Source organism: Xiphias gladius, chromosome 3 (genome assembly GCF_016859285.1).
Source record: "Xiphias gladius isolate SHS-SW01 ecotype Sanya breed wild chromosome 3, ASM1685928v1, whole genome shotgun sequence".
Classification (NCBI taxonomy): domain Eukaryota; kingdom Metazoa; phylum Chordata; class Actinopteri; order Istiophoriformes; family Xiphiidae; genus Xiphias; species Xiphias gladius.
Window position 1 is genome coordinate 17106248 of NC_053402.1, and position 122466 is coordinate 17228713.

General features: G+C 41.3%; 4 protein-coding genes and 1 long non-coding RNA gene across 14 annotated transcripts; 1 reads left to right on the forward strand and 4 right to left on the reverse strand.

The window, feature by feature from the left end:
- Positions 1-7365: 7365 nt before the first annotated feature.
- olfm2a (olfactomedin 2a) lies at positions 7366-51450 on the forward strand. Of its 3 annotated transcripts, none has more exons than XM_040157448.1 (6): positions 7366-7719; positions 38527-38676; positions 43708-43863; positions 45623-45842; positions 48200-48306; positions 50074-51450. In XM_040157448.1, exons 1-6 carry the CDS (start codon positions 7663-7665, stop codon positions 50746-50748), a joined length of 1365 nt encoding a protein of 454 aa, XP_040013382.1. In that variant the 5' UTR covers positions 7366-7662; the 3' UTR covers positions 50749-51450. The 3 variants fall into 3 exon arrangements, with proteins under 3 accessions (XP_040013382.1, XP_040013392.1, XP_040013373.1); XM_040157439.1 differs by lacking the exon at positions 7366-7719 and adding an exon at positions 28426-28569; XM_040157458.1 differs by lacking the exon at positions 38527-38676.
- A 4420-nt stretch (positions 51451-55870) lies between these two features.
- Positions 55871-65879, reverse strand: LOC120806371. Its single transcript, XR_005709688.1, has 3 exons — positions 65823-65879; positions 65548-65594; positions 55871-57822 (listed from the first exon to the last, which is right to left on the reverse strand). It is a non-coding gene; the product is annotated as an uncharacterized LOC120806371 (long non-coding RNA).
- A 24371-nt stretch (positions 65880-90250) lies between these two features.
- trip10a (thyroid hormone receptor interactor 10a) lies at positions 90251-108958 on the reverse strand. Of its 7 annotated transcripts, none has more exons than XM_040115758.1 (16): positions 108846-108958; positions 103245-103360; positions 102592-102648; positions 100429-100576; positions 99475-99537; positions 98842-98946; positions 98609-98737; positions 97802-97939; positions 97483-97671; positions 94796-94960; positions 94461-94484; positions 93698-93807; positions 93310-93442; positions 92283-92371; positions 92033-92166; positions 90251-91863 (listed from the first exon to the last, which is right to left on the reverse strand). In XM_040115758.1, exons 1-16 carry the CDS (start codon positions 108867-108869, stop codon positions 91712-91714), a joined length of 1776 nt encoding a protein of 591 aa, XP_039971692.1. In that variant the 5' UTR covers positions 108870-108958; the 3' UTR covers positions 90251-91711. The 7 variants fall into 7 exon arrangements, with proteins under 7 accessions (XP_039971692.1, XP_039971682.1, XP_039971673.1 ...); XM_040115748.1 differs by having other exon boundaries at positions 90252-91863; positions 94461-94481; positions 97802-97948; XM_040115739.1 differs by having other exon boundaries at positions 90252-91863; positions 97802-97948.
- A 566-nt stretch (positions 108959-109524) lies between these two features.
- Positions 109525-115168, reverse strand: icam5 (intercellular adhesion molecule 5). Its single transcript, XM_040115726.1, has 10 exons — positions 114971-115168; positions 113659-113940; positions 113248-113571; positions 112798-113103; positions 112395-112646; positions 111713-112039; positions 111370-111606; positions 110992-111219; positions 110578-110841; positions 109525-110397 (listed from the first exon to the last, which is right to left on the reverse strand). Exons 1-10 carry the CDS (start codon positions 115020-115022, stop codon positions 110216-110218), a joined length of 2454 nt encoding a protein of 817 aa, XP_039971660.1. The 5' UTR covers positions 115023-115168; the 3' UTR covers positions 109525-110215.
- A 222-nt stretch (positions 115169-115390) lies between these two features.
- angptl6 (angiopoietin-like 6) lies at positions 115391-120804 on the reverse strand. Of its 2 annotated transcripts, none has more exons than XM_040122757.1 (7): positions 120262-120804; positions 119145-119641; positions 118887-119027; positions 118583-118790; positions 117458-117651; positions 115928-116129; positions 115391-115834 (listed from the first exon to the last, which is right to left on the reverse strand). In XM_040122757.1, exons 2-7 carry the CDS (start codon positions 119613-119615, stop codon positions 115650-115652), a joined length of 1401 nt encoding a protein of 466 aa, XP_039978691.1. In that variant the 5' UTR covers positions 119616-119641; positions 120262-120804; the 3' UTR covers positions 115391-115649. The 2 variants fall into 2 exon arrangements, with proteins under 2 accessions (XP_039978691.1, XP_039978681.1); XM_040122747.1 differs by having other exon boundaries at positions 115928-116198.
- Between the last annotated feature and the right edge of the window lie 1662 nt (positions 120805-122466).

Genomic DNA, 122466 nt, shown 5'->3' on the forward strand with positions numbered 1-122466 from the left:
TAATGGAGACAACCAGGTTGTAGTCTTTTCAGATAGACGTACATCAAAGCTCTCTTTCTAGCACTTCAGAGACTACACTACACTGCTACATGCTGCACACACACAAAGACATGTACTCACTCACACACACACTCATCCTTGAGAGTGGAGAGTGAAATCTTGTGATGCTCGAGAACTTTACACCACAGACAGGCTGCAATGGGAGAAAAAAAAGCCCTAAATGCACGATAAAACATGAAGCTTCCGCTGTTTCAATGGAGCAGAAAAAACAGTAGAGAAAAATGTCAACAACAAATAGCTGCTGGTTTCTATTGCCACAGGCGACATGGACTTTGGTTCCCTCGTGTTTCTTTCCTCCCGCATTATGCATCATCTTTACATCCAATTAAACACAAACACAGGCTACAGAGAACAACTCATGGAGCATCTTAGTACGGCTCATTCTGGGAGAAACAGAAAGAGGAGGGAAGCGGAGGGAGTCACAGGAGGGAAAGAGAAAGGGGAGAAAGGGATGGTTCAAGATAAAGCAATGAGCAGATGTAATTGTGTGTGTATGTATGTGCTCGGTGGCTTCACGTAAAAGATGGACCTCTAGGCAGACCATTCCTATGTGTCTGCCGATCTGTGTCTCCCTTCGTTTCTTCATGTTTCTGTGAGTCTGTGGGGGGCACCGATTCGCTGTAGTTCTGTTTCGATTCAGCGACATTAGCAGAGTGCCGTGCAGTTCATCTAGATGATGATTGATGATGTTTGCTGAGTTATGGCGAGCCGCAGACATGAAGCATGGCAGGGTTCTCTTCTCAGGAACCCCAACTGAACCTGAGTTGTCCTTGCCCTGGTTGCCTTGGTTACGTGCAGGTAGTAAAGTGAGACTGCACAAGAGATGGTGTGAAAAGCCATGTTTAATTCCATCTTCAGGCAGCCATCGAGGGTTTCACACCTTTCCCTCCGGGCACTCGGGCAAACATTACTATGGCAACTGAGCACTCTTAACCTTCTGACCCAGTGGTTGGTTGAGCTTCACCACCACTAACTTGTTTTGCATTATTCCAGATGTCAAGATGAAAATACATGAGGCTTTTCTTCATTTGTATTAAGGGAAAAGGGGAGATTTAGTGAGCTGTCTTTGCCTTAACACTGATCTGACAGGAAAAGCTTTAGAAAAATTGACATTTCAGTTGAAAGCATAATAGCTTTTGATATATCCCACCTTGAATGGAGTTCCACATTGACCCTGTTCAGCAAGCTTTTGCCTGAAATCCAGGAATTCTGCATTTTTAAACTTTGCGTCTAGATTTACAATGACTTTCCATGGGTGAAATGGAAATGTGGACTCAAGAGGTGGGTTAGTGTGAGCTGTGGTAGTCCATTTGGCTGTACAAAGATATTTCTCTGTTGGAACTTTTGAATGAGGTGTTTCATTCTGTTTACATAAGTTCATTTGACATTCAATAAGAAGCATGACTATCAAATGTGAGCTGCGTGCTGTTGTAATGTTTACATAAGGCTTTTGTGTTGGTTTAGATATCTGTGTTATGTTTGCAGTAGTGTCAGGGTGTACACTCCTCCATCTGTGTCCGTATTGACATGTTGATGTTGTCATGAAGTGTGTTTGTGCGTGAGAGATTGTCTGTATGTCTATTAATCAGTGAGTATTAAATCTAAACCAAAGACTGAGAGCTCGACAAGCTTAACATTATCCTGCGTGCCCACTGGACTACCTAATGTAGATTCAACATCCTGGATAATTCCAGGAAGCATATGGTCTTTTAGTCCATAATAACTCAGCAGCATCAGCAGCAAGAGTAACATTAGGAAGATCAATAACAACCACAAGCACTGTTATGGGATTGACTCCAATGTTGCTAGATGGATAGAGCAACTCATGTACTCCAACTTCACAAAATCCAATTAGACTGTACATGTCTGTGTGATGATCTACGATCTAGACATTCACTGCACCTATTTAATATTCGCTATAACCATGAGCAAAACATTAAACTCCTCTTTCTCCAGCTCTGCTCTACCACAGTTCATTCTCAGAGTGTGTTTGAAATTCTTCTCACTTTCCAATTACAGTATACAAAAAAACTGGGTACACCCCTTACAATAATTGCATCATTTTATGATTAAATACAAACAGGTTCGAAATTCAGAAATTGAGTATGAGAAGTCCGACTTGGACCAGAAAAACTTCATAATTATGCTGCAGAGCGGTCCACACAGCAGACTCAAACACAACTAACCTCTTTTATCACCTATGCAAGGATCATGTCAACAGAACGGAGAGAGTCTACGGATGAGAGCCAAAGTACAGTTGAGTGCTCAAAACAAACCCCAGACTTAGATGCTGCAATAGGCTTTTGCCCACAGCAAACCATATAGCAAAGAATCACAAAGATGGAAGTTTCTGTTGCAACTTACATCTGCAAATACATGGCCCCAAATTACACGGTTGAGAAATGGTGGTTTCGTGAATTGATGCTAACACTCGACCCAAGGTACACAATGCCAAGCCAAATTGTGTTGTAATAACAAAACAGGCCTTTCCATGTGGTCATTGTATACAAACTATTTATATAGTGAATTTACAGAAAATGTCATATAAAGTGATATGTATCCTTATCTGGATATGAAATGACTTACATCGAGATATGAGATTTCATATTGCACAGCCCTAACTGCAACAAAAATCTGTTTGGTTTGATCAATGCAACAAAACAAAAAAAAAGTGATCACACCTAAATTTCAATAAAGGGTAATTGCATGAACAAAAGTTATAAAATAACCTGTGAACACCACAGCTTTCTTTAGTTTGGCCTAGGTTGTGTCTAATACAACATGGCCCCACGTGGTAAGGTACTGCCTGGACAAGTAATAAACCAGATTGTGAGACTTCATAAAGGTGGGAGAAGGTACAAGACCATCAGTAGGCTACTGTACATGAGCTGTAACACAGTTGCAGTAATGGTTAGGAGGTACAGGAAGAGCAATACTACCAATAACAGAAGGCGCATTGGCCGTCATCGAAAAATGATGCCACGCACATTTTGCTATTTTCACAACCTTGCATTGAAAAACAGACGGCTAAGTGCTTTTGACTGGGCACAAGAATTATCTGTGGGAACTGGTATTTCACCGGCTGCTCAAACAGTGCAAAGGACATTGCATGAAGTCAACCTCTACAGATGGTAGGAATTTTTCCCTCATTAGGTTTTAGAGAGTATTATACAATGTTTCCACAGGTTACTTACACAGAGGCCCTAAAAGCAAATGCACATTGTCTGCTTTTAGGAGAGCAGTGAAGACACTGACGGAATCCAGCTGGCCCAATTCCCAATGGCAGTTGCCATAGCAACCAAGGTCATAAAGATATCATGGATCAAGACTCCAGTCTAGGGAGGGTCTAGACACAGTGGCCCCTTAGCTCAGGGACAGACTATATTCCCTTGAGATTCCTTATACAACATGACTTAGGTTGACGTAATGTGTTTTTTTTATGATTGTTACCCAGCAGAGTCTTCACACGTGTGTGTTTAAATACACCCTGCAAGGAGGACAACCTTCAGAATTGGGTGGCATTACATGGTGTTAACTGTGCTGGTGTTATCTCTATTCTCCTTGGCCAGGCTTCAATAAATGCTTCTGCTTAAGACATCTGGCTTAAGACTTCTTCCGTCATCTCACAAGTTTTCTATCACACAGATAGTGTCCAAGAGGAAACCCATTGCTCACAAAACTGCACAAAACTCTAAGTGTAAACCTTGCTAAAGAACATGAAAAGCAGCCGAATGAATGTTGGCGGCACATTTTTTGAGCTGATGAGACCAAAATAAGTTTGGTTTGGATCAGATGGGTCCAGCATATTTTGCATGGACCTAGCCAGGACTACAACAGTGGCTGCATAGTGCCAACCATGACACATGGAGGTGGGAGTGTGCCGATATGGGGCTGCATGAGTGCAAAAGGTGTAGGGGAGATGACATTTGCAGATGGCACTGTGAATCTAAGTTTGTATACCAAAATACTGAATGAAAAGATGTCTCAAGAAGCTTGGCAGGACAGGAATTTTCCAACATGAAAGTGATCCCAAACACATGAAAAAAAAGTGAAAGAAAAGAAAAAAGGGAAAATCTTGTCCTGACCAAGTATGTCCCCTGACTTGAATCCAACGGAACACCTTTGGAATATTTTAAAGTGAAAGGCAGAGCAACAAACGCTTCCAGCAAAGAGCAGCTGAAAAAAAATCATCTGTGAAGAATGGCAGAACATCTCTCCATATAAATACCAAATAAATTTGTATTAAATGGTCAAGATTTGTAATTATTTAACATTTTAGTTATATTAACCAGGGATGTACTCAGTTTTGTTGTATACTGCATTTGAAGAGAATCAACACCTGGAAATCTATTTAGTTACAACGGTGGCCCAGTACAGAAAAATCCCTTCTAAAAAGTTGTGTTTTAATGCTCAGGAACCTTAGTGCCTGTAGGCAGTCAGAGACAAACACACACACACACACACACACACACACACACACACACACACACACACACACACACACACAGTGCTGGTGGTTGTTAAATTTAGTCCTCAGGCCACTTCAAAATATGTAGATATTTTGCATCGCCTCAAATATTTTAGCAACAGACACACACTCACACACAGATAAAACAAACAGAAATCCCAGATTAAGTCTTAAAGCATGAAATACAGTCAAACATACAGTACATGTCAATAACCAACATAAACACTGAGGACACTTAGGGTAACCATGAGAAGACGAGAAGTAAATTAAGCAGAGACAGGGAAGATGACTTCAGAAGGGCAGAAAAAGGTAAAAAATTTTAAACTGATTATAATGCCTCAACTGCCCAAGACAATGCAGTCACATGTGAGGTGACAGGTAGAGAGAGAGATAATGCCTGCCTGCCTGCATGAGAGAACACACAGTAGCCCAGAAGGTCTATTTTCTCCTTTCTCTTGGCCTTCTTGGGCTGACTCGGGGATAAAAAGAGAAAAATGCTGCATATTTGACAAATGGGTCATGCTTTGTTTGCATGTACCTCAGGAAAAATGGATGGAGACAGAGGAGGAGATGGAGGAGAGCAACCATGAGAAGGGAGGAGTCTGTTTGCACAGCATACTTTTTCCTCAGCATGAACATTAAACACACTGGCACTCTGACCCTGTGCAATGACTCAAAATCACTTTTACTCACCCTGGCAGCCTTGGGCTTCTCTATTATTCCCAGCCTCATGCTCTACTGTATGAATCTGAGCAGAGGCACAGTTAAGAATTGTACAGTAAAATACAAACTGCGGTGAAAAGAACAGCACAGGAAGGCAGGAACAATTCTTTCCTTCATCCTGTTTTGAACACCAACCCTCCTTTTCTACCCCTCAGCTACTCATTTCACCTCCTCATGTTTTTTTCCTGCTGGGAAAATAGAGGGGTGTGCACCATGCCACTGAGGGCAGCAGCTGGGTAGAGGATGTCAGCCCTCCGCTGAACCATAGAGGGGCAGGGGCTGCGAGCCATCACACTGACTGATCTGAAATCCTTTCTGAATGCGTTATGGACGAAGCCCACTGTTGTAGGTGTTAAAAAAGCCACGACAAAGTCAAGCCTCGGGGCTTAGGTTTTAAGAATAACATTTAGTTGAATATTACTAGTAAAAATAGGTGACCTTTAGGGGGGAAAAGGACAATAGGATAGAAAACAGAACCCAAATGGAAGTGAAAAATAAAGATATGGTAATTAGTGCTTTGCACAATGAAAACCATAAATAAACATATTTTATTCCAACAATGATAAACCTTAAATAGAAGCAATAGGAGCCCCACAGTCCATTATATCCCAGTGTGCAAGAGATTTGTCACTGTCTTCCATACTGCTCTCTTTATCTTTATTGCATAAAGATAAACTTTCACCCCAACACTGCTTTATGATAGGGGGTTTCATATTGTACATTTTAATAAAAAAGAGTTTATGTAGCAGATTAGCTCTGTGTGAGTATACAGCTCTGACTTTACATACAGCCCAACTAAAAACTGATTTTGATTTTTACCAATATAGGGTTTGAGTAATATACTGTGCTCGTACTCCTTGTTATACACAACCATAATCCAGCTACTGTTAAACAATGAGTAAAAACACTGCATCGTGCACCAGCTGTCACTTAATACACAAAGAGGATCTGCTCAGGTCACTGCCGTTCAAATTACTGCACATTCTGTTGGCTTTGTGGGGCTTTATGTCTGAGTTTGTCAAAGGGAAGATGGAGTGGGAGGGCTGAACACACTCTTCCCAGCAACAGTGTTTTTTTGAGTTCTGTCTTAGTGGATTCAGCTTTCTTGATACTGACCCACCATTAAAAGGGATTCGGCACAGGTGAAATGTTGTGCATTTTGCCTTTGGAAAATGCCTGTTTTAAGCCAAGCCATTATTAAGGGATGAGAGTAGAGTGGGCAGCAGGGGCTTTTATATTTTTCATAGCCATTTCAGGATCGCCAGAAGCCAAAGACACAGCCTGTCGAAAAGCCGGGGAATCACAGGCCCACACCATCCAGTCTCTGTGACACAGCTCACATGGACCCATACATGAAGATGTAAACCGACGGGGGCTGTCTGCACTCCCATTCGCAACCTCACCTGGCCTGGAAAATACTCATTAGAATGCCCAACCATATTTAAATCAACCCCGTTAGCTGAAGACAATCATTATCTTCATTGTAATCCGGGCGAGAACAATCTTTATCATTTCCCTAAACCCCAGAGAATCCCTCTATTTTGGCATATTTTAATTGGATATGCGTCAGCGCTGAATGGATGGTGTTAATGTAGATTTGTCAGCCACTATCCCGATCTTCTTCAGCGCACACAGTTATTCACAGTCGGGCTTGTAAGCAGGAAGACATTATCGATGCTAAATGTCAACTCTTTCTCGAGGTGTCTGCCACTGTAGTGGAAACATTTCGTGTAGCAAAAAGCATTGTCACTGCAAGCAATGTCAGAAATATCTATCTTAGTTGTTTGTCTATCAGTCACTGGAGCAAGAATATTGTCACTGCAAGCGGGGCTCGCTCGCTCTCTCTCTCTCCCTCTCTCCCTGTCTCTCTCTCTGTCTCTCTCAAACACACACACACACACACACACACACACACACACACACCCCGCACGCACGGCCAAGCTTGGCTGCATCAAAGAGTGGTACTCCTTCGACTGGGCTCCTAGCACACAGACGTGCTGCTCCTAGCGTCGGCACCTTGCAAGCACAGCAGCAGTCACCTTCCAACCTCCAACTCTCCTCCGCTCTCCTCCGCTCAGTCGCGGTGATTTGTGCGGGACGGAGGGGACCGCCGGCCGTCCGCCTCGTCCGATCACAGCGTCCGAGGGGGTTCGCGCACTGGCGGATTGGAGCGTTTTGCTTCCTCTACCCACATAGGAGTCTATGCTCCAAAAGGAGACACGCGGCTGGTCGCTCTGCCGAGCCACAGAGGGCTGCCGTGCGTCCTGGTGATGAGGTTGGTGGCGCACAGCCGACACACCATTAAAGGAATCCCTCTGTATCTGAAGAAACCGCCCCAGTGAGGGACGAGCACGGGGGGGGGAAGAGCAGCGGGGACTGGTGTCGGCTGGGGCGCTATCATTTCGACTGGGATGCATCTCTTCAGTGCCATGTTCCTACTCGTGATGTTAGCTGTCGTGCCCTGCGAGGTAAGGACTCCGGCAAAAAAAAAAAAAAAAAAAAAAAAAAACGCGTACACGCTCTGAATAAGCATTGTTTAAAAGTTTCTTAAGCAGTGCTGGTCGCCTGTATCTGGATCCCCCCATGATTCAGACAATTTAAGTAAGAACGGACGTCTCAAACAGTGCAAAAGGAGGGAGAATGTTTTTTGTTAAGTCCATGCGAAGACAGTATTCATGGTGCAGCATTAAACAGGCACATCGCTTCTGTTCTGAAGGTATCTCTTATTAGTATGTAACCTTGCGTAATGACGAGAGGCAACCGCAGCATAAACAGAAAGTTCAATAAGCAGGGCAGATCCACCTGCAGCCGGCTCACTTGCACTTTTATTTCGGGAATTGAACTCTCACATATCTGTTTTTTTTAAGACTGACAAAAATCCTGATTCAATTTGTAGGATAAATTACAATGAGTGGAACAAATGCTGGTTACATGGTAAAGACGTCGTCTTAAAAGGGGGGAAAAGTGAGAACAAATCCAATCAAATGTGCAATTGATTTCTGGGGGCTCTGGTGCCTTCGATGCCCTGGAGGTCGTGGTTCACAGACCGTCCTGGCTGCCTCTGCATCACCGACAGAGAGCTCCGGGGGCTCCCCGAGAACCGCCGCGACTGGATGCGCTGATTAAGCTGAAAGAGCGGTAACGCTGACCGTGTGTTTACAGGACCCGTGTGTGATTTGTGGCTGCGCATGCAAACCACGCTCGGGCTAATTAGTAGTGTACCGGGGTCCAGCGCCGACAAATCGGTCGCAGATCCCGGAGATGCCCGAGTGCGTGGCGTGCTCTAGTGCACGACACTCCAGAAAAGTCGTGCCCGTTTGTTTAATAAATAAATAAATAATTGAAGGGGGGGGGTTGACGAGCCTTGATGTGACAGTTGTAAATTGAAGTGAAAGACGGTAAATTATTTGACCCAGAAATGCTTTCAGTCAAGGCAGGAGCGTTTGAACTTGCAGGGGGAATCAGCCGGTCAGCATACATGCGGTGTCTAGCATCAACCCCTGACAGCTTAGAAAAGTCTAAGGTCCGCCGATAAAGCTGCTACATTTTTGCCTGTTATTTAGGGGTGCAAAAAAAAAAAAAATCCTGTATGTCGGACAGCGCCCTCCCGCACCCTCAGCGTCGTGCGGCAGTATTACCAGGAACCGCGGACAGCGCCGCGTCCCACCTTCGCTTTAGAACAGCGGCCCGAGTCAATGTAGCAGCACAGACCGCGCCTCCTGCTACGCGGCTGGTTTCGTATCACGGTGTGGCCGAGGCCACCAGAGAGATGGCGGGGCTTTACATAAAAACAACACTGAAATAAAATCTGTGGGGGCTGCTAAACAAAATGGAGCAACAATGATGTATGTATGAAGAGTATTTTTGTAATCTTCTATATTACAGTGATGTTAGAGTTGAAAAATACCAGGGAGTGGGATATGCCCACGATCACATTTAGCTGGCCAGGATAACATCTGTCTTTTAATGCATTCAAATAAAACGTGGGCCAATTGTTGCTAGTTTATCAGCCAGAAGGAATCATTTGTGCTGCGTTGACAATAATGCTGTTACATCTAGAGACGGGAAAGGCCATTTGTTGCAGCACACTGTACATCAGTGCTGTGTATATGTCATGTCAACAGGGTGGACTGGACACTGCAGTTGACCTTTAACAGAAGTAGAAGCGGCAGTATGCTCTCAGTCCACGGGAGGTGCGCTGAAGAGCGGGTAGTTCACCTGTGTGTGTGTGTGTGTGTGTGAGGGGGGTTCAAGGTGGGACTTGGACAGCACAGATGGTGTTGGAGGAAAACCAGACGATTTCATTCAGAGTGCTATGAAACAAAGTGCGGGAGTTTCCAGGGCTCTAGTGTAACAGTCCCATTGAACACATCCCTACCCACATAACTACCACAAAATGAAACCCCGAAGACGTGTTTATGTGCCTCTTTAACCTCCTTTAAAATTAGATTAATTATTAAGTCTCCGGCTTCTTAATAAATAATTTAACCGACTGAAAAAAATGTGACTTTTTAACATCTTAACTTATAACTAATTGTAAATTCTAAAACATGTCTATCCTATTAGCATTAACACATCACTATGGATGTGAAGAACAAATGTCCCCGTTAAACGCTTGAGAACGTGTCAGTGAAAATGCATCTGATGATTTCCTATCTTATCTCAACCCTTTCTTCAGTGGGTTCAAACTGTAATTGGCCTTGGGGGACAATTTGTTGTAAGTGTTCACATTAAATATTTACAGGACTGAAAGAAAATATGACGCCACCCATCACCCTAAGATTGCACTGAAAACATAAAGAATTGATGACTTCCTGCGTATCTACTGCAATGAGGATAACACTCCCCACCAGCGGAGTTGAGATATCCACATATTTTCAGTCACAGTCTCAGCACAGGCTTGTATGAAATATTTAGAGGGCTTTAATGAGACAGATGCACTTGTACATTCACTGCATGTGTTTGTTAAGTACCCATAAAGCCCAGGGGTCCTTAGTGCTACTGATACAGATGGGCACCTGCTTGCCCTTGGCACAGATGTCTGGCTATGATGTGCACATCAAACCGTGAATGACAGGATGCACTGACACAAGTGCCTATGTGTCTGTGTACATTTGTAAGTAATGGATTTACTATACACCCATATACTGTATAGTATAGTGCTGCACCCATGTTATACTTGGCTTGGTTGGCTTCCACTTTAACAAAGTAGGGAGAGAAAGGGATTACAGAAGATTTAAACCTTAAAAAAAAAAAAAAAAAAAAAAAATCAGCCAATTCTTTTTAAAACACTGAAATTATTTTTTGAAAAGCGGCTTTTTCAAAACGTATTCAACATGTCGAATATATCAAGGATCAGGCAACTCCTCTACATATACCAGACATTCAGAGGAATTTGTGCTAACAATCATTCTGCAAAGTGTAAACCTTCTTTAATGTATATTATTTTTGAACAACACTTTGAAAAAAACAAAATATTGCATGAAATGTATGTGTTGACTGGTTTTAGTCAGGAGTTAGAAATTATAGTATTTTGTAATTATATGGATTGTAATGAATTTTCTGTGAAACTTTTCATTAGCCTGGTTAATATTAATATCTTAGTATTCATTGTTCAGAATGTGAAGTTAGTGCAACAGCAGAAATTCTGGCGCATAACCTAATTCATCTAGGAAACACAAGACGTTCCATTTGCTGTGTTTAGAGTAGGACTTAAATCTAATGTGATGGATGAAATTTCTGTGAACTACAGTATGAAATGATCAGGTATCCTGGAGTTGTTCAACAGAAAAATAAAGACTAGAAGAACATTTAGTGTTAGTGAAATATCCCCTTTATCAAAAATATGGTAATTTTGAACTTGTTTTGGTGACATGATAACTTCTTTTGTTCAAAACAAAGACTTTAAATAATATCAGTCACATTCTCAAATGGGTATGTATTTTTAAGAATGGTTGCAGAACACAAAGATGTGTGCTCCACTAATATTCCTGTCCAACCATCAAACTGATATAAAAAGCGTGCTGGAGCCTGACTGAGAGCTGAGGTAATATTGTTCCAGGGGACAAGATTGCTTTGTTTCGTTTTCTGTAGCTGCTCAATTTCTGCCTCAGTTGTCGGGTATAAAGACTGTCTCATGTACTTGAAAGATGCACATTTAGGTTTGGAGGCAAAAAATACTGTTGTGGTCCCACTGGAGCAAGGGAGTGCCAGGGGAAAGCCGTTATTGGTTTAAGATGTCTGGCCTCGAAGACTCCCAACACTACCATGGTTTAGAGTGATGGAAACGAACGCTTGCTTTGGTGTTTTTCTGTTCAAACACCAAGTGCGGTGAGGGAGAAAAAACCTAATTGCTTGTCATTCTCAAAGAGTAAGACAGAACCGTGTATAAGCAATTGGCTAGATTTTTCAGTAATTTACTTGATCTCTTCTCTCACCAAGGATCACGGTAAACAATCATTTTGTACAGACTACCATTTAGGACCTTGTTAAGCTGTGTTTCCCCACTCTAGATTGGTGTGATGATTGCATCAAAAACTTGCCCAGCTGGGGTCGAGTTATAGATTAAAAGGCAAGTCCTGTAAAGGAACTAGTACTTGTAAATCATGTCGCTGTTTGAAACATCACTTGGAACAAACGTTTTAGTTTATTTACACTGAGCTAATTATACAGTACGTTAGTACTATGATATAAGTGTCACTGAACTGAGATGGTTTTATTGGTGCAAATGAACCAAGGCTACAATAATGCTATATTGAGAAGGCTACTTAGGTATATGTCAATATTAGTAAAATGCCTGACATACTGTATATTAGGTCTGATTCGGCATAAAAAGAGCCAAAAGTGATGTAAAGCTGACCTAGTGCTAATGCTATCTACAATGTCTCCACGGGTGGGGACAAGAAAGACAGACCTCCGCTCAATCAGTCTGGGAGGACAAACAGCTGGATTCGCAGATATCCAATTGAGACAGTTTTAAGCAGTCCACTGACCCGGCAGTGACCCTTTGGCCAAAAAGAGCAAAGCAGCAAGATCATAATAAAAGCCCCCCTGCCTCCATGCCAAAGGCCTCCTACAGAGCAACCATACCAAGACACCGACGCTTGTCAAACCTTGTAAAAAAATACTTCAGTAAATGTTATCTCCGCCATTATTATCAGTGAGCCTACCCGTTAAAGGCCTTTATAAATATTGAGGAATGAGACTGTGCAGCTGGATGACAGTCAAAGAGAAACAAAGATGTGAGTCTACATTTTCCAGGAGAAAAGACACTAGGTAGCAGGCTGGGCAGAGTGTGGTCTGCCAAGCAGCAGCATAACCTCCACCTAGAGAATTAAACAAATGAAAAGCTGCAGGAGCAGGGGCGTAAATCTGCCAGTGAGAGCCAAAGACACACACTCAACTCTTAAAAATCACCTTGCTATGGTATGACAGGTCCAGTGCTGGTCTGACTTACTAACATTACATACCACACAAGCTCATATAATTAAAAGGTTAGGCTGCAAGCCACAGATACAACTTTAAAACCAATACTAGAACATTACATATTCTGTATGTAGTTCACACAGCATTCATTTTCTCAATAATGCCCACATTTCTTAAATACACTAGCATGATAACATGAGTGACATGTTCCTAGTAAATGGCAATAATATATAAGCGTAGTGTAATTTTCAGGTGTTTCTTGCTCTGTTAAATAAGATAACCCACATAACCTAATTTCTGTGTTGCCTGTCAGTCTGTAACAATCCCGCCTAGCACTATGTGGGCGAGTAGGTACGCAGGCAGGGTTAGATTAGCCACTATGCCTGCATCCACCTTCACGCACTCCCCATTAATATACCAAGGTGCTGCTTCACAATCAGCCGCAGATAATGAGCTTGCATTATGCCTGATTCAGTGCTGCTTGAGGAGATTGAATAGTATGTGCTTGTGTCATGACTGATTAGGGTAGAGCTCAAATCATTGCATGATAATGACACCACATTGTGTGAGTCAGAATCTTACCACTGTAAAGAGATTTGTTTCATAAAAGAGATGCTGCTTAAGAAAGGGGACTGAAGCACTGAGAGCTATTTAGCCTTTGTGCCGTCTGCTGTTCACTCTCTCCTCTTAATGTTTGATGTGCTTTCATGTAGCCTGCTGCTTCATCATCAGAGGGGTGTGTGTGTGTTTGTTTGTCTGTTTGTAGGGTCAAATAATCTCTACACACAGTGACATTGTGGGGACTCACCTCCTGTCTGGAAACAAAAATTGATTCCTCAGAATGTTGCCTATTTGTTTTCAGGTTAAGACTTGGTTTAGGGTTAAGGTTGACTCATCTGAAGTCAGAATAACTGTTAAACATGCAGTGTTTATGGTTAGGAGCAAGTCGATACAATGTCTTCACAAGTACAGTGTGTGTGTGTCTGTGCATGGTTGTGGTAGAAAGGAAGGGGTGGTTAGGTGTGTTTTTTAACGGACAGGGGGGGTTGTGTGCCTGTGTAGGTGGTTTCGTTTTCTCATGGTGATTTACCTGTTTCTGGGTCAGTTTCCTAAATGCGATCCGTTCCTGACTCACACAGGGGTGATATTGGCGCGTGATGATGGCAGCGAGCTCTTTTGCGGTGAGGCCCGGGGTGAAACGGGTGACTGATTTTACTTCTGCAGTGCCTTGGCTGAGGCGACAATGGCGGGCAGTGGTCTACATGGTAATTGCTTAACAGATGGAATGCCGGGTAGAGAAACGAGTGAGGCCAGTAGCCTGGCTCTCAGACTAACACCGTGTGTCCTTGTCATGATTGGCCCCCTGAGGTAGAGAGGGTGGGTCAGCATGGCCTTACCTCTCTGACTGGAATGCCCTTTTCCAAATTTGTACATATGCAAACACATATGACCTTCCTTCCCACCTGAAACAAACAAAACGCTAAACTGTGCTCTTATCATCCTACAAAGCGCTGGCTACAATATATTTCACAGTACTGGTTTTCTGTTTAACAGACAAATCTTCACAGCTGTTTCTAGTATCGGAGACGCCCCACTGACTGACACAGATGAAACCAGATTCCCTACATGTTGCTTGTGTTATGATTTTTTTAGGCTCTGAAATTATTGGACATATAGTATATAACTGTCAGGAGACATTTGTTGTTGAAACCCTGGGCATTTAAGTGTTTTTTCACACATTTCAGGACCGGGGAAACTCTCAGATTATCGAAGATAGATAGGAAAGTCTGGTAACCTTGGTATTTAGTCCATGTTTCAAACGCCCATTTACTCATTCAGCGCCACTGACTGACCACTACTTATGCTCCAGGGTTGTAGGGACTCTAAATGACCTCTGTTGCTGTTTTCTGTCATGTTGAAAACCCAGCGGTCTGCTGTCCTAAAATGACCACTAGCAATTCGAAGGAATGAGCTGGATGACTCTCAGGCAGCTTGTAATCAAATGCCTTTAAGTTCTTATTGGACTGAGTACAAAATACAGTTGTTAGGGCTTTCTCATTTGTACACACATGGTAAACCTGGAAACTAACCAGCAGCCAGCTGTACACTCAGGAACTGAGTGTAGATTTTTAACGGATTAGATTTACATGTGTCCTCTTTTGAGCCTGTAATGTCCCCCTTTGACACTTATTCTCTCCTCCATACAATTTCACAATGACTGAGTGAGGCACAGTTAATTTCTCAAAATATTATGTGTGCTCATCTAATGTACAGGGTGTTATTTGTATGATTGCTGTCAATAGTCTATGGAAGGATCAGCTGGACTGGTGGGATGAATATCATCCCTATATCGCATTCTCTCCCCCACTTTTTGTCTTTCCTTCTGTGTGACTGTGCTGGAGGGTGCAGGACTCCCAGAGGTTTATGTCTGTGACTCTAAGCAAGAGTGACATTTCTCTGACAACACCCAGAACAGGCACACACATGCACAAGCACACACAGTGCCTTTCACACACACACAGACACACACACACACACACACACACACACACACACACACACACACACACACACACACACACACACACACGTTGCCTTTGTCTTCCTTTCTCTCTCCCCTTCACTCTGTAGTTCACAAACATGTCAGCAACAGGATCCACAACAGACAATGAGCAAAGCAGTGCATTGAATCGATGCCGACGAACACGGTTGAGGCTGTTAAGCTTGTCGTATAGTATGGTATGAGTGACAGATGCCAATTAAAAACCAGATATGCTTGATCATCCGGGCAGTGCTGGACACACTGCCACCAGTAATAAGGGTGACAACACGTTACCCTAGTAACTGCCACCATGGGACTCACCCAAATGGTTTTTTGCATCCATCTGCTCTTTTTTGCATTGCAGTAGGCACCTCCTGACCAGTTTTCTGTACGACCTTGCTTTCCCCTGCTCGATGAATCTTTTATGAGCCTGGCAATGTGGGTTTCTGTGTAGAAGATTGGAATATAAATATGGCTGTTGCGCCTGGAGCTCGTCTTCTCGCTCTGATACAAAAGCTTTCATAAGACTGAGCAGATTGGGCAAGCTGCTACTTGAACGGTGCTCTTCAAATCTCTTCACTTTTATCGGAAGACACACATCCCATATCAGAAGGAGGTATGCATTCTCAGACACCATAGATTCTCCCTCCACCTGCTCATTGACATGGCTGGACAACACATCGCACTCCTGGGAAATCTTTATTCCTTTAAGGATTCATTTTTATGTCAAATTCTTAGTCAGAGATCTTGCGCAGCATAAGTTTTCTCTTCGAAAGCTCTAGTTAATTACACATTGCTCACATTTATGTTACGGAGTTGAGAGCTGTAGCAGCAATTTACATTGAATGAGAGGTGATAAAAAAGTGACAAAGTAATTCTTGTTTGGGCTCCTCAGACTGTACTATGCCTCTGTCTCGTGCTACCTACTACTTTGTCTGCCTCTCCTTCTATTTCACATGATCCTTGATACCTTTATTCGACAGAGACCTCTCCTCACCGCCATGTCTGAGTGTGACAGGACTGCCTCCCATGTTGAAAGCTAACTCAATTGCAGGGCTTTCATTTTGGGGAATGAAGGATGAGAGCTATGCGGCACGGCAGAGGCGGGTGGCAAGAGGAACCATTTAATCGATGTGTTTTTCACATGGCACTGTCACAGCCACTCAGTAGGGCCATTGATGAGGGAGGCTCTCTCTGACTGCGCCAAGGCTTAAAGGCTCCAGTCAGGGAAGTGTGGGAGCCCAGCAGCCACCAGACACTGCTGCATATCAAGCAGGCTGGGAGAGCCGCTCTCTGCAGCCCCATCTAGAGCAAGCTAGAGGTGTCCTTTGATAGACACAATGTATGTAGGAGAGGGGAGATAACAAGATGCTCCAGTGGAAGGAACACCAGCTTACATTAGATTTTACTGTTTAATTCTAAATCCCTGGGATTTCTCCAAGTCTACAAAACACACACAGACACAGTAGTGTCTGATACTAGATGCGAACACCACATCAGGAAGTAGGAGACACAACTAGAGACTGTTGTATGCAGCTAATACGGAACTCAGTATGTACCGTATTACAGAAAAAGTAAAATGGAAAGATATCCGTAGCATTGACGACATTTACTGAAAGAAACTGGATCTAGCTTTGATGGATTACACAAAATTAGAGGAAAATGATGTAACAGGCTGAATTCTGTATTAATTTTCATAGATCAGAAGGCTCTGATTTAGACAAGCATATTAGTCGAAAGGAACTTTTCTTAAAGGCTGTCCTGTGATTCCAGCAGCATCATGAATCCATTGCTCATTATGCCCTTTTGATTATTTATTGAGTATAGAAGACAAACCTTGCTTTTGAAACAATGCCCGTGAGCTTGCCCTGAGCTCTCATTTTACAAAAATTTTCACCTTTTGTTTTCACCAGTTTGCAGCCTCAGACACACAAAGACAGCCGGTACAAAGCACAATGCGGGGGAGGATTTTTGCTATACTCTAAAGAAAGCATTCTTTTGCCCCTCCAGCTCCCTTAGTAATACTCTTGCCAAAAAGTATACATATGTGCATCTAAATCATGTTTAAGCAACTGTGTAGCATTAAGTACAACTAAGAAAACTGTTGTACTTGTAATATTTGTGTGCATTACAAATAGACACCAACATGCTTTCATTAACAGAGACACACACACACACACACACACACACACACACACACAACACACACAGAGACACTCAGTGTAGACCGATGCTATGAAATGAAGATGCTGTGGTGATCAGGGTTGGTGGGCAGTGTCAGAGTACAAAGTGAGAGGATGTGGGCTGATATTGAATTAGTGCCCAGTGGAGTAGTTGAGCCGGGCAGCGTGGCTGGGAAGTGAGTGAAGAGAGAGAGAGAAAGAGGAAAAAACACTGGAGTTGCTGGAAATGAAAATTGAAGATTGCGAGCAGGGATAGAGGGAGAAATAGACAGAGTGCCTTCCGACTGTGCCTGCAGGGTTATTATTTCTCCCATCCTTACCGAAAGGAGAATAATAATTAGAGGTCTATCGCTCTGTCAACATGATTTTATTCCCCTCACTGGCACACGCTCCTTGCAGATTGTCTTTAATTAGCTCCACATTGCTTAATCAATATGGCCGCGACCATGACAAAACAACGGCATGAGCATGCTGCCACTCGGGCAGGAGAGACACGGGAAGCATCAAGAAGAGTGGATGAAGTGTTGACAGACAAGACGAGAGAAGAAAATGATGTAGAGCAGCATTTCTGTGTTACGGGAAAAAGAAACATCATGCTTTGATAAAAACCTGCTCTCATGATGATTAGAGTCTGCCTTTGTTTATCTACTATGGACTTTGTGTGGTTGCAGATGTGCAGCAAGATATATATATATATATATATCTTGCTGCATCACAAGGTGAAAAGTTGAAGTCTTAGCTCAGCTGTATATCATGCAACAGAAATAGTCCTATCATGCCAGACTTTGCTGTGCGATCTAATTCCCTAATCCTCCTTATACCTTATTTTTGAAAAGCAGAGTTGAATGCTTCAGCCACACTAATGGCAATGTGATGAATAGGTATTCAGGAGAGGTCTCTCTCTTTTAGCCTTAGTGCCTCGGGCTACTGGCTGTCTCAGGCCCAGCTTTCATCTTTTACTCCTCTCAGCGAGAGTAAGAGCATGCAGTAAGCTCATGCAGGGATCTTCAGAGAAGAGTACTTCTCACTTGTCAGGCACATTTTTATATTTGGTATGTTCTAGATCGATATCTGCAGCTGGCATGGTTAAATATGTTGTGATCTAATCTACACAGCCCTGAACAAGACTATTAAATGTGAGACTGAGCTCAAACTTAAACGGATTTGTACCTGTGCATAATGTTAGATACTTTCGAGGGCTTTTACATTGTGAAACAAGTGTGCGGGGATAATCTTTTGATCGTCAGATTATTATGGACTGCAAGGGACGAGAGTGTAGAGTCCTTCTCATACATTATCCTTTGCTTTTCAAATTAACACAAGCACACAATTGTTGTGCAGAGATGGACCCCTGCATGGGTGTCATTCAATTTTAAATTAGTATGGGTAGCAGAAATGTCCACAGAATGTGTTACCCTCTCGTGCTCATTATTAAAGGGTGTTTCATCTCCCATGTTTAGAGGTTGGATCTTATTTGGGATGCATTCCTGTCCCTTTTACCTGAGGCAATCAGTCAACAATGAGGCGTCCCAGAAGGAATGAGCAGTGGAGTTGCAGACTGGCGCGTCTTAAAGACAGCAAATGAAAGTATTTGTGTTAACGATTAGCAAAGGAAGTGCCTCCTTAAGGGAAAAATCCTATCCCAATCCCTCTCTGTGCCGCATGGAATATTAATGTAAGGGGTGGCCTTTCTGATATCATATCTCCCAGGCTGCACTCACAAATATCATCATTAAGCACCCTAGATCTGCGTCGTGCTCAGAGTGATGAACACGCTGCATAACATCCTGCATCCACTGGAATCCTGCAGACATGGACAAAGAAGTACTGTTTACAGAAATCCACACAGCCACTGTTTGTCAGTGTATAACACAGATTAACTCACATATTCCCAAGCAAACACATCCCATATATATATATAGTGTAACTCACATTTTGGGAGGAGAGCTGAATTGAGATACTAATGCAGGACATGTCACTGCATTCACCATACACTTCATTGCCTTGTACATTGCATCTGTTGCTGAGCGATCCAGCCTGATGATCCAACGCGGCCCCCTGTGGTGAAGCACCAGACTCTATGGCCACTCTTTACCATGAGGGCCTCTCTACCTTCCACCCGCCAACACCTTCCCACCCACAATACTTCTCATCTCACACTTGGCTGACTCCACAGAATATTACCCCTTTATAATATTCAACGTTCAGCCCTCTCATTCTGGCTCCGCATACTCATTTTCCCCAGTTTGTTGATATTTTCCTGTCTGTTTGTTTGTGTAATCACTAAACGGATCACTGGCTCCTGATTTTGACAATGCAGCAGAGACTTTGCAGATTATATGGCTGGATCATCAGCAGGGTGTTGGGAGAAGGTACAAAGAACACAGGCTAACACAAGATTGTTTATTTATACTAATAATCCTTTCCACTCTTTCCACCAGCAAGGCAAAACTCCATCAAAGCACACAGTGACGAGCTAATTTATTTATCTACAAGTTTATCCTAACCATTTTTGCCCGTAACGTCATGTGGCTCTAAATGTAATATTCAGTTAGGGGCTGTTTGGGGATTTCTCTCCACTGCACACTGTGCCTGTGTTGTACTAATAATGTCTCCCTAATTAAATGTTACAGCTTCTCTGAGCATTAATGACCTGAAGACAGAGGACACAAATCGAGGCTTCAGTGTTAGCTCTGACAAATAAGCTGGACACAAGACTACAGGCTAGTTCTGTCCCTTCATTACTAATACACAGTACATAGCAGATGAGTTCTGGTCATTGTTTGCTTCTGACCATGGTGAGCGCAGAATATTTATTTTATATTTATTTATATATATATTTTTTTTTTTCTTTTTTTTTTTTTTCTTTTAAACAAGTGGTTGCTGCAAATTCTCAGATGACCAGGCTGTAATTGGCAGGATCTCTCCAGTCCTCTCTGGTACTGTTATCTGTTAAACAGATAACATGTAAATTCATCACCTCAGGGAGTTTAAAATGTATCACCCATACATTTCACTCTTTCACTCTCTCTCTCAAACATCACAGTCTCGTTCATAACCTTTTTGTCTATCCCTCGTGTTATTCTTTGGCTTATTTTCCGTTTCTTTAACCTGCCTCACAGATCAGCTAATCGCGATGATACCTACACTCTGTGACTTGCTGACATTTTTAGAAAAGGACTCAGAAACCAAATGAAAACCGGCTGTCTCTTTAGTCATCTGACAAGCCACTAGGTGCATGGCATCTACGATCAGCTCTCAGCTCTTCTGCAGGTATAAACGAATACATCATTAATGAAACAAAGCACTTTGCCAGTACAGGATTACAACAACGGAAAGGCACTCAACTCCAGCAGTGCAGAGACGGATTTTAAAAATGCTCACAGCAGCAACAGCAATATACTGTATAGAGGCCTAATGTATATGTTTAAATATTAGCATGCCAAAAAATAGATGTGTTTTATAAGTTGTACTGTCTAACACTGAGCTGCTATATTAAGAAAAATGAGAGTGCCAGCAATCAGCGTAAGGCTAGTTACCATCTGGATCCAAAAAAAACAACAAAAAAAAACCTCAATTATTCTGGGTGATAGTGACAAAAACAGCACCACAAGTTCAGTAAAGGGTGTTTTGGAGAGGCAAGTGGGCATGGGGGGCAGTCTCAATTAGCAGACTTTCTCTGAGCCTCAGCTACCTTTCTGCTGGGCTGAACACTCCCCATTTGCTGTCAGTAATTATTCCATTTACAGGAATAGCTTTCCCTACGCAACAGAGAGAATGTTTGATTAACTGGGTGGGAGAAAAGGTCAGGATGTGGCAGAAAAGATCCAGAAAAGAGTGGGTTTTTTGGGACATTGGTAATCAGGTCATGGAGCCAGGAAATGATCATAGTAATTGAGCGTGTGAATGTGAATCTGTATGCATCTGCATGTGTGTGAGTGCCTTCGTGTGTGTTTGTGTGTGTGTGGGCAATGGAACTAGGCACATTTGCCACAGGAAGTGCTACACCGAGTCGTATTCAGCTGGTACTGTTGGCATAAGTAGGTGCAGAACAGTGGCTAGAGCCATGCTGTGCTGCAGAATGCATGGCAGCTGATTGCCACATGTAGTTCTTGTCTATTGCTTTGATCAAGGCTTTTTCTCTAGCAAGCCTCAAGCAAAATGTGGCACCCTGCTTGTCCCTGATTGAGCTATCTGATATACAACCATATATGGGTTATTCATACTAAATATCCTACAAATAATAATGTATAAGGCCCTATGGACTGTTGAGATTGTAATCAAGGGAGCAATCACCAACAATCATTCCTTTTATGAATAAAATTTGAATGCATGTTCCGGCAATATATTCAAGAAGCTTCTGAGAACAAGTACACTGAACTAGGATTTCTCCAATACCGTGTTTTCTTGTTCAAGGAAAACATGGCAATGTAAATATTTTAGAGGTTTAGCCTCTTTGACTGCACCTGTCCCTCTGGGTGGGTCATTAAAAAGGCAGGTTGAGTGGATGCTAGATTTCAGGGAGACACATAAAATTATTATAAAGTCATCAGCAAATTGCCATCTTGCGTAATGGTGAGAATATAAAGACATGTTTTCTGGGGTTTGAATATTTCCCTCAATGTGAAGATGATATTGCTTCAAAATCTTAATACATGCAAATGAAGAATATCTGTACAAAATCAAAGAATATAATGTCTATAGTGTTGTAAAAACAATTTCCTCTTACAGGACCGGTTAAAAGGCCTGGTATCAGTCTTGCAGTTCTGCCTCGTGATATACTATGAATCGACTCCTTGTCTTCAGTGTGTGTTGACTGGATGGGCTTTACAGGTTATACTCTGAAGAAAATGGATGGACTCACCACGGGGTATTATAGGTGTACTACAGTCAATACAGCCAGGCAGACAGACTTACTGTATTGATTTTCTCCATGTGTTCCTACTGGAAGGAGACATTCTCACCTGATAACAGACATCATCGCAGTTAATCAGCGCTGCTTAATGAGCCTCAGGCGGTGACACTGTTTTGTTTCTTACTTTTGTTTCATACAATAGGGACCATGGTACTGTATACTACGTGCATGTCACAGCTCAACCGGGTCTCTCACACAACATCGGCAGCTACCATTACAGGGTATTGTAGACATTTCACAGCTCAGTGGAGAGAAAGCTTTGCTCATGCAAGTGTACACAAATATGGAGCACTGACACACAAACAAATCTATGCATGCATATGTAAATACAAACAGAAATGGACACATTTAATACATTAGCTTTATATGAGTGCACATAAAAACACTACATTGGTCTAATAGTCAAATACACAACATCTAAAGTTATTTTATTGTCTTTAGGAGATTCTTGTGATCTTGTGAAACTGTTATGGGGTTATTGACTGCCACGTAAGGCCGTCATGCAAGCCACATACTGTAAATCATGTCATGCCATGACACATATAAGGTCATTCGCCTCTTTGGTCAGGGTGGGACAGAGGTCCTCCCTCATTGGTGGTGAATGTTCACTGTTTGAATTATTGAACATATGCAACTTGATAGGATTTAGTCTCTGTATTTTATGCACGCAGAAATCAATATGTGTGTGTGTACGCAAAAGTCCTCCTGTGGTCTCAGTCGCTACTATGAAATGTAAAAGCCCAGATGAGTTTCCTTAATCAGAGGCCCACAGGAGCTGTTAATAGATTAAACACTCCATGTTGAAAGCACACCACTGTGTCTGCCTGACTGAACCCTGGGGTACAGCCTATTTATGCCATTTAAATAGTTGCTATGGTAATGAGGTCACGCTTTGTTTAAGCTGATTTTGATCTTGATATATTTAGAAGGCATTGGGCCTCCATGTCCATCATCTAATTAATGAATTATGACTCAGAAAAATAGCCAGTATTCTCGGAGCCAGATGAATCCAGCATCTTTCAGAGCTCGGGCGGGGGGCTCGGTTTGTGTGCGGCCTCGCTGCCTCAGTCATAATAGCTCTGCATCATTATGAAGGAGGTTTGTGAGTGTAATTAGCTGAGGTGAAATTTGGTCCTGTATTTCAGCTGTGAATCTGTAGCTTGCCGTTTGTGCTTGGTGAGAATGTGGCTAGTGCTTGGCGCTATCTGCACCCTGTGTATTGTTATCGTCACTTAGAGAGTGTCCCTGTGGCCTTGGGGCTTTGTAGTGCTCTGCTGCCATCCATGGGTGTGCATGAATGCTGCCATTTCTGCAGTCGGTGGTCATTTGCACCATTTGAACTGATTAAAAATGCCCTTTATAGAGCACGCCCACAGGCTAGGAGCAGCATAGATTTTTTATTTTTTTTTGGATGTTTATGATAAAGCACGAGGCCACGTTCGCATGTCTATGTGGAGGTACGAAAAAGCTGCACAACACGTGTGCATGTACATGTGCCACAACATTGTATCTACAATATAGTGCAAATCTAAGTCCAAGCATGTAACAAGACAACTAAGATCACCAGTGAAAGTGTATGAGCGCGGTTTTTTTTTTTGGTTTTTTTTTCTCTAATTGCCTGAGGGGCTAAGAGAGACAACAGGAGGAGGGAGAGAGGGAGAGGAGTTAAAGGCTAAATAAAATTCATGGAGAAGGAGAACAATAGAGAGCGACACAGTACTGGAGATAATGACACAGCAGAGTAGCAGAGAAAATTAAGCTGGCCAATTATTAGAGGGGAAATTGTGAGGAATGGCTTTGGAAATTAATCAAAAAGGATTGAATTAATACAGGTTAAATGGCTGACTTCCTCTCTTGCTAATATTTAATGAAAGCTTGTTCTGCCAACAGACTCTGATTAGACAGTTGATTGGCATAGACTGGAATTCTTTGAGGTATAGCAGATTGTCTTCATCATACTCATTATTCCCATCCATTATTTGGTCTATCACTTTTCAAAAGATGCCATCTGACCTGCACTTCATGAGAAGAATTTTAAGTTTGAAATAGTTCAGGAGCACTCCACTCTATTCATCTAAAGCAAATACGCAAGTTATTAATAATGTTCTCTGACTGAAAGATACATTGAAATGGAAGATGAAGGTACAAAGGTTAAAAACCTTTTGAGGGAAGATATGATGTTGGAGTTTCTGGCGGCAACCTCTACGGCTCCAGTTATCGTACATGCAGCGGGTGCAGCATGCACCCAGTATTTTCTCACTGGCACAAATGAATAAAATTATGTCATTGCTCTATAGGAAACGCACTGCTAACACAAAATCAGAATGCAACCTAAAGAAAAAAGAATAGAGAGGGCTGGGGTAAAAATCATACAGTATAAAGGTTGCCATTAAGGTGATGTGGTAATAATGTATAATCTGAATTTATACGGAATTCTCTTTCAGAGGTTGCTTTATGTCTAATCTAAAGTCACTATCACCTGAGGAAGATGTGGCAGAAATTGTTTATTCATGCTGTTTTACTTTCACAAAGACCACAGTCCACGTAAAAATATTACAGGACAATGAAAGTATCTTCTGTCTAATTTGGTCACAATAGACTTCTATGTTGACTGCCAAAAACAGAGAATATTGTTGGAAAATAACAGGGATGCTAATCAGTTGCAGTCGGCTGTGGAAACTGTTATCTGCTTATGTCCAATGTGATAAGTGACATAATTATCAGAGACTGTTTTACATCTGCTGACTATTGATGATTATTATGTAAGAATCTTGCACAGAATGATTTAATGATCAACAAAAAAGTTTGGGTTATTTTGAGATCGGAAAATAGCTATTTTGTAATCACGAGTACTCAAAACTTGTCATTTCAAGATTACACAATAATTATCTTGTGATCATTAGAGAAAGCAAAATATAAAGACCTCCCTGTCACCCAGTATGCTTCTAACTGGTTTTGAGTGAGGACATTTTAGAACAAATCAGGACATCTTAGCTGATCCTCAGTTATCAGAGAGTCCATAGGGTTAATGATTTGTTTAAGGTAGGTTTAGTTTAAAGTTAATGTAAAGTTTGGGGTAGTTGTGATGATAAAAGTTTAGAGGTAGGGGCTAGGCGGTGCATTATGTCAAAATAAGTTCCTCACAAATGTAGAATAATGTGTGTGTGTTTACTCTCTGCATTTTCTTCCTTGTCCCACTATTGCACGAGTCATTATTAAACACATATACATATTTGGCAGTCAAACTGTACAAATTGGAGCCACTGGAGGAAAATTTAAAAAAATAAATGTGATGGAGCGATGGGTTTCTTGTTCTATCTGCAGTTAAACATCCAGCTTACTTCTTGCACACTGGTCACAATCATACATGGGGTGGCTGGTCTTGTTAATGATCCAAGATGCTGCATCAGTAAGCATGATCTTGAGCGATTTTGTTTTTCACTCAGCCCTCTGACCTAAGAACCAGGCTTTCTTTGAGGAGGCTGAGGACCAGAGCTTGCTTAAATACAGATACAAAGGGTAAAGGATTTCCATATCCATCTTTAAATCTTTGCTGCCACCCTGTGAATATGAGAGAAACAGCATTCTGGTGCATTAAAGGAAATCCAGTGTATAGTAGTATGCAACAGCCCTGTGATAGACTGGCGACCTGTCTAGGGTGTACCACGCCTCTCGTCCAATGTTAGCTGGGATTGGCGCTAGCTACCCCCCCCCACAAAAAAAACCCCAGTCCTTAAAAAGGATAACTTCTTTAGCTATTGGGAGGATGGATGGATAGCATATCACATTACAAAAGATAGCTTTCCTCACCCACATCAAGCTTGTGAGTGAAAAAAACCTTAATTGTAAACACCACATTTAGATATATTAATAGAAATTCAATATATTTATTAGATATACTATACTTCAGCTGTAGACATGAGACCAATAATAAATCACATGTCAAAAGTAATAAGATGACATAGATGATATTCATTTGGCACCAGTCTATTTCCAGCACGCCTCTGGACATTGGCATAACCCACTAATAAAAAAGTAGCAGTATGTTTGTGTGTGCACACATAGCCTACTGCTTTGCAAAGAAGCCCCCCCCCCCTCCCTAAAACCTCTGTTAGACATTGAGCAGTATCTAAGCAGTGCTGCAACACGCCCCCCTTACATCTCCTTGACACGGCCCAATATAGTGACAACTACTGTCACACGGTTCAATCTTGCACAACAGCAACTGGCACTGGCTAGCTCTCTGGCTGTTTGTAACACAACTTATTCGGAGCAGTTCTGCTGGTAACCACACAGGGTCACTGTTGCCGCAAAAATAGAGGCGCCGACACAGGCGAGACCGATGTGAGAGCCAGCAGGTGAGCTGAGGAGGGCTGACATATTTTGGATGGGGCTCAAAAAGCTGTCTCTTCCCATATCACGTCACAGTACACCCCACACAGACGGGCCCATATCACTCACCCAATGGGACTGAGTAGGGAGGGGAGCCCATCCATGGCTGACAAAATGAGTAAGTCAGCAGACCAGGAAGCAAGACTGGGAGATGACCTGGTCATTCTGTCTGAGCAGGCCATTCTGTCAGCATTATGCATGGCTGTTTAGGGCATCAAATGCCAGTACCAGTGGCCCGGTACCTTGCAAGAAATTGTTGCAAGGATTCAAGCTTCAAGGAGAAATTTGAGACACCGTCCTATTCCCACACCCTTTCATAACTCGTTCCATCTGGCTCATTGCTGTAGAGGTGAGTGGCAAATTCAGACTGCGATGATTTGGAGACAAGTTACGTAGCCCACAACCAAAGGGCCATTCTAAACTTCAAAACACCTCTGAAGTCTGGTCTGAAATAAGATTATATCAGACTTGAGGCAGTGGAAGTGAAATAACACCAAAAGCCACAGCAGAGTGATCGGTATGTTATCTGACACTGGCTTACCTGCTGCAATTGTGCTGAAAGCTAACGCTATTTGGATTATAGCAATACAACAATTGTAAAACCATACCACTTGAAAAATAACAAGTTATCCCCTTATTTCAGGAGAGCATGATATAGCGGCCATGTAAGGGCAAATCCAAAGTTTTATTTACTGGTTTCCACATCCAAATCAATACATAATTTTTTAATGGGGAGTGTCAAGAAGACATTGTTACCGAATATGGCGATATGATTATGCCTCTGGCAGAGTGGAGTTGGTAAAACACAATACAAGTGCAAGCAACAGGCTGATTTGGGATATGTCATATGGCGGAATGACGGATGAGCTGTCAGAAGCAGCCAGAGCCACAGCACCTGGCTCTCCCCCACATTCATACCTTCCTGAAGCACCTGCCCTTGTCTCTCTTCATGAGGCCACAGTCAACCTTTAATCTATCCACCCACCCCTCTGTATCCACTGCCGTCAATGTGATGAGACTTCAGGAGAGTCTACTGTGCCTAGGATGCTCTGGGCACGCACATGTCACATAACACAGAGTACAGATCGGCCCTCTAAAATCAGTCTCCCTCTGATCTCCACACCTCAGAAATGTGTGCGCGCACACACCAATAGGCGAGTCATGAAAGAACAGCCAAATGCGAGAGAAAGAGAGAGGAAAGGAAAAGAATGGATACATGCATGCAAAACAGGGCTGACAGGAACAGAGCAGAGGCTGATTGGGAGGGGATGAGACACAGAGGCAGCCAATGCGCAGCTCTGCATCTTGAGGAACAGAGGGGGGAGAGAGAGGGCGAGAGAGAGAAAGGGAGAGATAAGGGGAGAGTGAGGAAGTGAGAGAGATGGAAAGAGAGTGAGAGAGAGGGAGGGGGTGAGGCTGAGGCAGTCACTCTGAGAAGGAAGATTCCAGCGTGATGCTGTTGGATGTGAGCTGCTCTCCTCTAACCGGTCTCTGGCTGTGCCTTTGACTGAGCCAGTGGTGTGAGAGTCTGGTAAACTGTGCTTTACCAGCTCTGGAGGCTCTGCTGCTACTTGGACTGAGGCAGAGGCTGACTGGCCGGTTCCCTGCCTAGGCTGTCTAGAGCAGAGTGGGGTTGACTGGAGCTGAGGTCCAGGGCAGGGCAGGTTAAGGCTGGCTGTAGGGCCGTTTGTGCCGGGGCGCCCCACGGGAAGCAAACATGAGCGTTCCTATGCTAAAGATTGGGGCGGTGCTCAGCACCATGGCCATGGTGACCAACTGGATGTCTCAGACTCTGCCCTCTCTAGTGGGACTCAACGGGACTGCCATCTCCAGAGGGGGCACCTCGGAGAGGATTGTCAGCGTGCGTATGACTTCCTCTGCTTTTTTGCAAGTTTGTGTGCCCTGTATTTGTTTGTGCATGCTCTATTAGTGAATGTATGAAAAAAAAAAAAGAGAGAATGTGACAGATGAATGAGTGAAACAGCAGAAGACAGAGGGAGAAAGTGAAGAAATAGGAAGATACAGACATGTGAGTTACTGTGTGTGTGTTTATATGTTCAAAGACAGAAACAGCAGAGGGGATTCAGAGAGGGGTGTACAGATGGGAATGGGACTGCAAGATAATGTCTCAGGGGATATGTTGTATTAATAAGAGAGAGAGATGATGGAAGTAGACATGCATGTGAGCGCAATGTTCCAACCAAGCGTGAATGATGCACATGTTGGTGCTAGAGCCACATTAAGTATAATGATGCTGAATTGTGGGCTTGTGACTGTGAGTGATGGTGAGAGGTGGAGGATGCAGTGTGGACGGCCGCGGTAAATCATATGTTCTTACCAGGGAGACAGGAGGTAAAGAGCCTTTTCTGAGTGATGTTGAGGCTGATCCCATCTGTCAGTCACCTCCAGGGTGGGAAGGATGGTGCTCAGATTCAGAGGTGATGAGGAGGACGGGGCGGTTGACACAATGTTAGAATTCTGAGTATGTCTCATTTCTCCCTTGCTCTGTTTGTCTCTAAATCCTCTCAGACTTCCTCTCCTCAAATAAAACACACGGGCCACATACTGTATAGGGAGGTCACACAGGTATAGAAAGGGTATTGGTGGTGTGTTCTAACTAAAAAACCTGTTTTGATTTTTAAGGATTTTTTTAAGGTTTTATATACAAGTAATATTTGTACACACACAAATATGAAAGTTCTTTGTGGCATCTGTCTGTTTTAGTGTGCTAAAGGGAGGAAACACAGACAAGGAGAAATATCAGACAGAGGAATGAATTTGACATTTACGGATTCATCAGTAGTTAATGATTGCCTTTGCCTCTATCTAGTGTGTTTTTATGGCACCTTACCCATTAAGCAAATGCCCTGGTCTGTTGAAATGATTTAAAGAAATTGAATGTCCCAGGAGATCTGAAACCATCTGGATATGTGTTTGTGCGCATGTGTTCGTGTGTATGACTGTGTGCTTAGATATGTACTCTGTGTATGTTTAGGCATTCTTGTCTCAGGGGTGAAGGTCCATCTGTTTGAAGAAGAATTTCATAATTTATAACGGTCCGTTAAAACGTCAATCCACCACTTTGTGTGTCCTTAACGCTGGCAGCGAGGTTTGGGGTTGAAATGTTTTCTTACGAGGAATAAAGGTGTCTTGGCACAATGTTACCTTTGTGAAAATGTCAAGCACCTAGCTAAAAGAATTTTGCTACAAATTGTTTCTCTTTTTATATTTCCTACGACTTGTACATGTGCCAGAAGGTAATTTTGAATACAAGTTAAAGGAAAATCATAATCGCAACTATGGAATAGTGTCAAAGTATAAGGCGTATTTGAATTATACACCACTAAACTCTATAATCCTAATGAACACCCACCACTCCCTTGGGGGGGGGTATGGCCTGGATAAGCCATCCATTTATTTTCTATATCTTCTTATCCTGTTCAGGGTCAAAGGGAATAAAAAAAATGTTGTCAGGTTTTCTTTTCGGTTAAGAGTCATTGTAATCAAGACTCGTGACTGGAAGCTTTACCATTTGCATTTCAAAAGACTGGATACAGTAGATGATTATACATAGTTATGAGTGGATATTTTCTTTGAGGCAACCTTCATTCGCAGCCAATGGAGGAAAAATGCTGCTACTTAGGTTCATTTCATCAAAGTTTCATCAAAACTGATGAGCCAGTTTGATGGTGCCAGGAATTATTACAGTATAACAGTCTGTTGTGATGGGAAATGTCTTCGCTTTGAGACAGGAATAATCTCCCCTCATAAACAATGGCAGCGAATAAAACTTTAATGTAAAACCTCGCTTCAAAGTCCCATCGCTATTAATGAGACATTTGCCTGTGACGATCTCAGAAGCAGTCTCGACTCACACAATGTTTAGAGCTCTAATCAAAGACAATCTAGCTACGGTCTTGTGACACTCTGGCTCTAGTGTGCCAGTGGCCATTGCATGGCTGCTCCCCACCCTGGCACCCATGCATGCTGCGTCCCATATTCTCTGAGCTCAGAGCTATTTTCAAAGTCTGCTTCAATTGCTTTCTGTGCCTCTTTCTTTCTGTACCAGCTGATCCAAGCACACAGCTGACTGAGTTTTTATGGGCCTTACTGCGATGGCACTGAGCACAACACTGCCTGGGTGCTTGTACACATCTGGATAGTGCAAAATCATGTACCTTAATGAGCGGAAGAGGCCCTGGAACTCTAACACTTACATGGAACAGGTTTGGCTATACAGTATAATCAAGCCAAGATAGTCTGTAGACCTGTCAGACTGTACATGCACACACTTATTTATAATTGGATATAAGAAATCCATCATAAATCTTTAAACAGTATTTGTATAACACTTTTCAAAAATGGTGTTTACAAAGTGCTGAGTGTAAAAATACAGCAGGGAGAAATAAATGGTACACATGATAGATAAAGGTACATTTGGCATTCATTTTGCAGTTAGTTATTAAGTTTGACTCAGGTACATATACAGGGATGGATACACTGACACATTCAGCAATACTGGCATGGAAAACCTTGGTTTAGGTGCAACTGTGTCCCCTTTAGTCGCTAGTCTAGATACTGTGACAGTTAAAAGCCCTTAGATGACCTAAAGGAACGTGAAGTAGCATATGGATTTAAAAGTCCTGAAATATACTCTTTATAAACGGTTTTACCATTCAGGGCCTAAATTATAATAAAAGGAAATTTAAAAGGAATTATAAAATGGATAACGAGGTAGTCTAAGTATGTCAGGGTGAAAAAAAAGAAAAAAATGAAGAGTTTATTTGTACCTATTAGTCAATTATCGCCCAGCTGAGTTCTAAAATAACTCCAAAATTTCAGTTAAACACATTTCACCCAGTTTCACACTGGTAAGTAGAATAGCAGGGCATTAGAAGAATGCGAATAATTCTCTTCGGGTGGCAGGGTGACAGACAGGGTCGGATTTTAGTGATCTTCCTAAAGCAGAAGGAGCAAGCCTTTATGGTCTTTTAACATGATGTTGCTGGGAGAGATTCTCAGCCATCAATTGTTCAATATCAGTCAATGTATTTACCTATAATTTAGGGCAGTATGACCAGACTACAAAATTAACAAGAAGAAACTGAGCTGTGTTTCATAAGCAGAGAAGTGAAGAGACATACTTGAGGTAACTGCCTACTGACTGATTCTCTCAGTCTGGATAGAAATGTGTGTGTGTGTGTGTGCCTGTGCGTGTGCCTGCCTGTGTGTGTACTTGTATGGCAATGCATTGTGAGGACCAGTTTGAGTGTTATACATGAGGACATTTTGGGAAAGTGAGGACATTTTGGCCAGTTCTCACTTGCTGAAACACCATCAGAGCGCTGTTTGAGGGTTCAGACATGGCCGTCTGGGTTTAGGTTTAGTCATTAAGTTGTGATAGTTCAGTTTAGGGTAAGGGGGCTAGGGAATACATTATGTCAATAAGTGTCCTCACAAAGATAGAAGTACAAACGTGTGTGTGTGTGTGTGTTTTGTGTGTGTGTGTGTGTGTGTGTGTGTGTGTGTGTGTGTGTGTGTGTGTGTGTGTTTGTGTGTGTGTGTGTGTGTGTGTGTGTTTGTGTGTGTTTGTGTGTGTTTGTGTGTGTGTGTGTGTGTGTGTGTGTGTTGACTCCCTTTGATATCTAAAATAAGAAAGCTGTGCAGCAAAAGAGTCAAGAAAATATTCTCACCATCAAAAGGGAACATAGAACAACAAATGGCAGCGTACAAAGAGCCAGGGCTCAGAATCTGATTGGGGTCACCCAGTCTGTGTCTGTCAGGGTGTGGGATTGTAAACTTTATCACATCCATTGTGAAATCCAATAAAGCAGATTGTAAAGATTGATTCTCAGTTATGGATTAAAGATAAAACACTGCTGCAGATTTTTATTTGAGTACTTTGCTTTTATTTTTATCATGATGCCTTCAACCAAAATTTATTTGAGTTCACACCCTGACAGATGTCCTCTGCTGCCTGGTTAATGTGAAGCAGTGTGCACAGCCAGAATCGGAGAGAAAGCCTAATATGATTTTAAAGTGTTTTTCGATACATTAACTAATGATGTGATAGCTGGTGTACCAAGCAGTATTGATCTTAGACTCTATGGTTGGATAAGTAATCGGGCTTTGGACATGGTTCGTTTGCCAGTTTGATGATCTTACAATTCGCACACTTCTGAAATCCATATTTTTCTCCGGCGAAGCACTGACTGTTCTAACAGTTTTTACATTGTTTGCTCACACTAGCCAATCTGCCACTCTCGCCTTCCTCCTCTATTTAGCACCAGCCACGATAGAGCTATCTTGTACCCGTCTAACAGCAGAGTTAGATACCAAATGCTTTACACCAGGGCACCTGGCATGGCGCTAGCAGGCTGCTCCAAAAAGTATAAAGTTGTAGCCGCTCACCTGTAAGCTCTGAGCACCGGTGAGTACCTCACTTCTCTCACTTCTCCCAAGAGTTCTCCTACTAAACCTCCCACTTAAAAAATAAATAAATAAAATAAAACACTTGACCAAATCTACCCACCCCTGCTGTCATTCAAGTGTAATCTGGATTGGAACGAGTAAACTGCAGATGGAGAGTGAGCAGGACACCATGCAGTTGGGGTGGGGGTGGTCATGGGAGTGATGGAGTGGGAGAGTGAGAGAGGCAGTAGGGAGGGAAAAAAGGAGGCAGCAGGGAGGGGAGCATGATGAGTTTATGAGTCATTTTATTGACTGGCAACCATGCGCTGATTGTGGTAATCGGTTTTCCTTGGGAGCAGGAGAGACCAGGGACCTCACTTGGAGTCTTCATTGAGTTTTATTTTAAAGGCCAGCAGCTGGCCTGTGCATTGAGGACGGGCTGATTTCTCATTTCAAGACTGGGGGGTTTGTATTTATCTGCGTGTGGTCAATTACGGCAATAGCCAGTAAATCTGAAAAATGAGATCTGATTGTCTGGCCAGAGAATAGATAGAACGGAGCTCTGTGTGGCAAGGACAGATGCTGCTGCTTTGCTTGGGACAAACATTCAGAGAAGTTAATGCTTGACATAAAACAGCATTCTGCATGGAGAGAGTAGGAGAAAGTGCAGCTGTAGAACTTGGATAAACAAAGTTGGCCTTGCAGGATGTAAACAGAACTTTGTCAGACTGTTCTCAAAATGTTTCTTTCTCTGTATAAAACTTTATCTCAGTCCTCCTGTTCTTATACTGGCCATCCTCTGTAGTGCTGGAGTTTCTCAGATGTGATGGCACATTCATTTCACAGTGTAGCAGTCAGATCTCTCACATATCTCAGGACTTGTGCCTGCCTCTGCCTGTCTGCCCCTTCTGCCTGCTGCTTATGAAAGTTATAATATACTTCCCGTCATGCTCGTAAAGTAGGGAGCTGTAGATTTATGATCTCATTTAGCTCTGGCTTTACAGCAGCCTGCTCTCGGGTCGGGCTAATGAAACGCCAAAGGAAGTCCATCCTGCAGTTCCCGACGGTGGATACCACCAGCTCAAATTTCTAATTAGATAATCCCTCTGAACTTTTTAAATCATTAACAACACAAGGGTTCTGAGCTTTGCACCACAGAGAATCGCTCAGTTAATGGCACAAGATGGTTAGTTGGTTCGTTTTCATAATGGTTGATCATACAGTGTACTTACACTTATCTTGTGAATGACTGATGCTGATGATGTATTTGGGAATTCAGATCTCCTGACTGCAGTATACAGGAGACAGAGGAGAAATATTGGAATAGCATTGGTTACTACTTTTTAGCTTAATAATGGCCACACCCTCTCATATTGTCTCTGTTGTCCTTCAGCATTGTAACTGGGCAGCATCTGAACTAAGCTAGAGGAAATTAGAGCCATCTTCTCTCCTCCCCCCTGTCAGCTTTTCTCAAACCATAACTCTTCCTTTTCAGTGTATCAGTAACTCCCAGTTCAAATCAGTTTTCTATTGGGAGGATGGGAGATTGTGGTTGGAAGACACGCCAGCAGGTGAGGGTGGGGCTTCATAGGCCCTGGCTGCCAGATGTAATGTCATGGGATAGAGGGAGAGGGATCCCAGAGGTTGTGCAAAAGGGGCAAGCCAGAAATCTTAAAGAGTGATTTTCACTTTAGCGAGAAAGCCCAATTGATTTTTCATTTCTCTTGCCCTCTGCGGGTTTCCTGTTGTTTTCATTGCTGCTGTCTTCCTCCTTAATGGGCTTTTGCATGGCAGCCACGACTGCGGCAGTTTCAAATCTGGCACTTACATATTATATTTCATCCCTCACATCTAATGGGTGAATTTTTCTGGGACAATGAACTGAACACCCCCTCTCTCCTGAAACCACCGTCTGTGACTGGGAGGAGAGGATTATCCCCGAGACCTGAAGTACTCCCAGCTAGCTGCCACTGATAGCATGATGATGATAGCACAGGTTACAATATCATCTCTACTCAAACATAACAATCTGAGGTCTGACCTGCCTATATTGTGCAAACATTAAGCATTCTCCATTTCACCCTGCATAGCCTGAATATAATTCTGGATAACATTTGATATTGAGGAAGTTGTTTTTCCCATACTAATGAGATGTCTGATAGGCTGCATGGGTTTGAACACCATGTTAAATGAACCAGTGTCAATGACCTATTCTTCACTGCGGCGAGAGGACTTAATCATATGAACATAAATAAGCCAATATTCCAAAACATGTTCAGGTTTACTACATGCACCCCGAGAGATCAGTTGCTTATTAGCACTGCTATATAGATCTCCCTGTAATCGGCTCATGCACAAAGGATATATGGACAAAGCACATTTGCATTTAAGAATTACCTCTTCCCTCCTGCTCTCTAAACTGCCACTGTGATGAGAATGGAGGAAGGTAGTGCAGAATGGATAGGTGGGTGGTAATGTAATTGGAACTGATTTAAATAAGCTCTTAATTTCAGCCCTGCATTCATGAAACATTGATGAAGAGAATAGAAGATGTGTTGCTGTGAAAACTCCCTGGCTTGGGAAAAGCACAAGAGGAGCACAGCATGACTCTAAACATATTGGGGGGGAAAAAAAGGAAAGTGTTATGATAATGGAGCCGACATGCCTCCAATATCACTTTGTTGAATTTTGAACTTATTGCTTATTATTTAAAAAAAAAAAAGTCAGTGTGACACCAACTGTGGCTGCCTTTCAAGCTGATAGCAGTATGAAAAATTGATGCGAGCTTCTGCATCCATTCGCAAGAATCTTTCTTAAGCAGAAGTGAATATCTGGTGCGTAGGCAGACAACCCCCACATGTATGGATATGAGGTAATTTTATTGAAGGCAGGAGGCTGCATATACGGTCAGAGTGAGTAACTTAAGTGGATTTTGCAGTTTGAGGCAAGCTAACCTCCACCTGTTACCACCGCAGGATGTCGACTGTAATGAGAAGCCGGTGTGCCCTGCTGTGACCTCACGATCCACTACCTTACACAAATCCACAGTATTGTAGCAGCCGTGTGCGCCACAGATCTGCAGTAATCACGCATTACGGCCGGAGTAATTTCCAAATAAAGCCTCTTGGGGGTAGATGAGTAGAGTTGCCGCAGTTTTGAATGCATGTCAAAATGCATGCATTATTAAAATCTTTTTAAAAAGATGTAAAAACTTGCATGTACATCAGCAGGTATGTACAGGCATATTCACAGGCTTAAACAAAGATGAGCACTCACACATAGGCTACAATCACAAGTCCTGAGAGTGAGTGACATGCAGGCAGGGAAGTAGACGGGGGAAAAGACCCGCCCCCCACCCCCCCCAAGGCAATGGCAGAGTGGAATTGACAGTCAGATTTGGTTGAAAAAAAATTGGAGGAGGTTCTGCTTGGGAGGCTGTCTCTTTTGTCTCGTCTCAACTCCAACCCTGGCCTCTGTAGACCTCTGTCGTCTCTGCGCCTAACAGCCTTCTCATGCTGGATTGCCTCAAAGACGGAAGACTAATAATAAGAAAGGTGCTGACTGACAGAAAAAAAAAAAAAAAAAAAAAAAAACTCTGCAAGTCACTGCAAGGTCTGGCAGCACACTGACTCCCAAATACGCATCAATATAAAGAATAATGGAATGGAATGATAATTTACCCAGAATACCAGTAGGGTCCACTGTGAGTCACTCGTGCACAGAAGACATTTAGTCACAGAAATATAACTAATGTATGTGTTTAATACAGTATGAATAGAAAATAGAAATAGAATATTACTGCTTACTTAGTTTAATTAAATGTAGATGTATTAATTTTAAAATTGTATGAGTCTACTCAATATACCTTGAATATAATTAAACGTAAAACATATGAGAGAATGACGTCTATAAAGCCATTCAAGGTTAACATTACAGCGAATTTAAGTTGTTCATGTAGCTGTAGTCTGTTTGCCACTATTCATTTGGACTAAGTCAGATTTAAAATTCCCTCATTCCGAGAGTGTGAAGGAGGAACGGAAAAAACAGTGAGTGCAGAGACGGAAAAGAGAGCGGGACAGGGGTGGAGTGCCAAGGGATTGGCAGGAGTGACAAGATGTGACAGTGAGCACATTGGCTCACAGGGTGGTTGCTACTTTACACTCCAATCACACAGTCCCTCTCTGTCCCCCTCGACATTTTAAATCGGATCCCCCGACCCAAGGAGACAAGAGCACAGCACAACAATGCTCAGAGGAAAGCAGGCGAGCGGCACAGAGTCGAGGCACAAGATTCTATTTCCAGCCTTTTCCTTCCACTTATGTGGATGGGTCTTTAATTTCATCACTAAAATGGCTGCTTGGTCTCTCATTACATTTCGCTTTCTCTGCTCAGTGTGTGTAGATGCAGTGTGAATGAACGGATCATGCTGGCTCGGCCTTTGCGTTAAGTGTGTACACGTGTGTGTGTGTGTGTGTGTGTGTGTGTGTGTGTGTGTGTGCTTACGAGTGCACAGCACTACTTTTGATTGGATTAGTCAGGAAGACATCCATCCTTTCAGCCTCGCCCCTCCTCCACTGCTAACGGACTGTATTATCGATCCCGAACAGCTCCATTTCCTCTCTGTGTCCAAACTTATTAGATGCTCTGCTTTCGTACAGCCTGGCCTGAACCCTCCTTTTTCCTCTTTTCTTTGAAATCCCCATTTTCCTCCCATTTGTCTTTGTCTTTCTCCATTCAGCATCGAACCCTTACTCTATCTCTGTCATGCTGTTGTTTTTCATCCCTTTGTGTATTCTCCGCTAATATTCTTGTCTTATCTTAATTTACACTCTGTTCAGGTTATTTTCTCCCCCTCTTCTGTCTTCTGGCTCTTCTATCCTTCATCTCAGTCATCCGGTGTCTTCACTGCGATGAGCGCTACCCGCTGTCAATCTCTGACTTCACCTTCTCTCTCTTTGTTGCTCTGTAGTTACTACTAAAATTAGAATGCAGGTGATTTTTAGTAGTTGGAGGGATCAATTCCAATTAACTGCCTTTGGGGAGGAGTAACTTTTGACAAGGTTGAGGCAAGAGAGAAAGAGAATGCCAGGGAGAAATTATGACTCTGTTGGTAACTAGTGGTGACAGAATGGGCACAACTATTCATGATATGGAATGCATTAAAGTGTATTTTTTTCCTCCAACACTTTCAAGTATTTGATAAATGTATTAGCGTAGAAATATTTTATAAGGGTGGAAGACTTTTCAGATTACTGTTTATACATGCGGACAGAATAAAATATCTTGTCTGTCCTCATGCATTTTGAAAACCTGCTTAGAAGAAACATTGATTAACAACAGCAGACGGAATGAGCCAGTTTCTTCTCTTGGTCTAAGATATATACTTTATGTCTGTATGTTTCTGCAGGCTCTGTACCCGAGCCCAGAGGAGGGCTGGCAGATCTACAGCTCGGCACAGGATGCAGATGGGAAGTGTATCTGTACTGTGGTCGCACCGGCCCAGAACATGTGTAACCGCGACCCACGCAGCAGGCAGCTTCGCCAGCTCATGGAGAAGGTGACAGCTGTCAATAACACAGTCACTTTGAGACACGTCTATGACCCACACAGACACACAAACACAAACTGCCCCACTGTACAGAGCTTGTGTCTGGCGGGGTCTGTCACAGGCGGACTGCTGAGGGGAACATTCTCACTTCCTTTACCCAACAGCTGATCAGTCATGCAGATAAACGCGCAGGCAATCGGAAGACTGTTGCCATTGTTGGTTGGACTAGTTTTCTGAGCAACAGAGTTGCTTAAGGTGAATGACGCATGAATTGCCTTAAGAGAAATGTCCTAAACTTACCCATGAAATAGGATTCATTGAGCCTTAGCCTTATGATTCTTTTATAAATTTAAATCTATTAGATAAAAAGAAAATGAACTTTTTCACAAATCAGTGAAGACAGCAAATGCTTTGTTTGCATAGTTACACAGTAAATGCTGAATACACAGTTGCACTGAATAATTACTCAGTCTTGTGTTTATTCTCTCTCTCTCAGGGTAAAATATTAGTAAACATGCTTTTTTGTGCAGACTCGTGTCATGTATTACAAGCAAATACATTTATGTCATCAAAAAACATGTACACGCACAAAACCATCAAGCATGTTACACTGCTACAGCTACCAGACAAAAAGTCTGTATTATATACATGGAGTAGAGTGTTGTTGGCCTACAGTGTAGGGCAGTGTATGCAAATGTTATTTGCTGCTAGTGTCTAGTGCCACACAAAGAACAGGGGGCAGAGAGCAGGCAGGAGAGGACCTCTGCTCACAAGTGATCTACAGCTGGTGACTCTCCTGATCTATGGCCTGAGAAATCATTTTTAATAGCTTTCACTAACTTGGTGGACCATGTTTCACTGGGCCGATTAAGCTTCTGTTCTCAGCTCTGCTGCTCATTCACAGCAGAGTTGTTTTTTGTGGACACTCCAAACCAGCAAATGTGTTAATGAGAGGCTGGATCCACAGAGAGAGTGAAAGCCTGGGAGTCGACAAGGAGAAGAAAGCGGGTAAGACAAGAGGGGCTGGCAGTGAAGGTCTTGTTAGGAGAGGTGGTGGTAAATTGAGTTGCTGAATAGGCTCCGAGGGCCCTGATGAATCAATAGACACCTGAATTCACATACTGCATTCATTCTCATTGAAGTTTGCCTTTTCCCCTGAGAGTGTCTGCTGCTGTCTCAAGCACACGTTCATACCGACAAAATCCACATTCATTCAAACTTTAAAAGACGCATTTTCCAACAGAGAAGGGATATTCTGGGAAACAGACAAACTTAATAAAGCTGTTCGGAGAAAGTGATTGCATTCACTTAGATGTGTGCATGAAGGTATACTGTATATGCACCGTATATCTTTATAGGAATTGTTATATACTGTATGTACACGTGTGAAGAATACTGAGTCTGCATGTTTTTAAGTATGAAGAATCAAAAATACAGGACATATAGCATGTCATGTACTTAATTACAGTTTAGGTATGCTTTATAGTATTGTTGGTGCCACTCATATAGGTCATGGCAAGTGAGTTTGTAGATTAAATGCAGGTTGAATTCCCTACAAGTCTAATGATTACTAGACAGTACAGTATGCGCTTGTAACATGTATTTGTTCATGTGCATGTATGCATCTAACCATACGTGGTTTCCTCCCTCTCAGGTAAATACAGTAAACTTTACGCCTGTCCTGTCCTGTTTTTTAAGTGCCTATTTCTCAGTGAAAATCTGTGAAAACGTTACGATGATGATCCTTAAATGTAGATATCTTTTAGAGCCTTAAATATAGATCTAATTTAGATTAACCGTGCCATTAATGCTACCCTGTTGACGCTAATGTTATGTTATTTGTTTGTTAAGTCTATGTCAGAGAAGTGTAGATGGACTAAGTATTGAGAGCAGTTTGCGTCCTGCATCGTATTACATGTCACCCCTTATAATGCATTACAATAAACAAAATAAGGCTTCAGAAATTACCACAGAGTGAAATCGTCAACTCTCTGACACATTCTCAACAAAAACTGAATATTATAAGCTATGAAAATATGATTTATTGTTGAATTGGATTGTATTATACAATGTGGGTGTTTATGTTACTGCGTCTGCCTTCTGTACATGCACATTGCTTGTAACACAACATTTATCAGAGCTGATGACTCCCCCGTCTAATACATTCGCTAGCCCAGCCTAATGAGGACACCTGGGGTCAGCCCTTTTTGAGTTGCACACAAGTAAAAGCCACAAGTTAAAAGGACTATGTGTGAGTCTGTGTGTATGTGCACATAATACCACCTTGCTCACTAAGACATCCTCATTTGAACCCAGACCATGTGGGGGAATTATTTGAGCAGACCAGATCCACAAAGGCTCTCCCTGACACTAAAATCCAAGGATACGCCAACAATGTCAAAACCGCCCTCTGTTCAAAGAATATAAAGTAGTGTGCAAAAGCCTCTATTCAGCTTTCTGCAAAGCCAGACAGAATGCCATCCAAAGCAGAGCCGACCCTGAAGGACGGTGCGGTGATAACACTCATGGCACAGACACCTCATCCCCCTTTGACCTCTCTGTCTGACTGACTGGGTTGAGATGAGATAAAATGAGATAGGAGGGCACAGTCAGGCATGCATACACACACACACACACACACACACACACTTTCTAGGATTTTGTAGAGGGTTAGTCATTACACTGGACATGAGGCAGAGACACCAGCACCTGATTGGATTCTGAGGAGTGTGAGGGTGGGGGTACTTTATGTGACCAGAAGAAATCATGGTGTGTGCAGGTGTGTTTGTGTGTGTGGATCGGTTACCAATGGCTCCGAGAATCGAGTGGTCCGAAATGCCACCACAACCTCAAAGGATGGTGGCACTGCATTTTTTTTTTTTTTTTTTTTTTAGACTCCACGCTGTATTCCATCTGTACAGCTGTCAAATAAGTTTTAATTGGTGAAGAAAATATTTTCTGACCACATATTCCCTGGCTAGTTCTGAAGCATGTGGGAGATGAGTTGTATAGTAAGCTGGACGCAAAGTAATTGAGTGGGCTGTCAAAGAGTAGGCAAGCAAGGCATTTGGTGCAAAACAGACTTTATGCCAAACTGTGACCTTTGAGAGTTGGGACGGTTTTTGTTTTTGTTAGGAGTGATTTGAATAAATATCTTCTGTGTGCTTGTAGTTTCAGTTGTGTGGGCGGGTCTCTGTTTGTGTAGGCTGTTGGAAATATGTACACGTGAGCTCTCCTATATGCACCTCAGCCCTGTAACATTTGTCCATGTTCAGATGATTTCTGGCCAGTTCAGTTCAGCGCAACGTGCGGGAGCTGAGGGGGTGTATGAAACAGTAGGCTGGTTATGCAGCAACAGAGTGGGCTGTCAAAGAGTGAGCATGCTGAGTACTTAGTAAAAATTAAACACAGTGCAAACATGCAAACTGAGATTCAATTAACACCTACTTGATAGAATGTTTGCTCCTCCACAAGATTTATTCTGTTTGCATTACATTTTCATCTATCTATCTATCTATTAAGTTCAATACACTGTCATAATGATACTGTAGGCCTACTATCCATATTTTGATAGCTGTGGGAGATAGGATATTTATATATATTGCAAATAACCACCAAAGTGGAACCTGTTGACTTTTATTGCATAATATATGAATGTGTTGAGCTTTATGTATTGTCCTAATAGATTCTGTCAGCTGTGCTGCTTACTCAACCTCCTCACCTTTCCTCTGGGTTATTCTTTTTTGTTTCTTTTATTTGCTTTTGCTCATTGTTACCTCTGCCAAGGAGGTTATGTTTTCACCCTGTGTGTTTATTGGTTGGTTTGTAAACGGGATTACGAAAAAAGTACTGAACTGATTTGCACCAAACTTGGTGGGGAGAAGGGGCATGGGCCAGGGAAGGACCCATTAAATTTGGGGGCTGATCCAGATCATTTACTATAAATTTGAATTTTTTTCTCTGAAGTCTGGTGCATGTTCTTTGACACTGGCCTTGGTGGAAGTCTTCGCCCTACTGAGTGCCATTCTAGTTGCCTATATATTCTGTTTTTGTACATATGTATTTTTTTTTATTGCTTAAAATTAAAAAGTAAGACTTTTTTTTTTAAAGACTATTCCTCTTTTTAAGCTCAGTGCTCATTTACTATTGATGTTGTAGTGAATGAATGTAGTGAATGAATAGGAATATACGAATGAGGAAAGGCAAAAGGTTGATGCCTTCAGGGAAAATAATTTTTCCTTATCCGCTTATCCCTAGGGAGCCGCAAGCCATCCCAGCATGCACTGGGTGAAAGTCATCGGGGCATTTGGGTCCTGCAGTTTGTTGAAGGGCAAACCTACAGACTGACCAAGACATTCACATCTGTGGCTATTTCAAAGTTTTCAATTCAACTGACCAGCATGTGTGGAAGACCCATTTAACAATGGAGTCTAGGAGGCTTCAGTCATACGGAAACCTCATCATGAGGTCACAGTGCTAAAGTGATAGAGCATGATAGACTGAAAAGCATCAAGTTATCTTTGGTTGATCGATGGAGTGTAATTTAACACTGAATCAAAATGAAGAGTTGTCCCTTAAAATGGCACAGAACTATAGATGACAAGCTAATGCTGCAAGAAACAATTTTCACCATCAGCTAATCCACAAATTGTTTTCTCAATGTATCGTTTGTTTTGTAGACTGTCAGCAAATAGCAAATGTGTCCGTTGTAGTTTCAGGTCGAAGGTGATGTCTTTTTTGTCCAACCAACAATGCAAACCCCCCCAGATATTCAGTTTACTGTCAAAAAAGAAAAAGAAAACCAGAAAATATTCACAATATTAACTTACCGACCATCAGCAAAATCGATAAATCAGCTAATTGGTTCAGCTCTAATGGCAACCTTGAGCTACATGTCTGGTGAGGAACGGAGGTTAAAAAAAAATTTTTTTTTAAAAATCCAATCTTTTTCTTTTAGATTTAGATTAACACTAAAAAGTATTATTAACCTAAAAAATTCTTGTGTTTCTATGCATGTGTTTGTGCGCATGACCCTGACAGGTTCAGAACATTAGCCAGTCAATGGAGGTGCTGGACCTGCGGACATACAGAGACCTACAGTATGTGAGGAACACTGAGAGTCTAATGAAAGTGGTGGATGGAAAGCTGAAGGTGGCCTCTGAAAATCCCCGCAGTCTCAATCCAAAGGGCTTTCAGGTAATTGACTGTCTGTCACCTCCTGTACAGTGGTGCGTGTGTGTATTATCAAGTGAATGCAGATACTATTAGATGTGGCACTGCTCTCCTTGTGCACACAAACTTTGCCAGGTGCACTGCAATATCTTTTGCTCTTCACAGACAATAAAATTTTGTATGACTCTCGATAGACTGCCGCATAAGCATAGGTACACAAATTCACTTCCAAAACTATCTCTGAGTCATTGAGTCATGCGCAGAGGAAATTTGAGCAAATTCACATGCTCCTGAATTATTAAACTCTTGGACCTAGAAGAAGAGTTTCTTCCTTCATCCCTCTCTTTACATCCTCTCCTTTCCTCTCTTCACTCAACCTTTCATCCTACTCTATATACTTAACATATATTCACATTTATCTTCACCTTATCTCTATACAAGCCAAGAGTTAGCTGCCATTATCAGTGGGCCTTTTTGCCGTCCTGTCAGCACACTGTCTTGCCCAGGCCTTCTCTATATTTCTGAAACGCTTACAGATATTAGACAGACCATAAAATAGTTTGATTAAAAGATGCCTTGATAAATGCAAAGTGCGCTTTACCGCTGAAACCCTGGGACAAACATGACTGACTGTGTTTTGCTTTCAGTGTGTTTTATGAACAATATTCCAGTAGAGGTAACGAAGATATTTATGAAATTAGCCAATTCATCAGTAAAGCCTGAGATGACTACATTATGCAGAATGGTAATCATTATATCCCAGGTCTTGTCTGAATGCAAATCCAGAATCCAATAAAGGAAAAAAAAGCAGGATTTGACCAGAGCAGGTTGGCTGATGAATGCGTGCAGCTCAAAGTTGCCAATGGCAGAGCGTGGGAGATTAACGAGACAGAATTTCCACGGCTAGAAAAGGGGAAAATGAGATTTATGATGTGGCGCCACACGGGTGAGAGCTGCTCCATCACCAGATTTACGATAAACCTTAACAAGGAGGAAACAGCCCCTCCTGTGGCGGCCACACTTTATTGATACACCTATTTCTCTCGAGCCCTCTACTTTCCACGCGGGCAGCCTGGCTCTCCTGCTGCTTCCTGCACTCCTACCTACAGACACATTGTTCCTTTCACTTCTAAACATATGAGTCACAGACTAAGTTTATACCCAGCAGTACCATTTTCCTTAACTGTGGGTGAAAATGTAATCGCCCTAACCAGTGTAAAGTCAGTGGCTTTTCCGTCCACACAAAGGATTGTAAAATGGAAATAAAGCTGTACTTACAGATCATAATAAGAAGCCTGCACAAGTGAAAACACGTGGGTGGAAGCATGATCAGTACAGTTACAAAACAAGCAGGCAAATGAGAACGGATGATTTTATTGTAAAGGACATAAATATTAGGAGAAGATATGTGCACGGAAAGTCTAAGACAAAGCCGAGGAAAGAGAAATCGAATTTCAGTATGTTCTCCCGAAATATCAGGAATACATGTGATCACAGTAAATTATATCTTGTCATAGTAGCAGTTCTACTATCAGTCTCTTGAGAAATCAAGGCGCTAAAGGTATGGAACAGATGAACCAGCAGCCAGCTACCAGTTCCTGATTGAGAGAAAGGCTATGAACCAGAAGCAACAATTGGAGACTGAAAGGGTCCTCTGCACACAATGCCCTCTACAGAGTAGCATGGTCGACCTCATCCCCTGTCCTCTTTATTTTGTCAGGGTTTAATCTTCTCCATCTCCCTTTGCTTTTCCATATCTTCTCCTCTACGATGATTACCTTAGGAATTGAAAGACAAGGTGACCCAGCTGCTCCCCCTGCTGCCAGTGCTGGAACAGTACAAGGCTGACGCCAAGATGATCCTACGCCTTCGGGAGGAGGTGAGAAATCTATCCTTGGTGCTGATGGCCATCCAAGAGGAGATGGGGGCCTACGATTATGAGGAGCTGCGCCAGAGAGTCCTACTACTGGAGACCAGGCTCCACTCCTGCATGCAGAAACTAGGTATAAAATATATGCAAGTGGGTGTGGGGTAGGTGGGTATGTGGGCAATGAATGCTTGATTTGAAATTCATTATCATTGCAGCACTTAAACAATTTGAGGTTTGATAACAGCATTGCAGAGGGGAATTAATGATTAAATTAGGATCATCAGTGGTCAAAACTCCATTGTATATTGTCAACATTTCCACTCTCCTGAGAGCTCAGATTATCTGCATAAATTAAGAAAAATTGGCCCAGAAAGCCTGAATGAATAATTGATTTTGTTCTCATGTAATGTGTTAGCTTTAACTGATGATTTTACAAAATCCCACATATATACACTGATGACTTAACTAAAAGAGACTGCAGTTAGTGTTTAGCCTTTGGGTCATTAGTGTTTTGTTATTGTCTTCCATTGGATTTAAGCTTTTTCATAAAGGAAATAACTTCAAGCAGAGATAATTAGAAATAATAACCATATATTACTCCTAGAATTTTTTTTAAGTCTTCTACAAAACAGGATAAAAAAGGCAGAGAAAAGGACACTAAGACAATAATGGAAAGAACTCTTAGAAAAACCAATATTTAAATATACATTTGTAAAAATATCACTAAATGAATAAATCAATCAATTCAATCAATATTGCATATCAAAATGCAATACAATGTGTTTAGTGAAGATTCAATTAAAGATTCAATTGAAAACAAAGACCATTGTACAAAACGCTGACCTATTCATTTCTCCTAATAGCATATATGTAATAAACGCTCTTGAAATATACATTTTTGAGTTGTTAATGATGAGGTCATTCATAATTTTCTGTACTTAAAATTGTTTAAAGCTGAACCTCAGTAGATTTTAATAGAGATTTAAAAAGATTGAGATTCAATGCCTTATACGCCAACCTTATTTATATCTCCCACTGACATTTAGGGGATGCAATTATACCTCCTGCACTCCCAGCAAATTGCAAATGATGATATCAATAAATTCATTTACATACTTTTAAATGCATCCCATTTGAGAGTGCTAGAATCTCAGTTTTTGTTGCTTCTCACACACACACTCTCACACACACACACACACACACACACACACACACACACACACACACACACACACACACACACACACACACACACACACACACACACACTTATTAGGAATGCCTGTGAACCTGCTTATTCATGCAATTATCCAATCAGCCAATTATGTGGCACCACTGCAATGCATAAAACCATCTAAATAAAGGTAAGGATATTAAGTTTATGTTAATCAGAAGTCACTTTGACCGTGCCATGATTGTTGGTGCCAGACGGGCTGGTTTGAGTATTTCTGAAACTGCTGATTTCCTGGAATTGTCACACACAACAGTCTCTACAGTTTACTCAGAATGGTACAAAAAACAAAACGCATCGTGAGCAGCAGTTCTGCTAACAAAAACTGAGAATAGCCAGACTGGTTGAAGCTGTCTCCAGGAACAGGATAAGTGTTCTTTACAACTGTGCAGGAAAACATCTCAGAATGCATAGCACGTCAAACATTGTGGCAGATGGGCTACAACAACAGAAGACCATGTCAGGTTCCACTCCTGTCAGCCAAGAACAGAAATCTGAGGCTGCAGTGGGCACAAACTGGACAGTTGAAGACTGGAAAAACAGAGCCTGGTCTGATGGATCTGGATTTCTGCTGAGGCACACAGATGGTAGGGTCAGAATTTGGCATCAACAGCATGAATCCATGGACGAAACCTGTCTTGTGTCAGTATTCCAGGCTGGTGGTGGTGGTGGCGTAATGGTGTGGGGAATGTTTTCTTGGCACATTTTGAGCCCCTTAATATCAATCAATCATCATTTGAATGCTACAGCCTATCTGAGTATTGTTGCTGACCATGTGCATCCCTTTATGGCCACAATTTACACACCTTCTAATGGCTACTTCCGGCATGATAATGCACCAGGTCTCAATGCAAAAAGTCATCTCAAACTGGTTCCATGAAAATGACAGTGAGTTCAATGTACTTCAATGGTCTCCCCATTCATCGGATCTGAATCCAATAGAACGCTTTTGAGATTTGGTAGGACGGGAGATTCACAGCACGAATGTGTAGCTGACGAATCTGCAGAAATGATGTGATGCAATCATGTCAGTGTGAAAGAGAATCTCAAGGACTGTTTCCAACATGTTGTGGAATCCATGCCACAAAGAACTGAGGCTGTTTTGAAAGCAAAGACAGGCACTAGCCAGTATTAGTATGGTGTTGCTAATAAAGTGCTCACTTGTGTAGACAGTGCCATAGTGCACATGTGCTCTAGGGTATATATAGTAGACATAAATCTGTATGCCATCTTACCTCTTTCCCTTCTTTGATCTCCAGGCTGTGGGAAGCTCACCGGGGTCAGTAATCCCATCACAGTACGTGCATCAGGGTCAAGGTTCGGCTCCTGGATGACAGATACCATGATCCCCAGCTCAGACAACAGAGTAAGTCTCTGTTTCTATTTACACCCCTCAGGTCTTACCTTTTAATCCCTTCTACCCAAGTTTATAGTTCAGAGGATTTAATAGAACAAAAGTCATTGTCAAAAACCGGCCAAACTCTGTCAGCCGCTCAATGAAAAAAATAAACTCACAGCAATGCGGCTATGATACTTCAGTGACTGAGTGTTTTGCCTGAGTAGGACTTCTCGTGAGTTCTGGAGGAGGTGAGACACAGAGAAATGGGGATGCAAAGCTGAGGCACTGATGGATAGCATCCCTCTCCCTCCTCCCTGTCTTCCTCTGTCACTGCAACTCAAGCTGATTAATCACTTCATCATCAGCGGAGAAATGAATGAGTTGTTTGGGCTAAAGTTTTCTAAATCACCTAGGCAATTACCAGGAGTTTGCTGAGCTGCTCGGAACCCAGATGATATAGTAATGGCTTCAGCTGATTAGGGATGACATGTGGTTTTGTATGGGCAGGCACATGGTATGGAACACATGGGAAAAGACACGGGGGGGTGGAGGAATTGTGGGGTCTGGTAAAATGGAGAAGTGGTGGTGGTGGTGGACAGTTGAAAAGCTTATTAGCCATCTGTATAGGGGAAAAGAAACTGATGAAGTCCAATAGGAGAGATGAAGGTCGCCTTTTTCATCTCCACCCTGGATCATAACAGGTTAAATAGATATTACTGGCAGAAAAGGTCAATTTCTGTGATTGAAAGCCTTGATCTTTGTCTTAAAATCACTTGACTTGCTTTGATCAAATTAGACTCTTTAGATCAATGACTGATTGTATAAATAGCCAGATACATCGACAATATCGCATCAACACCCGCACCGATAATCATATCTGGGAGACGTTATTGTTGCCGAGGAGCCAAACAGACGAGAAAAAAAAAACATGTTTTAAATGTGCTAGAGCTTTGTCCTGGCTTAGCTCCTGCCTCCTGCTCAGCTCTAGGGACTCATTTAGCAGGCAGAGGAGAAACAATGCTAAATGTTCCATGATCTCTCCATAATTCACCTTCTCCATAATTCAGATGCTGTACCTCACTGCACCCTATTCCTCCCATACCCTTCCTTCTTCCCCAGTCAAACTGTTATTGAAGAAAAGTACCTAATCTACACCTGAGAGGGAGGCAAGAGCAGGGAAAGAGAAACAGGAGAAAAGCTATGGGTAGAACATCAGAGGAATTATAGCTTCATCACTGCAAAGTTCTTCTTGATATGTTCAGGACAAAAAAATAAATATCTAAGCCAACTGCAGTTTAATTGAATCAATTAAAAGCTGAACTGTCCTTCGACAGAAGCACTGGGGGAATGAGATGGCAGATGCAGCCAGACAGGGGCCAAGCTAGTGGAGAGATCCGTGGAGAGTGCTTGAGGAGAAATATAGAGCTGCTAAATGAATTGATTTTCTGTAAGTGTGGACTGGAAAGGGCAGGGAGCACAAGCAGTGGTCGACTGCAAATCTCACGCAACATTTTCACTTACACACACAGGAGAGATCAATAGTTCTGCACACACATTCAAGTATGCACAACTACATGAAGGCATACACTCACACTCCAACAAATAGAGATTTATCACATACAAGGAACACGCTTACTTTGCTCAGGGCATTGCCACCGGCCACAAAGAAACAGTGTCAGAGAGGTGTGTCGTATATAGCAGAACAACAATATTCTCCGATAACCTTCAGACCTTCATCAACTCATTTAATTGGTCCCTTCCTCCCAATGGGATTCATCTTTCTTCTTTTCACAGGTGTGGTCCATGGATGGTTACTTCAAGGGACGTCGTGTCCTGGAATACCGCACAATGAATGATTTCATGAAGGGCCAGAACTTTGTGCAGCACTTGCTGCCTCACCCCTGGGCAGGCACTGGCCATGTGGTTTACAACGGCTCACTGTACTACAACAAGTACCAGAGCAACATCATCATCAAGTACCACTTCCGTTCTCGAAGTGTGCTAGTGCAGCGCAGCCTGAGTGGGGCCGGCTATAACAACACCTTTCCCTACTCCTGGGGAGGTTCCTCTGACATCGATCTCATGGCGGATGAGAATGGCCTGTGGGCGGTTTATACCACCATCCCAAATGCTGGGAACATTGTCATTAGCCGCCTGGAGCCCCAGAGTCTAGAAGTGCTGCAGACTTGGGACACAGGTTTTCCCAAGCGCAGTGCTGGAGAGTCTTTTATGATCTGCGGTACACTTTACGTCACCAACTCCCACCTAGCTGGTGCCAAGATCTACTTTGCCTACTACACCAACACATCAAGCTATGAGTACACAGACATCCCCTTCCATAATCAATACTCCCACATCTCCATGATGGACTACAACCCCAGGGAGAGGGTCCTGTACACCTGGAACAACGGACACCAGGTGCTCTATAATGTCACACTGTTCCAGGTTATTAAGACTTCTGGGGACTGAGAGTCCACTCAAATAATGCTGTGATCATTGTTCGGGGAGGGACAATGGAGCTGGGTGGAGGTGGGCACAGTTTGTGGGAGGTGTGGGATGGGGGCTTCAGTGTATGGGCATAGGCTTGGATTTTTTTTAAAGAATTTCAATCTTCATAGAGATTGCTATTATTCACATTCTCAAAAAAACACTCCGACAGCAAGGTCGGTAAAGATAAAAAGACTGAGCGCTTCTTTATTTTTTCTTTCTGTGATGAGTAAGCATGGTTCTTTTTATTTGTGATGAGAAATAAATATCAATCTTTACCATTTATGACTTTGTATTTAATTGTCCTTTCATTTCAAATAGACCTTTGTTGTATTTGGAAGGGGTGAACAAACTCGCTGTGTTTTAAAATATGGCTTCAAACTTAGATGTGTACTCCCAAGATGGGTACCCTAAAAGCATAAAGATGTGACATTTCTTTTTTAGTTATGATTAACATTTGTTTTATTTCTTCTTGAATGAACGGGACACACATTTATTCTTTGTCGTTGACTGAAATCTATAGGAAACGTGAAATCAAAAAATCTTAATTTAATAATATGCCGAATGGCACAATTTCAAAAAAGTTAAAATCTGGAAATAATTATATCTACCTTGCTGATACTGAGTGGCCATTATTACTGCAGCCAAAACATAAAATAATGAGGTGACAGCATGTGAATACTGACAAGGCAATCTCTGGAGCTGCATTAAACCATATCTTTGAAAACATTTTGTCGAATTTCTTCCACCTACAGAAGCCAGGGCATAGGGTTCTGTGTAGTAAAACAGCATGCTCCCATATAATGAAACAGTTTTAAATTCAACTGCAACAGCCACAGCTGACACATCTGGTAAAAGGAGCAGGTGGTGGAGCGAAGGGTCGATAGGCACAAAAAGGAAAGGAGAAACTAAATGTAAAAGGAATTCTAAGAGGATTTATATCTGAGTAGAGAAATGAGCAGTTATTGTTGCTTGTCAAGCGCCAATCTGCTTTAATCTTGTTAGATGCGCAGGTCTTTTCAGGTGCTTTCCGCAGAGAAATGTTCAAACTGAAGACACACAGTGGGACACTCCTGACATGAACGTCTCAAACTGCAGACCTTTCAGTGCATCTTTTTTTTTTTTTTTTATCATTTGCAACTAAAAAAATCCTGAAGCCTCACAGCATTCTCTGCTGTCTAGAGGACACTTTGGAAAAAGACAACAGCCCACTGTGTTATCATATTATTCCTCTCATTTATAAAGGCTTGTGAGGGTGCATCAATTCTTTGCAGAGGCTGTGGTGGACACAGAAGACAGAATAAAATAGGAGGTATCACTTTTCTTTTCCCTGCATAACCATGGTGATTTAGTCATCCTGGATGACCTTTCTGTCAATAAGGTGCTGTGCTGAAGAGAACCCTGAGTTCAAACACAGTAGTGTCTGACATTTAAAGCACAATGCAATACACAACAATACAGACCATCCAAAAGTCTCAGATAAAAATAGTAAAGTATGAACTACACTGTGTGAGGGAAAGTAAATGAGTTATATATATAAAAATGTAGCTATGTAACTGTTAATAAGGAGACATTGAAATAGTTAACAGGAACAATGGCTGATGGAGACATTAATCAGTAAACTGCAATTACACATACACATATGTATGAAAGACTGATCTTGAGTGAAAGACTGATCTTGCTGTCCTGAGATCGGATTCACCACAGCATCCTCTCTGCTCTCACACTGTCTAAAAAAATAAAAATAAAAAAATAAAAAAAAGCAGCAGTCAGCTGCTAATAATAAATAAATAAATAAATAGCACAGTCCATCCTGGGTGTGCAGGCAATTATAAAACAGGGTCGAAGGTTACTCATTGTAAAAAAGGGTTTCACAGATCACCCTTTAGTCAAGTGCGGCGCTGACAGTTTTACCAGTACACAAAAGGTATTTAATGTTAGGCATGACTGGCTGGAATAGGCCTTCAATTTCCAGCCAACAAACTTTTCCCCTTAACAGAGAGCAGGGAAGGAAACAAAGACTGCACACAGATAATGCAATCTCCATGATCAAACAAACTGGAAAATCTAGTCTCCAGACTGGAAAAATGCACTCATTTAAGAAATGTGAAAGGAACATCTATCCAATCATGTCCATATTCTACTCACGTAAGACCTGAAACTAAATGGGCTCCACGATAGAAACAAATTTTTTTCATCAATTTGAACTTGTTACAGTAAAAATAAAAACAAAACAAAACAAAACAAAAAAACCAATGCATTTAGTTAGAATAAAAAAAGAAATATATAAGTTATTGCCACTCTCCCATTCAGTCAATATTTTCTCTTCACTTTTAATAAATTCTTGCAAATTCATGTTTCTGTAAGGGAAATGAAACAAAAAGCTATGCTGTTATGCAGCTATGCTGTAGTAAAGGAAAAAAAACCCATAAGTTTTGCTGACAACTTTTTTTGCTGGACCACAACAGTGGGGCCAGCCCTGTAAATGCAAATGTCCGCGACTGACTGACTGATGATAAGGCTACACCACTGGTTAGCCGAATGCCGTGTGGTCGGCCAACCATTGGTGCTGGAGTTCCCCCACTGGCTGTTGCCCTTTCAAAATGAATTTGCGCAAAAAGTTAGGGGGGTTGTTTAAAGGCAGTGTTGCCAAATTAGTGCCTTTGTCACTATATTCGCCAACCTGTCAGACCCCTTTAGATATCATCAATGGATAAATGTCAAATTTGTGTATAAACCATTAAATAACTATGAAGGAGCAGTTTAGTATCACTCAACAGTGTCAGAGTAGATGAATGCAAAAAGTGTGGTGTAAAACTCAATATGATGCAAAACTTGAAGCACAAAAAAGTTGTTAATATTAGGTAGCAATGATTAGTTATTGGTTTTGTGTCACCTCGCACCTGATTTATGTTTAAACCCATTGGGACAATACTGAACTGGATAAAGTAAATTAGGAAAGTCTGGACCTAAATGTGGAGCTTGCAGTTGTAGATGACGATATGATCACTCTGAACAATAAATTAGTAAACTGCTTAAATCTACATGCTGAACTAAATGATCAAAGTGAATCAAGTGTACTCATGGAGGTGAGCATGATACTGTGAGCATGACAATAACTGATGAAAACATGTATATGGAGCTGTCACAAATTTGATTTTGAGAAAAGGCAGGTGGATAATTTATACACAAAATCACATGAAAGCTCTCGGTGGAGCAGAAAGACAAATATTCACATCTCAGATTATAAAGAAGTTCATTTTTGTAAGAACTGAATGGAAGAATTGCTGTCTTTGATGCCAATGAGAACATCATAATGAATTTGGCATCTGGAGACAGTTGCACAGTCAAACACACACGCAGTACTGTAATGCAGGTAACTTTGATATTGAATTTAAAAATGAAGGCGTATCCAAGGTCGTGTTGCCAGGACCTCAGTAATCTTTTTAACTTACATTAGTTCCCCCCAAATGTAGAGAATAGTTGATAGGTAATAAATATCTATTGTTGGCAAACACTGATATAGCATGGTGTAATACATAAGATCGCTCTGTATTACATAGTATAAAGTTGTAGATTAAAAGTTTAGAGATAACTGTTGTCATGCGTGGTCAAACACGGAAGAATCTACATCTAGTTCACCTTGAAAGGCCCACAGCCATTTCGTCAGTTAAATTTTCCACTGGTGTGGGGTTGAGCAGTGACTCTGCCAGAACATTTCCTTGATGCAGAGTCGTAGAGGTCCCTAGGGAAAACAACGCAGAATTTTTATTTGGGGCTGTATTAATCTACAAAAACCACTCTGTGAGCAGCACGCATTAAAGCATAGCAGAAATCCAAAATGAACAATAGAGCACAGACCAGCACTGGCAGTTCGATCTACTTAAAGTGGCTATAAGCATGCATTCTCACATGCATTTGAACTGATTGAGTGCAGGTATGGCAGCAATAGAGTGCACAGGGGTGAGGCTGCATAGGCAGGAGCAGAGATAGAGGCCAAAATTCAAGAATTAAAAAAGCCCAGTTGCCACTTTATTGTGCTGCTATCCCTGGGAGGAAGGATTTATTTTGATGGAAACAATCATCTGTGTGTGCAGCTGCTCGAGAGACTTGTCTTTGATGAAACTGTTGCGTACATACAGAGTACTTTTGCTTTCTGTCCCTGAAGTTCATATAGTCCATACTGGTTACAACTAACTTTATCCTGACAGCAAGTGGTCAAACTCTTGTTTCATATATCTGCTAATTCAGTTTTTTTTTTCCACTGTACCATTCTTCCTCATTAATTGCACCCTCAGCCGCACTTGGAACAACACCTCCTCTCCTCCAGATTCACAGTAAACAAACTTTTCCTCAACTCCCCAACCCTCGAGGTGACACTTTGAACAAAGCTTCCGATGTTTGTTTCCTCATGATTAAACATAACTTACACTCGGTGTCCTTATTTCCCCCAGTATTTCATATTCATGTTTGAACTCAAAAAGGATGTGCTGTGGTGTGGAGATTGAATGATGGGTTAGTGAGAGGGGAGGTAATTTTACTCCACTTAACTCCTCAGAGAACCTTGCTCATTAATTGGCTCTTTAATTATGTTTTGAGCTTTCATTGATTCAGCACTCACATCCCTAATCTCATTAGGTACTATTTTGTGAAGGACAGTAAAGTAGAATCATTCCAGCCTGTAACCATGGCTTATTCAGTTTTATAACCCCGACGTCCTGACATCGTACACCTCACTGAGGTAGTAAAGCCTTACCATAAAAGACTGAACTGCAGTGTCTCCTGGATCCCCATTCTCTTTCTGTAATTACAGTACGATGCAGCTAGTGAAAAGATATAATGGTTTAGCTCTGGTGTGCTGAAGGGGTAAGGATACATAAACTCAAACATCACCATCACATCAATATAGCCACAAGCAGATATGAGCAATAAGAGTTCAATAAGTGCAATAAGTCAATATCACTGAAAATGACAACAACAAAAAAAATAATGAGGGGGGGAGAAACACTTTCAGCACCTGCAATGCTCCAAGATGGTACAAGACACAACAAAAAAAAATGCGTTGGAAGTAGATAAGGGTTTACTGACGTAACTTTTATAGAATAAAGACTTGAATGACAAATTGGGCCTTTATAAATCATTATTTAACAATCAAAACTTTGTCAACCTGGACAGCACATTTTACCGTATAAACATTTTTATAATTGTAGCGCCCATGTAGCTAAATGCAGTCAAAAGCAATAGCAGGATCACTTGTCATACCCACCACACTGGTTTATAAAACAATATGTTCATGAGGAAGAGCAATTTTGTGTACTGTTGTTTTCTTTATTTTTTTAAGACAGTTTTGAATATAAAACAAGGATTATTTGTTTAGCTAACTCTAGATGTGCTGAATGATAAAATCAGGTGAAAAACAGACACGTTTGTGATACATCGTTATACAGGTGAGGGTGTTTCCTGCTTTCGCATATCAGCCTGTCGCACCTCCGCCAGTGCCATTAGGTCAGCTGCAGGGTCCTCAGCTGGAAGCCGTTCACTGATGTTTCGCTTGCTATACCAGTACATCTTCCAGTGGGGGGGGGGCGTATTGGGGGTGCCTTTACAGGGCTGTTGGCCCCCAAACATTACTCATCCTCTGGAGCCACAGCCACTAGCTGGCTTTCTCTGCATCAACTCCCAGTTCCTTCACAGCTTTCAGGCTTGCCCTGTCATGCCAGCACCACAGAGCAGTTGGACTAGCGCTTTGCCGACAAAGCCCCGGCATCCGACCTCCACGGGGTAAACCCTTGCTTTCGAGTGAGTTTCTTGGCACTCCATTGCCAGCTCTTAGTAACTGAGTTGCATCCTTTCATGGGCTGCTATCATGCCCTCCTCCCAGGGGATGGTAAGCTCGATCATGAGGACCTTTTCTCCACTGCAGACCACATGACGATGTTTGGCCGGATAGTGGTTGTAGTGGTCTCTCTTGGTAAGACCAGCTGCCTTCTGTGGTCTGCCAACATCTGCCACTTTTTGCCAGGTCTGAGTATTGTGTTCCTCTCTTGTTCAGGTGCTTGGAGTATGCTGCCTGGCTAGACGAAGCTGTTAGGATAGGCTTTGCTGTTTCTGGGATGCTCTTTGCTACTACCCTGCTCTAGCCTGGTGACTGCGTCCACCACCATGGACTTTTGCTGTTTCTTGGAGGCTTTTGACCAGAACTGTTGAGGCCAATGACCAGTCTGAACTGAAACGGTCACCTCTTGGTGTTTCAAACTGGTGACGGCATGGTCTACCTTCCACTTGCGGCATGTGTGGATAGGGTATTTCGCACTCTTATGAGCCGGTCTGCGGGCTCCTCCAGCTCCAGTACAAGGGGCTTTCTCTTGCTTGTTCTCTTGCTTGTACCCTAGCCTGATTAATTTCATAGGGAACTCCAGCATGTTCGAGGCATGCATGTGAAAAGCAGCTGGGCAAGCCAAAACTACTTAAGGATGTAGTTGTGTGCTAGACTGTGCATCCTGCTGACCTCTGATGTGGGAATTTCAAAGACCTTTAGCAGCCATATCACTTTGTTATAGTGTGTTGTAGCACCACACTTTTTGCTTCCCAGGCAGATGGCTTCGATTGATCTTTGCCAGGCGCTCCATGTGTTTTTGCTTGGCTAGCTTCCCCATTAGAAGATGGTCATTCTCCTTGTCAGGATAGAGAAGAAAATCTTCCCCTCCACATTCAACAAAGTAATGCTTCTGAACTGGCTGATGGTATGGGAGTTCTGCTCTTTGGGAATAAACACACCGATGGCTTGCTGCCACTCTGATGGTTTTTGCTGCTTCCTCCAAACTGCTTTTATGAGCCTTCATAGCACCACCTGGGGGCAGTTCTTGTACAGCTTGTAGGGGAGCCCATTAGGCCAGGGGGCTGATGCTGACCTTGCCTTCTTGATGACTTCCTCCACCCCTCGCAGTTTAGGTGGCGAGGCATCAAACGGCAAGGTTGGTGGAGCTGGGCGTGGCACATGCCCTGGGGTGCCAAGGGTTGTAGCTCATCTGTTGTCAGTGTACTTAAACAATATCACTGATTATAAAACAAGGATTATTTGTTTAGTTAACTCCAGATGTTTTGAAGGACAAATGAGGACAAAAAGAGACAGGTTGTGTGATAGAACTACAGTTTTTGGCTATATTTCAACAAGAAATACATTTTTGATGGGGACCTGTTCAGGGGAAGTCTTTGCACAGTGCATTCATTAGTTATGGCAGTGTTTTTTAAACCGGACCTACTCACAAAACTGACAACCAGTCATAACAGAGTTTTGGATTTTAAAATACTTTGGGGCCAGTTCAGCCCTGCTTTGTACAAGATTCAGTTGTACAGTTATGTTTAAAGGAATTTCTATGTTCTAGAAGCACCATTCCCATCCATGCAAGTACAAGCAAGAGCTGAAAACATGTTGAACATTGACCAGAACCCTGTGTAGGATAACTGACCTGAGGAAAGTGATGAGTAGCAGCTGCTTGGCTTAGCAAAAATGGGGGTGATCATCTGTGATGGACAATTTGCACTGTATGAAATTTATTGTGACAATTACCTTATCATTCTCCTTGAAAGCCTATATTTCACGGAGAATATACCCTATGAAAACAGATTTATTAACAGGAATCATCATTTCCCCTGCAGCTGATATTACAAGCCAGATATGATGGGGACACTCAAGCTGATACCTCTTGAGCCAAGACTCTTGGAAATAAGCTCTGCATTCGAAGTTGTGTTTATGACAGTTATATTTCCAGAGTTCAAACTATTTCAATAGAATCATCTCAAACAGTGAATTTGCTCATGGCAGCAAGTAAATCTGTGTGACACTGTTGTGTTGAGTTTAAATTTGATTTTAATGTAGAAATTCAAAGTGCCAGCCAAAAGTACAGCTTCTTGTTGACTTCCAAATGAGCAGTTGAGCTCTAGCGCTGAAAAAAATTGGTTAGATATCAAATAATTTCTAGTGTGACTGGGCAACCCTGTCTCCTAGAAATTGCTTTTATATAATACTAAACTGTTTTCTCAATTACATTGTGGTGAAAAAAAATAAAATCAAGTTCTGGCCGGATTAGGGCAACTTGTTTTGAGTGAATGAAGAACTTCATTTATGTATTGCACTGGAGTCACAAGGAGTTGGTTGGGGTGGAGGCCAGGTGCACAAAACACAGGACTTTGAGAGACCAGCTTGGCATCCAGATCTCGGTCTGTGGTTGGTTTTAGGCAACAAAAGCCTGAAGGCTTTAAACTCAGAGGCTCAGAAAGAGCCTCTATGTTCCGTGCATAGTAAATCTACAATGTTATGTATTGTGAATCAGGTATGTTGCTCCAAGATCCACAGCTGTCTCTTTCTACAAAGTTTTCCCTCAACCCACCTACACATGGCTTTAATGCATTAACAAGTTCAAATGATGTCAGTGAATGCAGTAGAAGTATTGCTACCTTAATTCTTGGGAAAAACTGACTGTCTATGTTGCTGGATTTACTGTGTAAAGTATGGTTACCAGTGGACAGGGTAACACAATGTTCTCAAGTTAGTCTCACAACAGCCTGCAGGTACTATGTCTGCAGCATTAGGATAGATTCATTGTAGAACTGGTTTTTGTTAAGGATACTTTACGTAAAATGCAGTTGGAAAAAAAAAAAAAAAAAAAAAAAAATCATGCTTTATTTTATATAACAACCACGTTAAACAGTTTAGTCAGGCAATTTGCTTGGAATGGGTTATTATGGATTATTATTAATATATGCAGAGTTGATATTTGGCATCTAGGCTCTAACTTTGTCACTCGCTAAGCATACACCACACTGAGCACAGTAGAGATCAGGGAGCGATTATATTGTAATTAACTCCCCCGAGGCTTACCGGTGATTGCTGGGGTGGAGGTGGAGTTTGTGAAAGAAATCTGTTAAAGACTGGATGCAAACAATATGGGGTCTTGCTTATCAGTGGTCAAAAACTGTCATGGAGGGGCTATTTAAGCACAACATTGGTGTTCATTTGTAATCGTTTTCCTTTTGAGCAGTAGCCTGTACTGGCTCGAAGAATAGCACAAACCAATAAAAAACATTTAAAAAAAAAAGGCACCAGCACAGACCTAAAGCTATTATAAAAAGGACTAACTATTAGAAACAGATGAATCACTTACATATTTCATATATTTTGTCCCTTTTTTTGATCGAGGTTACGCACTGCTTAACCTGCTTAAATTAAGGGGGTCCCAGATTGTGACTACGACTTCCAACACACACACACACACACAGGGTTTAAATACATGCTGCTTGTAGACCAGCTTTTGTACCAGGCAGTATTCATTATCCTGGACAAAGTACACTGAAGTTTTAGCCAGAACAGATGTGACCATCAAAAATCTTTAATGGTGGCTCTAGTCTTTTTTTAATATTTCTCATAAATTTCAGGCTAATATTCTAACTTGGTAGAACATGTTTAGCATGTTAATTAGAAGAGTTTGTTTTCAAGCAGGGTGTAGGTATATGCAACCCCCAGTACTAGAAATGCGGGGCAGCAATGGAATAAGCAATTTCTAATGCGGCACCGTAAATTAGAAAGTCCAGACAAGAGAATTGAGGGGGACAGGTAGAGTGACAGTGAAATCCAGGTTAGGTGAGAAGACTGTCAGATCACAGGCCTTCTCTACTGTATGTCAGTGAGACAAGATGCCATTCTCTCCCCAAAATATCAAAAGAGATGAGGGAAGCTCGCTGAAGAGACAAAACTCTTCTCTCTCTCTGTCCTTTCTATTCTACAACAAATGAAGTATTCAAAAGAGGAAAAAAGTGCTCTGTCAGAATACACCAGGGGCAGTGACCATGGGAATGGTAACAGGAGGGAGCCCATTTCACAGACCTCAAGTGCTATGTGACTAAAACACAGAACTAATTGCACCAAGACCAAAAGGCCAAATCTCCAAGGACACATCTAAAGTGTTCAAATTTCAGTCTCCTTCTGGTGGGGTTGACTGCACAGGTTTTGAACTGTGGATATTTTTATGTTGCATCAAAACTGACTCCTACTGTAATTTCTGATATATCAAAACTTGTCAGACATTCACAAAGACTAGACACATCCAGAGGCAGAACACAGCTGCCGATCATGGAAACTATGAGCACATTCACATACTGTGAGATGATACGAACTGTCAACGGAACCTGCTGTTGCTAATTCACACCTGCCTTATCAGATGATTACGGATGGCCTCACCTCAGCGCAGACCCATCTGATCCAACATCAAACGACTGTCACACAATAATTGCACACAGGTAGAGAATAAAATTATAAATGTGAAATTAATACATAAAGACACAACGTGGTCCAGGTGATATGGATTATTGTCAGAAGATAATGCGTACCTACAGCGCATAGAGCCAAATATACATGCATTTATAGGAAAATTAGCATATTGATTTTAAAAGGCCACAATTCAATCGCAGAAATATGGCCAATACCCTACAATGGACCTCTGGCATGACCTGTTATTGAATGTGTGGGTGTACATGGTGTCAAGAGAGTATATGCATTTTGTCTTGTCCATATTTTTCTCAAAGAATATCTATTCCTTTTTAATTTATTCAGTACCACTGAATGTCTTATGTTACATCTGCTTGGGTAGCTGTTTATGCAGTATGCATCTGCTTGTTTGTAATATTATTGGTGCTAAGCTCAAACTAGAGCTGTGGGCAGGAGTTCAGTTGAATTGTAACATCTTGCGAAACTCCCAAACTTTAGTTTATATTGCGTTTATAGGTTCTCAGGTATCTTTTGAGGCAGCTTCAAATACTGCACCTCTCTCTCAATTATTGTGTCTGTCTCTCTTCCCCCTACAGTGTGTGCTGAATTTTGCTCCAGGTTGAGACGTGCGAGTTCACATTGCTCCATAAAGCTGTTGTATAATTCATGCCTATAGAATACATATTCTGTTTTAAACATCTCATACATCAAGCCCACACATTCATAAAATGGTTTCACCATACCTCACACATGCACTAAACCACACTGAGGCTTGACATTTAATAAGAGTTTAGGTATTCATTTATGTGTGAAAGCACAAAAGCCTCAAAGTGAAATCACTGAAGAAAGAAATCCATGAATCTGGATTCATATAGTTGTAATTATTTTTGTTCAAATTGCATTAGGAAGAAAAATCTCACCAATAGACTTTTGGGTGAGTAGGGACACCAAAATACCTTTTTAATAAATATGCAGAAGCATTAGGAAGTTTCCACCTGGGAAATGCTGCCTTTTCTTGCCCTGATGCAACAGGGCCCCACCCTTGTCATCTCCAGAGTAACACAAAGTAAAGGTAATTAAAAACAGTGGCTTCAGCCCCACCCATCCATAACCATTGCAGGCTTCACGCACCATGCTACATTAATATGCAAATTGGAGCAAGGGCTGTGATCACTGCGTTTTACTGATCCAGTTATTAAATTCATTTCCCAAAAACAAGTGACAGGAGCTGCTGAGGTAGTCAATGGCTTTTTCCCCTCTATCTGGATATTAATGAGCCTTTATCAATTTTACTTTCATCAGCAGGGAGATGGAGGGGACAGAGCACACTGGCACCGCCACCCCACTCTGCAGTCACAGCCATTCACAGGGCCGTCCATCACCAAAGCAACCCAGGGACACAGAGGGAGCAGGATCGCCATCTCCTCTTGCTGCCCGCCCTCAGGCCCATGTATCATCGGTCTGGTGCTGCATGTACAGCTACACACTGGGATGAAATGATCATGTTGTTGCAGTGACTGCAACAGGTGATGTCACACAGCAGCCAAAATGCTGCAGTCTCTGAGGAGCAGCACTGTCAAACCACTGATCTCGCTGGCAAGAGTAGCAGTCTGCAATTCAATGTGAAACACACACACACACACACACACACACACACACACACACACACACACACACAGTGTAGGTTATCACTGACTTTCTTTTGCAAAGCAGTGATACTTGAAAATGAAAAGAAGGTACTGTTACATTTTGTTGTTTCTTCTGACAAATGCACACCCTCATACACTCACAAAACGGTGAAGCATCAAAACAACTTTCCCGAATAAGAAAAACAACTGACTTTCAACAGTCAAATCAAAGTGGAAGAGCAGGCAAAATGAAGGTTTCCTCATGGGTTGTGTGTGGGAACAATCAATTTCTTGCGCTACTTGCCTTTTTATTTGTATCTGAAGTGACCTTAGGCAAAAACTAAAGTGGGGGGACATTAGCAAACCAGCAAGCATCGTTATAGAAATTACTAGGAAATCATGGGGCCACAGGGAGCAATTATGTGCTTTGCATTTACAAAGCTGCACAGGAGAGTGATGGGTGAAAAGATGAAGAGCAGACATCGAAAATATTGAGCTTTAGGCGAGTAGGAGAAAGTGGGGCGAGAGCGCAGGATAAGGAGATCAGAAAGAAAGAGCAGGTTGGAATATCAGTAGAGGCAGCAGATGAGTGTATTGAAAGTGAGGTTTATGGCAGGATAAGAGGAGAACTGTGAAGAAGAGGAATTTCAATGGCATAGAAGTGGACTTGTAAGTGTAATTGAGTGAACACAAGTGAGGAAAAAGTGGAAGAAAAAAAAAATAGCCAAGTCTCTAGAGCATACATTTTCTGTCACGGTGATAACTTGCATTTCTAATACGGCTTCTCAGTCTTTCTAAGGCATCTATTTCAAATGGCTCTCTGTCCCCACTAAAGCTCCCCACACTGCCAGATGTGAGCAGTGATGAGCTGGCCTGGTGACATGACCAGGCTGAGTCTGGGGCTGGGCTGATAAGAGTGAGGTGGAGGAGGTCACTAAACCCACTGTATTGAGACATAACCACTGGTCAATTCAATCTCCTTAAGGACACAGGAGTCCAAACCGCAATCAGAACATTTCATATCACAGCGGGGTCCCCCCCCAAATATAAAATCGGAGGAGAAAAGGAGAAAGGTAGAGGAATGAGTGAAGGAGAAAGTAAAAGAAAAGAAAAAAAAAAGGGGGAGTGTCAGGCAGTAGTTACAGGCAGGGGTGGGAACTTTGGAGGTTACCGCAACAGCCCAGCCCTTAATTTCCTCCCAGTGTTATTGTAACCAGTGATTAAGTTCCAGCTGATCTCAAGAGGAAACGAGGGGAGGAACATCAGAGAACACATTCACTAACAGATTCAGTAAAACTTTAGCGCTCTTACAAACAAGCTAACACTGTCGGGATGTCGGGCTCTGTAAAAAAAAAAAAAAAAAAAAAAAAAATAGAATGAGGCTCTCCCCAGCGTTTTAATTATTCATATCAGCGTGTGCTTGACTTTCAGAGAAGAGCAGAGCTGTACACATACAGGCCACCCAGTGGATCAAACACCAAGCCGACTGCAACAGAGGATCAAGCGACAAAGACACCAAACCACCCTCTGATGCACAAAAATAAAGAGTTGAGGATGAATAGGAGAAGCTGAGGGAAGGATGAAGTATACAAAAGCAGCAGTCTAAAATTGACTGGAGACTATAGGCCGCCTGTGGACACCCACAGACCTAGAACAAAATAAAAGATTTAAAGTTTGCATCCTCTGCCTACTTAGAGCACAACAGGCAAGATGTGGCCTTGTTTTTGCAGCTCCTAATTTTAGACTAACTTCACTTGAATTCTTAATGCAGGCAAATGGACACACAAGGTTCAAACATTTTGTACTGAATCCCCCTAATGATCTATCAGATGAGATTACTATCAAGGCTTCTACTATTACTCAATTAAGCCAAAGCTTCAGCAGCAGCAGTGCAAAGTGAGTAAAATGATTAAACTGTTGAACCTTAGTTGTTCAGACTGGTTTTACACGGGGGCTGATTGAACAAACAATGGAGGCCCAGATGTTGCCAAATGGATCTAGTGGCGCTCCGTGGAAAACTAATTTACCACATTTAAGTGTAGATTTATTGTGAACAAATAAAGTGAAAGACTGTTCTCTGTCTGACCCATTACAATTACACCAAAGAGGTTGAGACACTGGTCTAGCTTTTTCATGTCTACCATGGATGACATTGAAATGATGTGAGAGAGTTGGTATTTTGCAAGACAGATGCATTGTCATTATTTTGGACAAGGAAAATGAGAAGTGTGGAGATTTTCTTTTAATTTCCTCACTTTCAGTTTATTTACTTATGTGTGTGCATATGTGACCAAGGGATACTCAATTAGACAAGATCCAGAATTAACTGGAAACAGAAGCTGCAAATTGATTTTATTTACAGGGCATTAAAATGAAATAGTCTTTTCTCTTATAGCTAAGCAGAAGATAAATGTAAGCTAAAAAAGGGGATAAATAAAAAATAAAACAAAAAAAACAGTGTGGGGCTGGACTGGACTATAAGGGAAGTTAGTATAGAGTTATGTCTAAAAGAGGTAAGATACGCAGGCAGATTAATACACAAATACCACACACGATTCAGTTTGAGTCAAAGTTGTCCAACACTACTTCAAAAGATCCCTACAGGCAGCAAACTAGGGTGACTCAAACCAAACAAAGCATGCATTCAATATGGCTACTCTACTACTCAGCTCCCTTCCTAACAGCAAAAAACACAGCTAGAAAAATAAATGGAGCCATACATGGTCCATACAATTGAATCAGTAAAAGATACACTACAATTTGATGACAGACTTTTGGAAAAACAGTCATTGGCTTTTCTAGCAATTTTTTTCCCCTCTAAAACATTGAAACAAATACTTAAGCATTACAAACATTTAATAAAGTATATGCAATTTAAAATAATCCTACCTTGCTGAACTGGACCACAGTTTCGTCCTCACTCAGACATGCAGAATCTACATATTATAAAGGAGCATAGGTAAATGATGTACTGAGGACACTAAAAAAACATTTCCAAATGTCACTAAGCAAGTAAAGTAAGTAAGTAAAACTAAGTTTTAGTCCCTGTTTAGTCCCAACATGAGGAATCAAAAAAAATATAAACATTTCATTTCAGACTATGAGCTAAAAGCAGCATTTGATGGCTCTACAAGTATGAAAATCATGCTTTTAAACATACTTACCAAACAAGGGCTGGCCTCAAGGGCTGTCTGTCAAATGTGTCTCAAACCAGGAAGAAAGGCCCAGGTGAGCTTTCAGCCCCTTTTTATAGACTCTGCCCCCTTTTCTGGGTCCTAGTGCTCGACCACTTTCCCTCTTAACTTTCCCTCCACATCTACCCCCAATTTGAAAGGTCACTGTCTCAGTGAAAAAGTAATTAAAACCGTTTCATGCCAGTTGTAAACCCATGGTCTGAACACTGCCTTGACCGGTTGGCTGGAAGCCTAAGGGATGTCATTTCCATTATTACTTCTAATATGTTCATCTGGGCTGCATACAGATTTTGGCAGACTAAAAGGGTTTGTGTAATGGCCTGCTGTATTCCTATGGGATCGTCTCGCTACTACAGGGGAGGTAATAGAAGGTTCATTGTATAATGGGTCTGCTAGCCAATCTAACTGAGGCTCTGGCTGTATTGCAAGTTGTAGGTCTTCAGGTAGCAAGTCATGGGGTACGGCTGGCAGATAAGGGTTTCCAGAGTTTAGAGGCTGTATGTTAACCATTATTATACATCCCAAATCTCTTACCGTTTCAGCCATATAAAGATCATTTTCCTCCCCTTCATACAAACTGTGCAGCTCAGGTGAAAAAAGAATCAGGAGTGTCTGCACAGCCAGTAATTGGGAGAACTTCGTAACATAACTCTGACCTATTAATATTTTTCTGGCCAAGCTCTGTTCCTTGTTCAGATTTTGTAATCCCTTTTTTTGTAATCCACACAATGCACAGTGTCATAAAGCGTATGGTCCAATGCATCCTGAATATTATTGTGCCCAAGTGGATGATTCCTTCGAAAAGACAAGGGTACTTAGTGCCTGTATCCCCATTGCATTCAGGGTCAGGTGCCTATTCCTACATTCAAGCATGTTGATATGAATAACTCAGCCTCTGCTGATGCTCAGCTGTCCACTCATGGGTGGTATTTGGGGCTAAGTTATTGTCTGTTTTGCCAAGCAAAAAAGTTTATTCTGTTGTGTTGTGCGGAAAAAAAATTTATCTGAGGCAGGTACTTTGGCCGTTTTCTTTCCTTTTCAGGTGGCAGCTGCAGCGTATTAGTTTTTGCTCCCTATTATGATGGTCTTCCGGGCAACCAATACCAATACCATCATCCGAGGGAGGGTCTTACTAAGGACATTGACATCAAGTTACAAGTAATCTGTGTTGGGGATTCCTAATGCTTTTGCAGCTTTCAACTGCATCTAGTTGCACTCTCACAATTTATCTACACATTGTGACTGAAAGTGTTCTGTAAAGAAATCTGCTCTAATATCAAGTTTGGAGGGGACTGTGATATGCCCCCACTTTCTTCCACTACTGGACATTCCACTATAAGTCCAGGTGGACTTCATTGTGTTAGCTTGAGCTTGAAAAGCCCCCCCTGCTTCCCACTCCATAGGGTGCGGGTTTCCTTGCGGCAAAACTGAAGTAGCTATCATTTATTTCCACTGTTGCTTGCTGTCCTGATCCTTTTTTGGGGCCTGCAATGGACTGTCTCTGGGCCCTACAGAACCATGCTATGTGTCCTGCCTTATTGCAACACATACAAACTGTTCTACCATCTGCTTTGAAAGGATAGGATTTTGTGTCTCTCCTCTCTTTTTGTAAACTTTGTATATTGTTGGGTGTAAATTTAGGATGCCTATATGTTTAATAATACTGTAGCTGTTTCTTCAGACACTCTTTTAGCTTAGCTAAATATCTGTGAGGTGGTCATAGCATTAGCATTGGTTTATGTATGGCAGGAAAACACACAAGCCCTTTGCATACTCCCATTTTTTCCCTCTTCCACCCATCTGATGGCAATACTGCAGAGCATGAGAGAGGACATAGTAGGGTTTTTACTGATTCTCTGCCTAATCCCCCTGCACAGCATAACATCATGTACATGTTCTACAAACTGATCACGCAAGACCTGATCAGAGTTAGGAATGCCACAAGGTGTTTTACGAATGACCGCACGCATGAATGACTTTAAAAAATGAGAATAGTCTAGATACAGAGATTCCCCCTCCCTATGACTGTGATCCATTCCTCAACAGTTATTAAATCGACAGACAATCTACCAGAAAATTTAGGACACTTCTGCTTTTTTGGAACATACAAAAACTGAGTTTGTACTGGAGCAGCAGTGGGGATAGGCCTGTTTAAACTGGCTGAGGTGGAGGAATTAGGGTCATTAGATGTCCCTGCCTGAGGTGAAACAGTACCTCTGTTTTGGCATCTGGGACTTCATTTGTTCATTTTCAGCTGCTGTACTTGATCCACGATGACTTGAATGTCCTCCATACCGTTGCACAACGTTCAGTTTTGTGAGCCCTCAAGTGTCCTGAGGTCATCAAACTCTGTTGGTCTTGATTGCAGCTGCCGCCACTGCTTTTCCCTAACTATCCCTATTACCATACAATCCTACAGAGCCAAAACAAGAATCGAGAAATACACAAAAATAAACAAGAATAGTAAAAAACCTCTGTATTGATCCCGTCAACGCTATGCTAATTATAGCCACGGGATACTCAATTACACAAAACCCAGAATTAACTAGAACCAGAGACTGCTGTACCAAAAACAATTATTTTAATGCACTAAAATTAAAGAGTCTTTTCTCTTTCAATTAAATAGCTGCAAGATAAATGTAAGCCAAAAAAGGGGATGATAAACAATAACTAAAGGAATCAAATAACAACAACAAAAAAACAGAGTGGGGCTAGACTGGACTATAATGGAGATTAGTATAGAATTATACCTTAAAGAGGTAACTGTCACAAGATACACAGGTAAATTGACAAATTAAAACAAGACACACCATCAAATCTGAATGAAAACTGAGTTCCCTAGAAGCAGGCAAGTTAGGGTGACTCAAACCACACTAAAAAAGTATGTAAGCATGTATTCAATATGGCCCCCACCCCCCTTTCTGAAGGCTTACTATATGTGGTTTTGCTTGTTCGCTTGTGTCTTTGGCTATATACATGGTTAATGGCTATTTATGCGTCTCTGTGTTTGTGAGTATTTGTGTGTGACTCAGAGTGGGCAGGAATAGGAAGTATGATTAAGTCAAATTTCATCAACAATCCACCTGGTAAATATCACAATAAGAGTTATAGGTCATAGCACAAAAAAAAAATAAGTGAAACTGCAAATAAATATCCCTGAACAGATGCCCCCCTGGTCATTTGTCATTTCAGAAATCATGGTAAATCAATAGTTTGTGGGACTTTCTTAGACAGCGCAGAGAAGAAGTTCACACAAGTGGGTGGCTGGAATAAAAGTTGCACTATAGAAATCAGATGCTGAGAGAGGTGTAAACAAGTTCTTTAATGCAGTAGCAAATTCATCATCATGAAAATGCAGAGTCAGAGATGAGAGGGGATGAAGAGGTTGTGATGAGCAGCTGATCGAAAGAAGAGTGGTTGATGAAATGATTTGAGTGTTTAGAAGAAGAGAAAGGCAAGATACTGGCTCATATTCAAAGGCCATGGAACCAAATGCGATCATACAATATGTCTGCTTATTTACATTGATTCAAAAACTGAGCCTTTAGTGACAGAAATCTACAAGGACATTCCCCTCCACCTGTGGCTTCACATTCTTTGTCCTTCTCTCTATCTCAAAAACACAATTTTTTTTCAGGCCAAATATTTATGCAACATCTAACATCAATGTCAGGGAGAAAGCAGAGAGAGGCTCAAGGCTGACAGTCACTACAGAGATGCTACATAGATAGTGTGGCAAAGATGACAGGCGCAGACACACAAGGGTCAAAATTTGGCTTTTGTTATATTTCCCATTGGCCTACAGTACCTCCCACACACACTAGTAACACTACACTGATGTATGTAGGACACCAATGAATAATGATTATGCAGCGCAGTGTGTTTCTAGTTCTTGCTAGAGGAAAAACAGAGAGAGAGACAGGCGAGGAAGGTGCGAGACAGGCCAGCAAACGCTAACAGCGTCATTCTTAAGAGAATCTCTGGAGCTTTTTTACCAGACTTCAGCAGCAACAACTCACCATGTGGGAGCAAACATGCTGTACAGGTTTTTTCTCATCTGCCTCCCTTTCAGCCCAGACCCCCATCCTCCCTGCTCTCCTTGTCATCTTCTTCTCTCCCATATAATTGACTCTTGACACCCTATTTCGCCCCTGCTTGGCCAGTCCTCTGACTGACTGCCTTATTTGCTCCCTAATTTTATCCAGAATGCAGAAACCCTTCTGTGGTTCACTGCTTTGAGGCTGAACTTGTATCTCACTGCCTGACAGGAGGAGAAAGAAAGATGGGATGTAGCGAAAGAAATGGAGCTCTCTCATGCCCAAGGAGGGAAAGATAGAGAGACAGAGGGAATGTGTGGGCAGAGGAGGGGGAAAGAAGTCATGAGTCTCACAGAAGACCTGCCATTCTGAGGTCTTCACAAAGAGAAAAGAGAGACAGCCAGTAAGAGAATATTCATACATGACCACAGCAGGTTCCTCACTCTTTTACAATTTTCTATCACACTAAAACGCAGTGCCTGACAGCAGCTGACAGGTTCTACAGCAGGAGGCAGTGCAGAGGAGCAAACAGCACATGTTTTCCGTGCATATGTCATGCATCTGCACATCCATGCATGAAATAGTGCTTACAGCTGCTGACATGACTGAAGCAATCTGCAAACGTGATGTATAATTAAAACACTCCTGTCATTAAGACATAATTTGCATTAAGTTTTGCTTGACATCATTTCAAACCGACACACTAGTTCATCTTGTGACCGCTTGTTTGTCTGTGTGCACGTTAAAAAATGCTCATGAGAAGCGTGAGAACTATCACATTTTTAAATGCCCTTTATGTATGTGGAGGAATGCATCACATCCATATGGGATGCGAGCACACATCTGAGTGATGTGGAAAGTGAAATGCGAATAGGGGAGTTCTCATGATGAGTGAGAGATTGAGGTCATCCTGATCTCCGTAAGTGATGGAGGAGGTCTTTCCAGAGGCTGTACCTTCATAAAGTAAAGCTAGCTATTTAATCACCACTCTATCTCCCACACATATTTTTCTTTTTTTTTTTTAAAAGGTGACATTATTGGGACAGACATCACTTAAAAGAAAGACCTTTCGGAATAATCCCATAAAGCACAATGAGGTGAATAAAGCAATCTTGTTTTTGATCTCTGAATATCATTATCCATCATTAATGGAGGAGGGGTGCTAACAAATTGCATCTTGCTACAATTTAAATCCTATTTCCATAACTCAGAAAACTGGAAAGCATATAGACTAGGCCAGTAACGTGGGTGTGGCTGACGAATTACTTCTTCCTAACTTTCAGAGTCACAGCTCCGAACACATTTTGTGCCAGAAGGCAAGCAAAAAGGAGGAAGTGGATATGAACCTTTTTCCCCTTTGATTTTTTGCAGTAATTTATTTAAGTTTCCCGCACAGCGCTGAAAGCTGCACTCCACCACTTGCATAACAATTCACCACACCATCCAACAGAAGCTACATGAGTGCACCACTGCAAACTCAGATCTCTAATTATAGGCTGCGCTTCTGATTAAAATGGCCTCTTTAAATCGGTTTTGTCCCACTTTCTGTAAATATAATATACAGTTTCTTATGTAAGTATGCGCAAACACACACATCCAGATGAAATAGGGTCCAGAGTAGCAGAGAAGTAGACAGCAGGTAAATGTGATATGTGTATCTGTGCCTTATAGCGCTCCATCGATATAATTACCCTCCCAACTGCTCTGTTTACATGCACATCATATCAGCCCAAACATTCTGCATGGATGCATGCCAGTAAAACACTTGTTCAGGGAAATATCTGACAATATCACTGATAATGTTTCATATTCTTTTTCAGTTCATTTGTTTTTCTTTGTCATTAACCCAAATGGGTCTGAAGCTGAAATGATAAAAGAAGAAGAAAGGATACCATATCAAAAATAAACAGAGAGAAGAGTCACCAGTAATTACAAACAAGTACAAGGTCAAGGTACAAAAACAGGTGGATTCTAGCTAAATGTAGGCATGAATAATAGATGAAGCAGAACTTTGAAAGTCTGCCTCAGTTTGATACTTGATGCGAATGAAATGAAGATAAATAATGGCAAAATGTGAAATAAGGCTTTTCACACCTGACAATGAAGAACAAGCCTATTCAGAACGAGACTATTGCTCACTGTGGTCATACAACCAGACCATACATGGATAGAATAGGAGTAACGGTATTCTGTTTCTGCAAGTGCATGGGATATCCTTGGCAATGAAGCAGAGCAAAGACGACTTATCCAGTTTTCAAGGTATATTATTAAAAAATTATACCAGACATTTATATCTATAATTGGGCTCTGTATCCATTTCTCTCTCAGTTCTAAAACACTGGACTCCCCGACTCTCACTGAAGCAATTTGTGCTGGCATCAGCTGTGATGTCAACAGGGAATAGACTTATAATGAAGCAGAAATACACCTCAACAAGATCCTCCGGCAACCAATATGGATATTTGATGTTAAACTTTCATTTTATCTCATCTGAACTTTTATAATGTTTATTTCAGGAGGGCCTACAAGATGATTTGGCAAACAAATATTGTCTGCCGTCGAGGCACGGAGGCTCATTTGACTTTCAATTTGGTGTGGGAGAAGGCAATAAGAAGAAACGAAAGAGGGAGAATATGTAAGGTAGCGAAGGCCAAGGGAGCAACAAGTCCAGTCACTCATAGATAAGAGTCATTTATCTCAGTCTGAGGGGCACTCATTCAATTATTCTTTAACTGGCTGGTTGGAAGCAGAGCAAGTATTGATTAATTTCGCTTTTTCACCACATCAAGAGAGCAGACTATGAATAAAATGTTCCTCCAAAAGCCTCTGCAAGAGAGGAAAAAAAATTATATACTGTACCAATTCTAATAATACAAGAATCAAAGATTAATGGTCTACCATCTCATATACACTCTGTCACAAATGCTAAATTCTTATGCTGAAAGCCCGAGCAAATTTGCCCTACTCGTTTGCGTTATGGTAAAATCCAACTGGTTTAATACATAAGTAAGCAACCAAGAGAGACACTGCGCTGAGACACACTTCAACACTTCAACACACAAGCCAGGTTTGCGTCACTGACCATGTAACGCTGAAATGACAGCGTGTGACAAGTGCCCAGATCAAAAAGGTACCAACCGAGCTGTTTTGGATTTTACACAGAGGCCGTCAAAGTTAGTCAAAGCCTGAAAAATCTGCTTCTCTCCTCTCAGTCTGTAGTGAGCATAATGTGAACAAATATCAGGTAAACACAGGATGAACAGGCAACAAAAAGGATTTGGGCGCCCTGGATTTGGCAAAGCTTTGCTGCTACAAGGTTTTTCCATAGAGGATGGGGAGAAAAGGGAGGGTTTATTTATTTCTCTAAAGAAGTGAGTCATGCCGTTATGTTGGTTGGTGACGGAAAGAACAATGAAAATATGCAATTTTCTAATGGGTGTTGTAAGAGAATGAATTATATGTATGTGTGTGTGTGTGTGTGTGTGTGTGTGCGCCAGTGTGCATTTGCTAGCAGGTATGGTGTTCATATATGTGCACGGAGAAAGAGAAAGAGGCGTGAGAAGAGAGGGAGAAAGTGAGGGGCCAGCAGAGAAGAATTGCTGTCACTTGTTAACGGTGTGAGCCAGTTAAATTGCTGACTCATGTGCAGCGCCAAATTACACTCCAGGAATGCCTGACAACCCCCTTATGATTGAGCTGCTATTGAGGCTTTTCACAGCAATTTGTTATTTTGAGGAATCTTAATGTCCTCATAACTAAGGCTACAATCGCAGGTGCAGAAGGACCAACACCTTGCACTGTAAAGTCTAATTTTTACAGTTTAAAACAAAGTAGTTGTTCATGCTGACCTGTTGTTTTTTCCCCTGAATATGTTCTTGGTTTTGTACCCTTGCCTTATTTCCAAAATGTTTCCACCAGTTCCCATCTGTAGAACGTATAGCAATTCTCACAAAGACCTCCTTGCCTCCTATAAAAAGTGATTCATTTAGAGACTAGTGCTGAAATGGAGAAATCAGTGTTCGGACCTTGCGGAAATGCATGCATTTCAGGTTTCCTTCCATAATGGTACTATAACTGCAGGGGGAACTGTGCATGCGTCTAAATAAATATATAAATTGCTGCCAAGTTTGAAATTGCAAATAGCCCTCAAAAAATCTCAATTAGCAACATCTCCAAGCAAGACACAGCTAGCTTTTGGAAGCGAACACGAAGTAAAAATAGTGTTATCAAAATAATAGATTGTATGGAGGCACAGAAATACTATTTCAAAGTTTAGGGTTGACTGGATAAATATGTGGATATAATATGGAGCCACTTTGGTCTAGGCAATATGTACACAATAACCCTGAGCGCAAACATTGAGTTGGAGCAAATTGCCACAGTAACAACATTGCATTATAAGTCAGGCTGTAAAATTGGGAGACAGTCTCCACATAATGTCAATGCAGCCAGATAACCAAGCCGTGTGCAGTCACCTAAGATGGAGAGGAATGTAATCTGTTGAATGAGACAAAGCTTTAAAATAAAACTCATTTCTTCCCCCTTGGCATTGTGCTTTGTCTGCAAAAATGAGGATTTGCGGTGACTTCTCAGACACTCAGGGCCACTGGTGAACGAAAAGAGTTATTATTCACATCACACACATAGTGCACACACACAGACACACACGCGCGCACACACGCACACGCACACACACATACATTTACTAGCTCAGAGGTCCCTTTGCTGCACTTGCTCATCCATTGCTATTCAGCTACTCCTCCTGCCTGGTCCTTTATAACTCCCTGAGCATCTCTTGGGCTTTGTGGTTACAAGAGGTACAAGTCTTCTTAACAGACCTTGCATATTCAGAACACCCATAATGAAAGAGTGGTTAAAGCAATCAGACAGTGGGTGGGAAAATCTGACATCAACACCTCCACTCAACTCGGTGACTCCTGAACTCCAGACACGGTGAGAGCTGGGGGGGGGTGGGGGACCAATACAAAAAGATGATCCAGGTCTTAGGTCTGACAATTAAAAGCCTGTTATTAGAAGTACACTGGCCTAAACAGTGGTTTTACATGTTTTGTCCATTTTGCTACAAATATATCCTCCATTGCTGCTGGCCATTCTTCAAGGGACATCACAATATTTCCGTATGTTTTATCATCCTTCCAGACAGCCATTTGTTTCCATTTACCTGTGATGTCAAAATGCACCGCAGAGACACCAACCTTTCTTGAGATAAGTAATCCATTTTAACCGACGCCTTGTCTTCATTTATTTTATCAAAAGGTACGTTATCAGTGCATGGCAATTCAGTTTAAGGCACAGACTGATTTGAAGCCTGCACATAATATCCAGCAATACAGGCTTCAGCTTAACTCATCAGTTTCTTATGTGAAATTACATTATATTTGACGGAATTAATTAAGAAAATATTTCAAGTGAGTAAAATATAATTACAGATATTACATATTAAAGATATAACATCCATTACTTTTACTGTGTGTGTAGAGTACTCAGTAATCAACAATAATTCCTGATGTGTAACTCCCTATTTTTAATTAGTGATTTCTATACATTAACCCATAATTTCTGGCTCAGAAAATTGTTAAAAGAACAACCTTAAATCCTTCTGATAAATAAAGAAAAAGGCTTGTATGGTTTCTACATTTGATCTATGAAATTATGCATTTTGCAGTCTTTCTTGAATGCATATCCTGTCAGGGCATGTCTTATTTAACAGAAGGTTGACACAATAACAGAGTATGAAAAGGGCAAGAACCCTAACAAAATTGTTAATAACTTCCGCAAATAAAAAAATAAAGAAATATACGCTATATTTAATCTGTCCTAAGGAAAAGGCTTGTGTGTGTCTGTTTGTGTCCATTTACAGAATAGATGAGAATAACAGAAGAAAATATGGACCTTCAAGGAAGACAGCAGTAAAGAATTTTGTAGGGATTTTGATCACCCGCCGATTGGATCTGGCTCATGGATTACGAATGATGTAGAGGAGGGCAATTGGCTCTCTAAACCATCTGCAAAAGCAGCAACAGTTGAGAAACTGAAGGCATGAAGAGGCGAATTTGCATATGGGTTTATGGTTTAATTTATGGGATAAGCAGAAGTTACTTTCAGCAGACGGTTGTTTAATTAATGTCAAAAGGTTTTTCAGATGCTCTGCAATAATTCACACAATTTCAGTTTGACTATTTGGACAGCAGTCCCAGTCCCCGGGGCCTCAAGGCTCCCTCTTTTACCAAACTCAACATCAGTCGATATATTTCTGAGTAAGATCTGGCAAGAGCAGCATCAGCGCAGAAATCACAGTCAGCCAGGAGGGGCAAGTATTGCTACAGCAGAAAACCAAATAATTATGCAAAAGAGCAGTAGACTAAATATACAAGAAATTGCAGCGAGTAAGGCTTTGATGCGACCTGAGTTCAAGGCATGTTTTTGAGTATTTCAGTCATTGTGACTTTCTTTCTTTTATTATTACTATTACAACTATTAATATTATTATCATTATCATTATTATCATTATTATTATTCCTTTTTGACATTCATACAGCACAAGGATTAGTCTGGGAAAGTGAGGAAGACAAATAACATTTGCAGCAAGGCAGAAACAGCAGAAACTGGATTGTATGTATTAGTGTAGGCCTTTGCTGTGTATGGGTGGGTATGGGTGGGTATGGGGGTGTGTGTGTGTGTGTGTGTGTGTGTGTGTGTGTGTGTGTGTGTGTGTGTGTGTGTGTGTGTGTGTGTGTGTGTGTGTGTGTGTGTGTGTGTGTGTGTGTGTGTGAGGGAGATAAATGCAGAGCATGGGAGAGAAAAATGACAGGTGTGTTTAATTCCCTTGCAATGATTGATAGATAAAAATCGCCAAGTCTTTTCATCAATAGCAAGTTCTCATGATGAACCGTCAGATGCAGCAAATGCATTAGCCTATACTGTATGCAGCGTAGAAAAAAATGCTTGCTACCGGTCCATTAACTGTACTTAAATTTACAGAATATGTTTCACCAAATTATTGCAGATGGATGGATGTGTAAATCTTATATGACAAGCAAAATTGTTCAATCAAATGTAAGTCAAAATAAAATCCAAATAATTATTTCAATTTTCAATTTTAGGTTTTAGGATTATTGCTACCAAAATTAGAATTGAATCAAAACTTGAATCGGCTTATGTGTTTGTATGTATTTAAAATTAAATGGAAAGGCAATATTCCATTTATTAATGTATTTATTATCATCACATGATTATAAATAAATAAAAATGTAAGATTTGTTTCAGTTTTACATATTCATCATATCATATACATATGATCTGTTTATTTTTGGCATATAGTGCTGTCAGTCACTTACAACTGAGCACTGTTCTAACATGTCTGTACCAATACGTCAAAAAGACACACTCATGCAGGGAGACTTTAAATTATTCCCCCACAATACCCACCAAACCCATTATACTAATTTTTTCACCTCAAGGCAAACTGGTCTTGTTGCATTAACCTCCAATAGTGTCCCTGGCTGCAAAATAAACAGCTAAAAGCATCAGTAGAAACTTCCATTTCATTTTGGCTGCATTTTTAGATATATTTAATGAAGATAAAAAAATTAGGCCAATAGATTCTAATTTTAATGCTGTCTTACGTTAAGCGCACATATATGAAAAACAAAACCACATTTTCACTTGAACCTTCATAAAGCCTAGCCTGTTGACTGATACTGAAGAATGTTTATAGCTTGTAATGTCATACTGCAAAGACATACTGTACCTGATAAAATCAAATAATTAGACTCCATTGTCATCCATTGTGTATACCATCCTGGATTTTCTTTCAATTAATTGTGGTATATGTCTACCTACTCTATAAATAATAACCACTTCAGAGTCGATCCTAACAAAGTTAATCTTTCTACTAGCATCATTATGCTGTTAACAACCCAGGAGTGATCTATTTTCTGAAACTGCAAATGCGGATAGATGAATATTTATGCAGAGGCACACATGGGAGCACTTCACCATGCAGCTGAAAGCCAGAAATGTTACCAACTCATTCTCCTCCATTCTTCTGTCAGCCGAAACACCCCCCCCCCCAAATAAATTCTCCACTAAAAACCCAAACATACCCTTTTCTTCCTCCACCGCGTGTACATGGTGTTTCCTGCTCATGCATTAGAAGTAAGGAATCCGCTCATATTCACTCTGACTTGAAAACATTCTTTTGAAGAGGCCAAAAAGCCCAATCCATCCATGAGTGTGAGTGTGTGTGTGTGTGTGTGTGTGTGTGTGTGTAACAGAGAGCCCATGTGATCAGTGGAAATTCACAGCTTGCCGTTTATCCTCAGACAAAAGCCTGGGTAGAATGAAAGGGAAATTGGAGTGCTTACTGAAGCTGCTGAGAGGGCCCCTAGCCGAGCCACAAATTGCTTCCCTCTTCTCCACTACACAGCCCTAACATGGCTGAAGCCATACATCAATTACCAGCCACCTCAATGGAACATCTCTGCCACTGCAGTACCTTTTTCTGGTTTACTGCCAAATGAGCGCTGCATGTAGTTCACATCAATGAAGTCAAGCGGGCAAAACTGAGGAGGCGGGTGTATTATAAATCTACTGCCCATCCAAAGGAACTAAGTAGCTGTTGACAGGGGCCGGAAGCATCTCCAGTAGCAAGAGAGAAAGCTAACAAAGGTCTGCGAAACCAGAGTGTGACGCAGCTCAATGATTCTACATTCTGCCTTCTAAAAGTTATGAGCAGGTTCTGAGGCATTTCAGCACCAAACTTGCCAAGCAGTTTATGTTTTATGATTGCTCTCTGTGTTCATTAGGAAAAAAATAGCTCCACCGCCCCCCTTACTTTGAACAAGCGTTGGGCTCTTATTCCAAACCCCCCATTCCCAGAAACAACTTTGTTCTGGGCAGTCGTCCATCATCATCCAAGCACAGAGAGAGAGAGAGAGAGAGAGAGAGACAGGGAGCAGAAATTTTGTCCAGCTTGCTACATCCCGAGCCCTCATCTCTCGCCTGGTTGCCTGCCAGGCAAACCAGCAATCCCAAGACACATGCTGGTCTGTCCTCTTCGGCGATTAAAAAAGTCTGCACCGTGTTTTCCAGTTCGTCACATCTGCAACCCATATCTGCATGAGGAAATTTTGCCACTGCCACAACCTTTGATGGAGTCCAAGATGGGCAAAAAAAGAGAGGTTAAAGATATTTAAAAAAATCTGTAATATACGAGACAGTTGGAACTGTGTAGGGAGGTAAATGATTGATGGCTCACTGCTCACATATTTATGCTAAGTTGGTTTTAATGTTTTTTGAACAGAGCAGTAATGGTTCTTTGGGCCTTTGGGCAACCACACATCTTTTGCTCTCTGTATGTATCATGAGTCCCTGCATACCCATGCATGAGCATGATAATGGAATAGCAGCATGTCTGGGGGTCTGACTAGAGGTGGGAAAGCATAGTATATACTAACAGAGAAGCCAATTAGCTATTTCAGCAGTTGCTTGTTGAACCGGCACGGTGCAGAGGTCTCTGTTAAATTAAGATACAAATGCAAACTTGCCAAAAGGGGGCCAGATTGCTTATAAATCAAATCACACTGCCACTTTAAGCAATCAGACAGAAGACAAGGCACAAAGAAACATTTAAAAAGTTTTATAAAAGGAAGGGGGAGACCAAGTTTTCCTCAAGAGACAGCTACAGTGCTGGCCTATGATTGTAAAAACACAGAATGATTTAGAGTCTCACGTTTTGGGATTTCATCTGATTCCTTCACTAGAGACTTGCTTAATTGCTGTTCGCATGGGAAATCACTCAGCCCTTGGGCGAATGAACAAGAGCAGTTCTCTCAAAATTCTGCAGACACACACACAAGCACACACAAATTCATACACTCGTGCTCTCTTATCGGTGAGCTATCCAGCTCTCACTCAGCTTTCTGATTTGGCTGAAACAGCCAAAGGAGGAAATGCACTCCTACAAACCAAACAGTGTTTAATCTAATTGTCCTTTATTTTCTAAATGCCACCACTGCACTGCAGTCCCTGCTAGTCTGAGGACATGTATGAAACATTATGAGAGTGGAAAAAGATGGCTACAATGGGCATGATGTGAAAAAGACATTTAGCCAAAGGCAAAGATCTGGGCCACTGCATCTGCAGAATGAAGTCCAAGAGCAGGCCTGGATTAAGTGGAAAACAGGAGGCTGACAGCAGAGGTCTAAACTGTATTTACCACACTGTGGTGCATGAATGCAGACTGTCTTTATACTCTCTGGAACTGAAGCACTGAAATAGGCAAATTCCCAGCTGGGACTGTGCTAGTAAATGGCGAGCTTATCATGTTAGTACTAAAGATAGTGATGTGTATTTTTTTAAGGATCTCATTAGGCAGTGATATTTCCCCAGTACCCAGTAGACACTGAATCTGCCTTTAATGATTTGAAACATCAATCATCATGTCAGTCTGCTTGTCTGTTCAATTGTCTTCACATACATCAAGATTATGTGCTGAGCTATCTGACTTGTTCTCATATGAAGAGACGCACTGTAACTCCAGTAACAGAGAATCTGCTCCAGGGTTGACATTTAATCCATTCCAATTTATCAGTACTGCAGCCCACCCCCGTGGATACTACTGGTGTGTGTGTGTGTGTGTGTGTGTGTGTGTGTGTGTGTGTGTGTGTGTGTGTGTGTGTGTGTGTGTGTGTGTGTGTGTGTGTGTCTGTGCGCACGGGGGGCTGAATGTTTTGCACTGGGGTGTGAGATGGCCTCGTTGATATTTAAATTAAAAAAAAATAGAGGCTAGTCATAAAGGAAGCCTTTGTTTCCACCTTTTATTGCTGCATGGAAGCTAGCCAAGTTTGCTGTTGTGTAGTGATATAGTAATGAATCTCTTCAATAGCCTGGGGAGCAAAAGAGCATTACAAAGTTTCTTCAGAGATTCATTACCATATTTACTGCATTGAGAGAACATAAGATGATCACTTTTGCTTTAAGTGCATAAGGCCAATGTAGAGGTATTCATTACTTGTTTATGAAAGAACTCCACATCAAGAAGCCAAGCCTAATATGAGCTGTCTATGTTCACAGGGCTAAACCTGTCAGACATGATATTTTCCCCAAATCATTTCCAGCCCCCCGGACCATCTTCTGCATCTCTTGTGATAATAAAAACTCAGATTATATTATTTTCTGTCAGTTTCTCCACGCTGTCTGTGCATCATCTTGATTGATTTTCAGTTAATTCACTGCAGGAGGATGATCTGTCTCCCATACAAAACCTTGTTTAGGGTGATGTTGACATTCAAGCTGTCATGCACTGAAAAAGCGCACTGACTTCATTTTCAATGATGTGAAGGTACCTGAAGAGAATGCAAAACAATGAGGGGGAACGAAAGTGGAAGCCAGCATTTGAGCAGTATTCATCCTCAGTTTGCCATCATGGTGACATGTAACTTGATTCTCTTCCACATGAGAGAGAATGTCATTCAAGTTTCACTTAAATATTTTTTATGTCAGATATTAAAGCTTTAGCGAAAGTTTTGCCTGGAAGACTCAACTTGGAGAAATTAAGTTACCTAAGCATAAGAAACAGCTATATTTGGCATGTGTTACTACTGTATGTGGAGCAAACTATAAACCTGATGAGTTCACAGTGATTCTCACACAGCCCATCCCAAGGAGAGGGAAAAAATAGTTTATTTTACTGTGTTCGCAGACGAAAATACACAGGTTGTGTCATACATTTTGTTTTTTCCCATACTGCCAACTCTGTCTCGGCATCCTCCTCCTTCCCTCCCTGATCTGTCTACCCCCAGCTCTGGGATCGCTGAGGCCCATGACCCATCAGTTCTGCTAAGACCTCTAAGGGGCCATCCATCACCAAGGCCACATAGTAACCTGGGGATAGATTTCCTCTCCCCTTGCCCACTCATCAATCACCAGGGGCTACTGCGAATACCTAAGCAGGCTACAGAAGGTGGGAATGGCCAAGCAATGTCATACACTAGGACAAGTATGTACTTTCAGAATGACAAAAAAAAAAAACACTTCTACTTTAAAACACTCAGTGAAATGATAATTTTATTTTTTTTAATTTGTAGTTCACTTGAGAAATAAATATATGAATCTGGAATCTTGTGTAAAAAAAACAAAACTTATTACATCTTTGTGAGAATCCCTACAGACAACAGCGTCTAGCATTTGCACGTACACACAATAGGTTTGAGCCAAAACAAAAAAATTAATGGAGGTTTTATATTATGCCTTCTCAATCATGTTAGGAAACAAATCAGTTAAGTATGGAATGTTTGTAATTAATCTTTTTGATTGGTATCAATAATGAGCAGAGGCAGCAAGACGGCAACCACGACTATGACTATGAGACATGAGGGTTCGTGACAGGAGATGCTTGTTGGCTCAGGTACAAAGCACAGCTGTGTGTTTGCCTGTGAATCTTGGCTGAAACAAGACCAGTGCCATCACAGAATCACATTGTCATCTCTTACAGTTCACCCGAAAGAAATTCAAATATGGAACTAGTTTGTGAATCCCACATCACCACCTGCCAATATTATTAATGGGGAACCAGAAAACATTGATAAAATTGTGTGAATGGAGGTACTGTAAGCGGGGTCCACAGTGACGCAAAGCAATGCAAGAAACAATGAGACGGACCCAAGGGAGTTGAGAATATAGGAGGGCGTTAATCACTTACTCTACAGAGGAAAAGGGTGGTGATGCAACAGAGTAGAAAGACCAAAAACAGGGAGAAAAAGGGAAGAAAAGCAAAGCTAGTGTTTGAGAGACAGGGTGCAGGCACCTACAGCAAACAGTGCTGCATGGCACTGACACCTACAAAGAGAGGACGCGGTGGTGATTAAGGCTTTTGTCGTGCCGATGTAGCAGAGGCTGAGCGAAGCAGCTGATGTCACTGAGTCAGTCAGTGCCAGGTGTCCTTTTGACACGGGCACCACTCCCCTAAATGACTGGTTGAGAGGAGAGAGACAGCGGCTGCCACCAGCACCCTTCCAATTAAAACCTCTAATTAATCAGAGTTATTTAAAGAAGCCCATTCATCCCCCATGGCGGGAAGCACGCTGACGAGAGAAAGGAAACTGCTCATCTTTGCTCTGATTTACTTCTTTTCTAAGCTGCCCTATGGCATTGCTGCTTTCTTTCCACAGCTATGGTAAAGAGCTGTCACAATTATAGCACAACTATAATATGAAGAAATAACTGCATCTGACAGGCAAAGAATATGCATTTTCTTTGTTGTGCATATTTTCTGTTATTTCTTGATATTTAATGGAACTATAATAGACTGATTTTTCATGTCACAAATAAATGTGAAATAAACAAACGGTATGCTTTTAAATAGCCAACCTACCCTTCACATTAAGATGAATCAATAAAGTAAAAAAAATTTATAATGTTTCCCTGAGATATAAGCAAACATGTAGTTAGTGATTTAATGTGAGCAGTTTGACACAAAATTCGTTAGCTTCGGATTAGAAACCCGGTAACACAAAAGAGAGACATCTAAAGGCAAGTCTTTTTATTTTTTATTTTTCATATTATAGACCTCTGTAAAAACCCATGACATACATGCTACAGATTTTTACATAGAGATTCTCTATTTGCAGGGATATCATCTATCTTCCATTATTCAAAATATAACATCAGTGAAAATGATGTTAGGAATGTATATTAGACTCCACCATGTACAGTTGCTGACCTGGTTGCTGTCATTTAAAATATTGTCTCTCTCTCAGAAGCTTTTACCCTGAGCCCGCAGTAGCATTTCATCATAGACCAAATTTTCCGGAATTCAGAGGGAGGGAACAGCCTACATTTCATCCCCATGAAGAGAGCTCATGAGCTTTGCTTGCCCTCAACTGAGCCACCCAGACAGAATTTCCTCTCATGCTGAACACAAGTCCCACCTCCTTCTCGAAGAGTGGGACCCCCAAAACCCCAACCATGGCCATAGCTCTGGCCATCTCAAACCCAAATGAAACAAAACCGGTGAATTAGTTTATCTTTTGGGGGTCACCGCATGGCCTGGAGACATGCTATCTCAGGGGATCAATTTTGCAGAGACTGTAATTGAAAATGTTTCTTTCCTTTATCTTGGGCGAACAAAGCTGGTCATCACTAAAACATTTCCCAATGGGCGCACAAAGTTTGTACAGTATCTCTCGGGGTCAGAAATGCCTGCTGCTCCGGACTTTGGTCTAGTCTGCTCAACAAACTGAATTTAGGTTGCGAGTCTGTATTGCTCCTGTGATATTTGACAGAGCTATTCTCTGACAAAAAACACAGTTAGTTCTCATGATGACAAAAACTAGGAAAACAAAACCAAATATAAAAAAATTACCTTAAAATATTTTGTACTTCCCCCTTTAATGTTGGTGCATTCAGTTTACAAATATGTATAAGTGTTTCAATCTTTTTTGTCTTGGCAGCCAAAGTGCCTCCTTCAGTTAATCACTTCTATTTGCATTTACAATCTGAACTTTGCACTGACTTATCCATTAAGTGCCTGGCAATATGTCTGAGGAACTATTAAACTGAACTGCCTCCATTACAACTATGCGAAATCAGATGACCCCTTTTGTTTGTCCTATAACTGAATTAAGAGCAGTAAATCATGTGACTTGATTTACTGCTCTTGAAACAGTAACTCTTCTTGTAAATCAAAAAAACTGAGGAAATACTCCATTTTAAAGAAATTAAAGCTGCAATGGCTAAAGGTCCTTCATTTTCTGATGTCGTGTACCATATTAAGACTTGCTCAAGGAGAAGATATAACGCTACCAACAATAATGCCTGCTTTGAGTTCTCCTTTTTTCATTAGCAAAGCATCTGGAAAAAAAGTGTATTGTCAGCCATTAATTAAATTTTGCATTATACAGTGCTCCTATGTGAAAAGTTAACAAAAGAATCATGTCATGAATACAAAGAGTGGCTACTTTCTAACAAGTTAGGGAAAATTTCCTCTTTATGTTGCTTGAATTCAAGCTATATAAAAAGAAATGTGAATTCCTCTTTATATACACTATTTTGACCTGTGTTGTCATCACGTGACCCCTTTAAGTAGGAAACTGGTTTTGTGGCAACAGAGTGAAAAAAGTATAACTCCCCCCTAGTTTTTTTTATTATAACCTCAAACCACAGTCGTGATTGCGATCTGACGATTGTATCATGGACTAGAGTCCTGTGTTGGGTATGGACTCACTGGTTTCTATCTTTGAGAGGTAATTGGTGCTGTCGAAAAATATCGACAGAGCTGTGTAAGATCTGTGTAGCTGTGTAGAATATGGAAATGCATGTGTGAGTCTGGTTTAGGATTCACCTTTAACACAGCTCTATTCTCATACTTTTCAAAGGATGAACTAGCATAGGTGAGGATTTGTTTTCCACAGAATGACTGAATTATTTGGCTTGAATTTGTAATTTAGCAAATTTGAAATTCAGCTTTTCTCTTTCACTTAAAATAAAATGTTCTCAGCATTTCAATAATACGCTGTGCGAGTGCATAACCTAAACCTTTTTTTTGAAAAGATTTCATATTTTGACAAGATTTGTTAATCTGTATTTATTCAGCAGTTTTTACTGCAATCTTACTGAAAAACATATTTTTTTCTAGGTAAACTGTTACCAACGACCTGGGAAAAAATTAAAAAGTTTAATGTTGGTACATGGAATTTTTAAAGCAAATGCTGTGATCAGGTGCCATAGTTACTAAAGGTATATAACCAAGGTCATTCAAAGGTGATGTTTTAGTTTTATAATGATTTTCTTTTTTTGTGGTACACTTTTATTTGCATTTTGGGTTATTTATTGAAATTTACCATACACATATTAGTTAAACCAGAATCACCAAAGTGCAAAATGCTGTATTTTAGACAGATTCACAATGAGAGTAGAATTAACAACAAAGTACAACAAAGTAGTTCTGATTGTTTTAATGATGCGACTGTCATGTAAAAATCCAAGCATATATATTTTTGTTCCGGTAAATAACAAAACATTATCATCTTCAGTCAGTTTTATCATTCTTTTTCAGTCAACAAACACGTTTCATTCCTTTGTTGCTACAGGCAGAGAAAGAAAATAAAAAGAACCATTTTTCAAATGTCTTCCTAAAACCAGTAATTTTGTTTACTTCTCCTTTTTATAGGACTCTTGCCTAATCTTAAACAGATTTTTGGGCCCTTTGACAAAATCCAGCCTCCTTTATGAGTTTATTCAAAGGATGCCAACAGACTGAATAAAATCATAGAGACGGCTGGGTCTGTCATTGGATCCAAGTTGGTCACAGTGGAGGAGGTGGTTGAGGACAGAATGCCGGCAAAACTGCTTACAACAGGTTAGCCAAGCTTAAGAGCACCTTTATCTACAGACTTATTCAACCCCAGGGTGTAAAGGAGCGATACAGGAGGTCACTCCTGCTGGTTCGTATCGGACTCTACAATTCATCAGCTTCTAATAGGGCTGCTGAAATTGAACTGCTAGTGGACTAAACTTGGCTTTATTTGTTCTAAACACTCTGCTCTTTACGCATTAGGGCTACTGAAACAGTTGAGTATATCTTACTTGAATATATCAGGACTGCTTATAAACAGGGATTTACCTTGTTATTTATTTATTCTAATCACTTCGCTCTTTGGACATTATAATATTGACTGTGTCTAGACATCATTGATCTTCAGCACTTCATGCCTTCATCTGTACCTTAATTTGTAACTATCAGTCAATTTCCCCACTTATTTATATTGTTTTCATAACCCAATTATCAATATCCCCACTTATCCATTCTTCAGTCTTCCTGCTTATTCATCTCAGCCGCTGTGTTCATTTACCTGTTGATATTTGTATTTTATTTGTATTTTTATTTAATTTATCTATGCTATGACAATTTCATTTTCCTCCGGGGATTACTAAAGTCATCCATGTATCTATCTGTCTATCTGTGTATCTATGTATATCTCTGTCTATCTCATCTATCTAACATCCAGTTAGATAGATGTTGTTTTTCCATTTGTTTTCTTGTAATTTTCTGTCTCACAAAGGAGAAAAGTGAAAATGGGGCATTTTTTTTCATTTAAGATCTTGCCTGTGAAGCCAGATACAGCATCAACCAAGAAGGGGGACTGCTGCTGTGAAAGCTTGCAGCACACTGATGTAAATTTAATGCTTAAAAAGAAAGCTAATTGCCTCTTTTTGAATTTTTTTTAATTTGACTATAATATGAAAATTCGATTCAATTTTGGGGTTTTGCGTCGCCAAGAATTAGATGACTCAATATTACACTGATCATTATTTAGTGGTTAACTAGGATTTACTCTCACATTAATGACTTAGGTCTGAATGATGAAGATGACTACTGTCACAGTCTGTGGTAGTGTTGCATTACTCCTGGCTCCGCTGGTGCTGAATACAGGTTTGATGGTCATATCCAAATACTTTTGATCAGTGGAGCTTACTACAGGCTCTTTGGATTCACATATGCAGAATGCCACCAGCAGCAGAATGGTGGTGAGACGACAGAGGTAGTAAACAGAGAGAAAACTGGCCTTAAACTGTGCCGCAGGAATGAACATAAGGCAGTGATTAATCTGAGAGACTTTTATTTATAAATCTATGGTAAAGTTAAAATAAACGCCTTTACAAAGCAGTTGCAAACGTTAGTTATTTATTCATGAATTTCATTATACATATCACAAAGCAGTTGAGTAAGTTCTACACAAACTCTTAAGCTAAAATATTAATTTTTCAGTGATTGTCCTGCTACTCTTGTAAACTGTCTTTTCGAATGGCCTAGTGGTATAGTGAGATCATATGATTTTAGACCCCTCTGAGCTGCTGAAAAGCTTAAAGGTTTCCCTCCATCTCTGTGTGTTTTCCCGCTGCAACTGCTGTAAGATCGAGGTCTTAAATCTTTAATCACCTGTGGTAGAGTAGGCAGAGAAATAATTGCTTATTTTGTAACAGCACCCACTATAATAAAAGGGGATATGATACATCACTTATACTCTTATGGGGACTCGCACAGAATACAGATACTGAATTTTTGCCAGAAGATGATTGTTTAAAGTACAGCTTTTATGTCATTATTACCATAATATTCAACTGACCTTAAAAGGATTGGGTTGTTGCTTGTTAGTAAATCAGCTATGGTGAAAACTTGAAGGGCCTTGAAATTATGGGAGTTTAGCACCATTCGTTTTCTACGATCTTTGGTTCCACTAATATAAAAACAAATACCAACTAAACACAGACATGTCCTGAAATCATGGCGCCACGTATACATCGACAACCTCCGGGGTCCAACAGCCGGGTTTACCTGTTGTCCTGGAAACATGCAAAAGACGCACTTAATCCACAAGCAATCATTTACCATCACTGCATGCTCTCATGGAAGAGTCAGTCGTCACAGCCTGACGTAGCTATAGTGAAATCGCGTTCAGCCTCTGACGCTGTAGCGGTATACGATGTAAACTCATATGAGATACAGTAAGAGAGATGTCATCTTGGTAAATGCTATCTTGTACAACCTATATCTCCTTGCCAAAGCATCTTCCCTGATCTTTCTGCAGGATGTATATTCCAAACTGCTGGAGCAGCTCCAGTCTAATCCCTGGCATTAGGTGAGAGAGAGTAGATGGTAAAAGTTAAGGTAAACTGCAACAGCTGAGGTGAAATTACACCAGCTATGTTTTTTGTTTTTTTTTATGTGTTAAATGGGTAAATCTTTAATGATTCACAAAGGACACAGAACTGCTGTTGCACAGCAGGTGTAGTCACAGCTGGCTGGGGAGTGGCCAGGGGTGCAACATGCTTTATGCATGAACATAGCAGGTACTGCAGCAGGTGTTGTATTCTCTCCTATATGCTATTCAGTGTGGATTTCTCCCTTAATGTCCCCACCGGGCTGTGCTGAGGTGCCAGGATGCAGAGTTGCCTCCCAGCTGCAGGCAGGCGCATGATGTTGGCCAGATCCCGTAGCCTTATTGAAAAACTGACCTTTAACGCATCTTGAGACTAAAGGCTTTGCATACAAATGATGATCGGATTCCTCAGTCATCTGAGCAGTCGGTCAGTGCCATAGCGTGCCACTGCTGGATGCTGCATTAGCTGAACAGAGCTCCATAATTTCTCCTCAGTGATTTTTAATTCCCACAAATATGACAGAATAATTCACTTTAAAACTTGTTTTTGACCAAGTTCACATTCATTGTCTTTGTCTTCACTTGTCTGCTGTTGTGAATAAGGTGAATACAAAAGCGGGGCACATGCCAATTTGGGGTTATTTAATTAGTCATTATAAGCGGTATGGTTTTGAAGCCAGGGCAATTTAATCAGGTATGCAAATGCATGGCCTATATTGAAAACAGAATTATGCAGAGGGGAGAGTAGATAGCAGATCTCTGCCACTTTCCTAAGAAATGATGCAACAGTGCCACCTACTGAGATTGGGCTTCATGCACAACTGATCAGTTGATGATCTGAGGGGAAGCAATGAATTCTAGGTCTCCGAAAGAATTATGCTCTGTTCCTCTTTTTATTGAACAAAAATAATAAATAAATAAACAATAAAAATTAGGTCGGGGGTTGTGGGACTATAAACCCTAAATATCTTATATGAGGAAATGTAGATATATTTTGCCATTAAACTAAATGTGTAAATTAAAAATTTAAACTGCAGCGTTACAGGATTGCATGGATGTGAATGTACTGTCTTGTGATAAGAGATTAAACATAATTTCCTGTGCTTACAGCAGCTAAAACTGAATCCAAATTATGGCGGAAAAGTCTTAGAATTCATGGTATTTCTGTGCACACAACAGCTAAATTAGTGGTTGTAAACTTGTATGAGTGTCATGAAACTAGAAAAAACAGAAATCCATGAAATATCTGATTTCACATAAACATGATTCAGAAAATACAGATTTCTAACATGACATTCGTACTTCATTAGCTAGAATGAAAGCAGAATTTACAGTAAACTTTGTGGTTATCCTGCAAAACCTCAAATCTTGCATCCATCCAATGCCTCATTTTCTTCTCCAGTTTCCAGTATTTGACTAAAACTGTCCTGGGGAGCAGAAAATGTATTGACTGAGTTTTTCAAGGGGATAAAAACACTCTTGAAAGGAGTGTCAGCCCTCTTTAAAGTGTAACACTATTGATCGACTCTATAGACCTCAAATTTAAGAAATCACTCAAGAAATTGTAAAAAAAAAAAAAAAAAAAAAATCACAGGACCAGCGGACACTATTTTTGTTTCAAATATTTATTTTCCAAGTCCAGAAATGACATAACCACTTCTAACTTTGAAATGTGCTTTGCATTTATTAAGTCTTGAAAAAAAAAAAAAAAAAAAAGATATCTTAAATGCAAAAATGGTATATACACAATGCTTTTAACCAGAAAGGCACCAAAGACACATGAGCAGTTACTGCTTCTTGCTGGCTCAATAACAACATAAAAACAGGACAAGGATCAACTTGAAAGGTTTGAAGTTAATCCAACAAAACATTAGCAACATAGTAAGAGACTTTTAGTTTTCGCTCACAATGTGTCTATCTTTATTTGAATGGTGAAAAAGCTAATAAGACAATAGTGGTGTTGTGATAGCTAAAATATATATTATTTATTACATAAATACAATAGTCTTAATGTAGCACATTTTATGTGTGACTTATTTACTCCCTTTTGTGGCTACAAACTGTCCACTATGTGTGCAAGGGGAAATGAACAACGTGAGAACATCCTTAATACAAAGTACAACTTCTGTCAAACTTGAAAATATTATTTATAGAACATACACATTTGTAATAAATTATTTTTAGTACAATTTTCAGGTTGTAACTATTACAAAACAACAGCTACTGTATATCCTGTTACTGCTATAGACTGAACTTAAATGATGATATGGCTGTGATTGTCTGAATGTTAAAAGTGTTTGTACTGTTGTGTGCACGTGATTAAACCATGACAGGAGAGCTGTCCACACCTTTGGTCTCACAAACGGCTGAAAACCAAAAGTGAAGCATTCTCCGCAAAACCTCACTCATCACCTGGGGATTACTCAAGATCTCAAGTCCAATCATGAGCAAAGTGACGGTGCCATACATCTTCGCAAGTGCTAATAAAGCTAGAAAGTGGCACGCTGGAGACAAATAAAACTGCAACAGATTATATCCTATGTTCAGCAGTGGAGTGGACTGTCATGGGTCAGAGCATCTTTTTTTTTTTTTTTTTTTTTTTTTTTTTTTTAAATTTAATCTGAAATTGGTAAACAGGTGAGGTAACTTCCTCCTAAGTATTACTGGTATTAACACTCAGTGTAAAGATGGCAGCAGCACTCATCTTCCTCCTCCTTTACTTAAGATTACCTCTCAGATTCAGGAAGCTGATACCTTATTAGGCTGTGGAACGAGGAAAGCATTTGTACCGCGATGGTGCCTAAGATCCATGCAACACTTATTAACCAAAACCAAAAAATTATTGTGACATGCAATCAAAACTAGAATAACCTTGTGGTTTAGGTGTCTTGGGTAACTTGGAGTACAATAATGTAATGTGAGCCATGCGGAACATACTGTCAGCACCATTCCTCTGCTCATATGGGGCAACTCTCTCAAGAAATCAAAGCACCTCATTGGATCTCTTTCTGGATACACCAGTGGTCTCACCAAGAGTGCTGTGGCTTCTTTACGACTGGTCCCATGGGGAGAACTGCATTCAGTTTTGTGAAGTGTTCATCTCTTCTTCTGTTGTTCCTTGCGTGTGTGTGTGTGTCTGTCATTTGTTTAGGGTGATTGTGACATAAGATGTAGGTATGTAGCCCTCATCCCCATTGTTCCTGCGGACACGGGTCCAGCCATCCCCCTTGTCCTCCTCTACCACAGCCAGCACCTCCCCCTCCTGCATAGAGATGGTCCCTTCACTTGCACCTGAAAGGGAAACGACAGACTCCATGGTAGCAAATACCCCTGTGCTGGTTTATGGACACTAGACTACACAAAACTTGTTGAGCAAGACCATGTAAAAAAAAAAAAGCCTTTGACTCATGATTTCTGTCCATAAATAGTTGTAACTTCGCTTCTAATGGTGGCTACATACCAGGGAAGTTGTACATGGCTGTGCATTTCCCAATAGGAGCAGTTAGTTCGTCATCTTCAAAGTCATCATCAAACTCTGCATAGATGGCTTGGGATGGATCGGGAGTGCTTTCATCGGACTGAGCTCCATCAGGGCTGCAGAGAAAAAAAAAAGACGAAAAAAAAAAACAAAAACACATAGGTTTCCTGTACAGCGCAGACAACACGTCACTGTGTCAAGCACAATCTCTAATAGTAGACTTTAGTGTTACCTTTGTACATCATGAGCTCCGTTATTGTTGAATGTGTGAGTTTTGTAGCGCAATGTGTCCCCTCGACCTCCTGCTTCAGCCAGCCAAGTCTACATGAGAGAAGAGAGCCACAATGACAAGGAGAAAGAAAATATCATTAATACTGTTTATTGTGAGATAATGCATTTATTTATAGATAATAACGAGTCATGTTCATTTGTATAGCCCAGGGTTTTTCGAAGTCTGACACTGTGGGCCTCCCCTCAGGCAAAATCAAGACAGCTGCACCCCACAACACCCTCCGTGATCATCTAGCTGTGGGCTACTACTTGAGCCATGTTTTTTTAGCCTATAATTTGTTCACATTATGGCAAACTGGCACCATTATAAGTATGCTAAATTAGCTATCAGCAGTTCCTGTTTGCAATGTATCCATGGATGTACAGACAACTATCAGTGGATTACTTTGATAGAGAAGAAAACTTAAAAATGTCAAGATTCTCAGGCAAGTTCCGGAGTTGCAAGGAGTATCTTTTTTCTATGATTTCTGAGCGGATTTATGGACATTTATTTGTGATGGACATTAGAGTTAATAATATCCCCAGAATGTGTGAGTCATGCTGAATCTAAAATTATGATTATCATGACGGTGTGTTCAGATTTGACTGATCTATGACTTTGAGGGGAATACTATTATTGACGCAAATTGCAGTAATCCAGCACTAAGGGGTGAAGACCTTTAATTGCCTCCGGTTGTTTTTAGAACAATGGCATTCACCTGTCCCTTTCACATCATTTATTTTCTTTGCCTAACCTCTGCCTAATCCTTCCTTGAAGGTGTGGGTCTAAGGAAAAAAGAAGTTACAAAAAAAGAATAAATATTTTAACATGTAATAAGTTGGATCAGCACTTCTAATTACTAACAACTGACACCTAATTACTTTTTGATAAGTTAGATAAACTGCTGAGAGTCTTTTGGCCTCACAATATATAAGAATTAACAAATGAGGACCTCATAATATGAATGAAAAACAGAGGTCTTGATTACCTCATACTTGTTGAGTTCTCCTCTGAGCCGCTCTATATTCTGGGATGTCTGGCTGATTTGGGATGCCAGACTAGCAGGGTCTCCCATTTGAGGATTTTTCTCATAAACATCTTTCATCTTCCCCAGGGCCTCACTGAAGAGAGGAAAGAGAGAGTGGGAGAAGAACAAGGGGAAAAAGGGGGAAAGTGACTTTCAGCAGAAATCGGTTCCCTGCAGAGCTGAGGGCTGGGTAAACAATTCAAACGCTCACACAGGCACCACAGCGTTATACACACTGATGTGCACTGCATGAATATTATATCCACACCCCCGCCAGAGAGGTTCTAACAGAGATCATCATTAATATGCAGAAAGATACCCACATATACACACGAACACACACACACACCTCTGATCTATTTCCTTTTGCAATTCCTTGCAAATTTCCTCTAGTTTTTGTTGTAACCTCTTCCTGCGTTGCTCTGGAGGAAGATGCGCGAAGTCCTCTGTCACTGTAGCCTGCAAGAGGTCACAGGAAGGGTGGATTAACACTGAACCTACTCTGAAGCAGCAGTTTCATAACCACAGTAACCATGATAACTGAAACAAACATCTCAGGAGGAACACAAAGCCTACGGTTTAAGTTCAGCTCAAGGGATAGTGTTTAACAGACAAAACGTTAGTTTCAAATCTCTAAGTTACAACATGTGTTAGGCATCAAATTAATGTAAAGCCAGTGACAAACAACAGTGAGCTGAACCCAAAACCACCACCCATGGATCAAAAAATACAATGTAGCAAACTCTGCATTGCCCTATTTTTTTAACTACAAGTTCAAGAAATAAAGTCTTGGATGGAAAAGATGACACAAGAGAATGCAGAAACAATTAAGGCTATTTTAAAATTGGGTTATAAATTGCTCAGTTTCCTCTTGTGCTACCAAGCATTCCTCCCTTGCTCCACCACCAGGTGGCCACCTCTTCAATACAAACAAGCCTTTGGCCACATTACATGATGCGGGATGCTGCATGTTTAGTCAACTAAACACAGAAACTCCAGCAGAGTTCCGTGAAGGGGAAATTATTACGATGAGATGAGTTGTTGTAGTGAAAAGGTGGCAATTTTGTGTCACACAGCCGAGACGCCCACAACAGCTTTGTTGTCCATATTACCGTGATTCTCTCTGGAGTAAACTTCTGAGGAAAAAAGAAACAGTATGCATATAGAAAAATCTCACAATATCCTTAAATGTGGTTCTTGTTTTCCATCCCAAAAAGGTGTTTATTACATGTTTATAAACGCACAAACACACACAAATATTAAAAATAGCGGTAGTGCCATTTTGGGCAGTAAGAGCTATGCCACATGTGTAAGTCTTGAAAATTTTAATTGTCTTATTCATATGAGGAATTTAGTCACTATCGGAGAGGCAGGAACACAGGATGATGTGCGAGGCCCGATGGGTGGAGGTCTCCTGGTACCCGCACCTTCTCCTCTGGTGACTCACCGATCTCCTGAGTGTCCGGAAGGAAGAGATTCTGGGTTTGACTGTCTTATTGATCTCCTTCAAACAGTACGACAGGGGGTCCCGGCCAAACTTGGGGGAAGGGGGTCCGTTAGCAGGCGAGGGGGCAGGGGGTGTGGAGAAAGGTGGGACCGTGGAGGGAGAGAGCTGGGGTGGGGCGAGACCAAAGTACCAGCACCCGAGCATGAGATATGCAGGCATAGTAGGTTGGTGTACGGGATGGGGGAGGGGGGAATGGAAGGATAGAAAAAAGAGGGAAGACGGGGAAGACAAAAAACAAACAAGGTGACAAGGGAAAGAAAAAGACACCGTCAACACCTCAAAGCACACCACAAAGCCAGGAAGACAACACTGGAGCAAAACCCAGCACACGAGCCCAGAGAGCATGAAAAGCACAAACACACATCTGTCTCCTTGGCTCTCAATGACACACACATCAAAAAAACCAAATCACAAAAACCACACTGCAAGCGACCAACTACAGCTCCCAACCAGTGCCACAGCAGCCCAACACCTGCAGTCAAACTCGCTCCAGGTTGAAGGGCAGTGTGAGCCACAGTGAGGAACTGGGGCAGGCCAATTAGAATAAACCAAATTTGAACTTCTTAAATTCGTTTAAGAATATTCTATAATTTTTAAAGCCTGGCTCTTATTTTCATAGGTTTATCCATCATAGGTTATTATATTTTACTCCCCAGCCTCCTTGCGGAGATGTGGTGAAACTGCAAAGACACAACTGTACAACTAAATTAAGGGCAGAATGCACACACACTGTTTCGCAATGCAATTGACGACTATAATGGAGAGTTTGGATGCATTCATCTGGATTTCACGCCCACATAAGTGGTCCAGGATAATGGGTAAAAATGGGCTAATTTAAATCTGACTGCGAGTTTGTGACAAAAATATTATAGAAAATTTCTCAGAGTTTACCAACGTGTAACGCAGTCTAGTGGGGTTGCAGTATCCTTTGTATTTACAGGGAAAATGGTCGGTAAAATGTTTTTTATAAATGACAAGTATAATGACCCAAACTGTAAAAATAAGACCCACGGTATAAAGACAACATTTTCCTTAGGCCAAATTTGCAGAACCAAGCCATTAGGATTCAGTGTGAAAAATCGTGTTAACAGTTCAATCTGATTCACAGTCTGACCTATATTGATGAAATATTCATTCATATATCAGTGCAGTTGTTATAAATAGCCTGCTTAATTAACATAGTGGAATAGTGCATATAGACTTTTGGAGCTTGATGAATGCCCACCTCTTAGAAAGAGGTTAACATGAAAACATGCCTGGGGTGTACTAGCGTTAAAATCTCTGTTTCAGCCACATGTCTATGTGGAATGGTGGGGGTGAGCTCCATTAGTTAAATTACAGAGGAGGCTGATACTTCCTAGTCTTCAATAGTGAATGTCTGAAACTGCCCTAGACAAGGTCCCTTGTGTGAATACTGGGAGCTGTAAATACAGAACGTCTACCGGGTAGGTGCTAGTTTTCTTGAGAGTTACGGGGATCTAAATACAGGAGAGCAGTTAAGAATGGAAATGTTTAGGGACCAGACAAAAACCAAAAGCTCACTCAAGCCAATATAGTCAGCCTCCTATTCGTACTGCTACAGGCCTAATTGGGAGAGCATGACTGATGACACAGAGCAGTGTGCCACACACATACACAGGACGGCAAGAGTGGAGAGCAGAGCACAGCCAGTGAGACATGCAGAGAGCAGCGAGGTGCTGAACAAGCAAACACTGCAGGGAAGAAAGAAGGGATCGTTTAGTGCTGGGACTGGAGGAGGGGGACCATCGGCTGGTTAGTGGTCAGCCTCTCATATCACCACTTTAATTTTGGACCTCAGCAAGAGTGCTCCACGATTTATACATCAGTGAAGCTCTCTTGACCCAAGTAGATACTCAAGAGCAAATACAGAAATGTCAATGTTAACATTTCTGGCATGACTGTGCGGTTGGCCCTGATCCAGTTTTTCTGACCTGGCAAACCCGGTGTCATCCAAATGTTGGTACAAAGATTTTATTGTGATGAGAGACATAATGCTAGGTTCTGGGCAGTATAATGGAAGCAGTGTGTTTGTGGATCCCTGTAGAGGAAAATTCAATGTTGTTTGGGCCCTGTGCTGATGAAAGCACAAGCACAGCAGAATGCTGACTGCCAGTTGACCTATTGGAAACCACACTGCAGAGAGAGGGAGGGTGTTGGGGGGGGGGGGGGGGCAAGGTTTATTCACTCACAGCCAGGGACAGAGTCATGCAAAGGACCTTTTTCTAGAAGTGTTGGGGTGTGTGTGAGTTCATGTATAACATAATGAAAGAGGTTCATGCATTATTATACTGGACTTGAGAGATGAGAGCGTTGTGTATGTGGGTTTGTGTGTTGCATGTGTAGCCACAACCGCAGGTCCATCATGAGTGCTCTCTGTAGAGGGGATTTCCTGACTCTGCCTGCTGGCTCTGTGGCTCAAACAGTAACTCTGCCATGCAAGGAGTCACCCACTAATCTGACTGTGCCGACCATGGCCGATTTTCAAATCTGCCAACGGTTATCATTGATGCTCCCTCATTCATTGCACAATTTCCACAATGCAGAATGTGAGGCCATGTCATTAAGCTAAATGGCCTAATGTGCTCTGCTAGCGTGCCATGTCCTACCTTACTCCTTTTGCTGAAAAGCCAAAAGTTTTTGCTCCTGTTCTTTCCCAGAAGGTCCATGGGGCCTTTAGGTGTACCCAGGCTACTGTCAGATGAGGCTCGGTTGATGCCCTGACTGTAGTCCTCAAACTCCACATCTCCAGGACGCTCAAAGCCCGACTTGTTCTGCTCTATTACGACCATGGAGTCCTGCATTAGATGTAATTATGGATGAGAGCAATCAAGAGTTATTTTCAAACAGAAGGACAAATAAAACAAATGGGCTGCATAAAGCCATGGTGCACATTAAAAACCATTTAGCATTTTGAGACCGACTCACATTCCTCTCATTAACATTAGTGCCGGCTTTAGTAATGCCTTCCAGGCACTTGCCAATGATAGGCATCACATGCTTCTCTGTGTCTGAGAACAAGATGTAACCTTGCGCCAGCTTCTGTACTCGTCTCTCATCCAGATCCTGCAATTTCTAGTGAACACACAACAACAGTGGCACAGACACTGCCGTTATTAGATTTGAGACAATACATAACACATAGCCCATAATACAATGTGTATCTCGGTATCAAGTTCACAATCTGATATTTCTGTCGTACAGGGCCTCCTTTGGAACAAAATACAACATACAGTAACTGTCCAAGTTTAGGTATTAATGATTATAAAATATATTTGCTAATGCAAATTAAACCTCAAACACTGAGGAAATCTTCAAAGCCAAAACTTCAGCATGTGACTAGGTGAAACAAAATTAACTGATTTACCTGAAGAGCTCATCTCTGGCTTTAAATCAGTGAGTGCAGTTTTTTATTACTTGTACAAAAATGTGTACATAAATCCAAATGCCAGCAAAAAATTGGCAACCTGCAAATTTTACATTGTGCAATCAAAATGAAAAGTACTAAAGATGATCCAAATTCAATCCCACAATGTTAGTGACATGGTTATTGAATTTTGCAATTTTGCTGGTTATTTATCATATAAAGTTCTTTTGTACCAAAATATTCATTATAACATTTTTTTGGCTAACTTATATAAGTTATCACTGTACCATACGTTAACAACTCCAATAAATGTTGAGGGCAGGAATATTGTCATGTATAATATTCATGTCAATATTCAATTCACTTACGTTGAAAATGAGTGGCATATCATTAAAATAGAACTGGTTCTGCTCCTTGTTGTACTTCTGAAGCTGAGCAGCGTAGTCATTCTTACACTCCTCCGCTACATGTGCTCTCATATGAGCCTGCTGTTTGGCCTACAACCACAGATAGAGCAGACAGGTTAACCAGCTGCATGTGATTCTACTTTGATTGTGTGAAATAGTCCTTATAATGCAGATTTATTTTTCCCCTTTGTTACTTTTTCAACATCTGCTTTTGTTGCATTGATGTCTTGATCAGTCTTCTCTGCATACTGTGCTGCACGCTCTGCTTCTCTCCACTCCCTCTCAAAGCGCTTTTTACTCTGGTGTGCAGAAAGAAATGAAAGAGAAAAAAGAGAGAGTCCATATTCATTTCATCCAGCTAAGTGAGGCCATTGCCTGAATGAAATATAAAGAGGTTCTACTATTTTAAGCAAACTATTTTTTATTTTTTTTACTGTCTTTCTAAAAAAGATGGATAGGGAAGGTTTCAGGCCTTTAGACCGTAAGATTGCCAAACATCACTAAATAGGTCTTGGATTGATGATAGAAGTCTAAAATTGTGAACTGCCATCCATTCTGTCCAACTGTTCTTACTATAGACAAATATAGCCATCTGACTGACCACACTGAATATGCAGCCAGTCTTTTACAAAGAATATTTCCAGTCTTTCCTAATGAACCCAACACAAAGAAAAAAAGGACTCTAGAGAAATATATTATAATAGCCTTGCTTATTGAAATATGAAATGTTGTTGTGGTACATCAGCCATATTTGGATGCCTCTTTGGGAAAAATTTATTTCAGAAAATCTTTTAATCAATCATTAAAAATTCTAGGACTAGACTTACACTGTCAAGCTGCTTGTAGGTGCTCTCCAAACTCTGCTGGGCCTTCTTGGCGTCCATCAGATACTGCAAACATTCATAAAAATAGACAAAGTGAGAGGAGGGTCAAATGACAGAGGGAAAGAGACAGCAATGTGTCAGGGCAGACAAAGAATAAACAATGACCTCCTAAAGTCACACAACATAACATGCAAGAAAACAAATACCAGTGTGTCTGTTTGAGACATCACGTCTACAGCACGAGCCTGTACATGGCTGCAACGTTCTGCAATCCAGTGGGCCAAAGCCAAAGCATTCCTCATAGAGAAATGGCACACCACCACTCGAACCATGCGTCCCTCAGGAGACACTAAGTAAGGCTTCCTTCCTGCCATAACAATGAGATCTCCACATCTCCACTCCTCCTTTAAATTTTTTCACTTTTCTCCTACCACCCTTTACATTGACCTAAGCAGTGTGTGCTATATGTGCCAAATGAAAATCCTATCTGGCATGTTCTCAGGCTGCTGTTGAATATAGTGCTGCAGGCACATACCAGTGTACTAGAGTATATAATCAATTCAAATCTAGGTGTTTCTGTTTATGTCGTCCACATGGGATAAAGGAGCTTGCAATGGGACCAGGCATGGCTCAGATCAAGAAGTGAACAATGGAACTAATAAAGCTATATAAAAGTAATGCAAACATGGCCCAAAACCCGACAACACAACATAAGTGACAAGCTACAGTTGAAGGTGTATTAAAGGGCAAACACCACGGCTGAGGCAAAATTTTAATAAATTCCTCTAAGGAGCCTGAACACAGTATGTTTGAAGCAAAATATTTAGTCTCAAACACATCATTTTACCTGTAAAAACATGCCAAATTCAATTAAATTAGAGTATACTGTTTGCTGCAGAGATGGACCTTAACCAGCCTAACCCAGTACACTCCTGGTTCTCTCCATACAAAACTCACCGTCTTTCGTTCCTGTTTGAGTTCTTGCAGGTACTTGGTGAGATCAATGCAAATGTTCATCATCATGTTCTCAGCAATAAGCTCTCTCTGCCCGGCATAGTCGTTCATCTCATTCAGGATGTCCAAAAAGGACTGGTAGCTGGACAATCTACCATTAAGAGGAGGCGAGAGGAAAGGGTGGAGAAATAAGGACAAAGGGATGGGGGCACTGATAAGATGATAAATACAGAGGCTCAAAGAGAAGTCAACAGTGGGCCAAGTCATGATAAGAAGCTCATAACTGGCTGATTCCTGCTTCCTTCTAGGGGCATTTAAATGGCTCCAACAATAGCACCACACTGCAGCAGGATGACACTAATGACAAATCGATTGCTAACAGCTTGAAATGTGATATTATTTGGAGCTTTGAGCTCTCTTTTAATATGTTAGTTCCCTAAGTGAGTGCTCAACAAGCTATTAGGGACATGTGGTAATCCAAATTGACCCAGTAAGCCCAATTTTACCTGGCATTGCTTTGCAGCTCCATGTACACTCACCAAGCGCTTTATTGGGAACACTTGTAGACCTGTTTATTCAGTCAATTATAGAATCAGCCAATCATGTGGCAGCAGTGCAATGCATAAAATCATGCAGAAACAGGTCATGAGCCTTAGGTACCGTTCACATCAAACATCAGAATGGATAAAAAATGTGATCTCAGTGACTTTGTACACGGCATGATTGTAGGTGCCAGATGGGCTTGTTTAAGCATTTCTGAAACTGATCTCTTGGGATTATCACACACAGCAGTCTCTAGAGTTTACTCTGAATAGTGCGAAAAAAACAAAAAACATCCTGTGAGTGGGAGTTCTGCGGACGGAAACACCGTGTTGATGAGAGAGGTCAGAGGAGTAAGGCCAGAATAATTGTAGCTGACAGAAAGGCCACGTTAACTCAGATAACCAGTCTTTACAACACAAAAAGTCAAACTTCGAGGCCGATGTGCTACAAAAGCAGAAGACCAGCATCAACAGCATGAATCCATGGACCCAGCATGCCTTCTGACAGTAGTCCAGGCTGGTGGTGTTGATGTAATGGTGTGGGGAATGTTTTCTTGGCCCACTTTGGACCTTTAATACAAATTAATCATCGTTTGAATGTCACAGCCTATCTGAGTATTGTTGCTGACCATGTGCATCCCTTTATGGCCAGAATTTACCAATCTTCTATTAGCTACTTCCAGCATCTCAAACTGGTTTCATGAGCATGATAATGAGTTCAGTTTATTTCAGTGGCCTCCCCAGTCAGCAGATCTGAATCCAACAGAACACCTTTGGGATGTGGTAGAACAGGAGATTGGCGGCATGAATGTGCAGCTGACAAATCTGCAGTAACCATGTGATGCGATCATGTCAACATGGAGCAGAAACTCAAAGGACTGTTTCCAACATCTTATGGAATCAGGGCCACAAAGAACTTGCTGTATTGATAACAAAGGGAGGCTCTACCCAGTTTTAGTATGGTGTTCCTAATAAAGTGCTTGATGAGTGTATATCCTTAAACCTGCAATACCAGATTTGTCTTTCACTACCTGGGGACAGCGGAAACAAGTTGTGAACACAACATTGACGTATCATCACCTTTTACGTTGATATGGCAAACCTGTTAACAATGGAGTTATGGAGCAACATTATCTTTTACTTGGAGCTGTGTTTGTGTCCACCTGATGACAGAAAGTCCAGTATTCACTCTCTTTTAGATCAGTTTTTGGTCTCTACCAACGGAAAATATTTGTCTCTAGCTGCTAAATGCTCCAATATGTTCACCAGCTAGTCTCTAACTGTGTCTGTCTGCTGTTTGGTGCTGAGCAGGTAGTGTACAGTGGGTAAAGGCCTTTTTCTTCGAAAAAAGCTGCCTCCGTAGCCAAAACCTACTTTTTGAGAGTCGAAAACAGTATAATTGCAGGCCGAGCAGCTAAACAATGAGCTGAAGCTTGCTATAAAGCTAAACTATAAAATCAAGAGGAAATGCAGATTTGGGTGGTAATTCTCTGTAGGTTCATCAATCATTGATTATAGCCGCTTTACAGAAAAAGTAAAAGCTGAACCTCAAATAGTTTCAGTTATGTATCTGTTTAAGTTTTCTTTGGTGAAAGGCTTTGCACAGAAACCCATAATGGCTCACCTGCACTCTGGTTCATCTTTGCTGCTTCGTTTTAGGTTATATTTCTTTGAAAGGTTCCTGTGGACAGTGAAAGTGCATCAAACAATTGGTCAATAAATACTGAAATACTCACTGGGAAATGGTCTAAAAAATGAATGACAGTTGAAGAAAGCTCACTAAATTAAACAATTCTTATACATCCACTTGCTGTTTTTACACAGTAGAATTAAAAACAACAGTCCACTTATGAACATATTAAAATAGCTGTTCTTCCTTCTTTCACTCTCCCTCTGACCACATCCTGTCTATCATGTGCCTGTCTGCTCCCACTTCCTCCACTCTCCCGCAAAGCTCAGCACTACAACAGATGTGGGCCTGCAAACTGGGAGACAACTGGGAGAGGGAGCACCATAGATGAAGAGAGAAAGAGTTAGAGAGAGCAAGCACACTGCAGCTGGAGAATGAGGCCAGTGTTTTGGAGACAAGTTAGATTCTGTCCCAAAGTAGTCATAAGACCCCACAAATATTTCATAAACAGCCTTTTAAAATGCACCCATGCAAATACAAGCAAACACACACACACACACACACACACACACACAAGCTGCTTTGAGCAACACTCGCACACAAGCATTTGAGGCAGATAGCACAGGGGAATGACAACAAGAGCCTACCTCAGTTGTTTGGCATAGTTTTGCTCAATCTCTGTCCTCTCCTTGACAAATTTCACATACTTCTCCACCAGCTCCAGGCCAGACTGTGTGTGCTTCTCAATGATGTCATATTGGTCCTGAGGAAGGGAACATGAGATACAAATCAGGAAAAGATATTAGGCATCAAACTGTAGGACATGGAACATGTGTTAACTTCTGAGGAATAATCAGGATCCTCCTCTGGTTGAGTATTAAGTCATCTAGAAGAATCATGAATGGAGGGCAATAAACTAAACACATCAAGGTTTGTTCCTGCATGTTGGATTCCACGAATGCTCTCCACATGTGCACAAAAAATCTTGGCAACGGTCTCTAAACGTCCGTTCAGCTTTAAATCATGGGGCACCCATGTTGTTTGAGAGAGGACGCAGGGTCACAACAGGGGTCACAACTCTCAGACAGGAAAAAGGTGGTGCTCTTCTGATACACTGTACTGTGTCAAGGGTTAATTACTTCAAATGAGCTTTACAGAATGAAGATCTTGGAGCTTTTTTAACTCTGTTCCATAGACAACTGAATTTGCTGACTTTTTCTTTTGACATTTTTCACTATGAAGAAGGTATATTGTGTTTTCTCTTCCTCTTTTGCTCCTTAGATTTATGATACCTACAAGCTCAGACAAGTCAAATAGTGAGAGATGATACCTAAGACAATCTTCCCTCACTCTACACTCAGAACAATTTCCCCAAGCTTTCATTGCTGCTGACTTAAGTATTGAGGAGGGGGGCAATTTGAAAGGGGGATTCCTCACAAGTTGGGCCATGTTCTTCCTGCCCTTCAAGCTAAACAAAAGAGACAAAACCCAAATGAATGAGACAACTTTTAGCCTAATTACAGAGCACAGTTAAAAGGTTAAAATAGAGGCTGGCAATCCACCGCCGCAATAACCAAGAGGTAGAGTTGGGGGTTTAATTGAGCGTCATTAATTATGAAACAGTAGTAACGATAGTCAATACAGCCAACTTACAACTATGGATTTTCCAATTTCCTAAGGTGCTTGTGTTAACATCAAATTTTATTCTTGTCTTCTTTTATTCTTCGTCTAATTATTTATTTATGAACGATTTCAACCCAAGCAGCAACTGTCTACATCCAGTTCAACCCCACCACATCGACAGAACATAAGCCTAAGGCTGCAGTTTTTCATACTGACCATAAAACACACTGGATTCATTACTGGAGAAAAGCTGATGTGCTGCCACTTACCCCAAAACTAACCCAGCAACCTCAAACACATAATAACCCAGCACTTAAGGCAGCAGGAATCATTTTACAATTGAATTGGTAGGGAGCTAGTAAGAACAACTAACTGTGTAAGCATAAAGCAGCACAGCTGGTAACATACATTACCTGTTGGTCGAGGCCTAACCTAGTGTTGTTTTCAAACGTTCAGCTTTTATACAACCCACTCTAACATGGCAAGACATGTTAGGTTAGGAATATGAAAGAGGGAAGTTTAGATGCATTAAAATAGTGGTCATGGTTACGCAGCAAAACTAGAGAGTCTGGTTATGCCATGTGGAAGTGCAGTGCCATCAACTTCTCGCATCAGGGTAACTGGGGACGGCTGACATATCTGAATTTTTGAGGTCTTAATTATAGATTGCCAACTGCATGACTAAGAGGAGTTTATGCATCATATTATGGAGAAGCTATGATAGCAGAAATGGGAAGTTACATACTTTTTCAGCTCCTGATACAGGAATTTTGCATAGAAAAGACTGTTATTTGCATATTCAATTTCTGGATTGCCTATCAGTCTGTGGAAGTGTGCAAAACAGGCAGACTACGCTGGAGATTAATGGGGACGATAAGATGTGTTGGGTGTACTTTCTTTGTAGGTTGGGCATTGAGTCCCCAAACCTGTATTTTGTCCCCCACTCGAAGTGATCCCACTAGTACACTACCTTATACAACAAAGCTGCACTGTGCATACTTGTTTGTGTTGGCAAATTTTATCAGATTCAGATTCGCGAGATGATTGAACACTTCTGCGTTAAGATAAGATACCATGCATCATTGCGGTCCCTGATGAGTTGCCATTCTTCAATGGTCTTTATGGGGTGTACCTGGCATATCTGATTAGGATATATGACGAATCATCATGGCTGTGATAAAGATCTTTTTGGGAGTGTCAATATTTTCCTGGCGCCTTTCTCTAGAATTGTATTCTTCATATCTATCACAGCATGACATAGCATAACATTAAGTCATTAGCATACAGTAAACTACACCCTTTCCAAGTGCTTATGTTGTCAGAAATATCGTGAGGAAGTTGTATCCCACTGTGGTGCCAAAACACTGAGTTTCGCCTCTTGTTGAGTCTACAGTTTTGACACCAGGAAAGAAAACAACATTGTTACTGGATTCATTTCTTATTGCTTTTTGTTCCAATAGCAAAATAGCATTTTACAAAATTTCACAGGATTATGAATTATGAAAATAGCTGCATAAAAACAGCCTAGCTATCCTACCTTGCCCCCCTTAAAAAAAAAAAAAGATAACATTCATTTTTTATCTCATCTCATACTAATGGAATACATGGATTTTAGAAGATGTTGTATAAGATGATCACGCTACACATTACTGTAGCTATTACACACATCCTCTCTTCAATAATTTAAAAAGGGGACCACTAATTTTACCCAATGTATCGGCATCAGTTTGTTTAATATGAATTGAGAATCTGGCCGCAGCCGCAGCTGATAACACGGCTGAAAAGACGCAAACACAGTTACTCACGCTTAAGAACTATGAGAAATGGTTGTAGCAGGTTAAATACTGCTAAATGTTTACTGACACAAACTGATTCATTCTAGTTTGTGCAGTAAATTCTAATTTAAAAATCAAAAAACTGTTCTAGGTCTTATAATTCTTCTTATACTGAACAGTTGTATGTATGTTGACTGTTTTGTCTATGTACTTACAGTACAATATATGTTTTTCAGGTTGAGTGCAGAATTGCTGGAAAAGAATGGCCCTTGGGTGAACACGGAGCTCTTTTATCAAATGGCACAAAAAGTAGCATATTATAAAGATTAATTGCGACTGCTTAATACAAAACAAGCGAGTGTCCCAATTAGAAAAGCCAGCCTCATTAAAACTGTCTTAAAATACAAATTGAAATAGCTTTCAAGGACACAGTCGGTGTCTCGTCAAACACCATTGGCTGTCAGACTGTTGCAATTTATCACCATCCAAAGCCACAGTCAAAATAGTCTTTATAGGTCCCCATAGACTGGGTTTGTACTGAACTGATTTTTAGAAATCATAAATGGCTGTACATGAAACTGCTCCTGACAACTGTAAAATGATCTTGCTTTTGTTTGAACAGCAAATGCCAAGTTTCTTGTTAAATTATGGCTTGCATCCTGGCTGTTTCATTATAACTTCAGGTCTCCTCCCAGGCCTTCACATAGAGTTTATACATTTTGAGTTATTTTACATATTGTAACACATTCCTTAGGAACATTTGGTAGCATCAATAGCATCCTTCTTTTGCCTGCTCATTTCACCATTTTTGCTGGGTACACTAAATATTGTAGTTGTGCCGTGGAAGTGATAGAACTTCTAAACAAGGAAAGCCGTAACTTTCTTTTTATGGCACAGATTAAGGCAAGGGAGTGCAATAAAAGTGCTTCAAAATTGGGGTTTCAAAGGTCTCATCTAGACCTAGCAGGGGTCGAAATTGTTTTTTAGATTCATCTTACAATACTTCTAGAAATACCAAAGAAAAAAACTGACATCGAGCGAATGTAAAAGGAGTCACCCGGAAAGTCACCGACCAGCTTAGGTGGATGTTTCAGCCGTGAGTCACCCTGTCTTCTTGAAAATTAGGGGCCTGGCCCAGCAAGACCTGTCGCTCTCGAGAGCGGCATGGTAGCACTCACTGTCACAGCTAATGCCTTGACACTGATCTTCCACTCTGCAAACTTGTGCCTTAAAATAGCCATTGGATTATCGGCAATCAGGGGACAGATGCCATAGGGCTGACTTGGCCCTGGGGATGACTCTCCAGCCAAACATTAACAGAACCAATTATGCCTGCAGGGCTTTGTCTAACTAGACAGGTGAGGCTAAAGAACAAAAACTTATAATTAAATCATTTGTATTTCACATTGATTGAAGCCAGAATACTGGATTTGTATGAAGAGTTTCGTCTAAAACCAGTGAAACAACTTCATCCGGTGAACAGGAAGGACTTCTATACAGAGATAGAGCCTCTGATTAACACTGGGATACGCTTGTTTCCCTGACTCAATCAAAGTAGGGCAAAACTAATTAGGCTGTTGCACCAGCAAGTACGATGGAAAAGGGACAGGGGAAGAGGCCTAGGGGGAGCCTCTGTAACGAGGTCACAACCTCCCCATCCTCATCTTTGCAATGCTCCATTTTTACATGTTCAGGTTCCCTGAAAATGTGCATGTGTTTGCAAACGTGTGGCTTTATCGCAGCGCGCTGGCACATGAACTGTGGCAGTCATCAAGGCAGTACGTTAACATGGTGGGATTCTGCAACAGGGTTAGTTTTGATTCTGGACAATGTCACTACTGTTACCGTTGCATCCAGAAGTTTACCACTTTAACTGTAGCACCTTGATTTTGTTTTGACCTAGTAAACATGTTTAAAAATGACCAAGTGTAGCAGTTAATTATAATTACTATATTAGGTCAACTGAGCCGAATTAAAAAAAAAAAAAAATTAAAAAATCACATCCTAACATAAGCACTCAATCCAACACTTGACTCCTTCACACCTTATTGGAAAACACCTCGTGAAATCTGTGCACTGTGTGTCGAGTAAACGACAGTGCCACTCAGATTGAACACACAACGCACCTCATCGGTGATCAAGCTGGTTGTCAAGGCAAATGACAGCATCTGGTTTCATCTCTATGGAAGCAAGGCGTGCCAGACTGTAAACAATGAAACATCCCACTCGGTACGACTCACCTCAGCACACTTACAGCGCCTTTGTATATTGCATAATAAATAGTATTCTGTCAGCATTTTCAGCCTGACATGAAATCTAGACTTGTTCAAGTAGTTTTTTTTTTATTTTTTATTTACTACTGAGGATTTATGCATGAAATTGGGTAAATAAGGTAAAGAAAGGGACTCCTTTCTTTACCTTACAATCAAATATTTTGATTTTAAGTAACTTTCCAGCTTTGCCTCGGGCACTGCAGAAATCCCCCCCCCCCCTACATAACGTTTCATCTTTCCTGTAAAAGACTGTGGCGTAACACAGTGAAAACCCACAAACGAGCGAGGATCCCAGATAAAGTGTAGATGTGCTTCACTTTCCACGAGTGCAACATGTCAACAGACGGGCCTCCGCTAAGCCACTCTTTGTTTGAACTACTTAACGCTGAAGAAAAAAGAAAAAAAAAAAACTGTCCGAAAATGGAACCGTGTTCTTGAATGCACCGTTTTGCAAACACAAGCGAGCAGCTTTCCGACGCTTATTCCTCTCACGCACAGGACCTCGGCGTCGCCCGCGTCTTTACTGCCTTGGCCCCGGCGGCTGCTACTATCGAAGCAAGGCGGATGATGGACTCACCCAAAGCTCTGTGCCCCAGTCCATGTTCAGCTTGTGGGCCAAGCTGTCTGACTGTCCCGAATACAAAGAACTTCTCCCAAGTTATATCCCAGCGGCTCGGAGGACGGCCCTGGCAAGTTTAATCCCGAGGTGATAAATCAGTCGCAACCACTACGCGGTCCGGGTTTGGTTCATTCAACAAGAAACGTTAACCAGCGACATCATTAGCTAAGGAACTTGGGCCGGCGGTCGTCAGTCTACTTTATCCAAATATTTTTCATAGCGAAGGCGAGAGGGATAAACTAGCTTTCATATCCGCGTCACTCCCAAATCCTAAGTCTTAAAGGGGCAGCGCACTGAACCGCACACGAAACCGTCCAGAGATCCGTGCCACATCCTGGTGATGTGTGTTGTTTCAAAAGATTGGTTGTTGTTGTTTAAACTGTTTGTTTGCGTGTTTTTGTTTTGTTTGTTGTTTTTTTTAACCTGGTTTTATAATGTCACCCTGCTGAGCTTTGTGCTTCCCTGACAGAGCGTCTTAAAATTCCCCAGCATGGATCAATTGCTGCTCCAACACACCGGCTGATGCTGGCAGATTTACCAGTTCACATGGCCTTATTGACTTCATAAAGAATGACACATGCAGCCTGTTTTGTTTTGGGTTCTTTTTTTTTTAATCTAACAACCCATGTTAACGGACTTCTGAAATCCTGAATTATTGATCTAAAATGAAGTCTGAAATGTATCTGTATAAAGTCACCCCCTGTGCTCACTGTTCAATGTAAGCAAAATTTCATTTTTTTTTTGTTTTGTTGTTTCTTTGTTTTGTTTTATTGTTTGTTTGTTTTTTTCACACCCAACATTTCATTTAAATTAGAATGCAAACTCGGGCATTGAACACAGTCGAGGCTACACTGTGAAAGCACAAAAGTGAAACGCCAAAGATGACAAAAGTTTGAACTTTTTTCACTCTCATTTAAAAGTGTACACAGCGAGCAATGAAAAGGTTCTAAATTTAAAAACACGACACCCCGACACAGGCTATAGCGTAACTTTATCGTGGATTTAAAAAAAAAAAAGGTTAAAAACGAAATTAAACTTTCCAGCCTCGCAGGTAAAACCCAATGTTATAACACACCTGCTTTGTCGGCAGCATAGCCAGGAAAACAAGTGGTCTTACTCCGTACCTCTCCCTCATAACACTTCTGTACAAAAGGCATTTTAACATTTTTCTGTAGTGGTGTAAACATTGGACAGTACCACACAAAAGTGGAAATGAAAATACAGTATTTACATGCCATTCTTGCCTTGAAAGATAAATGACCTATTTGACTATGTTTTCACCCCCCAAGCTAAATTCAATCTTACCTATTAAGCAAGTAATGAATATCCTAAGCTTCAGATTTTGTAGACATGGGGATATCTGTACTTTCCTTGGCTTTGTCGGGAATAAAGCTATATTGTCCATGTTTTTTCTGACACTTGCAGAGAACGATCGTGAGGATGAGGATACCGACGATCAGTGGAATCAGCCACCATGAAGTGAATGCTAAGAAGCCCGCACTGGTTTGATCTGTAAGACAAACAAGATAAAACTACGTAAATTGAAAGTGTACTTCTCACTTCTTGATGCCGTAGGCTAAATGTTTTTTGTTTTTTTCTTTTGCAACCGATGCATTGCAACATGAACATCAGCTACCACTTCACTGTATACATTTCCATGAGTGTTGTTTACAGAGTCAATAATAATAACCTTTCATCATCAGTGTGACGGATCTTGACACACTCCCAACTTTATTCGTGGCAACACAGATGTAAACACCAGCATTGGTAGACGTGGCTCCTGTGACACTGACACTCCTCTGGCGCCTCCCAGTGGTCTCGTCCACGTTCACTGCAGAGGTGTAGTTCCACAGGATCACAGGGGCAGGGTTTCCCTCAGCACTGCAGTCAAAAGTCACATTTTCGCCCTGGGACACCTCCTTACTGTAATTTCCTTCCTTGAACTCGGGGGCAACTGAGGGAAAAAAAAAAAAAAAAAGGGTCAGATTTAAGAAGAAAAAACATTATGTTGCAAAATGTATTTATAATCTCAAACTACTTATATTCCCAATGAACAAAACAACATACAAAGGCTATTTTTGTGATTCCAAACATTAAAACTTACACAGAACATCAAGATATAGCGTGTAGTTGGCTGTTCCGTGTTTGTTGGTCGCTGTAAGTAGGTATTTTCCACTATCATGCTTTGTCCAGTTTTGCGGGGAAACCGTCTCTTTTCCATTCTTAAGCCAGGTGATGATGGGTGTAGGTATTCCCTCTGCTACACACCCAGTGTGAAGCTTACCATTCTCTTCAACTTCATAGCGAGCGTCACAGGTAAATGATGGGCTATCTGTGAACATTGTATCAAAAACGTTTTCAGAATAAATAACGCCAAAAGAAAAATAAACTTATCAACACTTTGGTACAGTGCACGTGGGAGTCATGGACAATTATCTATGTAGCAAAGACATATAATATCAACTAGGTCTGATGTACTCACATTCGATTGTGACGTCAACAGAGGTTTGGCTCATGCCGAGGCTATTTCCAACCTCCACTGTGTATTTTCCTGAATGAACCCTGGTGAGAGACTCAGATGCATTGATCCGTTTTCCCTGATAGTACCAGTTAACAGTGGGTGGAGGGTTCCCATCAACATTACAGGGAAACATGTCCATCCTGAATACATGCTCCACACCAGAGTAATGGGTTGGACAATCTTGAATCAGTGGCTTATCTACAAAAAAAACAAACAAACATCAGCATAGGTAAAAATTGCCCAAAAGGAGCGGAGGGAGGTTAATATCTATTTTATTTAATAAACAGAGAAGTGGAAAACTCACAGTGCACAACAGCAGTGTAAGGCTCCGATGATGCAGTAGGGATAGGTTCTGGTCCTTCTGGTCCTAGGTGCAGCTCAGCACTGCATCTGAAAAGTGCTCCGTTGTAATCTCTTTTAGGAGTCACTCTTATGACGGAGGACACACTGATTGGGGTCACACTGGTGTCATTAAACATTTCCGTGCTCACATGTTCATTTCCTCGGTACCACTTCACCGTGAGGCTCTGCACAGGAGCCACATTGATGATGTCACATTTCAGCCGGTACTCCGTGCCCTCCGTCATCGGGCCATGAGCCAGCGCAGAGACAGCAATATTGTCTGGCGTCTCTGTAAATAAAAGCAACGGAAAATAATTGGTAAGAATGAAGAAACGTAACAATATTCCTAAAATTGTTACCACAATTGTATAAGAAGTATGCATACATCTATGTATTAGTATTATAAAGCTATACCCAAGCCCATTTCATTTTCACATAAAAATGCCAGAAAATTTGAATCTCTGCTATTTCAGGCCATTGAACATTATGGTCTCTACCGTATTTACTCTTCTTTTGAAGTGGCACTGTAAGTGTAATATTCAATGAAGAGTTTCTGTTAGCAAGACATCATTATGTCAAACATTGTGTAGGATAATCCCCTTCAAGAAGATAATGTATAGTACAGCCTCTAGACTTATACTCACTATAAAGAGTGATGGATGGCATCATATAACACTGGGCAGTAGCTGTAGTAATGAAGCACTTAGGTCCTATGGTCCAGTCTTCTAGTTTTTCAACTTTCCAGGTGACAACGGGAAGGTCTTTAAACCCTGTGCCTCCAACTGTAGCCTCCCAGCCCATTCCTAAAACATCTCTGGCTGATGTGCTGCAATTAACTGAGGCTGGATCTCCAAATCTCACCACAATTTTGGCAGGTGTCAGTCTCAGGGGGCAAACTGCCATTCAAAAGGAAACATATATTCCATCAGAGTTTCATCTCAGGGCACAATCAATAATAGGTTGTCAACAGTATCCGCAAGTTTATAAAACAAAGATATTATTGACTCATGTTCCATATCTAAACGAATGTAAAGGACAGAAGTATACCGTTTTGTGCTGATGTTTCAGGCTTGGTCATTGCCATAACAGGTGTTGGCATGGTATTTTTTAAAACGTGAACCGTGATGAGCCTAGTTGTTCTTCCCAAATCATTGGTAGCTGTGCATCTGTAAAATGTGGTAGTGTTTACTCGGGTAATATTGAGAATTTCCGTGTTCTCCGTCATATACACCCCTTCGCCGTCCCAATGAATGCGAGGAGGAGGGTTACCCTCAGCTTCACAGTTCAGGCTGACACTGTCACCCTCTTCCACAGTGACAAAGTTTGCAGTTTTGCTGTTGATCTCAGGAGCATCTAAAGAGGCAGATTTAGTCTTTTTTAATCATTCAAATATTTACATGATAGAAAACCACATTGAGTTTTTTTGGGGGGGGGGGTTTAAGTTGAAAATTAAAAATGTGAAAAAAAAATTCCAGAAACAACAGAAATATTACTCACAGGGCACGGAAACAGTGTGTGTGTCAGAAATAGCATGAGGTTTCGGTCCATCTGGCCCAAAGTCCAGCTGAGCCTCACATCTAACCTGAGCCCCGTCATCTCCTCTGCTGACGTTGACTGTCAGAAAAGAAGACTCATTCACTGGTGTTTTGGTTGTTTCGCTGAAAGAGTCCATCCTGATAATTCGGTTGTCTTTGTACCACCTCACAGTGAGGTTCTGAACAGGAGCAACTTTGATGATATCACACTGCAGCTCGTACATTGTCCCTCCCGCGGTAGCATTTACAGACTTTATAGGATACACGACAACCAGGTCTGGATTCCCTATCGAAACAAAATTAGATAATGGAGTTACTGCACTGTTTTTGATCTTTTTTCCACTTCATAATATTTATTTGAAGTTACACTTACTGTAAATAGTGATTTCAAGGTTTTTACTGCATTCAAGGGAGGCATTCAGCTTTATTTTGCACTCGGCTGTTACATTCCAGTCTGCCAGTGACATTTCCCCGGTGATAAAAGCACTGTCTTCCTCTATGCCAGACTCTCTGGTCCCATATTTCCAGTACATCTCATCGTAATAGTCAGTTGTGCTGGTGCAGTTAACAAAGACCACACTTCCATATTCTTCTATAACCTCAGGCGGCTCCAGGATGAGAGGGTTGGCGTCTGTTGGGCATGTGCCGTCTGCATCTGTTGATGGACAAAAAAGCCATGTTGTTTTTGGACTTTAAAGGTTGACTGTGCTGCACTCTGGTGGCTCACGTCACCAATGCATGTCACGGTGAGCTGACTGTGGAAGGCTGAATTCTTGCTTGCAGTATGCTCTCATGGTCACAATACAGTGCTAAATCATGGCTCTGCAGCCAAGTCATGCGAACATCACCCCATTTCAATAAAAAGATCGGTACTGACTGAATATACATGTATAAGTAGTCCTTGTTCAGAAAACGCTAATTCTAAACATTAAATAATTAATATGATCATACGATACAATATGCATGCAAAAAATATGGTAAACATTTTTAATATTTAATGTAGTGGGATAGTCTGTTGAGACACACATCTCTTTTTAAGATCCCTGACTAAAAAGTACAGTTATTTAACACAAAAACACACTCAAAAAAGAGAGGGGCAAGGGAAAAGGAAAAAAAGCAGCTGTGTAGTTTATTCGGACAGAGGTTTTGATAAATTTTATGAAATTATGATTGTATATTGACAGTACCAGTACCGGTAACCAAATGTAGAAATTCATTTCAGTTCAGTACTTGTATACTGTCTGTAAACCACCTGTACGGTGCTAACAATATACTGTAGTTGATGGGCTAATTTGTACTAATACTTTGTTTTTTAAAACCACAGAGTACATCCACCACATCCACTCTATGAATTTAGCGCAAGTCACAAATCAGATGTGAGAGATAGTAGAGCATAAATTTCTACCACAAACATTATCATACCTCTCCAACTTAAAATCTAAAAGTTCTAAAGAAGTCATACTTTTTGTTCCAATTTATCCTGTCAAAAGATAGATGAGTACATGCATGACAATTTTCATTTTTCCGGTTTCCTCCTCCGGTTTAAAATATAATGATCTAGTATACATTTTTCAGTTTATTTTAGTAGTTGTTTTATCTCTAAAATATGTTTTATCTCTCTCTAAAACAACATATTAACATTTAAGACCCAGACAGAGCTATTGTAGAGCATCATTATTACTTACCACACAGCGAAAACATGAGCATGAGAAGGCCTAACATCTTGAGAGGCAGCATGCTGGATCAGCATATGGGAGGAAGGAGATGGATGGAAGAGAGGAAGTGTGTTTTAAGATGGTCCAGAGGATTTTCAGCTTCAAGATGCGGACTAGATTAATTCTGGCTCAGAGCTGACTCTGATAGTGATGACATGCTGCTGACAGTTGCATGAGCTTAAGGAAAATGATGGCAGAATACAAAAGGAAGTGCAACGCCCCACATAACGGGAAACTGCCTGCAAAGGAAACACAAGAAAGCAACCACACCTCTTTGTGTAGCAAATGTTGATCATATATTTCCCACCTTCCACATTTTGTGTAATCATTCAATGTATCTTTTTGAAAAATTTGTTTTAAAACAGGAACTAATTTGGCATAATTTTATTGAAAAGTACATTGCGAATTGAAAAACATCAAATTTTATAAGGAAATTGCAACACAGAGAACAGGCTGTCAGCTCAGTACATGTTAGTCATCATCTAATGATTTAGTCTTTACACATCACTCAGTGGCCTCTAATAAACATGTAAAGACCAATTTTCTTAAACAGACATTTTAACATTTTTAAATTTCCCCTACACATATCTGAGAATCATTCACATCAGTTTATCAAGTTTCCTTCTCACATGTTTACAGCTCAACTATGTTATGTGGGTTTGATCATCATAGAAACTCGTTTGAGAGAGTAGGACCCCCCGTGGAACTCTGCCCAGTAGACCCCATCCTGGTAGCGGCTGCGATAGTGTCCACCCCGATACCACACACCATTTAGATTGGAGTGGGCACACATGTGGTACCACCAGCCTCCTTTCTGGTAATGAGCACAGTTACCTAAAAAGACAACGGAAGAACAGGAGAAGGTGTTGACAGAACACGTCACCATGCCTACAGAGAGCTAACAAACAGGACCGAGGGAGAGCAAACCTGTATAGCTGTCCTTGTCTCGATCCAGAGTGGTGAAGGCCTTGTTGTTGTGCCATGAGAGCGAGTCCCCTGCATTGCCCTGGTATTGTCCTAACCTCAGGCGGTACCAGTCAGTCTCCGGCTCCAGGTGGAAACTGTCATACTCAGCAAACACCTGCCGGCCCTGCCAGTCCTCCAGAGCCACCCGTAGCTTATATGGGGCCTGTTTAGTCAGCCAATAGAGATGTTCCAGGCCAAGCCAATACTCTCCATCTAGGTTCCCAAAGCCTTGCTGTAATACACCAACACATCAGTTTAATCTACGGAAAATTATTTATTTGGTGATGTTCATTGGGGCCCAAGCACCAGCTGATGTGAGGACCCCATTGAAGCTGCTATTGTTATTATTATTTTTATTGTTATTATTATTGTTATTAGGACAAATTAATCACATTTTTGAGGGGCTACAGGTTCTCGAAAACTCACGAAAACTTTGCAAAAGCGTTAGACATGGTGAAAATTTGCATGTTTTATGGGTCTAATATATGGGTGTGGCAAAATGGCTAGATAGCGCCCCCTACAACATTTCGATGGAGTAGCCCTTGTGGTACATTTCACCTACAAGTACAAATTCGGTAGGCACATGAAATATCCCAAGACTTACAAAAGAGCAACTTAGAGCCATGCCATAAAACCAACCGGAAGTCAGCCATTTTGAATTTACTGTGTAATTTTGATGCAGTTTTTTGCCATTTGTAGGCATTGTACTATAACGAACTCCTCCAAGAGAATTGATCAGAATTCAGAATTTTGATGTTTGACCATGAAACAGGAAGTTGTGGTTGAGGGGTGGGGATGCTCGAAAACTCGAAGAAACTGGCACACGTGTCAGAAGTAGCAGAAATTGACAACTGATATGGGTCTCAGGATCGGGTGAAGCTAAATGCCTCAATAGCGCCCCCTGCAAAATTTCAACAAAGTAACTCACGCAGTACGTTTCACCTACATGTACACCCACACCTACATTTTAAGTTTTCGTTGAACAGCATTGTCCTGGCGATGCGGCAAATTTCGATATTTGGCCATGTCAGAGGAAGTTGTTGTTACTCAAACATACATTGTCCAATCTGCCCCAAACTTCACATGTTTGATAAGAGTCCCGGCCTGACGTCACCTACATGCCAATATTAAGTTGTAGTTATAGCGCCACCTGCTGACAACAGGAAACAATATGTTTCATACTTTGATATGCTCCTCCTAGCGGTTTCAGCGGATCCACCTCAAATGTGGTCAGAAAGGCCTTAAGACCTTGATGACGCTTTATTGTGAGTTTTAATTGAACGGCATTTCCTTGGCAGTGCGGTGAATTTCAATGTTTTGACAGTAAAACAAACTGCGGTAACTCGAATCCACGTCATCAGATCTGTCCCAAATTTCACACTTGTTAAGAGTCCTGGCCTGAAGACATCTACAGGCCAATATTTGTTTCTACCGTGAAAAGAATAATGAACCCCCATGTGTTCTGCAGATTCTGAACGTGCATGAAATCACCTTATACTGCTCCCAAGTCCTGAAGAAGTTGACCGACCCATCCTGTCTTCTCTGGATGACTGTCCACCCTCCCTGAGCCTGACTCTGCTCACACCAAGCCTGCATTAGGCGGTTAGCACTCTGTGGGCGGAGCAGGTAGATCCCGCTGGTGGTCTCACCTGATTCCAGCACATGCTGGCAGTCCCGCCATGGCCCTGAGTCAGGAGAAAATATGCAACCAAGTGAGAGACATAATAAGAAAAACAATATGGAGATACAGTATTTAATATTAAAATATATATAATAATTTGACATTTTTACTAAAAAGTAATATTTTTATGTGTTATGTAGTATTCAATAGTCATTGTTGCTAATGTCAGTGGTAATTCCGACCAAGTCCAATCGAGAGAGATTGGATCTTTTCAAACTGTAATTTTTTATTCTTTCCTAGTTGACCCTTGAAAAGTAGAAGTTCTGTTTCTTTTAGTGTCACAAAGATCTCATCATCACTGCAGCTTCTGCTGTTTGGAGCTGAAGAATTTATTTCCCAACACATGTTCAGTGTCTTATGTCACAATGATAAGATGAAAATGAGAACCTGCACGGAGGAAATGTATACATAGAGGAAAATCTCAAGTGATAAGGCCTAATACTCTGTAATGACAAGCGTTTGCAGTCCCCACATAAACGAGAGGTGGCAATTGTGGAAGTACCACGCAATGCAGTCTTTCATCAGGCATTTTGGGAACTGTTGCATCACACACTTTCTTTCTGCTGACTTGCTGGAAGGACTACTGAAATCCTCTACTTTGTCATTTCACACATTCTAGTTGTGTAAGTTTACAGTAGCACTGCTATTTTTAAAGCTCTAACAAATGCTGTGGTTCATACTATATGTGTGTGTGCTTACAACTGTGTCTTCATTATAAAGCCCTCTCCGTTCTGATAAGAGCTGTTAGCTGTTTCTGACATTGTTTAGGCATTCCCAGAGAGATAGGGCTCCTACCAGCAGGTCACTGACTCCATCAGCTTCTGCTGCTTATCTAAGCAGTCAAATAACTCTGACAGAAGATTGGTGCACTTATACACACAGGTTTGAGCCTAATGAAGGACTTCTGCTAGAAGACATGTTTGACATGGATGTACCTGGAGTCTTTGTGACAGGGAAACTAATGAAAGGAGGGTCTGTAGGAGTGTTAGCTGTAGTGGTGGGGAGGGAATGAAGTCCCCCTGTTTTTTTCTTCTGTGGTGGAGGAGCACTTTGGTCCCTTTGAACATCATTGGTCATTTCGTTGTTTTCAGAGCTGTAATTAGGATGCACATTAGAGTGGCTTTTTGGTGGTTCAGTCATCCCCTGTCCAGATCAACACAAAAACAACACACCATTCTCAGTTCCTCTGTACAAATACAGTATAAATTTGGGACATTCAAACGGCAGTTCTTTCCCTACCAGAGAGGACTGGAGGGCGGAGTCCCTGCACTGGCACTGCTTCTCCAGATGTGCAATAAACTGGTTCTGGGAGTTCATCACGGAGGTGAGGGCTCCATATTTCTTCTCCAGCTCCCTGTAATTACTGGACACCTGCAGTGCCTGAGATGTTCCACCACCCACAACAGGCAAAGAATGAGTTTGATGATGATTAGGATAAGATGTAGCTTTGCTGGGACATGAATCAAACGCCAACAAGGATTGCCGTTCTCTGCTCACCTGTGCTGTAGAATTTAGCAGGAGGTTCTCCAGCCTTTGCTGCTCCAAAGCCTGGTCTTTTTTGTGTATGACTTCGTGAAGCAGCTGGGCATAGAGCTGGGCAATGCGAGAATTCATGCTGTTACTCTCTTTGCGCAGGGCTCTTACCTCCGTGGCAAGGGCCCCCTCCTGGTCCAGTTGGCTCCGGAGCTTCTCCAGCTGTTCCTGCTGTCGTCTGAGCTCCGATCGCAGCACTGCCACCTCAGAGTGGTTGGCAGTAGCAGACTGCGTGTTCAGACACAGCGCCCCTGTCAGTTTCTGCTGTGGAACAATGAAGGTGTAAGAGCAACGGCCTCCTTTTGTATCTGAAGAGCGTGATGAGCGTTTCTGAGTGTTTTCTCCATTGGCTCCCTCCTTCCGTCCTCCTGCTTCTGGTATGTTCAGACAGAGTGTTAGGAAAAGAGTCAGACCTATGGTCAGTGTCTTCTCCATGAATCTGTTCAACCTCTGAGGACACCCTGGTAGTTGAGGAGAGGACATAATTAGAATTACCTCAGCAATAACAACACAAAAATATCACCTGAAGACAAATCATTCAGAAAGATTTCTGATACAAAGACAACACAAATTTGTGTTGTGTTGTGGGCCTTGACTGTTCACCACATGTTGCCTTTGCAAAGTGAAAGTGCACACATTTCCCCCTGGCTGGAATTTGTTAGCAAGTCAACACCGATGGGACAACAGTCAACACAAACAACTCAGAATCAACACACCTCCATCTCACTGTCAACAGACGGGTCAGCTCCACATCCAGCCACAACAACCATGGTCAACACCATAAACACATGAAACCAAATAAGTCAATATTGACATCTTACACAAAATCTCCTGTATAACTTTCTCACTGAAAAACATCACTAGTACCAACAGTAGAAATCCGCGTGTCAAGCAATATTTTTTCTCTGAAACAAACCACCAGTTTTGCTCCGTTACTGTTTGCTGGAAAAGGACAATGTTTTCTGGTACGCAATTAACCACATGTTATATAACGATATAACTTGGATGCCATAACCAGCACAAGTACATTTCAGTCTACCTAAAAAGGAGATTATACTGAAGAAGACCATTCATTACTTACCGTAGCGACTGAAAATTATTTGGGACGTCTTTGGTCTGTTCCAGTGTGCAGCAGCAGCTTCCAGGACCCGCAGATGTAAAATCAAGGCTAACACATTTTAAAAATCACATGTTCATAGATCACTATGAGCCACTTCTTCCAAATTGAAAGATGTCTGTGGTGTTCTGTAAATGTTTAAGTGAAGCTGAGAGCAGAGAAATTTGGGTCACAAAAGAAAAAAAAGCAGAATGACAGGAAAAAAAAAAACAGAATGACATCCAAGTTTTGTCAGTAGCTGGACTACCTCTTCTTCTCCAGGGAGTCTGTCCCGGGATCTCTGAAGAAGGAGACAACTAATTACAAACTATCCAAATGACGTCGCCTCCCAGTACTTGTTGTTTAGCTGGGTGCTCAGTGCAGGAATCCAAGGATGTCTCCTCCCTCTGCCATCAACCTGCTCTCCGGCCACAGACTCTATCGCATTTGGAACTGGACTGAATTGAAACCTCTTTAGTTTGATTTGTAGCCTCTGCCCCGGGATGTGCGGCTAGCGCGTTTTCCCTGGTCAAGTGGATTTGCTGCAGTCTATCAGAGACTGTGTCTTTTTACTGAAGTTTACAAAAGTTTAGACACACAGCCAGGTTTCCTGAAAAAATACACTAATTGCAAACAACAGTACATCAGCCTTACATCTATTGGAGCTACTATTCGGCAGGGTCCTCTGGACAACACAACACGTACACAACTTTATCCTTTATCTGAATAAGGTTTGACATAAGCAGTGGCGGAAGAAGTATTTGTATTTTTTTTTACTAAAGTATAAAAACACTCGTTGTTGCAAGTAAAAGTACTGCATTCAAAATCTTTACTTAAGTAAAATTTAAAAAAGTATTAATACAAAAAGTACCCAAAGCATCACAGGTAAAAGTACTCACTGGGCAGAATGGCAACTTTCAGAGTTTTGTATTACAATACATATATTATTGGAATATCATTACGGATACATGAATGTCACGGCTGGTTGAGGTGAAGCTAATTTTAATACCTTTCTACACTGCTGGGTACTTCCTATCCATAATGATATCATATCTCATAAGATGGTAATACGTTTTACGTGTAAAAATCCTAATTTGCAAAGCAACTATCGACTGTTGCTGTCAAATAAATGCAGTGAAAAAGGAAGTAAAATATTTGCCTCTTAAATGTAGCGAAGTAGAAGTAAAAAGTAACATAAAATGGAAATGCACCAGTAAAGTACATGTATGGCAGAACAGTACTTGTCTTTTCCATCACTGGGTTGGTTTTGTGACTTTGTTCAGATCTACGTGGGCGAGCCGCACAACGGTGACATGTGTGCTTTTATCTCAGGTGTTTTCAAACGGTATGCCTCGGTTTTCTCGAGAGAGATGAGGACTTTGTGGTCGGTCCGGTGAACGCACGCCTGCGCAAACTTTCCAAACTCCGATGAAGGGCAGCGCACAGCCGCCCGCCCAAGCTTTTTTCTCCGGGTGGAGTCCGGGACTGTCCGCCGCGCTGTGGGTCGGACACGCGGGAGGGAAACAGGCACAGCTCGTCTCCATTCCTTCTTGTGGGTGGGCTAAGTGGGAGATTTAACACGTGTAGAAATAGAAAGGTATTTCTATTTCCCAATAGGTATATCTGATTACATGACCAACAATGCAGCAGTGAAGAAGTGCCCCCCCCCCACACACACACACACACACACATATACATATATATATTTTATTTTTATTTTTTTAACACACTAAGAGTAGCAGAGATATCAGTACGCCTTACCTGAACTGTTAGTATGGCAGGACCGGAGTCTAATTCTGCCCTCTGCTGGACACAATTGTGAACTGCGACAATACTGATTCTTAAAGTTCTTTAAATATTTTTTTTCTATCATCATATGCAATGTAACAATGAGTAAACCCCTTTGTTTACTTATTTTCTTATATCATAAATTACTACATATACATTTTACACTGTGCACCACATACTTCACTGTTACATATTACAGGGGTTCATATTATATCGTTCGTAGAGTTTCTTAAAGGGTAGGTACGCGGTTTTTCAAGTCCGTCTTAAAACAATAGTCGATGATCGTATTGGACATTGAAACTGGTTTTGCTTGTTGTTCGTACCGGCCATTAAAAGATCTCTTCCTAATGTGTTTCCAACGTACATGATGGGGACAAAATCCTCAGTCGTCGATCTGTTCAA

Coding starts and splice junctions, on each gene's coding strand:
- olfm2a (XM_040157439.1), top strand. CDS start 28,426: ATGAGCGTTCCTATGCTAAAGATTGGGGCGGTGCTCAGCACCATGGCC. Junction 28,570..38,526: donor CCTCGGAGAGGATTGTCAGC/GTGCGTATGACT, acceptor ATGTTTCTGCAG/GCTCTGTACCCGAGCCCAGA. Junction 43,864..45,622: donor TCAATCCAAAGGGCTTTCAG/GTAATTGACTGT, acceptor TGATTACCTTAG/GAATTGAAAGACAAGGTGAC.
- icam5 (XM_040115726.1), bottom strand. CDS start 115,022: ATGCTGCCTCTCAAGATGTTAGGCCTTCTCATGCTCATGTTTTCGCTG. Junction 112,647..112,797: donor TGAAACATCAGCACAAAACG/GTATACTTCTGT, acceptor TTTGAATGGCAG/TTTGCCCCCTGAGACTGACA. Junction 110,398..110,577: donor CGTCACACTGATGATGAAAG/GTTATTATTATT, acceptor TTTGTCTTACAG/ATCAAACCAGTGCGGGCTTC.
- trip10a (XM_040115739.1), bottom strand. CDS start 108,869: ATGGACTGGGGCACAGAGCTTTGG. Junction 98,738..98,841: donor CAAAAGCAGATGTTGAAAAA/GTAACAAAGGGG, acceptor CTGTGGTTGTAG/GCCAAACAGCAGGCTCATAT. Junction 91,864..92,032: donor AGCCATGTACAACTTCCCTG/GTATGTAGCCAC, acceptor TTTCCCTTTCAG/GTGCAAGTGAAGGGACCATC.
- angptl6 (XM_040122747.1), bottom strand. CDS start 119,615: ATGGAGAAGACACTGACCATAGGTCTGACTCTTTTCCTAACACTCTGT. Junction 119,028..119,144: donor TGCTAAATTCTACAGCACAG/GTGAGCAGAGAA, acceptor GGAACATCTCAG/GCACTGCAGGTGTCCAGTAA. Junction 116,199..117,457: donor GGACTTGGGAGCAGTATAAG/GTGATTTCATGC, acceptor GGTGTATTACAG/CAAGGCTTTGGGAACCTAGA.